This window comes from Protopterus annectens, chromosome 8.part0 (assembly GCF_019279795.1).
Source record: "Protopterus annectens isolate FY-2018-M chromosome 8.part0, PAN1.0, whole genome shotgun sequence".
Lineage (NCBI taxonomy): Eukaryota > Metazoa > Chordata > Ceratodontiformes > Protopteridae > Protopterus > Protopterus annectens.
This window is the reverse complement of record NC_056741.1, coordinates 1,134,810,783-1,134,954,961: the sequence shown is the minus strand read 5'-3', so window position 1 is coordinate 1,134,954,961 and position 144,179 is coordinate 1,134,810,783.

Sequence of the window (144,179 nt, the reverse complement as noted above, 5' to 3'; positions counted from 1 at the left end):
TTCAGCTAGACAGCTTCTATAACATCACATAGAACTGCAAAAACATCATTCTAAGTACCATATATTGACACATATGTAATACTACTTAATATTCATGTTTTTTTTTTTTTTATGTAACCCTGACAGCAGTTCATTGAAAGCAATGTAGTCCTTTACAAAATATACAAGACAAACACATTTTCTTTATTGTGACAGTGTTATCCAGCATTCAATATTGAATTAACCTAAATGAGAAATAATGACCAAAGACTTGAGTTTTCTGCAGATCTGTAGCTGTTATAATCCAAAGTCTTTTGCACTGTTTTTCTCCTCTTTTGGCTGATTACCATCAGTCTTCCACCTTGTGGACCCATCGTGCAGACCACAGTTCTAAGTTTTTTATTTACTTATTTATTTTTGTGTGTTTCAGTTCTTAACCCTGTCCCCTGGTAGTTTATATGAACACTTAGATCACATACATGCTTTGCCTCCCTTGATGCATGTGTCCACACACAGATATACACTCTTACATGTGCACACACACATCTACAAAAATAACCATCACTATCTGAGATCACCAAGCACATGTACCTGATCCTATGGCCATTGTTATCATGAAAGTAAAGAGATATGGCTAACTAGTACCACCACTCCCACAGACAAGCAAATCAGTGTAAGTTCCTCACTCCTTCCCTCTCTTGTTCTTCCATCAAATGAGCTAAAAGATGAACTTGAGATATTTAGGTCACACATGGGACTTCACCTGTCTACACAACAGAGTCAGGCATAATATACACAATTAACAGCAAATGCTGTTTACAGCTATGGAAATTATGCCATTTCTTTTCCTTACTGCAAAAAAGAAATTTAGCATTTTGTAAAACTTATATAAACAGATGCCTGAATACAAACACATGCAGTCCGTTTTGAGTGGACCCATAAGACAAAACATTGCGCCCTTTAAGACAAAACATTGCGCCCTTTCACAAACCGTTTTAAACCATATACAGTAGTATGTATAGATTATACTACGTGATTAGAAGGAATAAAAAGAAGTATAGAAACTACACCTTAAAGCAAATTAAAGAAAGCAGTTTAACTATAACAAATTACATTAATTAAAACATTTTTTAAATCCTTCTTAAAATCTTGTATGAGTTAGGTTGATCTTTCTGTGGCAGTGTCACTCAGCATTATTTGTGCTGGAATCCTTGAGCCTGGTTTTACCCTACTATTCACTAGCCCCTGACTGCTTGTGAAGTGAGGGTCAGGTGAGACAAGCAGGTCTGGGAGCTTCTATAACCAGACATGGGATAAAGTGAACTTTTACAGACTTATAACCGCATGCCCTTATGTGCTGGTGTCATACCTGTGGGCTGCTGCTTGCAATCAGGCATGCTTTATTAGCATCCTCACTCTTGATATTAGGGCAACAATGCCTCCTAAAAGCTACCTCCATGCCTAGACCATCAACCATGCTGTAAACTGTATTTCTCTTACTCTTCACAAAGGATCCTGTCACTTGTCAGCGCATTATGACTTAGTCTTCCACTGAAGACAGGTGAGCAGACTCCCCCTTCCCCTACTAGCTGTAGTAGATACCCAAGTTTCTAATGAAGCTCAAGTTGGCTGGGTTTTATTCAGGCATTATACTTGTATTCCAGTGGAGCTGGCTAATTAAAGCCAACTAAATAAATAAGCAATTAAAATTCTTTAGTACAATTCACTGCTCATCCTGTCAGCTTTAACAGTCTGATATTTCAGCATTCTTAATACTAGGCATGAGAGTTCCACTTTCTATAAGAACAAAACAAACAAACAAACTGAAACAAAAAAATCCGTGTAGTGTTCTGGCCAGTTTTTAAAACAGTCTAGCATTTATGCATATGCCCCTATAGAGAATAAAGCAATTTCTCCTCACTTCAGGTCCTCCTGCTGTTTCAAGGATCTCCACATAACAGTAAGTGTTGTCTGGATTGTTAGATGAAGCAATGAGCAGTGCTTGTCTCAGAGAGCGGTGACTGGTGCCTGTGGCAGTATGAATCAAAAGTGAAATCACTTATGGACAGGAGACAGCAAATGGGAGAGAAAATTGTTGTTTTTTTCTACTTTTATTTTTAATTAAATTGTAGTGGGCTTGCAATCATTTGAGGTATTTTGCTGCTGCTGCTGCTCTGTGTATGTGTGTGTGTGTGTGTGTGTGTGTGTGTGTGTGTGTGTGTGTGTGTGTGTGTGTGTGTGTGTGTGTATGCACTTGTGTGTATGTGTGTATGCAGGAGGTTTGAAGTGGGTCACATTATTGTTGTGAGCTGAAATACATTACTTTGTCCATTGTGTTTTATTCATTCATTTCATCATAATTAGATGAGATGTTCAGTGAGTAAAGCTTCTTTGGTTGGTGGCAAATCTCATCTGTATATATGAGTACCTGTGTTTGTGGAAACAGTTATAGTGAGTGTCACAGTATTTCATTGATAACAGCAAACTGAAATACATTTTTATAGCTATTACTTATGTATTTATTATTTCATTTAATTATAGGCAGACATCAGAGGTGTACAAATTAAATAAAGTGTCTGTAATTGCTGAGGACATCCGAATGTGTGTATGTGGGTATGTATTTGCGCAGTGGGGGATACAGTGGGTTACAATGTTTGTGACTGGTAGCTTCAAGATAAAATATGCTACTGTGGCCATTGATTATTTATTTATTTGATATCAGTCAGACATCTGTTGTGTGCTGAGCCAGTAAAGTGACTTTAATTGGAAGGCACATGTAATTGATGGGGACATATGAGTGTATGTATCTGTGTGTGAGGACAATCAGACATTTGAGGAGTACAGAAGTAGTAAATGGCCAGAGGGCTGTTTGTATGGCATCTCTAAACATCAGGCAAATGCCATTCTCCTAGGATACTTCAACCATCCTTCCATAACCTGGGAGACAAATGCATCCTCAAACATATATACCCAGAGATGTCTGGACTTCATAAATACAAATTCCCTGGACTAGCTAGTCTGCATCCCAGCCAGGGGAGAGGGAGACAAAATTCTGGACTTGGTTCTCACAAGTATGGGACAGCTCTGCTCCATACCAATTAAAATCCCCTCCCTAGTCAAATCAGACCATATTCAATTATTTTTACCCTAAAACTGAAGCTGGAAACATCCTAAAAGTATCAAATAGAAATCACACATAACTAATGGAAATTACATTATGTCCATAACAAGATAGAAGTATTTTATCAGGTTCTTCTCATGAATGTGTAGATAAAGTAATACTGCAGCAGAATATGTGTGTATTCACTTTTTCATGAGTGACAAAATGCTAAAAGTCATTGAAAATCTTTTCCCAGTGTGACGGCCTATCAGGTCCAGTTGGTAATAGATCACTGCCAGAAACTGTAACCATGTCACATGTTGAAGCTAGTGCTAAAGCCTCCATAATATATAGAGTTTGTAGCGTGCTCACCAGTTTTGAATGGAGATGAATATAAAAACAAACTTCAATTACAGAATTTTTTTCATTTGTAAATGAATGGTCAAAAGATGAAAGGAATGACAAAATTCTCTTTTGCATTCTTCATAAAATAACTGATTTATAACATTTATAATTTTATCTTATTTTTTCTTCAAGAAGCAAGAAATGTTACTATGCAACTTTAAAATAAGGTAATCAAAGCACTAAGAATCAGCAAGGTACATAACTGGTATCTTGGTATATGTTGCGCACTTGTAGACCCAAATAACTAACTCTGAACCTCAAAGCTGACAGTTCTTGTCTGTTTGGGAATGTAGCATAATTATGCACAAGAGCATGTTCTAACTTTGAGACATTTAATAACATCCTAAAAGCATATTACAATAAACGGAGTTTTCAAGGCCTAGCTACTATAGTGAAGACTTATTTCACACTAAAGATAATCTGAAATAAAAGGAGGGCAGCAAACTGAATGCATTTTGTACCTACTATCACTGAATGAAATTTAATTTGACAGAAAGTGAAAAAAGTGAAACAGACAAATTATTGTTTTACTTTCTGATCACTCTTGCTACTCCAGTATATAATTCCTGGCTGTATACAATAGTGCAGACCCAAGAGGATTAGACTGTGCCAGTTAAGGGGCAAAGATAGTTATAGTTTTATATTTTTCAAAAGCTGCTGATTCATTTCAAACTATGTCTGACTGAAGCTGCAGAAGTATGGTAAAGGTATCTATAAACTTCTCAAAAATTACCAGGGTGTGCACATTAACAAACAATTAAAAATATCAGTTTGGAAATAATTTCCAAATGGCACATCAGTGTAAAAGGATGATGGTTGTACTTTTTGTTTCTCTCTTTCTTTTTGTTAGATGATATGTTAATATAATGAAGTAACTGAATGAGCAGGAGTTTAAATTATTTTGCAATAAACTGGCTTGGTGAAACATTGCTTATGAAGAACACGTTAGTGACTACGTTTATCTCACAAATGTAGTATTGTGCAGCCATTTTAGTTTAGTAGGAAAAAACAATATTGAGACTGCAAATCTGCATAAAACAGGCATACAACAAGGATGGTCTTGTCACATTAGGGTAGGCTGAAGATATACGAAGTCTAGCAGCTCATTTTGTCCATCGTTGACAATGTACTAGAAACAGATACAAAACACTTGCTGCCATACACTTTATACTTTGTTAGTATCTATTAACTATTTCAAGGCCTTCTGCAGGAACATCTGTAATGCTATTACATTTGCAGAAAATACTGAAGAATGGAGCAACACCTTATGTTTAGGAAGTCCAGTCCTAGAATGCAATGCAAAGCTATGAAAAGGTCTATCATACAGTGATCCTGCAGTTATGCTGAGCTTTGTCTCTAAAATTGCCTTGGTGTCAGAAACTATTCATCAGACTTCAGAGATCTCAGGGTACAGGGAAATATATCATGTGGTAAAATTATTATTCTGATTAACAGAAAAATGCAAAGTCCCATTTCTATAAGTCATTCACAGTCTTAACCTTTATTTAGACAAGAAGCACAGTGTAGAATTTCTATTCACTTTTTTAGGTTTTCATAATGTATATCATTAAGACAAGAAGCAATACAATGTGATATGGTTTTAATCTGAAATTCTTGTAAAGGGGAGTCTGGAATGAACTGGACTGAAGACAAATGTGCTTCATCAAAATGCAAGAAATGATGAGGAATAAAGGAAGAAAGTGGAAAATTTGTCCTCTTAAACAATTCTACTGATGATGCCCTATTGCATCTGATACATGAAGATGAGGCTGAGGTACTGGGGTTCTTGAGAGAAGATAGCATGTATGTATGACGAGTCAGCTAAGACTACTAATCAATGAGGTTTAAAACAAAAAACAAAAAAGATAAAGGAACATGCCGTGCAGCCATACCACAGAATGTCCAGATTTTTGCCTCTTATTTTTGGTCTGTTCCTCATAAAATTGGTGGTTTTCTGGTAAATCACTGAGTACTGATGTCGCTAAATAATTATATACATTTGTATTTCAGATTTCATATCCTTCAGAAAACGCATGCTATCACAATTCCTGTCATTCTAGCAACTTTATAAGTTTATAAGAGCAATATTTAAAATGTGTTCCTGTTTTTGGGACTTTGTCCCCCCCATTATTTCTGGCTTTGTCCAGATTTCTTGAGCTAAGAGGTTGAGAGGTATGCGTGCAGCCTATTATGTTCTGACAGTTGAATGAAGTGGCAGAGAAACTTAAAACATTATGCCTGATGAGCTGCATTCCCTATCTTTTCTCATTAACACCTGTGTGGTATGGAATGGTACACTTCTTACAGCCTACACACATACTTGCATTCCAGAGCATTTTCTTAAAAATCAACTTAAAAAGCATAAGATAGTCAATGTTTTTCTACTGTGAGACATCTAGGTTAACAATTTTAGTGTCATATTATTAATGACACTATAATCCCTTGCTCCTTCAATTCTTGCCTATTATAACCTGGTAAATCACACATTTAAAGAAGTCAGACCCAAGTAAGGTGTAGATTCCTTAAGGAGCTATGCGTTTTACCTGGAAGTATACAAAAAGGTGTGATGGGCTTGAATGAGTTAATAGGAGAGAATAAGGGAAACATATTTCATCTGGCACAATATTTGGTTCTGCTCCCTCTTACACTGGAACAACAGCTTAATGCGAAGTACAGTTAGTCATATAACTGCATCATGAGACAAGATACTTTGACATTATGAATTCTCAGTAAATGGCTGAACCGATGACTATCATATCTTGTAGTTAGTAATGGAAACTGCTGGCATGCCTCAATGAAATAGGAACTCATTCTTACAGCACAGTCTAGCTCATGAACATCTGTGTTGAATAATATTTATAAATGAATGTTGCTAAAAATATCATGCTTGCTTGAATATCAGGGGTGACACTTAGAGGACATTGCAAAATTTTAATAAGGTATTTTTAGTTTTACCTAATTTGATAGGAAATACAGTCACTTTTCAGGTGGATGAAGGTATTTTCTGTCATTAAATGCTATGCAGTTCAGGCAGTTCGTGACTTGATCCGCAATTAATCATGCCCCTTAGCACTTTTGAAACTACTGACTTTTCCATTATTCCAAAAATGCTTTCAGAAAATTTGAATAAGTATGCATTTTCTGTTTATGAGTTAGAAAAATGCTTTCAGGGTACCTAAACTAATGAGAAGTGTCGCCATACTGTTAGTTTCAGGCATTGTCCTCACTCACTAATGTGTTAATGAGATTTTTTTTCATTTACATAAAATAGTTATTCATACCTCTAAGGAACAATCTGAGAAGCAAATACTAAAATTAAACCACTACTGTATAAAATCAGGCACTATAAAATGATTTTGCCTTAACATATGGTACAAAAAATCATTGACTTTAAGTATAAGCAATATATTCTCTAGCTTGTGAGACTACTGAGCTAAGGTTATACATCTGTAGCATAAATCAGACTTGAGGAAGAAATGTAAGATCTGTGCCCTAGTTTGAAAGCAAAACTCATATCGCCCACTTTTAACGGTATGATTTTATACATTAACAGCATACCATACATTGTTGTTTACTACTTTATTATCTCTGTTTTGAGTCATTGTATTGTTTTGAAATATTCATTGTAATTTCTGTGCATATATGTCTTTTCTGGACAAAGCAAAGGGATAGCATTTGAAATATTCAAACATCATCTGATAACTTTAAGAAACACAGCATACTAAAGTAGTATATATGACATGTATGCAGAAAAATGTGGATGAATTAAAAATATTTGAATAATGGGCTTGAGGAATCGGCAATCTCTTTTGAATGCTCAGCATTCAAGAATCGGGTATTTGTGTACTGATAGTATGGCAAAAAAATAGACTGCCTCGTCCAGCATGGAATCTAAGCACCAAGACCAAAATCTTCTTTCTGAGTTAACATTCACTTTCCCTTTGTTAAACACAGCTCTGAAAAAAACAATAATGTTACTTAATGCATTCGCAGATATAGTCAAATTGTGCATATTTGTTCTAATAATTTGATAAGATTTCTTGTCATCTTAGAAAAATGATGTACTGAGTCATTCTGATATTATTCAGTCTGTGGGAACTTTTCCTGTATGAATTCTTTATTGTGCTCATTTGTAAAAAAGACAATTGCACTTAAACATCCTCTAAATAGAGACCAATTAAAATTTAAAAACCCTTCAGATTGCAGTTCAGCCACTGGTGCTTGTACAACATCCGCGGTGGTGCAGCGGTAGTGTTGTTGTTGCCTCACAGCAAGAGGTTCTCCCATTCAATTCTCGGCTGGAGTGCAGGGAGTGCCTTCTGTGTGGAGTCTGCATGTCCTCCCCGCGGTTGGGTGGGCATTCGAAAGACATGAGTAAATGGGCATGCCTTGGTTGAACGTCGAGCTGGCACCTCAACGTTTGTGAAAGTCTACTGCCAATCATTAGCAGACCGGAGTTCCGCTGTGGCGACCCCTAACCGAGAAAAAGCCAAAAGACAAACAACTGGTGCTTGTACAGCTACACTCACAGCATGCAGCCCATTTTGCATGGGGAAAGTAACAGAAAGCTGAAAATGAATATCTGCAAACATATATCAGATGTTTTCTTAGAATGCTGCTACCGATGATTTGCATACATATGCTTTTATATGGCAGTGCACATACTTTTAAACTCCAGGACTGGGAAAAACTTAAGGTTAATACTAGAAAAGAAAGATAAGTAGCAATGCAGAATACAGAAATAATTTCAGACTGTGCTAATTCAAATGAACAACGTGCCAGGAGTTAATTAATATGTCCTTTAAAACTTCTATGGAAGAGCATGGGTTTAAAAATGATTTTCTTATTTGATTGAATGGTTGTGTTATGGATTGCTGCACTACAAAACTGTGAGCATCATAAATTCCAGACAATAATGTACAATACAAAGAAGAGTAAGTCCCAACATCCATCAAACTTAAATATTCTAACTCTACATTTGCTCCAGCTTGAAAAACAGAGGAATCTTTTCTGTAGAAACAGGAAGGAGGCAGTCTGCACCAATCGGATATTGAATTAATTTAGCATTAGATATGAAAGAAACAATTCCAAGTCACAAGTTATCGTATTTTTTTAAAATGGTTGATGGCTATCCAAAAAAAAAAACATTAATTACTGCATAGCATTCAGCTCTTCAAGATCATACATTCCTATTAGTATAATAAACTAAGCAAAGGACTATAGGAAATATTTTTATCATTTCTCCCTTCCTTTGGAAATGGCTAGATTAGAGTGTGATAAAATAAAATATAAATAAATGAGACATCTGGAATGCAAATATTATCCTATCAAATATGTATCTAATTTCTGAAGTTCATATTGCCTTTTTATATTTCATAGCTTTTAGACATACGAGAAACCCATCCAGGCATGATCTCCTCTGTGTCTTTTGCTTCAGGTAACTAATTCTCAAGGCAATTCACCTCAATCACGTGTAGAGGAGGTAAGTGAAACTGCCATCAATTGTATTATAAAGAACCATTAATGCTGCAACTTTTTTGAAGAAATGCTTTGAAAATGCACAGGTTGTATGAAAACGTATGCATGTTATATAATTGTTGTGTCTTTCAATAAATTAGTACATCTTTTCTTGGTTCAGATTTTTTTATTTATTTTTTTCTTGTATCACAGTAGTTTGAGGTTTACTGTGTGAGGGTGTAGATGAGTATGTGCTGTTAACTGCATTATACAAAACGATACATACTGTTGCTTGAAGTCTATGTGTTTTGTATTGTCTGTTTTTTATCTATGTCTGTTTGCGATCCCTCCAAGCTGAAGCAATCTCAGAGTAATACTAATAAAGAAAGGATATAGATGCACACAGCTATCAGCCATACAATATATATATATATATATATATATATATATATATATATATATATATATATATATATATATATAGACACACACACACACACACACACACATATATATATATATATATATATATATATATATATATATATATAAAACACCAAAATGTATTCCAGCACTGCACTGTCGACAAAATAAACAGGTCAGAAGGAGCATAAATATTTTATTAGCTCGCAGACAGTAAATACACTCCAAACCAGTTTAACCCTTTAGGCGTCATCAGTGGATAACACAGAGTGCTTTCATCACTACATTAAATATGTCTCCCTTAAAGAGACATATCCCATTTATCTATAAACACCATGTATACAAATATATTTTACTAGAACAGAAGAACAACATAACAATAAATACGTATATTCATACCCAAATATTATTTTTTATTTTTTATTTTTACATTTTGAGGGCAATTTATCTTTCAAGGAATCATCATACTGTAAGCCATATTTTATCAATTTTTAAATCATGAAATGTAACTTAGTCCTACTGTTAAAGAGTAAGCAATGCAATTTTCCTAAAGGCATGCTTGCACCCACTTTACACCCTTCTTTATATATATCAACTGTATGGTCACACAATACTGAGGAAAACTTGCGTGTGCAGTTTCAACCAACCATAATAAAAAAATTCAAGAATCTGACAAATGTCTGCTCACTAAAATTGCACCCATTGGAGTGCAGTACCGCCTTCATGGGTTTATGTACACAAATGGTCTGTTTTGTGGAACTGTTGCCAGACAATTGTTTAGTGGGGATTATTGTATTAAAGAGCTACAGTGGATCTTGTATAAGAGAAAGCTAAAAAACAAACAAAAAACATTATCCTGTTATAAAAGAAGGAGACAGTCTGGATTAATGGGATGGATGATGACTATACAAAAAAAAAAACATAAAAACATCAGTCATTGCTTAGCATTTCACTTTTCAAGACCACACATTCCTAATAGTATCACAAACTAAACAAAAGAATACAGGAAAATGTTTTCCTCAGCTCTCCCTTTATTTGGAACTGGCTAGATTGGAGTGTGATGAAATAAAATATAAATAAATGAGACCTCTTTATATTTATATTTTGGGCATTGCCCATGGCTACAGAAAACCACTAAGTCAGAAATGAAAAAGAAGGATAAAGCCTGGGAGCACTGGCGCAAAACCAAGACCCCCCTCAACTAGACAGAAATTCCTAGAACTACGCAATAGAGTCAAAAAGCTAATAAAACAGGACACATTCCAATACTACCAGTCTGCCCTAGACTCCTTCGAACACAGCCCCAAACAATTCTGGTCCTCCATAAACTCCATCCTCCACCCAAGTAAAGTCAGTACCCCTCCTCCTAACATCCCTCACTCCTCACAAAATATTGCTACCTCATTCAACACACACTTCACACAAACCATACTATCACTAGCTAAACAACACAACCCCCCTCTCCTCCAACCCACACCTTCATCTAGCAATCTCCCCACTGCCTTCTCTTTTTCTCCTGTATCTACCTTCAACATAAAAAAACTCTTAACTAAACTTAAACCCACCAAATTAGCAGCAGACAACCTCCCAAGTGAATACCTACAAATCACAGCTGATGCTCTGGCCTACCCAGTATCCATCTTGATTAACCGATCTCTGTCAGAAAGTTATGTTCCCACACTGTGGAAAGTATCACATATAATTCCCCTCCACAAAGGCGGACCCTCCACAGAACTAACCAATTACTGCCCCATAGCTATTCTCTCTCCACTCTCCAAAATACTAGAGAGATGCATACATTCTCAGGTCTCAGACTACCTCCTTACTAACAACCTCCTTTCCAATACTCAGCATGGTTTCCGACCAAACCATAGCATCACCACTGCCTTACTCTGCTTTACTAACACTATCCTTCAGCATAAAAACAATGGCTATCTCTCCTCTGCTACTTTCCTAGACCTATCTAAAGCATTTGACATGGTCCCACACAAACAACTTATCCCTGTCTTCAATAACCTATCCTTCTCACAATCAGTCACCAACTGGTTTCAGAGTTACCTGTCTGACCGCCAACAATCCGTTGTATGGCAGAATGACATATCTCCCCAACTACCTGTCTCCATAGGGGTTCCCCAAGGATCCATCCTTGGACCCCTACTCTTCTCTGTTTTCACAACACATGGCACACTCATACAATACGCAGATGACTCGACCATCATCTGCTCAGCCCAGTCCCTACCCAAACTGCAAAAAGTCACACAGGAAGCCTTTTCCTCTGTTGAAACTTGGTTATCCGATGCCCAATTAATACTCAACCCAAACAAAACTAAACTACCCATCTTTCAACCCACCAAACATACTCAAAACAACTCTCACTTTAACATCACACAAAAGACAACACCACTATATACCCAACTGAACACGTCAAATTGCTAAGAGTGGAAATAGACAATAAACTAAAATTTGTCATTCACATATCCATGACTATAAAAAAAGTCCACAAAAAACTAGGAGCGTTATACAGAAATAAGCATCTTCTCTCCAAAGCAGCAAAGATTTCAATAGCAAATTCCAACCTTATCTCCACCCTACTTTATGCCTCTCCAATATATACCAACCTAAGGCAATGTGATCTAAACAAGCTAGAGACCTGCTACAACAAAATTGCCAAATGCGCCACAGGGGCATCCTACCGTAGTCACCACTGTCTCTCACTTGCTGAACTGGGCTGGCTTGAACTCCCTCACCTCCTTCAATGGTATCAACTCTCACTCACCCACAAACTAGTAAACCATCCACTAAATGTCCCATCCCTCCAGAATCTACTCCAACCCTATCGCACCACCAGACCACTAAGATCCAGCAACAAAAATCACTTGCAGATCACTAAAGCCAATAACTCTGCTGGTGAAGCACTATTCTCTTGCACCATAGCCAAATTATGGAACTCCCTCCCACCCACAATTACCTCTGAACCATCATGCACACACTTCAAAACTTTACTAAAAGCGCACCTAAAAACATGCTGGCTATGCCCTTGCCACTCCCACTCAAATATCATCCACCCCATCCAACCACTACCTTTCTTTCCACTCCACTAACTACCTTGATTATAGCAAGCTCAGATGCTCATAAGCCTAGTACTTATGCAGCAGGAACTTCTTATTTTAACATTTGTTAGTGTCTGTTATGTACTTTACAGATAAAGAGTCTAGTTGTCTACTAATGTACTATGTTCTTCATCTGTAAATATGTTGTAAGTAATTGCTATGTAAATTGTTACTCGGTATGTAATCCAATGTAACTACTGTCTGTTTATTTTAACTGTGGAGCTTTTCTCCCTGGGCATCCACTGAAAATGGACGTAGGTCTAGTCGGACACTCCCAGTCAACAAATATGAATAAATAAATAAATAAATAAATAAATATGCGAGAAAAAAATGATAGAGGCATACCATCATGGCAAATTACATTAGGAAATCTAGTCTTCTTTGCTCTGTATTTTTGTCAAGGCCAGGTCATGATTACTCTTATTGGTGTACTTTTTTGGCAATGTCACCAAAGGAATGGATGAAGGTAAAATGGCACACACTGCATACCCTAACCTGACCAAAACTTTTGACACAATCCCCTACTTAGGCATAATTCAAAAGTTATATAAAATAGGAATAAACCCTATGTCATCCACTGGATTGCTAAATGGCACATGGAGTGGATACAAAAACTCTAAACTGAGGAACTTACCTCCACAAAGAGAGCAATTTCTAGTGAAGTCTCACAGAGGTTTGTACAGAGATGTTTGCTTGGCAACTACTTCTCTGAAATAAAATCCAATAACAAAAGGCTCTGGCTGACTAAATTTTCAGATGACTGCAAACTAGGAACAGTTATTGAATCCTGAAATGACTTAGCCATCCTGTAGGAAGGATTTTCCCAAATAAATAAATGAAGTCAAAATCATGGAATGAAACTAAATGCCAGAAAATGCATTATCATATCATTTGGGAAGTCATCTATCCACAGAGAACTACCACATTGAAAATACACCCCTAAGGATTGACACAGTATTTGGGATTTAGCAACTTATGTGGACAGTGACCTAACTTTTGACCAACATGTGTCCACTGTCACAACAAAGTCCTTCTATATTGCAGAGTTTATAAACAAAGTGATTGTGTCTAGATCTAGGGATGCCATTGCCCCCATTTACTCAGCCCTCATTAGACTATGCATTGAGTATAATGCTGCCATTGCCATGTATCTAGTCAGACACATGCAACAAATGGAACGCCCACAGAGATATCTTACTAAAAGAATACAAGGCCTAAGCAATATATCCTACATGGATAAATTCAAAAACTTGTACTATACTCATTGTGCTATAGACTGCTAAGAGGTGACTTGCGTCTGGCATACGCAGCATTTTGTGAACCAATACTGATGGGTTTACTACATCAGAAATAGTCTAGAGATGTAAACCTTCTCTAAAACATCAACCGAATGGTGTTTATATATATATATATATATATATATATATATATATATATATATATATATATATTATTTTTTATCTTCATTACATTTGTTGACTGGGTATGTCCGACTGGGCCAGAGGCCTGTTTTCAGTGAAGACCGGGGGAGACAAACTCCACAGTAATATATACAACAAACAAAAATGTAGTAACAGTAAATATTAGTACAATAGAATTATTTACTGCATCAAGAGACAGTACAATGCAAGGTCCTGTACATATTGAAGACCCAGAGAGAAAAAAACTCCACAGTAGTACAACACAATCAGTAGTACAACACAATCAAGTAGCAGTAAATATAATACAATCAGTAGAACTGAACAGTTACTGTTACAGTAATAGCCAGTAGCAGAAGATACAATACAATCTGTAGGACTGTACAATTACAGTACAGATAAGCAAAACACTAGATTATATATGTCTCATAGAGGATACTGGTATTCTGGAACAGACTTCCCATCCATGTCAAACAAAGCTCATCCCTGTCCATATCCAAGTGCAACTTGGATCTATGGATGAGAACTAGAAAAGTTACTCAAGGATTGTCCCATATACTACTACTACTACTAATGGATAGTGGCAGCTCCTAACTGCTTTATCCCATGCTTGATTCCCCTCATATTATCTGTGGTATGGCCCAGTTATTTTTAGTAGAGGTGATATATAATCATCAGACATGAAATGGGTAAGGCCAAACAAACACAAAATGAGATAGATTAGTTCAAACACCAAAAGAGAAATTGGCTAGGCTTAAAATGGCTAGTTCAAGCACCAAAAGGGAAATTGGCTGGCCTTAAAATGGCTAGTTCAAGCACCAAAAGGGAAATTGGCTGTACTTAAAATGGCCTGAAGGGGAAGCTAGTCTAGTTCTTACCTATAGACTTATAAGTGAATAAACAGATCTGCATCTACATAACTCAGAGCCTGTTAACTGCATGGATACTCTTGAGTGGAACCTAAGAAATTCAGAAAGGGTGAGGACTGTCCAGCTCTATGGCAAAGAAGAATAAAATCCTAACTGTTCCCCAAATGGCCCATGTTCTATTACATCATAGGAAGCTGGAAGAGATAGCTAGGGGAAGGGGGAGGGACTGAGAGGTGAACTCAGGCTTGTCCATCCTGAAGGGCTGAACTAGGTCTGGTCTGCTGTATTGCTGGTCTCGGAGGAGTGTGAGGAGTATAACATGCTGCCCTGCAGACTACAGTGACAGCACACTGTGCAGGGCCAAGGTAAATGGCTTATGCATATAACGCATGTATCTTCTGAGGATGCAGCTATAGTGTGCATAGCAGCTGCTATGTGCAGGAGGTAGTCCTTGGGATGTCTGTATGTCCTGTTGTATGACGGGTCACTAACAGTGCCTGGCACTTACATTTCTATAGATTGAATGGGCATATAATTTCTGCCCAAACCATGAACAGAAACTTACCTTGCTCTTATTTTGGAGAGGAATAAATATGTTTATGGGATGTAAAAATGGGGAGTTTGATGATCTGCATGGCAAAAAAATGATAACAAAAAGGGGGAAGACTGACACCCATGAACACCATATGATGACTAGAAGCAGGTAATTTAATTTAGTAGTAACAGTTATGACATGGAAAGAAAGGATAATAGAGTAGGAAATAGCTGAAGACAGTGACCATAGCAAGAAAACAGCAAGTCATCTTACCCAGGGATGACTTCAGCATGTAAAGTTGTTGAGAGACGAGGGAAATATACCATCTCTGAGATGATGCAGAGGTAGTACTATATCATTTAAGTTTTGGATAGTATTAATATTAATATAAATATGCATTTAGTGAGATGTGCAGATGCACAGATGCTAATGACAGAAAAGCTACTCTCGTTAAAAAAAAGAAAAGGAAGTTAAAGAACATATTTTAATATGGTCAGTCTAGACAAGCATAATAGAGTGTGTGAAGTTCCTCTGCAGTGTGGAAATATGAATGGAAGACAGAATGAAAATGGATATGTTGAATATAACGGTGGGAGACATGTTAATTGACCTTTAGTTTATTCCTGGCTGTCTGAGACATACTATAAACATAATGTTTCACTGAAGATAAATACATTGCACAATGGTTACTGTTTCCTTAAAGAACATTTTGGAGTCTTTATTGTATAAATGGTTCAATTCTAGATGTCATTCATGCCTACCTGATAAGTATCTGCAGATAACTAAGACCACACAAAACATAAGATGTGCAGAAGCAAGGGATCTAGGGAAGAAATGACAATTAGAAGGGCTTAAAAGAGGGGGAAATATTACAGGAAGTAGCTGTAAACAGTAATAAACACCACAGTGCATAGAGCTGTTGGAAAGTTCAAGAGTGAAAAAGAAGCATTCATAAAACTGATAGAGTCAGTACTATATCCTTAATTCCTAGCGAGGATAAATGTTTGAGCCTTAGAATAGTCTTACATGGGGCAGAACAGTAAAGATGAGAATGAGGGGAATACAAGTATTATTATTGTCATGATGTTAATTATTAGCTGAGAAAAAAAATTAGGAACAGCTAGGCCAGAACAAAAAAAAAACACCAATGCATGAAACATGGAAAAGATGATGAAAGAAGGCACTTTGCCTTTCATTAGGGGACATGATCCAGTGGACCTCACTCTGTAAATAGAAGCAGTGCTTCAACAGTAAATAAAGCACAGAAAAGAGCATTGAAGGGAAAAGGCAAGAGAAATTCCAAAAAAAGTAACAAAATTAAAGTGGAGCAGATGTGTCTAGTGTTCCCACTTTGCAAAAAAGCTATTTATTTTTGTATAAAAATTATTTTATTTACTGCAGCCATCATGTCTCTTCTTCCAAATCCACCTCACACTGCTTGTAGTAACAATAATAATAAAAAAAGGAGAAAAAGTGATTGGGGTACATTTTAAAACAGATCAGCAGAAACATTTATTCACCCAAACATTTCCAAGCTGCTATGCGTTTGCCAGAAAATATGTAAAGCTCAAGCTTGTTAAGAGTCATATGCAGCTTACTTAATAGGTAGACTAGATGCATGAAGATAGGACACTAATAGGACTTAACAGCATTGTTAGAAAATGTAAAACAGTCCACAAGCTTAAAGTCACTGCAGATGCCAAAATAAATCACATTATCTTTTCTCAGTCATGTCAGGAAATTATGGAGTAATGTCCAACAATGCACTGAGCTCATCCCTCATAATATCACATTTTCTGATTCTAAAGGTATACCCAATATATTAGCAGGCAAACTTAGCACTAACTTTACCCCATTTACTGACATTGTTGTGTTTACTATCCTTGAAAATTTAGTTTCCCCATGAAATTGCCTTGGAATAAGTCTTAGAATCACTGTCAAATTTTAAAAGCAATACTTTGTTGGAGATTTCCAACATACCAGGCTGCATTCTGTTTAGTGCTAAGTATGCACAATCTGAATCCCTACTTAAACTTCAGCCTCAGCCTATCCACATGGTTTGCATCTGATGTCTATAGAATAACCACTTTGAGTCTCCTACAGTACAGTGGCCCCTCTATGGATTTGGACAATTATAGGCCCATCAATCTCACTACCCATCCATACAAAGACAAGGAAGAACCATAACAGAACTCATTTATGTGACTGCAGACACCTTGTCTGATGCAGACCCCAATCAGTTCAGTCTTGTTCATAGGTTCATAGGTTCATAGGATGATACTAGGCTATTGGCCCAGAGGCCTTTATAAGCCTAGCCAAGAATTTCACCCATGTTCCCACAAAGTCAGCACCTGTTTTCCCTGTCCAGCAGGGACACAAGTGGGATCCCAGGGGTATATTTTCTGTTTCCCATCCAGTCGTCCACATTCTTCTTAAAGAGGTCTAGTGAGATACTCTGTTTGACATGGAGAGGAAGGCTGTTCCACAAATGGGGGAGTCATTGGGACACAAATCTATCCCTCCAACAAGTTCTATTAATGTCACAGACCAGGTTGAGACCTTGTGTGTGGGTTGCGTGAGTGGAGTTTGACTATGCAGCAATTCCAACAAGCTTGAGTCTGAGATCGTCTTGTATGCCAGACACAGGTCACCTCTGAGAAGTCTGTACGAGACTGAGTAGAGGGACAGGACTTTTAGCCTGTCTGTATAGGATAGGTGTTTGAGACCCTGGATTTTCCTGGTCAGGAACCTCTGTGGTCTCTCCAACTGCTTCATGCGCTTGGTAAGGTAAATACTGAAGGGGGCATTGTACTCAGTAATGGGTCTGATAAGGGAGGAGTACAGGGATGTTATGACCTCCTTGTTCCTGAGGAGGGCCATGTAGAAAGCCTTCTGTACAACGGAGGCAACATGGTGGTCAAAAATATTCAGCCCTTGCCAAGTTTCAGACCAAGGATCCTGTGAATTACAGCACAATTCATTAACCCAGTACACTACTCAGCTTTTTTTTTTTTTTTTTAAGGGTAGAACTAGTAAGCTCCTTTGAAAAGAATACAGTAGCTGAGGACAGTCGGCACTCAGTATACACTGCTTAACTCAGCTTGGTTAACTTCTTCCATGATGGTAGTATTGAAAAATTAGACAAATATAATGTAATCTATTACATTCTCTGCTGGATTATAGATAAGTTATCCAACAGATCCAAAGTCATGAAAGTTGTCGATGCCTTCTCTGAATACAAAATTGTAACTATTGGGATACCACAGGCATCATCCTTGTTTGCTCAAATTGTTCAAAGCTGCAGTGAGATAGGCCTTCTGCCATTTGCTCTGCTGTGATACAGGAAAAAGATAAGTGCTTATTTTCAACTGTTTGTTGTCTGTTAGATTTGAATATCTGTTACTGTGTGTGACCTTTGGAGTTTGTAGTGAAATCTTTTTTCTAGAGAGGCCTGGCTGTTTCTTTGTGGGAGAGAGAATCAGTCTGGTTTGATCTAGCTGGAAGCATTCCTGCAACACTGTGTTATTTTGATAGGATAATTTGCCTGGTTTCAGTTTCTCTGCCTTTAATATGCAGTGTTTTAAACCAGTTTGTACTTGTTTGCTCAAGCTGTTTAAAGCTGCAGTGAGATAGGCCTTCTGCCATTTGCTCTGCTGTGCTATTGGAAAAAGATAAGTGCTTATTTTCAACATTTTTTCTGCTCTTAGGTTTTACTGCATATCTGTTTAATCTGTGCAACTGTTTTTAGTCTCCTTTCTGTTGTCTGTTAGAGCTGAATATCTGTTACTGTTTGTGACCTTTGGAACTTGTAGTGAAATCTTTTGTCTAGAGAGGCCTAGCTGGTTCTTTTTGGGGAGAGAATCAGTGTGGTTTGGTCTAGCTAGAAGCATTCCTGCAACACGGTGTTATTTTGATTGGATAATCTACCTGGTTTCTGTTTCTCTGCCTTTAATAGCCAGTGTTTTAAATCAGTTTGTACTTGTTTGCTCAAGCTGTTCAAAGTGCTTATTTTCAACTGTTTTCTGCTCTTCTGTTTTGCTGCATATCTGTTTAATCTGTGCAACTGTTTCCCCCCAACTACCTGCCCAGCTGCTGTTTTGGTCTTAAAGCTTGGTGGCTATGTGTTGCCTGCCTCTTGTATAAAGTTGATACTTGACACTCCCCTGGCTCTTTCTACTGTTTATAGTGAGAACTTTGTAAAGGCCCACCCTTTATCTTCTCAATCTTGAATTATCTTATTATCTTCTGTCTCCTCACTTTCTAGTGAAAAAAAAACTGTACCTCTTTCTATTTCATTTTGCTGCTTATGCTTAGGAGTTCAACTGCATTTAGTTTGCCGTATTTATTACTGCTTGTTGGTAGCCTCATTAAATTGATGACAGTATTCTACTGAATTGCTTCTTTATTTGTGATGTCTGTTACTGCTGTGATTGTGAGCTACTGTTTTAAAGCAATCTACTGATTAACTATATTTCATTGGTATCTACTAGAATTCATTGCTATTTAATTAGATTTCACTGCATTTCATTGCTGTTTAACTGTATTTTTTCATATTGCAAGTTCTGTTCTTTTGACTATAAGTGATTAATCTGTACTTCATTGTGAGATTTTTTACTGTGTTCTTAGCCTTAAAATTGAGTAGCATAGTCTAGATACAGGTATGCTGAATCCAGAGCTTCAGCTACATGGTTTTTAACCCTTTTGAGGTATTCCGGCTACAATTTTTCCCTTAGTAGCATTTGTGTTAGCATATCCCATCTCAATATTGATCAACAGAGCTATATCTGAAGCTACTGTACCCACTATATGGAAAATCTCTCATATCATACCTCTCCATAAAGGAGGCAGTTCCACTGAACTGTCAAACTTTAGACGCATTTCTATTCCATCACCTCTAGCTAAAAGTATGGAGAAGTGTGTACACATACACCTCATGCACTACCTCACACAGAACAAGCTGTTGTCCAACTTTCAGCATGGCTTTAAACCACACCACAGTACTACTTCTGCCCTGATTGCTTTCTCTGTCATTAACCACAGCTGCAATAGTAACAAACTATCCTCAGCACTCTTTCTAGATCTATCCAAGGCTTTTGACATGGTTGACCACAAAATGCTTATAAATTCCTTGAAGGCCTTGTCCTTAAAGAACCATGCACTCCAATGGACTCCAGTGGTTTCAATCCTACCTGTAGGGCAGGCAACAGGCAGTCCTATGGCAGGACAAGCTATCATCTCACCTATCCATCACATTAGGAGTCCCCCAGGGTTTGATATTACGACCTCTTCATTTCTCCATCTTTATCAACGACCTTCATTCAGTCATCCCAGATACTTCCTGCATTCAATATGCGGATGACTCCACCTTGATTTGTTCTGACACCTCACCAGCTACTTTATTCACATTAACCCAAAATACCTTCAATACAGTGAAAAATGGCTCTCCAGTCAACATCTAATCCTAAACCCCAACAAAACTCAGCTGCTCCTCTCTGCCCCACACACAGGACCCCCCTACCATCCTTCAACATAACCGCTAACAATGACACTATCATTTCCCCAGAAGCCCAAACTAAACTACTTGGTGTCATAGTTGATAACAACCTGAAGTTTGATGTGCATATCAATCAAACTATCAAAACCATTAATAAAAAACTTGTCTCTCTTTACAGAATCAAACCTTTCCTTACCCCACTTGCTAGAACTGCAATTGCCCATTCCCATCTACTATCAACCCTTCTCTACACCTCACCTCTATTCTCCAACTTAAACAAAACAGATCTTAATAAACTATCATCCTGCTATTACCACATTGCCAGATTTGCTACTGGCATGGCCTACCGGACACACCACTGTCACAACCTAAATTGCCTAGGATGGCTTGAACTGCATAGCCTACTGGAGTTCAGCCAGCTAATAATGACACATAAAGTCCTTTACCAACCAGAAAATTCACCTGCACTAAAAAATATTATAAGCCCCTACACCAGTACCCGGCCACTGCGATCATCCACTAGACTCCTAGTTCAAACATACAAATCCAACTACTCAGCTGGGGACTCTCTGTTTGCCAACTCTGTTGGAAAAATATGGAACAGACTCCCAGCTGACTTGACCCTAGAACCCTCACTAACTTGATTCAAAAACAAACTCAAGAAATACTTCAAAACTCGTTGGTTATGTCCTTGCACTAACCCCGACTAGTGACCTCTCTATTACTTAGGTGCCTTACCTTCAACTACTTCTAACTTTTTTCTACCATACCATTTCAGGAAGGGTCAATTGTATAACTGCTGCTCAATGTGTCTAAAACCTGAATGTAATGTTATGTATATATAACTTTGAGAATAATGTTATGTTTTGTAAAGTGTTTTATAATAAGTTAGTATTATATGTGCTAAATGCTGCTATTGCTTATGGCTGTAATCTGCTTGAAACTAGCATTTACTAAATGTTATTATTATCTTGGAGCTTTTCCTGCCTGGGCCTCTGCTGAAAATGGACATAAATCCATTCGGACTATCCCGGACAGTAAATGTGAAATAAAAATAAAATAAAATAGTAGTACTACTCTTAGACCTTCCTCCCTTTACCCTCTTAGCTCTTTCAGTTTCTGACAAATATGGATGGACAATTTCCTACATTTTCTCCTACCAGCCTGGTTGATATGGGCATCCTGAGACAGTGCAGCAACTGCCCCATGTACAAGGACAACCCCCTACTACTACCACCTAGGAACACAATTTGTGAGAGATGCAATTACATCAAGCACTTAGTGTCATTGCTCTCTCCCCCACAAACCAGTATATCTGGCACTGAGAAGGTTGGCAACATGAACACCACACCTCAAACACCACCCACACCTACACAACACACCCCCACATATGCGGAAGTACTCAACAGAAGCATACTCAAACAAAAGAGACCTCCAAGGCATAAACGCATGCAAACCCCATGGCCCACCACACCACACACCACACATAGTCTACACACCTGTGTCTCATAGCCACTAAACCATAAACATAAACTCAACATATTAGTCATAGGAGACTCCATTGTCAAACACACAGATGTGCCCCTCACCAGGCTGGATAAAGAGAAAGTCACGGTTAGTTGTTTGTCGGGTGCCAGAATCCACCATATCACCAATGCACTCAAGCCTCTCAAAAGGTACTGTTATGACTCTGTCATAGTCCATGTTGGAGTGAATGACTTGAGACATACCTCCCTGGACTATAAGAAGGGAGATATGACTGAGCTTGCTGAGTATGTGTCCCAGGCAGGTCTGTTCCTTGCCTTAAGCAGCATTCTACTATTACCCAGAATGATGCTGCAATACAAACAGAAAATGATTGACTTTAACAATTAGCTTAGTTTCTGGTGTCATTCCAAGGGGATACTGTACCTAACAGCCTGGGATGACATGATTGACAAACCACAATGCTTTGCTAGAGATGGCCTGCATCTGTCTCCCTAGGACTTTAGGCTCCTGGCAAAGGCTCTTGCCTCCCCCATAGTGCCATTTCATCAAAACATAAATTAAATATCATGCTGCTAAACATTAGATGTCTAAAAATGAAACTGCACTCATTGCAAGTATTCTTAATCCTGGAAGAAGCTGACATTTGTGCAGTCACAGAAAACTGGTTCAGAGCTGAGGAGAGCACCCCCAGCCATACCAGGTTACTCATACGATCATTCATTCAGACCCCAAACTGTGGGCAGCAAAAAAAAAAGGAGGTGGAGTTGCAATTTATATAAAATACATACACACCTCTAGGCTGGTCAAAGAGTATGATGCACAGGAAACACTCCAGATGCAGTTAACAATTGATAAGACCCCTATTCAAATCATAGCCAGCTATAGGCCTCCAACTCCGACTCAAGATGCCTACTCCACCTATCTGGACCTCTTCGAATCTATCAAAATTCAACCCTTTACCCTGATCCTGGGTGACTTCAACTATCCAACCATAGAATGGAAGAAATAGTCATGCCAAAACACAAATGCCCAGATATTCCTTGATTTCATCAATGCAAATGCTTTGGACCAGTTGGTTGGCACCCTCAAAAGAGCTGAAAATATCTTGGACTTGGTATTAACCAACATGAGGAACCACATCAGCATCCCTACAGTGTCACCATTCCTGGTAAGATCCAACCACAAAGCAGTCACCCCCCCCACCCCCACCCCCAGCTAGGGTCAAACAAAAATCTTCTGCAAAGCTGATTACAACCTCCTGAGGGAAGGTATAAATAGCTTCATAGCCACCTCCCCCTCCATAGGAACTGTCACATATGTCCAAACCTACACCAAAGTACTATATGAGTCAGGAATACCAGACAGAATTAAATCATCCTCCTCAAGGAAGAGTAAACCTGTCTGGTAGACATCTGCAATAAATAAATGCTATAATGAAAGGACAAAATTGCTGTCCAGGACCAAGAAGGAGCAGGTTCCTAATTGGAAGCAATCTCTACTTAGCCTGAACAAGCAAATAAGAGCACTAGTGAAATCCTCCAAAGCAAGCTGCAACTCCAAACTGGCCACATCTACTAAAGACAGTCATAAGGTCTTCTTCACATATGACCACAATCTCAAGGAAGCACCCAGATTTGCTCAGAGCTGGTGGTCAAGGACAACACATACACAAATGCTGTAGATATAGAAAACCTGCTGGCAGACAGGTTCAATGAAAACTTCACTCCTCCACTCAGTAAACTAGGACATCCCCTGTACTTGCCCCCCCCCTCCCCTTACCTCTAGGGAGCAAGTCATCACTGCCTCTCAAAGGCAAAAAATACAGCCTCCATGGAACCCGATAACATCCCAGGCTCTATCCTAGATGAACTCAGGCAGGAACTTTCAGCGCCATTAGGCACCCAATTCAACCAAAGCCTGAGTACCAGCTTCATCCCAGCCAAATGGAGGACAGCTACTGTCATCCCTTTGCACAAAGGTGGAGCATCCACCGATCCAGGAAATTATACATCATTCAGCCTAACTAGCTTGATCTGCAAGGCCTTGGAGAGGATTATCATGGACCTCATAAACAAGGACATTGGCAACCTACAGACACTTGATCCCACACAGTTTGGTTTTGTCAAGGGGAGGTCATGCCTGTTAAATTGGTTGACTTCTTTGAGAAAGTTACCAAGGTCATAGATGAGGGGAAGACAGTGCACACCACCTACCTTGACCTGGCCAAGGCCTTTGATACTATTCCCCACTCAGGTATAATAGATAAACTCTTTCAACTAAGCATCAATCCATATGTTACCAGATGGGTAGCAAACTGGTTCACTGATAGAACCCACCTAGTCAAAATAGGGGAAGCCACCTCAATTAGCAGACACATAACAAGCTGTGTACCTCAGGGATTGGTTTTGGGGCCTCTGCTGTCTGGGATATACTTCTCAGAGGTACAGGCCAAATCTGATGAGCTATAGCTGACCAAGTTTGCAGATGACTGCAAGCTGGCTGCTGTCATCAATTCCCCTAGCGATGTGGACATCCTCCAAGAGGGTCTCACCCAAACAAATGACTGGTGCCAGAAACATGGCATCAAACTGAATGCAAAAAAATGCATCATCATCCCTTTTTGGGAGAGTAACGTCCCCACAAAATATCACATTGATAATAAGGTACTAAGCACGTAATCAGTGGTGAGGGACTTGAACGCCCTGGTTGATAGCAAACTGACGTTTGACCACCATATTGCCTCTGTTGTACGGAAAGCTTTCTACATGGCCCACCTCATTAGTAAGGGTGTCTCATCCAGGGACAAGGTGGTCATAACATCCCTGTATTCTTCCCTTATAGGACCCATTATTGAGGACAATACTCCTTTCGGCATGTACCTCACAAAGCACATGCAGCAGCTGGAGAAACCACAGAGGTTCCTCACCCAGATAATCCAAACATCTACCCTACACAGATAGGCTAAAAGCCCTGCCCCTCTACTCAGTCTCCTACGCACTCCTCAGAGGTAACCTCTGTCTGGCATACAAAGTGATCTCAGACTCCACCCTGATGGGACTGCTGCATATCTGCAATTCAAGCTCCACTCGAGTAACCCACACTTATGACCTCAACCTGGTCTGTGACATCAATAGGACTCATGGGCAGGACAAATTTCTGTCCCAGCAACTCTCCCTTTTGTGGAATAGACTCCCTCTCCATGTAAAGCAGAGTACATCATTAAATTGTTTTAAGCGCAACCTGGATAACTGGATGGGGAACAGAAAATACACCTCTGGGATTCCACCTGTGTCCCTGCTGGACAGTGGCATAGGATGCTGATTTGTTGGAACATGAGCTAAATTCTTGGCAAGGCTTGTAAGGGCCTCAGGGCCAATAGCCTAGTAACTTCCTATGATCAATGATCAGTGCTGGTCCTCTCTTGTTCCCATTTATTTTGCAGACATCCAAGGCAAATGTAATGCAACTGACAATTGTTGAAAGAAATAAACTGCAATAGCAACTGCTATAACCAAGTATATATGCATGTGTAAATATACATGAGTGTGTGTGTGTGTGTGTGTGTGTGTGTGTGTGTGTGTGTGTGTGTGTGTGTGTGTGTGTGTGTGTGCATGTGTGTATACATGGACATCAACCCACATCTTTATCTATAGCTATAGCTATATAAATATCTATATATGTCTATATATATATATATATATATATATATATATATGGATCTACCTCACTTGGTCGACATTTCATATGGTCGAATATTCATTTGGTCGACAGTTCATTTGATCGACAAGCATTTTAAGTGGGGGGCTTCACCCCCCACACCCCCCCTAACTATATATATCAACTCCAGGGTTGCACAACATTGGGGAAGGGGACAAATGCTTGTCGATCAAATGAAATGTCGACCAAATAAACTGTCAATCAAATGAATTGTCGACCAAGTCAGGTAGACCCATATATATATAGCAACATCTATATCTATATCTGTATTTATATCTCTATCTATACTTATATCTATATTTATATCTGTACCGATATCTACACCTTTATCTATATCTATATCTTTCTGTCTACAAATGTATCTCTCTATGTGTTATTGTTGGAAATATTGACTTAAATTGTTGACCTACACATTGTAAACAAAGTTGATTGACCACACAACTTACTAAACCTCTGAGTCACTACTTTCCCTTTATGATAACTACCTACCATACAAACTAAGTTAAAAGTCTACATTCAAGCACAGCACACACAATACCACACATAGCACATATACCACAAAAATGTACAACTTCCACTTAAAATCACACACACACACACACACACACACACACACACACACACACACACACACACACACACACACACACACACACACAAAACCACAAATTTACACACCTTTTACTCATAATTTCTAACTCCATGGTTGCACAACAATGTCCCAAAGGTAAAACACAAAAACTATACTGTAGTAGACTAAACATGAGTAAACTATATCTTCTTTCAGTAAAATTAGCTTTTGGTTAGAAGTATCACCTCTAATACTCTTTGAAATATTGAGTGTCTGAAACAATGAACTGCTACCATATATGTATATGTGTGTGTGTGTGTGTGTGTGTGTGTGTGTGTGTGTGTGTGTGTGTGTGTGTGTGTGTGTCTACTTCATAACACTGAAATTTCATAATGCTGAATTTTATAACATTGAGACTATAACATCAAAAATTCAAAACACTTAAAATCGAAAACATTGAAAACTCAGAACATTGAAAGTGTGCTTCATAACACTAAAAACTACAATGCATATGTAAATAACATCCTCTCCACTTATAACAACACCTAACTAAGAAACACACTTTCTACTACGTTTCTGCATGGGGGCAAGCCCCCCCTGCACCCCCATCCCCCTGTAAATTAAATATGCCAACTCCAAGATCGCACTACAGTGGATAAAAGTTAATTTCCTAACCCCAGTAGTGCAGAAACGTAGTAGCAAGTGTGTTTACTAGTTAGGTGTTGCTATAGGTGGAGAGGATGTTATTTACATATGCATTGTAGTTTTCACTGTTATGAAGCACACTTTCAGTGTTCTGAGTTTTCAATGTTTTGGGTTTTCAGTCTTTTGGGATTTAGATGTTTTGGTCTCATAGTTATGAAATTCAACTTTATGAAATTTCAATGTTATGAAGTAGACCCATATGATGTTTTTTGTCTTTAGGCTTTTTCCCAGTGAGGGGTCGCCGCAGCGGAACTCCGGTCCGCTAATGATTGGCAGTAGATTTTCACAAATGCTGAGGTGCCAGCTCAACGTTCAAAATTCAATGAAGGCACACCCATTTACGCATGTTTTTTGAAAGCCCACCCAACCATGGAAGGACATGCAGACTCCACACAGAAGGCACTCCCCGCACTCCAGCCGAGAAACGAACAGGAGAACCTCTTGCTGCAAGGCAACAACGCTACCGCTGCACCACTGCGGATCTAATATACGCATATATATTATATATTTATGTATGCATACATGTATATGGCTGTGTATCCATTGTTGAAGGTAGGTTTAATTGAAAGAAAAAAGAGTGGATTAAATGGTAGAATCTACTTTTGACTTAAAAGCCAGGAAACTGTCTTTTGGCTTTTCCCAGTTAGGGGTCACCACAGCAGAACTCTGGTCCACTAATTATTGGCAGTGATTTTTTATGGTGTTGAGTTGCCAGGTCAGTGCCCAACCTTCAAAGAAGCACACCCACACATGCTTGCAGCTACCTGCATGTCTTTAAATTTACTCGACTGTGGGGAGGACATACAGACTCCACACAGAAGGCGCTCTAGCCAAGAATCGAACCAGATGACCTCTTGCTGTGAGGTGACAGCACTAACCACTGCACCACTGCAACCACCACTTTTGACTGCATTTCATTAAAAACTGTCAAAGTCTATATATGGTATTTCTCATGTCAATTATAGATTATAGGATTTATTAGGGACATAATATAATATAGAAAATTCTGCTGGGATTAACAATGTCTACTGTTACATTGTATCCCCAGATTTGTAGATGACTGAGTCTGTGAATCAGCACCAATTTACAGTGTGTGTGATGATTTCTTCTTTACTGTACAGGTGTGTGACCATGGAGTTAGTATATGTAATTAATGGGGGGGCATAGCCCCCTGCCTTGGGTGTTTGGAGGGGTAAGGTCCCTGCAAAAATGCTTTTTATGTTACATATTCTGTGAACAATGTTTTTAATGAAATAGCTTTTCAGACAAAAGTTCAGTCAGTCTTTCTTACTTAGCTAGTCCATCAAACTGCATAGCAGGCATTGGCTGGAGTTAGGATAGGATTAGGCTTAACACACATTAGTAAGGATGAGCAGAAGGGTGAAAACACTGTCCAACCTTGCTAATGTGTTGTAATTCTAACCTTGGCCCCATTTCTAACCCAAACCCTATACCTTACCTCATGAAAAAAAATTATTTCTCTAACACTACTATTAAAGAAGACTCTCAGACTCATGCCTTACATGCACAACAGTAAATCTATCCCCTAACCTAACCTCCCAAAGCATTCAAACTCAAAACACATACACAGAGACACACAATCCTATATTGTAGCCCTTACCCTAATGGCAACCCACAAAGAAACACACACACACACACACACACACACACACACACACACACACACACACACACACACACACACACACACACACACACACACACACACACACACACACACACACACACACACACACACACACACACACACACACACACTCCCAGCCTAATTCTTTCTACCATAATCACAAATATTTAAAGTTCTTGTATTCTGAATGAGTACACTACACATTACAATACTGAAAACACTTTCCCTAACAGTGCCACTATTCAGATAATGCTTGCCCTGGGTACTGCAGCTGGAGTGTACTGATAGTTGGAGAGCAGTTGTCAATGTTTGATGATCCGGTGATTTTATTTGTCACCTATTTGTGTTGTTATTCATATTTTCTCACTTATTTGGATGTTGCATCACACTTGCTTGAATTCTGTTAATCACACTTTGGGGAAACTGTTTTGACTAGTAAACTCATTTCCCTAGTGCTCAGCTCCTTACTGTGTACACTTTACTAATATATTTCTTGTAAGCAACCCACCATGCCCACTCTTGAAATATGCATTATCCTTTCCCTTGAATCAATCAGACCTGCTCTTCTCACTTTCACAAAATTATTAAAGGGTACCATAAATCATGGAGCACTGACCACAACTCTGTACTGTGATGCTTTAGTATCTAATGTGATAGGGGTATTCCTGGTCCTTACGAAAGAGTGTAGCAAAGGCGAGATTCATAGAGGAAAGGCCTTAAAAATAATGACATGCAAATGAGAAATGTTGTGAAGTGTAGTATGCTATTGAGATTGTTTTGCAATTCATATTCCATCATCTGCACAATATGCACATCCCTTGTTAAATGCAATGTTTCACCTTTGATATTGGAGTTACAGTCCATTTACTTGCCCTAGCCATCCCTTCATTAATTTGTCTAAGTATGCAGTAGTACTTCCCTGACAGAAAAATGAATTATTTCCCCCATAATCCCTTCATTAGATTGTATTAAGTATGCACAAGCACTAAAATGTCCAAATAAATTACTTTTTTCCAGCGATCACTTCAGTGGTCTGACCATGTATGCACAAGCATTTTCCTGACACACAAAGTAATTATTTCCCTAAGCATCCTGTTCAGTAACATTTCCAGGTATGCACAAGCACCAAAATGAAGTAATTATTTCCCTAAGCATCCTGTTCAGTAACATTTCCAGGTATGCACAAGTGCCAAAATGAATTCATTATTTCCCTAAGCATCCTGTTCAGTAACATTTCCAGGTATGCACAAGCGCCAAAATGAAGTAATTATTTCCCTAAGCATCCTGTTCAGTAACATTTCCAGGTATGCACAAGCACCAAAATGAAGTAATTATTTCCCTAAGCATCCTGTTCAGTAACATTTCCAGGTATGCGCAAGCGCCAAAATGAAGTAATTATTTCCCTAAGCATCCTGTTCAGTAACATTTCCAGGTATGCGCAAGCGCCAAAATGAAGTAATTATTTCCCTAAGCATCCTGTTCAGTAACATTTCCAGGTATGCACAAGTGCCAAAATGAAGTAATTATTTCCCTAAGCATCCTGTTCAGTAACATTTCCAGGTATGCACAAGCGCCAAAATGAAGTAATTATTTCCCTAAGCATCCTGTTCAGTAACATTTCCAGGTATGCACAAGCGCCAAAATGAAGTAATTATTTCCCTAAGCATCCTGTTCAGTAACATTTCCAGGTATGCACAAGTGCCAAAATGAAGTAATTATTTCCCTAAGCATCCTGTTCAGTAACATTTCCAGGTATGCACAAGCGCCAAAATGAAGTAGGTATGCACAAGCACCAAAATGAAGTAATTATTTCCCTAAGCATCCTGTTCAGTAACATTTCAGGTATGCACAAGTGCCAAAATGAAGTAATTATTTCCCTAAGCATCCTGTTCAGTAACATTTCCAGGTATGCACAAGCACCAAAATGAAGTAATTATTTCCCTAAGCATCCTGTTCAGTAACATTTCCAGGTATGCACAAGTGCCAAAATGAAGTAATTATTTCCCTAAGCATCCTGTTCAGTAACATTTCCAGGTATGCACAAGCGCCAAAATGAAAAATTCACCCAGCAACTCCTTCAGTAACATTTCCTAGTAAGCTCAAGGACCAAAATTAATTATTTCCTCAAGTGAGACATTCAGTAACATACCCTAATGTTTAAAATTGCCAAAAATGAAGCATTCCCTAAGCAAACCCTTCAGTAGTATGCCCTAGTATGCAGAAACATGAAAATGAAGCATTTCCCCAAGTGACCCCTTAAAGTACAATGTCCAAGCATACAAGCACCAAAATGAAACATTTTGTCAAGCTATCCCTTCAGTAAAAATGTCCAGGGATGCAGGAGGACAAACTAATCTTCCCTTGTATCTCCATATTCTCCCTGAAAAATGCTGCTTATCAGGAGTATTTACACAAATAAGCTCATTATATGTTCATGTATATGAAATGAGCTCAGGTGCATATGTGTAAAGTCCTTTAGCAGCATAGTAGCTGTTTTCCTATCACTTCTGTATTAAGCATGTTACATTTTTGCAATGGGGATATATTCATAAAAAGTTGTCTGTATTTCCATAGTCATCCTGAAAGTCCAGTATTTGCATAATCATGTATCACTGCTCATCCTGGATCAACACTACAAAAATGTAAAGCCCTGGACTATGAATGCTGTCCTATGTTATTTGCATTCAGTACAATAAGCTCAGCAGTGCACCTGGTCAAAGGGATTAATGCATTTATATCCTAGAAGTATGGTTTGTTCCAGGCTTAAATTTTACTTTACTTATCAGCAAAGCCTTTTTAAAGCTTTATCTTATGTGGCAGTATGTTATAGACCATACACTTCTCACTAAGAGGCTAGTGCAACACTATCTAGGGGTATCGTTTTATCTACTTTAGAATGTACAAGACACATATCCATGGCCATGGGAAAAAACAAGCAAATGAACTACAGAGAATGGAAAATAAAGTCTGTTTGTTTCAACAAGGTGTCCCCAGAACAGATAAACTCCTCTAGAGATGGTTGAAGTGGAATGTCTTGAGCATCAGTTGCCCAAAGGAAAAAAAAAAGATGAAACAGGGAATGACGATCATTGTCTCCCATAATTTACATTAGGAAATCATTAGTGGTGTGATTTGTAAGTGTGCACTGGCAACTGTTCACTTGTTTTGGGAGATTTCTCCCTTCATTGAGTTGGTGCAACCATGGAGTTGGTATATATAAGTTTGGAAACTGTGGGGGTCTAGCATGTATGCATGCCTTCAGTAAAAATGCTTGAAGTTGAATTTTTTTACCCTTCTGTATTTCAGGCAATATTTTTGGCATTTCAGCTTACTGGTATTTGGAAACATAATGTTTCATAGTAGAAGCAAACAGAACATCACTGAAGTAAAATGGCTTCTGTGTTGAGCAGTGCTAAGCTGCTTATACTTGCTTTGACTTTTAGAATACTAAACCTGCAGTTCTGCAAATCTCTCCCCAGCATTTTAAAGATAAAATAATCTACAAGACCCTACTGTCTAGCTATCAGTCAGTGATCACTCCTGAAATGTCATTTCACTCATTCTGCTCTTCTAGGGTTTTTCAGCTCTTGAATTATCTTCTGCTTAAAGTTAAGACAATGAAAAATCATGCTTAGCTTTAGAAAATCCTGTGAAGAACTTAACAAAGAAGTCAGTTGTCCTATTCCAGCTGTAGTCACATTTTTTAACTTCTGTCTTCTTCTTCTTCTTTTGGCTTTTCCTGGTTAGGGGTCTCCACAGTGGATCACCTGTCCACTCATGATAGGCAGTGGAGTTTTACGGTGTCGAGTTGCCAGCCCAGCACCCAACCTTCCACAGAAGGCACACACATACACACACTCGCACCTAGGGCCAATTTAGAGTGTCCAATCCACCTACAGCGTGTCTTTGGGATGTGGGAGGAAAACGGAGCACCCGCAGGAAACCCACGCAACCACAGGGAGGACATGCAGACTCCACACAGAAGGCACCCCAGCAGAGAATCAAACCAGAGAACCTCTTGCTGTGAGGCGACAATGCTAACTGCTTGCAGTTTCTTTGATTGCATGTGTCTGAGTATGGTTTTGTAACTGCATGTTTAGCAACCTATCTTCATCAAATATTTGCTTCTTTACACTCCAGCTAAATCTAGTACTGTGTTATGTAGTAATGTATGTACTGTTTAAAACTGTGTCCTTAGAGTTTTTGCATTATTTTTTTTTAATATGTAGCATAGTCATGACTGAAACAGACCTCGAGTGGTCTGCTTAATGACATAAATAAATGAAATTATAATGCTAAAAACATTATAGATGTAGCCATCCCTATTATTTGGAGATCATTGCCTGGTTCTCATGTCATATGGTTCTGCAGAACAATGTGTTAAATATTCTCATTAAGGTAGCAGCTATGCCTCTAAGAAGTAAGATTTACTCAACAATGGGTGATGAGGTTGCACTAATGTGTTCATAGAATTTTAGCATTGTTTTATCAACCATAAAAGTCAACTCTGCTAACCCTGAACTAATGACTTATAATTAATACCTAGGGACTACCATCAAAAGTAAGAACAAATTTAATGACCATACTGATATAGCTGTAAAAGACCTAAGCAAAAAGCTAGGTACATTTTATGGAGTCGTGCTAGCAAATGCATTAGTTGTGCCTAAGCTGTGGTATAAATTTAATGTTGTAGCAATTTTTCATTGTTTGTATATCCTAAACTTGCATGGACATACTACAAAGTAATGAAAGCTCCCTACCACCCTTCGACTCACACTCATACTTACAACAAAATAAGCTGGATGTTCCTTACAAATAAAATCAAATAAAACTCATGCACCTTACACTTGAATACGAACTTGCATTTACAAGTTAGTATGCAGAACTTAACTCATTTCTAAAATGGTACAAAACCAACAGAAATTTAATATGCAACAATAAATATCTCCTAAATAAAAATTCAGGCTCAAATAAAATAGATGACAATGTTGCTAACATCTTCCTAGTAAGTGTATGGAGCACCTTACCACCTTACCATGTGCAGAAATGGCCATTATTATCCTATCCAACTTCAAACAATTGCTTAAATTGCACGACACAATTACATTATATCATTGTAATTTTAACAATATTTAGTCTTCAATTAAGGTCACATCTAACATACTTCCCCTTACTTCTAATAATACAAGTTAAAATAACTTCTGTGGAGGCCATCTCAAAATCCATAATTATACACCCCATTCTATTCCATTCCTTCTTCCACACTTACTATGCAATTGCTGCCCTTCCATTATCCAAAGATTATCTATCATCTCCTTTTCATGTCTGTTTCTTCTGCAGTCAATTTGCTGTTCTTCTATGACTCCCTCAAGTATCTCCTTTACAAAAACCTTTCTCTAATCTAACAGCACATAACTGATATCAGGTGTTAATCAAATTACTCATTAGATGTAGTAATACAGTCATCTAATTTTATTTACATTCTCTTGTTCTGTGTTATGTTATTTACTACCATCTACCCTCTACTAAAATATAAAATATCCACTTATTTCTTTACAAAAAATATCACTTGTAAAAGATAAGCTCATCAGTATCACTGACTAATAATTTCTTTGCTAAATTATTATTTTACTTTTGCATCAGATGTAATATTACATTTCTGAGCCACCTCTGAAAATAATCATTGCCCATAAGGGCCAACCCACAGGAAAATGCATATCAACAAATAAATATATACAATTTCTCAGTACTTGCTATCCTATCAATACTGCACAGCACTTTGCAATGAGTAAACAATGCTAAAAATAGATTATTGTAAGTAGATGTAAGTTTCATATCCAGGCAGTGTGTATGCAGTCCATATAGACAGATGTCCACAGATGCAGAAACAAACACACATGTGTACACACTCACACCCACACACACACACACACACACACACACACACACACACACACACACACACACACACACACACACACACGCATGCACACACATGCACACACGCACACGCACACACACACACACACACACACACACACACACACACACACACACACACACACACACACACACACACACACACACACACACACACACACACCATACAGCTTACTAGAATGGTGTATTTGGGTTCATTACCTCTGCAAATAATTATTCTTATGCACAGCCATAACAGCATATCTACATGCAGTCAAGATGTCAAGAAACAAAATGTCAGTCATAGGAAATCACTGCCTTGTTTTGGGAGATTTCTCCCTTCTTTAATTTGGTGTAACAATGAAACTGGTGCATATTTAAGTTCAGAGTGGGTGCAGAAGCTTACCTTCTATGCAAAAAACACAAGCTTATTTTCTTTCTTTTTTGAGTTTTGGGCATTTTTTTTAATGAATTAATTTCTCTGTGTTCTGACATTCAGGATTCCATAGTAGATCCTAATCATAACAGGTATTGTTAGGTGACAACATATATGTTTATAGCAGCAGTGGGTGACTAACGGTGTATATATCCAGTAATATGGCACTTTACAGTTCCCCAGGGCAGCAGAAGGACACTACAGTAAGCCTAACATACTAACAAATACATATATTACTGCATAATGGCCAGCATCCTACTCAGTAAAATATCTGTACTATTGCAGTAGAGTAGATTATCCAGCAGATAAATTACAAATAAAAAATACAGAGCTTATGTATGTAGACACATATAATACATATAAATACAAAGCTAAGATTACTCTGTAACAAACACAAATGTGGAACGTGCAGTATGATACATAAATGCTGGTCATTATGCAGATATGCCAAAAGATTTCCTGATTCCATAACAATATGTTACTTATAACCTAATGTGTACTAATATGGCTAGCATTCTTTAATTTCTTTTTAACCCCATTTTTAAGGATTATTATGTGTTCTTTATATGTCTTAGTTTCTTTCATTATAATTACAAAATTATTTGACAATTCAACAGTTGCACAGTTTGCAATGAAAACAGGTGTCAATGCTATATTTTACCTGTGCTTATTTGAAACCACAAGTTACACAGAGAATTTATAATTGTAACCTTGGTATTTTAAGGGAGGAAACATGGACCATAAACTTGCTTAAATTATGTCTGCTTAAGTATTGATTCATTCCATTACAAAACATAGACAATCTGCTTATATATTCCTTTAAAAATAAGTTAACGTTAGAAAAAAAATGTTACTTTGATGGTGGTTCTTAGAAGAACCATTATATAAGATTCACATCTATGGTTCTGCAATCTAAATGTCCTATAAAACTAGAAATTATAGTACAACAGCTAGAAGGAAGGAAATGTTAAGCTGGAAATTAGTTTTTTCAACTATAAATCCTGCAGAAGTCTATAGAAATTGCAGTCAGTAAGATTCAGCCTATAAACCTTACCTGGTTTACTTTGCAGGGTGATTTTACTATTTCTGTTTTTACTTTGCAGGGTGATTTTACTATTTATGTTTTATCTGTTTGAAACTAGAATACCACAGCTTTACATTTTTTAAAGTGTTTAGAATCATTTGAAGTATATTCTGCTATGGAGAACATCAGGATTTGTTCTGATGAACATAATTTTAATATGCATAAGTTACTCTGTATGGTGTTGCAGCATGAATGCTTAGACCCCATGTGTAACCATTGTTCTGAATGTGTGATTATGTTTATAGCTACCTATGTCATGTTCATTTAATACTCTGGTTATAGGGATGTACTAGTGATGGCAAAACATCAATCCAAATAAAACTCAAAACAATGAACAAAAAACCCTGCTAATTATGGATACCATCTCTGAAATCGCACAACACCAGCAAAAGAGCAAATTACCACTCTCTTCTGTTCCGTGACCACCTACAAAGTAATTTTGGTAGAAGAGACCAAATGAGTAGTCATTCACTGCTGCAAATGTTTGATATTACGAACATTTGACAGTTATACAGTGACAGAAATATCATGAGATAGGTATTATTATGTACAATAGCTGCCTACTATAGCACACAATAGGAATATCAATGTAACAGGGATTTTTTGTACCCTTTGACCCTTTGTCTGCTGATTATCATGCCTCCCCCAATCAGGCACAGCCCATTCATTCCCCCACTCTAGGGATGTAGCCAGTACAGTAAGTGGAGAGAATCATCTTGCAGATCTCTCAGTTATCCCTATTATAGAAGAATGCACATATCTTCCAGCTTGATTTACCCCTGCACAGGATCTCCCTAGTTTGGAGATATACCCTTGTTTTCAAGCTTGATTTATCCCTTCACACAATTTTCTGAATCCCACCTCATCACACACAATTTCTGAAGCCGTCTAGTACACAGAAAAACATACTACATGACCAACATACTAGTGACAATAATAATTTAAAGAAAGAAGACACACACACATCTTACATTTCCCATTTCAGGAGCAAAAATAAAAGATGTTGTGTGGTAGATTTTTGCAATGCAGATCATTAAAGTCTACACATTTTACATGGTCTTTTTGATAATATGCTTATATTTTTTCATCATTTTTGTCACTCTCTGTTTTTTTAAACATGTATTACCAAGTAGTATCTGACATTTCTGCTGGTAGTTAGAAGAGCTATGTGCTATTTGGTATTCAAATTTTATTCTAATTAGATGCCCAGATTTTTGGCAGAATGTACCTACTTTTCAAGGGTCTTTGTACAGATTTTCAATGTCTGCATGTTGACATATATCAGAAGGACCTATCATTTATACAGCTCTGAGGGATGTTCATACCCTTGCTAGCATTATTATATTGGATTTGTTCAACCCTTGAGAAAGTGGATGTGAGACCCATGTCATCACAAGAACTACTAAACCATTCACATCCAAGTGTATATTCCTGTGTATTTAACCCTATGAAAACTTCCCCAGTACAATGCTGATCACCAGACCCCATCTATATCTTCCTTCCTCTCCTCCAAAGGAAACAGCTACAGCTTAACTGCAGCTAACAGTGTTCCCTTTCGCCTTAAATGGGCACTCCCATCTTTCCGTGAAGTGGTCAAGTGACTAAATGAACTAAGGTCATCTAGGTCAAAATCAATGCTTTATTCCTTCATGCCACTGGAGCTAGGAAATTGCAGTGGTGATCTGTATGCTTTTTATATACAAGAAATGCAGAAATTTAGTGTACCAAACATCACTGACTGATAAGTATCGGCATGCTACATGATGAAAGCCATTAAAGATGCAATGCACAAGTGGCATAGTTATAGACTGAGAACAGTGAACAGTGAGAGAAATTTTCAGCTGTGCTGCCTGAATATACATGAAAGCAGTAATCATAGTTAGTCGGTTAGCAAATGCTGCAGGGTAATGCACAGGGTAATGTACAGACATAATGATGACAATGTTTATATCTTTAGTTGACATGACCTCTGGTTGTGAAACATGAGTCTGGTTGTACCCTGCCACAGAAAAAAAAGAGGTAATGAAATGTGTCCATAATATCACTGACCTGTGAGCAAGTGAAAAAAAAAAAAAGACAGCAAGGAATGTATGCTTAAATTGGTAATTACATTCTCTTGCTAAAAATTTCTTAAATATTATAAAATGAGTGAAGGAAAACTGCAAAAACAAATGTTCAGCACTACAATATAATTCTGATTTTTAAGACTGCATTCTTTTAGTATGTGGTTTCAGTTTAGATAATGTATGTAGCTAGGCTTTAATCACATTATATGTTTCTTGTATTATATACAGAGCTTGTCTGTTTGATTACTGAGAGTTGCATCACATTACTTTCATATCACAGTTTATCTTTGCAGATTGCATTGGCTGCCTATTCAGTTACATCACCTATAAAGTTCTGTTACTTATTTATTTATCCCTATATTAGACTAGGCCTGCTTCCTTAAATCTCGATGAAGTACAGCTAGTGAGCTGCTTGCCCAGTGAGCAAGGCATGTGTACTTGTTATGTCTGCTTTAGCCAGCCATGGCATTATGCATAAAAGGGTGTTTCCATTTAGGTCAATAATGGTGATATATATATATATATGTGTGTGTGTGTGTGTGTGTGTATATTTATATGGGTCCACTTTTAAATGGCAAAATGCTGAAATCTTGAGTTTTAAAAAAACGAACCCAAAACATCGAGATTTTGGTATCTCGACATTTAAAAGTGGGGGGAAAAAAAAGACAGACACCTAAAATAAAGTGTTTGCAGGGGGGCAAGCCCCCCTGCACCCTCACACCCCCCACTTAAATATACCAACTCCGAGATTGTGCTACAGTGAAGAGTTGCACTTAACCGTTCTCTTCACTGTAGTGTGATTTCGGAGTTTATTTTTGTTCATTTGTGTTTTTTTTTTCACTTTTAAATGTTGAGATACCGAAATCTTTGTGTTTTGGGTTCGTTTTTTTAAAAAACTCGAGATTTCAGCATTTCGGCATTTAAAAGTGGACCCATATATATATATATATATATATATATATATATATATATATATATATATATATATATATATATATATATATATATATATATATATATATATATATATATATATATATATATATATATATATATATATGTACACACACACACACACACACACACACACACACACACACACACACACACACACACATACAAACACATATATTCAGTTGCTTATGTTGCTTACATTTGCAATGTTTCTTTTTTGTTTTCTTACAGGCTGCACCCACATAGATATTTTACGGCATATTTTGTTGTTGCTTGTGCAACCACAGGAGCAGTGGTGAGGCTAAATAGAATAAATCTGGGACTTGATTAAGTTTCTTTGGAAGTGATATGGAAAGGTTTCCTCTGTTCTTTTTTGGGACCATCTGGTTTCTGCAGTCACTGGGATTATACATCAGATGAGGTCATCCAAATCTCTTAGTGATACACCTAGGAGGAAGTGAGTTGGGCCTTGTTCCATAGAGGAGGCTGTTATCCAATATTTTCAAAGAACTAACAGTGGTGCAGAGACAGCTTCCCAAATCTGCAGTGGTGTGGTCAGTATTTCTGTGTTCCCAATTTTAATTTAGCACATTTATTCTGAAACAGAAGGACATTAAACATGATAGTGACTACATATGTGTTTCAAAAAAAAAAGTAATGGAAACGTATATATAAATATATGTGTGCATGCACGCGTGTGTCTGTGTGTGTGTGTGTGTGTGTGTGTGTGTGTGTGTGTGTGTGTGTGTGTGTGTGTGTGTGTGTGTGTATATGTAAAACAAGCAAAATGGTAATCTAATATTAATGTCAAATTGTGCCTAAGCAGTTATTGAGAATTATTTGCTGAATAAGATATAATGTTGAAGGGGAGGCTGATGCCATGAGTCAGACACAATACCATGATGATATCCACTGTGTAATATTTCCATTTGTTTCACTACTTCACATGGTGACCCATTTTGGGGAGTAGACCAGATGGTCCTATATAAAGAGATAGAGTAACAACATGACAGGAGGGGGGAAAGGCTGCAAGAGCAGCCCAATGGGTGGTCTAGAGTGGCCTTCCTTCCTTTCATTCCATTGTCCAGTTAGGTATTAGAGTGGAAGGGGTTAGTGAGTGGTGCACATCACTGTGCTGTACTACTGGTCAGGTGTGTAGACGGGAACTGTGATAGGACATGGTGGGGTGGTAAGCCACACTATCTGGCTCTGAGCTGTCTTGGGGGTAGAAATTAAAGTTATTTGGATGGCATTGTTGATGAAAGAGGTTTGAAATTGGTTCAGTATTTGATGACAAGTTACAAATGTGGAGTTTTTATGATAGAATAGTTGCATTGGCTTTACTGTGTAGAGACTGTTATTTGTAGGAAAGGATGTAGAGATAAATACATTTTTCCTACTGAGATTTCTTTTTTGTCTGAAGGCCGTGAGTGAGAGAAGAGGTTTATATCACCTTCTGGGCATGGGTATTTAACCCTGGATCAAAGGAAAGTGCTGTCACTCTGTCAAAGTGGATTTAGTCCCCCTTCCCAGAGAAGGGGCAGTCACGAGGGCATCTTCCCCCTTTCATTTCCACTCTGCTTTCCTAGGCCAGCTGAACATTATATTTGAAAGGGGGACTGAGTGGTACACAGTGCTGTGCTGTAGTAATGGTTGGGTGTGCCGATGGGCACGGTGGCTGGTCAAGCCTGCTGAGAAGACAGTAGACATGCGTCCCAGCTCTGAGCTTTTTTGGAGGTTGAAATTACAGTTATTTGGATGGCAGTGATGGTGAAACAGGTTTGAATATGGCTTAGAATTTGGCGACAAGTTACAAATGTGGAGTTTATTGCATAAAATGGTTGTGATGGCTTTACTGTGTGGAGAATGTTATTTGTAGGAGCAAAATGAGGGGGGTGAAATGTGTTTTCAAACATGTCATCATGAATAACTAAATGCCAATGCTGAAGACTACCTTTAGACGTAAAAAGGTAAAGCGGCATAGAATGTGCACTCTATGTAAGAGAATGGCAGTTATGTAAGCAATAATACTCAAGAGGGCAGTCATAATGAGGAAGTAGACTAGCCGGGGGATTTGTGAGAGCCAAGTCTATAAATCTGGACTTCCTCAGTCCTTGAAGTCCTATTATTTCCCTTTAATGCCTATCATAGAAGGCGTTATTCCAGTTGCAAGACTACCACTCAGTTTCTGTTGAATTTTTTATGGGTTTTTTGTAGATTTTATTTAATGTCTGTGCATGTTTTTGTCATTTCTTAAAAAAACAGTAATACATTTCTTTATTTGTTCACATACACACACGCACACATACACGCACACATATGCACAAATTGTCAGTAAGCACTAAATATCAAGTAGCTATGAACAGCTTTTTACAGATGCAATCATTTTATTGTTTCCTTGCTTTGTGAATATAAATATATTTTGATATGGTTAAAGGCAAAATATTTAAATATTTATCTATGGACATGTTTGCAATAGCTGATGCATGAATTACTTTGTTGTCCGACTTGTATCTGGGAAGAAAATTCTTAGCAGCCTATAAATGGAAATCTTTTTCATTCTTTATTTCACACAACAGGTCTCTGTGGGCTGCCATTTTATAATGCATAGGCATTTGTTTAACATAAGTAGTACACTGCAGGGAACAGTTTAAGTAAGGATGTGATGGCTTATACATGGGGCTTCATTTATAGTTACTATAGTATCTGGGGAATTGTATTACACACAAGTTTCTTTTTTCAGAAGACTCTCAACATTTGGGTGAGGAAGGATGTTGGATGAATTAATGTGTGCTTAATGAGATGTGTGAAGCATTTGAGCATGAATGCCACTAATTCTTCTTGCTCTGGTTTACTTTTTCTGCACATTTACATGAATATGCATAACACTTTATTGTCAGAATGTTCAGGAGAGTTAACAGTATTTTGGGAACTTATGCTAGGTTTTATAATTTTGTAGTGCATGGATCATGGTGATTATACTCCTATACTCAGAAAAAGACAAATCAGTTAAGTAATAGAGTGGCAGGAGAACAGACCTTAATAAATGTTAAGCACCCTCTGCTTAAAGTTTTAGGGTCAGTTCTCAGGCCATGGAGTTAAATCTGCCAGTACTTACCAGCAAACAACAGCGGCAGAGTAAAAGATTTGCTTCTGCTTACTGTCTGTCAGTAACATGTCCTGACTTCCTGTTATAAACTTAGAGAGTTATTAGAATTACATGATGTGTGTTTATCTGCATTTTCTGAAGCATACAAAATCTGAAACCTAAATGTATGTCATTATTTAGTGTCTTCAGTTCTCGGTAACTTGTCTGAAAAACACAGACTTTATGAGGAATAGACCAAAGATATGAGGCAAAAATCTGTACATTCTGTGAAAATCTGGATGGTTTAGAGGGCTCTTGCAATGTGGCTAAGTGCTTTACAGCTGGCCAAACAACGATTTTTTTTTGCTTTTTTAACTGTAACTAGTAGTACATGGAGCACATAAAGCTCCATTCACTAGAAAGAATTATGATTAGGTCTCTGATCATAACCCTGAATTATATGTTCTCAACATGGGTGCCAAGATTCACATTTCTTACCATCCATGTCTCAAACGCATAATAAACAGGTTATGATTGGCAACCCAATCATAATTCTGTATGATGAAAGAAGGTTTAAATATGGTTATCTAAATTAAATTATGTCTTCAATTGAGGAATTTAATTAGTCAGTACTTGGCAAGCAGCAGAGCATGTATATTTTTACTTTTTAAAGAAGCTTTAAATTATGAACACGATGAATCATTATTTATTTATTTATTTTTTTAAGATGGAGTGGTGAGGTATACATAGAATGCCTCGAGGACAGCCACCAGTGAATTCTTTATTTTCTTTAAAGAGACCGGGCAAGGATTGTTGGTTTGCATTCTGAAATGAGGTCAGGGAGGCCAGAAGCAAAAAGTACTTAGGAAATAACAGAGAGCAGTGAATGTATTTTTTAACTTACTGGGATAACACATTTTCATTTGTACTTAACACTGGGGCAAGGAGGTAGTTGCTGTATGGTACTGATTTCTAAAAAGCCCTTTAATTCATTACATTTAGATACAGTTTTAAGGTAGATTTTTCCTATGTCTTAACCTATCAGCTGCCTCTACCATGTAAGGTCATTTTCTAAACTGAAATAGTTATGTACTGTATGTATGTAACACATTATACAACTGCAGCTGTGGTTTAACTCTGCTGTCAGCATTTACAAAGTAAATGTCTATTTTTTATTTAAGCTATTTTTTTCTGTAAACTGGTGGGAACATGACAAGAATAATGTAGTAGGAACTAATGGAAGCTATTTACACAGATACTCATGCGTACAGATGATCGTTATTAAAAAGGCAATTATTAGCCAGATCCTTTATATCAAATATCATTGACATAAGCAAATACCTGACATGTTAGAAATACAGTTACAACTACTGCTGCTTGACTGGAGACAGTGAGTTCACTTGAAATGTGGTTAGTAGGGTTAACATTGTGTACCAGGTACTATAAGAATAGGAGATGTGGGAGAGGTGAATTTGGATTGTTTATGGATTATTTTACTGTCCTTGGAAACATTGCTGCTGGACCTTTCGCTGAAATAGATCCTGGAGAGGGACAGACATGCTGAAAATGTATCTTTTTGCTTACAACATTGTTACACGTGCACTTTCTGGGCCAAACATACAAGATGTATGTTCGCATCATATGCTGTTCTCCCTGCACACCATATCTGTAAGCAAGCACCTCCAAACCAGAGAATAGTCTAGATATCTCTGAAAGGCTGTCTCGTGTCTCTTAAATGCACTATTAGGAAAAGTGTCTGATTTAGTGACCGACTTATGAATTTAAACAATAAAGTATCCTGAAGGCCGTTTCTTCTACTCTTTAAGTAAAAAACTGAATGAGAATCCAATTCATATTGCACAGTTTGATGAAGCTGAACACCCAGTCACTGATTCTATTGGAAATCACTGGTGGTGTGGTTTCTATGTTTCCATCAGCAATGATTTATTTCTTTTGGAAGATTTCTATTTACTTTGTGTTTTTATGACTATGGAGGTGATGTATATACATCTGGTGGGGGTGTTATGGGTAGGGTTTTCAAGTTGAAGCATTATGGCCAGTTTTGTTTGGTGAATTGGTTGCTCACCAAGCTGTTAACGCCAAAAGTCATGGTTGAAGGATATTGATGACCAGGTTATAAGACAGGTGGCAGCACCAGAAACAACCTTAAATGTCCATCTGTACTTATTTCAGACATAAACATGGAATATTGAGCAATAACATCATGATATCTAATAAGTCTGGCTCAGCAGAAATTCAGATTTGCTAAATTATATGTGGTTTACAGTTGTGTTATAATTAATGAACTCTTGCTAAATTATTACTAATAAGTGTCAGTTTTCCTTTTTTGTTGAAGGCAGCTTGCTGTAACTGTACTTCTGATCTGCATTATTAAACTTCTGCAGATGAGTCAAAATGTTTGACTAAACTTTTGTTAACTGAAGAGGTTTTGACAGTTGCTTCAGCCTTCTGAAATAGTTGCTCTAATTTCTGTAAGTGGTCACATGCCCAAGTGGCAGACTATCACGGGGTCCATAGCATTTTGGGTGTTCACTGCTTAACTCTAGCTCTTACATTATTACTCAGAGCTCTGTGAAGTACATGTAATTAGTACCCAATCTACAGTGGTGCAGAACTCTTTCTTGTCACTTTTTAACACTGATGATATCATGTAAATGTTTCTCAGCTTTTGAAGTAGGTACACAACCTTAGGTACTTCTGGAACTACAAGCAAATAAGAAACCAGATGAAGAAAGACCACAGAAAGGCACAGGTGCAATCAGCAACAAGAAGGTTTAATGAAATAAAATGCTTTTCGTTCTACCCACTGGTAGGACTTCTTCAGATAAAATGAGTGTGTTACACCCAAGTTTTTATACAATTGTAGAATGCACAATCAATTAATTAGTTAAGCAATTACACCATCAATAAATCAATAAAACTGTGTGACATTCATTTAAAAACACATTCCACTCTATCCTGTGTATGGTCACCATGATCTCATTCATAAATTTATGTTTTACATTAAAAAATCATCAATTACTATTTCCTTATAAAAATATATAAACAAAACATGTGTATAAACATATATCATCAGACCACATCTCTAATGAGTAAAAAACATATATATGTATATATGTGTATATATATATATATATATATATATATATATATATATATATATATATATATATATATATATATATATATATATATATATATATATATATATATATCAAAATATATGCAAATAAAATTATAAAATAAGTATGCTCACCTACTAATGTACAATATTTCATCTTTTTAAATTCCTTAATTTTATTATACATAATAATGAATACACTTCATTAGGTCCTGGGTGAAAATAAGCTCCTGTCCGGAGTTGCCAACACAATTCTAAGCGCTCCAACAATAATGAATCCGGGCTACCCCATCCATCACTTATCACTTAATCTATAGCCCTGAACTTAAAATTGTGGTCAGGATTTGCCAGGATATGTCTTGCCAGAGCATTCTCTGTGTTATGATTCCTCATGTGGTATACATGCTCATACATGCATTCTCTTAATTTACGATTGGTTTTACCGATGTAAAATGCGTCACAGTTTTGGCATTGCTCCATGTAAACAACAGATTTTGTCTGGCAGTTAAACTTAAATTTAAGTTTTATAAATGACATTCCTGATAGAAAAATCCTTTCCTGTATCCATATATTGACAAAAATTGCACATATAACATTTCATCATACTATTCCTTAAATTGGTTACTAATTTCTTTGTTTCCAAAATATTTTTTAGGTTCAAACCCCTCTTGTATATAATTCGGGGAAGTTTTGGAATCTACCAACAAAGTCAGGATCTCTCCTAACAACTTCCCAATTTTTCCTCAAGATAGACCAAATTTCATTGGCATCACTACTAAAGGGGGTAATCTTACTGACCATATGGTTGGTGACCCTATGTGATGTAAACAATGGAATTACATTCTTGTTTGGTACACCACTCAAAATTGGCTTATAAAAAACATTTTTTCTTTTGTTCTTGACTTCCTCCTGTAAAGTACAAATAAGTGAACTCAGGTAACCCCTCTTCAGAAACATTTCTTGCAAAGTATGACATTCTTCAAGAAAATCAGTATCCTGTGACACCATATGGACAGCCCTTACAAGATGCCCCTTAACTACGGATTTCTTCTGATGCCAAGGGTGGCTACTATTAAAATGCAGAAAGGAATTTGAATATGTTGGCTTTCTATAAATTTTAGCCAAGTAACATTTATTTATTAAATCCTTAGTAAGGTCTACATCCAAGTAGGCCACCCTACAGGCGTCAAAAGAATATGTGAATGATAAAAATTCTATAGTGCTATTGAAATATAACATTAAGTCTTCCGCATTCTTATTGTCACCATCAAAAATTATAAAAACATTGTCAAGAAACCGTGTGTAAAAAATAAATTTTGTCACAGATATCTGGTTTATTAAATATAAATTTGTGTTCTCAGTAAGCCATAACAAGATTGGCGTAGCTGGCACCACATGGGGAGCCCATAGCTATGCCAATCTTTTGTAAGAAGAACTTACTATTGAAAGTGATGTCAGAGTCTGTTTTGAAATGTATCGAGCAAGCATACAACTTGGAGGAGTGCTCTGCTGGAGGAATAACCAACATCTCATCATTACTGCAGAACTTGGACAAAACCTTATTGAAATACAAAAAACTTCAACTTGAGATAACATATCTTTGCCAATGTATTAGCGAGGAGATTTTGCCAAAGGGTTTAAGAACTTGCCAATACCTGACAGGTTTAGTTGCTGGTTCACAATTTCACAAAGATCTCATGACATTATTTAACAAGCAAGGTTTAGAATTGCTAAACCTTATGTGCAAGCGTTACCAGTTGACTGCCAATCAGATTATATAAGAGGCTTCAAATCTGGATAACACTGTAAAGGGGCATATTGACTTTAATCGCTATCAATTCGATTACAATAGAACTTTTTCCAGTATTGATCAACATTTAAATAAATTAAAGGAAGTGAAAAACAAAAAACTATGCTGGGACCGAATTTCTTCATACTGAAATACATTGTGCATCCTGCAAGTATGACTTACTGTCATTCTATATTGTAAATAGCATATTCCACTTTTGATCAAAGATCCCAGGTCATGACTGAAAAGGATCTGTTGATGAGAGCAATTAGCCATTTAAAAAAATCTAACTAGCTAACTAGCCAAATAAATGAGCAAACTAATTTTAAAATCCTTTCAATCGCTAATCTAGTGAGATAATAAGCAAATACAAAATTGAGTCTCATACCCAAAGTTTATTGAATCATTATCTAAACATTTATTTACTTTTTGCTGAGCAAGTTAACTCCATTAGGCTTATGGCTTATATACAGGGGTTATCTAATGTGGTATATACCAACGAAGGACATTTGATCAGGATACCAGAGAAATTCTTCTGCTCTTTTTAACAAAAAAAAAAAAAAAAAAAACGCCATAGCCATTTCCACATCCATAGAAGCCACCATAAACTCCAGCAGATGGAACATCTGTTTAACATCTTATCTAAAGAACTGCACCTCAGAAATGCAGCAACCCTCTCACATTGCACTTGAACATTAGTCTTGGAATATGAATCCAGCGACATGGTGAAGGAATGGAACCCACAATGATCATCTAGGAATCAAAAGTGAGGGTGCAACATGCTGATCTCCTGACAATGGGTATATGGCTGAGCTCAGAATATTAGACCAAAACCTTAATTACAGGGTATATTTCAGCAAAAACTGAAAGACAGGGTTGTGTAGTTGCAAAGGTTATTATCAGAAATGAATCTGTCAGATAAAAATGCTTTAAGTATTGTTTTAGTGGTGGAAACAATAAATACAAATGCAGATTTATAAATGCAGATTTATAAATTTTGCAATTGTCAGTCATGTAAAAAAAAAATAAACAGGTTTGGTCCCAAAAGTATGGAATGTAGGAAAACTAAGATATATTTTAAGAACCTTGGTAAACAGGACACTTTTACAACTTTGGGGTGTAACCTTAAACAAAAGAAATCAGTATAAGTTTGGTAGAAATCTGCATATAAAAACCTGAAAAACTAAGAAAAATAATTATTGCCATAAAGCATGCACTGAAAGCTGCCATTAAGCCCAAAAGTGATTACTCACTTAAGGTTATGAATAAAGAAGTACGTGCAAACAGCCCAGAAAAAAAACATTTGGTGTGCAGAGCTTTAGGCTAAAAATGTTAACCGATTCCTGTTGCAAATAATGATAACACTGAAGCCATTTAATTCTGAGGATGATAACTAGAAGTGTGACCATTGTAAATTAATTGAAATTCAAGGAAAGAAGTAATGCTCACTGAACTTGTACTAAAGCATAAAGAGGAAAGTACATTACAATGAGAGTGGATAATGCAGAAGCTGCTTGTTAGGAATGAAGGATTATAGCAGCTAAGGTACAGGTGTTAGTAATTAATGAAGTGTTTAACCTTTATAACAAATATAGGTGCAGGTCCAAGCTTCCATGCTGGATGAACAAAACTGAGACACACGTGGGAGGAATATAACACTTGTATACATACTGAAAGTGCCAGTACAGAAACAATACATATTAATCATAACACAGTATATAAAGAAGTAATATGTAGATTAAAAGTAATTGCATGTGGAGTTTATGTTTCAGCAGTAGCTTAACATATATGCTTCAGATCTAAAGCAATTCCTTATGCTATTGTTAATACGGTTTTCCTAGTCTTAGCAAGCACAAGCATCACATATACCCCTGTAGATCATGTAGCTATATGAATATTTCAACTGGACGCGTGTATAAATTGAATTACTATGCAGATTGTAAGAGCCAGAATCTTGTATATCTTGCTATATGTGATGTTTGTGTTTGCTACTATGCTGGCAAGACGAATAGAGGTTTAAGGCACAGAATACGTGAGCATGAGCACTACAATGATATCTTGAAGAAAGACACAAGAAATGCTCTTGCTAAGCACATTTTGGTTACTGATATTTCACATAAGTTTAAATTTCTGGTTTTAGAGTTGTTTATACCTAGTGTTAGACATGGTGATGTTAAGACTAGGACAGAATGTCTGGAAATTAAATGGATCTTGGAGCTGAATGCTGCTAGTGGTAAAAGTCTAAATGGCACTGCGCATTTAAGAACAATCTTGAAATCAAGACCTCTATCTCGTTAAGATTTGAATTAACTATTTAAATGCTCAATTGTTTTCTGTGGAATGGATCTGAAGAAGCACATGTGATAGGCGCAAAAGTGCTCATCTGTTTGTTATTTTAATAAAGTTTTAGGAGTTTTAGCACATTTAGTGTGTTGTGCCATGTGTGGCTGGATACTATTATGTATTCATACTGTGTAATTTTGGTTATTCCAGCCTTTACCCAATTATACTGATTATGCCTATTAAAATATCAGTACACACTGATGATCTTAAGCACTAGATTGTCAGTCATATAATTTTACCACAAGTACATGAATATCCCTTCAAAGTTTGGCCTTTTTTATTTTATTCATTTAATCTTCATTTCCAGGTAAGTGAATTGGAAGTGAGACCATAACCAACTACAATTGCACAGTTTGTGCAAAACACAGTCAAGTAAGAATATATGATTTAAACCAGTAATACAACAGGACTTCCCAGCCTTACAGTAAACTTCGATCACTGAAGACAAATGAAACACAGTACAGTAATGCTGTGCAAAGGTGATAGAGATTTAAATTCATATCCAGCTACATACACAGATTAAAATATATTTTATATAGCTTATAGCTGATTTCTCGAGTCCTATACATCTGGTCAGATGAATGAAAGGTCTGACATCCTTTTTTCTCATCTTCCCCATTTCTCCCCCTCATTTTTCTTCTCCCCTATTTACACACATAAAGCATTAGGCAGATCTGTTGAACCCTTGTTAGAACTGTTGATGAAGTATTAGCCAGGGAGGGATTTTTCTCTGAGTCAAGTGTGGTATAAGAGGTTAGCCTTCTTCTACATAACTTGATAATTTTTCGGTTTTCTTGAGGTGATCAAGAATTTTTGTCTGAAAGTTAAATATTCAGCAAAGTTTCTGAATTCTGTGTTATGATTCCAGTTAGATGGGGCAGCCTTTCTCCATAGCAGATATTCCAAAGGGGGATCAGTGTTGGAAAAGGAAATCATTATCTTGATTTTTTTAAAGCACAAGGAGAATTTTTGATTTGTGATTTATTTTAAAAGAGGTAATAATGACTGTGTAGCTTTTTAAAGGTTTAGAAGGATAACAGAAGGATGAGGAAAGCTGTTGCTATGAAACAGTTGGCTGTTTACAGAGATTTGCAGTGGTGTTTAACTGAGGGGACAGGTAAATGAATTTACAAATGGCATTAACCTCAAATGTGTACCCTATTGGTGCTACAAGGGGATAGAGTGACATTTAAGGGATGGCATACTCCAGCCTGGATATGAACACATGTTAGCTAATGCCCACCTCACCTCTTTTGAATGATTACTGTCAACATGGATAAAGCAACATAGCCAGAAGTTGTATTTCACTAGTTCAGAGGACGGCATTATATATCAGAGATGATTGTGTATTGGTGGTCAAACATCATAATCCTCCTAAAGTGTCATAGTGTAACAGTAAAAAGCCCTGACAGATCATATGTGTGATGGTCTTGTGAAATCAGTATGTGTAATAAAAATAACAAAACTTTTAGCTAACTGTTTCTTTATATTCAAGGAAATGGCCTGAAATATCATCATCTAGACGGCATTCAGGCTATGCTGATCCCTTCCTTGGAAACACACTTTGATAGCTGATCATTCAAACTGGATGAATATGTGTATGTGATGAATTCTGCTATTTTGTGAACAGCCAATGAAAACTGAGACAAAAATTTAGCATACATGGTATTCAAGAATCACCAGTCTGTCTTAGTAGAGCTAATTTTACTGCTGTGGAATTTGCAAACTTTATGAAGAAAACAGAATTCATCATGTACCTACCTACTGCACAATTTTGTGATTTATCTATTGGCCTGGTAGAAACTGCTGCACTGACGTTGAAGGAAAGAGATTGTGAAAACAAGATTATTACTTTTGTTGTTCAGTCTCTTGAAGAAATACTTATATAAAGAAGGCTGAGAGCCATAGTGCATTTGCTTTTGCCAGATTTGAAAATAAAACTCCATTAAACACAATGGAATAAGCATTTTACTGATTGCAAAACCAGCGAAGTTTAGCACCTGTAGAATTGTCAAAGTGCTCTGTTCCTATTATCTTAAATTAATTCCAGGGATAACTGAATGTTGTTCAAAACCAAGTAGCTTATAAAGTGATCTTTAGCCCTGCATCATTAGTGAAGAGGCATCCTAATCAGATCACAGCAAGATTCACAGAAATTGAACCAGTCTGTGAACTTGAAAAGAAATTACCAAAGATTTGTTTAGTGGAGCAGAGTTGATGGCACCTAAGTCAGGTCTCTGACAAACCTCTCAAACCTGCAACTGAAAAAATCTATTTATCTGTGGTGATCCGACGACTGTCACATGCACGTGTGAAAACAGAAGAGAGTCAGTCTTAAATATTATCAGATTTGCATCCTACATCCTCACTTCATTTGTTTGTGTGTTTGTTTGCTTGCTTGTTTATTTGTTAACTGGGTGGACTGACTAGCTAAATGACCCTTTTCAGATACAACCCAAGCTCATAATGAGGAGAAATGTACAATAAAGGAAAGAAAGTACACAAATCATGGCACAGTGACAAAGGTATAAGTGAAAACAAGCAAATATGTTTGTAGAATTACTTCAAATTAGGTAGTGAGTTTAAAATGTGGTGACTACTAATGCGTAAGTGATGCTACAATGAAATGTTTGGGAAAAAAAGCACCAAGTTATCTGCAGCAGGACATGGTTTCAAAAGTTAATTAAACTTCAGACAAACTAAAGGGGTAAAAGATATGAAAACTATGAGTGTTACTTCCAGTAGGAGTGGAGTGTATAGCAGGAGTGGAACAGAATGAATGAATGTAGAAATCTAAATCCACACTGGCAGAACAAGGTTCACTGTCCATAGCAACAAATCTCTATTTAGAGGTTTTGGTATAGCCAGTCAGGAAGTTATGTTCTATCCTGAAGGACTGGCAATAGTCAAACTGAGTTCTCTGATATTTTTCTGATCCTTAGAAAAACCCAACTGAGAAAACAAACTGAATATTAGAAAACTGCACTAGCAAGGGTATAGCATGCCTCAGTTTTTAATTTTGGATGAGCGCTTTCATTAATGAGCAAAAAACCAACAAGGACCAAGACAGCTAAAACCATAAATTTAATTGTAAAGCATAAAAGATAAGCGCTTTTGGACTATTCCTTCATCACAGAAAAGAACAAAGTGTGTTTAACTGTTTTAAGTAACACTTAACCAATCACAGACTCAAAGCTGCACCACACTTCTTTCCTCTTTTTCAGAGCTCTTGCTTATAGCAAGTTAACCATTTCAGTGCCCGAGCTTATGTTCTCTCAAAATGGGTTTTAAGGGAAGATACCCATTCAACGTTGCATTTGTGATTTGTCTGAACCAAAATGGACTTTTAGCCTTTGTTTGCTGGGTTTTCTTCACTCACATACTTTCGTTAATGAAGTATTAACTTCTTCAGATAAAGCACCCTACACAAATAGTACTTTAAATAAGGAAGTAATGGTCATGTGTTTGCCAAGCTTCCTCTGTAATCCAGTCACATGCTCAGATTCTTGTTTGAATGTAGTGCCTTCACGGAGTGCTGCTACTTTTCTTGTTTTTAAGTTAGAAAGCATTTTATTTAATTTATTCATATATACATATATATAAACATAATTAGTGAGTAAATATTGAAAAATAATAAATTAATAAAATAAAATATCTGCAAAAATGTGTAGCAAATAAAAATTATAAGTAAACGAATAAAATTATTTTGCAAGTGTCTATGAGAAAATGCTGATATTGAATTATTTTATAAATTTCAACAATTCCCATTCAAATAATAATTTATTTCTTTATTTAACATTTGTTTACCGGAGAAGTCTGTCTGGGCTGGTTGCCCATTTTTAGGGGAGGTCTGGGGAGAAAAGCTCCACATAAATCTCATAAGGATGCATAATAGCACAATACAAAGAGAAAAAAAAGCTCCACGTTAAATCTCATAAGGTCACATAGTACCACAATACAGAAGTTAACAAAGACAGCAAAGTTATAGAAATCATAGAATTAGCATTATATCGAGTGAAATTGCCACATAGCAATTTTTGTCAACTAACATTTGAAGAGTTACAATTACTTTGTCAAAGGACAAGTTACAATTAGCTTTTCAGAAGTTCTGTTTACCACAGAGATGAAGCTGGTTGAGCAGCTGTGTGGGAGAATATGAGGAGGAGAAGTAGATTCAGCCTGGTGAGGAGCAGGAGCAGATCCAGTTGTCATTTAGGTGACTCTTTAGCAGGTTTTTGAACAGGGATGGGCTGGATGTGTTTAGTATGCACTAAGGGGTAGAGTTCCATATCCTGGCTATGTTATTAAAATATAGGGAGTCACCAAAGCTGTTGCTGGATTTTGTAACTCTTAGCAGTAGTTTATCAGAAGATCTTAGGGCCCTGCTGTTGTGGTGAATTTAAACTAGGTTCTGCAAGCCTGGGCATTTGTCAGGGTGGTGAACTATGGTGTGGGTAGGGAAAGTTAGTTTAAGGTTGAGGTTAGGAAGTTCTAGCCATTTGAATTCTTTCAGAGCAAGACAATGATGAGTTCTGTAGGGCAGATTGACGGCACATCTGCCTATCTTGTGGTAGTATGTTTCAAGCTTGTCTAAATCAGTTTTCTTGATGTTTGTGAGTATGGAAGAGGCATAGCATAAGGTGGTTAGAAGGTGTGTCCTGGCAATTGCTTGCCTGGAAGAGTTGGTTAAGTAAGGCTTTATTCTATAGAGAGAACTTAATTTGATGTGGGTCTTTTTGATGGTATGTGATATGTGTTTGTCAAATTTTAATTTACCATCTATGATGACACCTAGTAGCTTAGTTTCTGGGATGGGTTCAATTAGGGTGTGATTGGATGAGGTGATTTTAAAGTCTTGGTTAAGGGAGTTTGTTTTGTGGTAGTTGTTATGAAACAGCATTCATTTAGTTTTGTTGGGATTTAGGATGAGCTGCTATTTGTCTAGGAAAAATTCAATGGCCATAAAGGATTTTTGAGTAACTTCTTGAGTTGTGAGAGGGTGGGTGTGGTGCAAATGACAGTGGATTCATTTGCATACTGTATAATGGTAGTGTGGTTAGTTGCTGTGTCCAGGTTATTGGTGAGAACTGAAAAAAGTAGAGGCCCAAGTATTGCTACTGTTATGGGAAGCACAGAGGGGAGGTTGTCATGCCATTTGACAGCTTGATGGCAATCAAAGAGGTAGTTTTGGAACCAGGTGAGGCTATTTTTAGATATGTCGAGGGATGCCAGTTTAGATATAAGCTGCTTATGGGACACTGTGTCAAATGCCTTTGACATATCTAGAAATATCAAGGCGATGATTTGGCCATTGTTTTTTAGGTGGTTAACAGTGCTGTTGAATTTGAGCAGAGCAGTAGTGGTACTATGGCCTGGTCGAAATCTGTGTTGTGCATTGTCAAGGAGTTTATTGTTTAGAAGGTCTGCATTACTTGTGAACGGATGCAAGTAATTTAATTTCCTAAAACCCCACAAACTTTACAATTTTTCATCTCATCAGAGCCTTTAGTTTAATTACTGGGGCTATACAGATATCATCATTTAGTCCTGGCCATGCACTGCCATTGAATTTAAGCTGCCAGTACAGTTCTTGCTTTTCCAGGTTCAGTGACCAGGGACCTGCTGTCATGTTAGGGATGACTTTTTCTATAATAGTGAATTTGAATTTGTGTCTCAGGTTATTCTTAGCATGTCTGCAAAGTGCATTTGTTTCCTTCATTTTTCTGATGTCATAAGTATGTTCATATGTGTGCTCTTTTAGTTTACATTTGGTCTTCCCTATGTAAAACCCAAGCCACGATTGGCAAAGTGCCATGTAGCCTATGCCATTGGTTTTAAAATTGCATTTTCCTTTTTTATTTTCATAGTTTGCGACTAGATTTTGAAAGATGTTCCAATATGAATATATTTATAAAAATGACAATGTCTGCATTTGTTCATGTCACAAGTTTTTGGGGGTCTTTTTGTTGTTCATTGCTTCGAATATGTCCTTCATATTAGTTCCTTTACTGTATATAACAAAAGGTTTTTGTCCTAATTTTTCATTAGTCACTCTTCTGATATAGTCAGTTTTTTTTCAAAATCCATTTAATAAGATTGCTATTAGCTGTGTAGGTGGTATTAAAGGCATTTTTGAAACTATTCTTAAGTTGTTTCACTGAATTGTTCAGTTCTGATTTTGTTATTGCAGACCTCTGATCCAAGACTGGGACAAAGTACTTTCACATTTGTTAATCACTTTATACATTAATTTGTTGATAAATTGGTTATTGTAGCCACATCTTTTAAACATTTCTTTCAGCAAAAAATATTCATCTAGAAATACATCCTCCTCTGTAGTCATCTGTGCTGCCCTCACAAAAAAGGATGAACAATTTGAAGTTGCTTTTTCCTGCATAATTCACTCTGTAAATAAATGCTTTGAAGGACCTTTCTGAATTAAATTATAACTATTTTCTACAAAATTCAATCAGAGAAATATGATTTAAAATTCTTTATGAATTAAAATTGAGCAGAGAAAGAGATTTTATCTAAGTGGAGCAGTTAAGTTTAAGCACCTGAGCCCTTGTACTATGGCTGTCTATTAAAATTATTAGTGTATTTCTTAGTTTGTTCAAAATCTGCAAGCCTTGCCATGTAGCGCATTGACGCCTCACTGGTACATAGCATTTCAGGTGTGCTGGAAACTAAATTTTTTTATCCATGAGCCTGATGAAGTTGCATATGCTTTTTAGGTACTTGTTTACTTATTCTGCCTACTGCACACTTGCGCACACACACACACACACACACACACACACACACACACACACACACACACACACACACACACATGCTCAATATTCAGCAACAATTACTTTAATGCATAACATGAATAGCACAATGAGTGGCTATGTAAAGGATGATGTAAGTCAGGGATACATGTGCAGATATCTAATTGCAGAGAAAATGGCATGATATGCATCAAATGTAAATGATTATATAATATCATGGAAATGAGAGCCATTGCATATGCCATGACAACATAAAACATGTCCGAGAAATTCTGGTACACATATAATTATTATGATAAGACACAGTGATGAGCTATTCTGGACACTGCAATTTGTTGGCGAGCAGGATCACTTTTGTCACTAAGACACTAGGAGTTTCATCTGTACTGGCTAATGTGCATTTCTTAGTTTCTTTTGCTGCTCTCACATTCAGTAATTATGTCATTGTGTGCCAATCCAGTACATCACAGACTGGTCTGTCAGCAGCATGCCTACCATCACCTCTACAACAGACACTTAGTTGACGTGTACTGTGTTAACATGTATTGTGTTGATATGAGTTGATAAAGATCTGAAATGTGAGCTTGTAAAGGTGTCATCTTTTCATGGAACCATAAAGCATGCATTGTGTGTGTTCAAGGTGCTGAGAGTCCACTTCCACTGAATATATATCTCTGGTCTCTGGTGCTGCACTGCTGTGTACTTCAGGAACCTGCAGAAAATCATCTCTGCCATGTTGCACAACATGGTTCTACATAAGGAAGTACAGCATAGCTACATTACTGGAGTATCAGACAAACCAAAGTCAGCAGAAGAGGGGAGCAACCAGGTGAGGGTCTTTAGAGGTGCCATCTACACCAGATTCTGATGCGAGTCTCAGGTGAAAGCAAGAAACCATGGCACTGAAAAGAGGTAGTGTCTGGTCAACAGCTGTGGGTCATGAAAGAGACAACATATAATAAACTGATTCATGTAATTGTATTCCCCTTCTATACATTATAGTACGTTGTCAGGCAAAATTGTGTATTAGACCCTGTGTAACCCATGCAAATCTGAGAGGTGGCCAGAGTACAACTATCATCATTTACACAGGTGGGATGGGACACAATAGCAAGGAACAGCAAAACAAACAGAGGGGGAGGGTGAATAGGTTATGACAAGTGGAGGGTGTAGCAGGCACACAGCTAGGCAACTAGGGAAAGATTGGTAACACACTGTCTAGAAATGTAGCTGAGCTTCAATATGAGAAATGCTGACTGGGTTGCCTTTGTGGCCCTGCAGCACTAGGATGTCCAACCTCTTCTGCATTACTTAGTGCAGCACATTGTGAGCAAGTACCTGACACCTGCTGTGGCCCCATAGATGGGAGGTACACTGTGTACAGCCATGGCCATACAGATGGCCCCATTAAGTAGCTGCTTAGGAGACACCACCAGATGGCATTAATAGTGTGGAACCATATGAACCTGACTGCCAAGCTCCATAGGGCATAGCCTCAGTGGTACCAGGGGGCATCAGTGAGAGCAGCTGTCATACATGTAACTGGAGCTGCAGGTCCTGGAGCAGAATAGTATAGCTGTAAAGGTCTGCCTTATGACTGTGCAGCATGCAGTTAGCCTCTGACATTACCACAGTGGGCAGTGGTTCCATAACTCATGGTGGTTGTGACAGATGCCAAGTGACTTTTCATTGCTCTCAACACATGTATGTGCTCCTGGTCCTTATATCTCATGTCAGTATGCAGACATTGCATGCCATCATATAATTCATCACAAGTATCACACTGACTATCTCTGATAGATTTCCAGAGTGATACTTAATTCTTGGAATGAGTGAACATCATGGCATCAATAACCACCAATATAGCTTTCCTGTCTGATGTGAGCATGATCGGAATTAGCAACACTGCCCTGTCAATGTTTACTTTGTATGCAGGAGAGGACTATGTCCATGCAATAAGCTTCTGCAGACAGGCCTGTCACCATTAACATAGGGAATGCAGGTCTAATATTGATGCCCACTACAAGCATACCTTCAGATATTGGTAACAGTAGGCTTTCCACTGTTAATGTTGCTGACAGTGTTGCAATGTCATCTGAATGTACTATGGGCAGGCTGCCATCATCATCAGACATAACTGATGCACGAACATCAGGCATGCCCTGTCCATTTGCATTTGCCTCCACAGCAGTGTCAATTGTGAAAACAGAGAGAGAGAAAGACAAAATCCAGTGGCTGTGGAAAAACGTAGGTGCCATCCTACCACCCTGCATCACACACATCAGTACATGTCAAGTGTGTAAAAAGTCAAAGAACAATCATATATTGAGGTCTAGGTCATGGCTTTTGCTTCCTTGATAGTACATTAATGGCAGCAGTGAGCCACTATGTTATGCAGCAACACATTACCATACAAATCTGGAATGCCCAAGTCAAACATATCTGATGTCATCTCCAGCCCAGTCCCTTACATCCAAGCCTTATCCTCCTGGTTTAAATGTGCAGCCACTGTCCTTAAACAGACAACAAGAATCTCTTCATCTCTTGAATGTGTTCTGTGTAGGTGGTCTTTCACATGTGGCCATTTTGTCCCAGGAGATGGTATGTCACTTGTTCCTTGCATGCAGGGTCATAACACACACTCTACCTTGTACTTAATGTACTTTCATATTATGGGCACTCATAGCCTTAACTACATGTATCAGGGCCTTCCACACCGATCCTGAATGGCTTTGTCATCCTTTTCCATATTCAGCATCTGCATGGCAAGTGTGCATAATGCCTGTATAAACATCTTGATCTCTGCTAGAGTGAACTTCCACAGACATTGAAACTCCTTTGTTCCCATGTCAGTGCTTGTACATCTGCTGGTGCAACTATTATACATAAATGTTTAAAAACATGACCCCTTTCCTCTAACAATGACCACTGGCCAAGCTGCAGCTATGCAGATGACATGTGACATGGCTGCTATGCAGTGTTGGCACAGGCCACACCATAGCAATATGCCATGCAGTGGCACTATGTCTGAAGCATTTTGTAACATGTAGTCTATATGCCACATTAACAACTGGGCATACATTATCAGCTGTTTCCCATTGGACACTACAGCATGCAGTCTACACCTGCACATCTCTGCAGCCTATGCCAGTAACCTTGCATGGATTCCTCCTTTCTCTTTGACTGCTAGCTAGTCCTGTGCATCACAGTACCTTTGTTACTTCCTATACCACTTCCCCCATCAGTCTGCATGGTAGTCCCTGGCAATGTGGCTTCCCTCAGATGAGCTGTGAACAGCTTTGCCCAGTAGACTGTACTATCACACCCCAAAAAAAAACTGCCTGTCCCCAGGCCTTTCTACTACATTTGAAAATCCCCCAAGCAATAAATATCCCTGTTCTGTGTCTGCCCATGCACAGCTGATGTATGTCTGTGTTAACTTATCATAGCTCCTGTTTGAAGTTGGGTTACCTATAATTCAATGTGGTGCGGCTATATTCAGAATTAAAGTCTAGTTGTTCAGTATAATGGGGTTAGTGGCACAACAGTGAACACAAGTTTAACCTGCTAATAATACCTGCATAGCACAGATGTTATTCAGATGAGGTGTTACAGTGATAATGCTTCTTAGCAATCTCCTTTACATAATGCATTAGCAACCCTACCATGTGCTACAGGGCCTGTGACTGTCCAAGAATGTCTGTCAGTAGGGACATTGTACTAAGTGAGTGGACTATGGCATTGTATTAAGCTGTAGGGAGACTGTGCCTTGGGTGTTTTGTGACACACTAATCCTTTCTTTGGAGACAGTGCTGGCAGTGAGTTACATGCTGATGTCTTGGGATGACAACGTATTATCCATTAGCAACCTGATACCATGTGTGGTAGTTGCACTAATTCTCCTTATCATTTCATACATCTATTTTAACTGTGCTAGTGTTCACTCACATTTTCCTACTGTCAGTGTGCACCTCATTGCCATACTTACCATTGATGTGCATTACATAGTATTTTAATGTATGGCCATTAGCCACACCTGTCAATACTGCTTCATACCTGTTGTATGGCCTGGCTTCGTTTTGACACAAACTTTGGAAGGGCTCTATTTTGATGCAAGAAGAACTGCATGATCTTTAAACACCTTCTGCGTAAAATCTAAAGGGAGCACCTGCTCAGCAGGTACAAGGGTCCACCTTATAAAGCAGATGCATAGCAAACACCTTGCTAGAGAACTGAGTTGTGCGACTGATATCCCTCACTCTGGCATCACTGTCATTGTAAAGACAATGATCTGTGAAGGCACCACTCAGACCTTCACTGCCAACATGAAGAAGATGCGTAGAAGGGAAAGCCTCTTTAGTTTTTTCAAGTTGGATTGTGTCGCACTGGTAGTGTTATTATAGGCCTTGTAGATGCATATGTTTTGCATGTCATTTGCCAGGGACAAGCTGATGTGTTTCTTTTAAACCTTTGTTTATCTGCACTGTATAAGAATATGGCAAATAGTTTTACATGTCAGTGGAGATAGACCAGGTTCTCCAGGCACCCAGGTACATGCAGGGTACTGCTGTAGTTTGCATGCTATGTCATTACATTGTAACTCACATGCTGATGTGCATATACTTTTTCTTCCCACTTTCATTTTCATTTTTTACAGGAAATGGCCATGGGTCAAGTGGAGGTGAGATGGCAGCCACCACCCTCTCCTGCCACATCCACTCCTACTTCTGAGTCCTCAGTCATCCCCAGGCCTGCTTCACTGCAGAGTGATGAAAGATTTCCTGCAGACAGAATCTGAAGGACTTACTAACAGCTACCATAGCCAATTCCTGGGGGAGGTACTTTTTTGAGGATAGCATGGAGATCCTTGCTTCTGTCACTCAGTGGGAAGTGATGCTGGTGGTGCTGGTCATGGTAGGCCAGTGGCTGGAAGTTTGCACTAGCATACTGGAGTGTCTCCTTATGTGGTTTGAACAGTCATGTGATTGGTATGTCCCAAGCATCAAACAACCAAAATCCGTGCCCATCCTGAAGTCAGCACTAAGGTAATCAACTTGGGACAGGTTCACCTCAATTCCGCAGCCACCATACCACTCCCTCTCCACCACTATAGTGTCCTCATTCCTTACTTTTCTCTTCTTGTCTCACCACCTTTTCGGTTCATCTTTATGTGTACATATCTTTGTTTCCCTGCCTTTGTCACCTTTTATTTAGCCTTCTTTATACACCCAATTGAACATTTCAACATTCCCATCTTCCCTACTAAGTCAAAGAGAAGTTGTTTTCATTTCCCCTTCTCATGCTCTTATATTAATTATTTTCTTATTATGTTTCTGTGACAGCACAAACTCAAAAGTATACATTTATAAAGTATCATCAATACAAAAGAGTGTTTTTTTTTGTAACAGAATCTATTAAGATAACATATTGAAAAGTTTCTCTAAACAGCAGGAAAAAATGTAAGGTTCTCTTGCTGGTAGAATAAATGTTCAGTCCTAAACATCTTAACTATGCTAAATACTGATGCACTCTACTAAGTTTCTTAAATGGAATACAAACTTGTATGTCTGCACAAGGAGTTACCAAGTAACATCTTAACCTACCTTATTTCTGTCAGTATTTTCTGTGGCATTAAAAGTATGTTTTACCTCAACATTCCTTCAGTGTTAAGGTGTTAATTTAACTGTCTACTAATCTTGTTAAAACACTGAGTCTGCTGCATGCATATATTTGAAACACCTTTGACTACTTAGAACTTTTTTCTTTTTCTTTTGGCTGTCCCCATTAGGGGTCGCCACAATGGATCATCTGTTTCCATTTCTTCCTGTCCTCTGCATCTTGCTCTGTCACACCAACCACCTGCATGTACTCTCTCACCACATCCATAAACCATATCTTAGGCCTTCCTCTTTCCCTCTTACCTGGCAGCTCCATCCTTAGCATTCTTTTCCCAATATACCCAGCATCCATCCTCAGCACATGTCCAAACCAATGTAATCTCACCTCTCTGGCTTTGTCTCCAAACCGTCCAGCCTGGGCTGACTCTCTAATATACTTATTCCTAATCCTGTCTACACTCATCACACCCAGTGAAAATCTTAACATCTTTAACTCTGCCACAACCAGCTCTGACTCCTGCCTTTTTGTCAATGCCGCTGTCTCCAACCCATATAACATAGCAGGCCTCACTACCCTCTTGTAGACCTTCTCTTTCACTCTTACTGGTACTCATCTGTCACAAATCACTCCTGACACTTTTCTCCACCCACTCCACCCTGCCTGTACTCTCTTCTTCACCTCTCTTCCACACTAACCATTACTCTGAACTGTTGATCCCAAGTATTCAAACTCATCCACCTTCGCCAACACTACTCAGTGCATCCTCACCATTCCTCTATCCTCCGTCTCATTCACACACATATATTCTGTCTTAATCCTACTGACCTTCATTCCTCTCCTCTCTAGAGCATATCTCCACCTCTCCAGGGTCTCCTCAATCTGTTCCCTACTCTCACTACATTTCACAATGTCATCTGCAAACATCATAGTCCATGGGGACTCCTGACTGATCTCTTCTGTCAACCTGTCCATCATCACTGCAAATAAGAAAGGGCTCATAGCTGATCCTTGATGTAATCCCACCTCCACCTTAAATGCATCTGTCACTCCCACTGCAGATCTCACCGCTGTCACACTACCCTTGTACATATCCTGTACCGCTCTAATATACTTCTATGTCACTCCCGACTTCCTCATACAATACCACAACTCCTCTCTAGGCACTCTGTCATATTCTTTCTCTAAGTCCACAAAGACACAATGCAACTCCTTCTGACCTTCTCTGTACTTGTCCATCAACACTTTCAGAGCAAACATCACATCTGTAGTGCTCTTTCGTAGCATGAAACCATACTGCTGATGACTAATCATCACCTCCCTTCTTAACCTAGCTTCCACTACTCTTTCTCATAACTTCATGCTGTGACTGATCAGTTGTATTCCTCTGTAGTTACTACAGCTCTGCACATCCCCCTTATTCTTAAGAATCGGTACCAAAACACTTTTTCTCCACTGAGAACAAACTTTTCAATTTAATGTCCAGCTTTAATCATTTATTTTCATGTAATGGTAAGAATGTGCTCTTTTATTTAATTTTGATATGAATCAGGCACTATTCTAGACAAGCTTAGACTCTGACTTATGGCATACAGAAATACTTTGACATGTAAATTTATGATTATAATCATTGTTTTTGTATTTATTAAAATGGCACTTTTACTAACCTGTATTTTTCTCCAAGTCTTTTAAGTGCTCTTTAGCTTTTTGTTCCTATAATACAAGGCTGTGTCAGACTGAAATTAACAATTATTATTCTCAATGGAAATATACTCAGATTAAAGAGAAAACATCTATGCTTTTGTTTTTATCAGCCTTGCAAGATGCAGAAAATAGTGTGAGTTTGAGTTAGGCGAATCACAAAACTGCATTATAATTTGAAAAAAAAATGTGGCCACTGTTGCAGTTTGTCCAAATTATGTGCCATCATTCACATATGCATTATTTGTTAACATCTTTAAAGTTGATAAGAAACTGTCGTATTTGCTAATGGTTATTTTGTAACTACTCATTCATTACAATACCGTGCCAGAACTTTACTGTTTCCAGAAAAAAAACATATATATATATATATATATATATATATATATATATATATATATATATATATATATATATACACACACACACACACACACACACACACACACACACACACATATGTATATATATATATATATATGTATATATATATATATATATATATATATATATATATATATATATATATATCTATATATGGGTCACCTTAATTTCATCTGACACTCATTTGACTGAGACCAAATAACTGAAACTTCATTTCACTGACACTTCATTTGACTGACACTTCATTTGACTGACAATTAGTACTGGCAGTGGCTAGAGCACTATAAGGCAAAAGGAATATGTCTTTTCCCCACTGAAGTACCCCTGAGTTAGTATATATAGTTAGGATTGCTTACTTTCATGTTATATTCTCTACTTTTTGTTTTATATTATATATACTAACTCCAGGGTCGCAATTCAGTGGGGAAAAGGACATATTCCTTTTACTTGCCTTATAGTGCTCTAGCCACTGCCAGTACTAATTGTCAGTCAAATGAACTGCCAGTCAAATGAAGTGTCAATGAAATGAAGTTTCAGTCATTTGGTCCGACTAAAATGTTTGCCAGTCAAATAAGCTTTTGATGAAATGAAGGTAGCTTATATATATTTATATATGGATTTACTTCTGAATCTCGGAATAGTGAAATGTCGAATTTCAGTATTTCGAGACCAGAATTTAAAAAGTGCAATTTTTCGAAACTGCACTTTAATGAATCTCAGTTTCCCAAATTTGTGGTAGGTGTGGTGCAGTGTCTGCTTTATTGTCTGCTGTCTCTTTAAGCGGCATTGTGGATTTGGATTTCTACATGGCGGTTAATGTCTGGTTATGTACGGAGATTGATGTAGGTGTGTACTTTCTAGGGTTTTGTGTAGAAATGTGTCTTTGATTTTTGGGTAGCTTTAGGTGTAGTTTGGGGGTAGGTAGGTCAGAGTGTGTGTGTGTGTGTGTGTGTGTGTGTGTGTGTGTGTGTGTGTGTGTGTGTGTGTGTGTGTGTGTGTGTGTGTGTCTAAGTATTGAAAGTGGGGATTTTTGTACATGTGTAGTGTGTGTGTTAGTGTTAGTATGACAGTGTGCAATAGACGTGTAGGGCATGTAAAAGTAGGTTTGTGTTTATTTTTTTTGAGTTAGTGCGTCCTTGGAGTTGGTATATATAAGTAGCTGGGGTATGGTAGGTGCAAGAGGGCTGGCCCGCATATAAAAATGTATGCTCATGTTATTTGTTTTCAGTTTGTTACTGTTTTGTTTTTGTTGTGGGAGGTGTTTTATTTGTGTTTTGTGTTTTTCGTGTTCATATTTCAGTGTTGTGTGTTTCGTTTGTGCAGGTTTAGCATTCTGGTCTTGAAATACTGAAATTTGGCATTTCAGTATTTCAGGATTCAGTGTGTGTGTGTTTGTGTGTATATATATATATATATATATATATATATATATATATATATATATTTTATATATATATATATATATATATATATATATATATATATTATATATATATATATATATATATATATATATATGGGTCCCTTTCAGATCGAACTTTTACAAGTTCGAACCTCATATGGCGAGACCATATGTTCAACTTGTAAAAGTTCGATTGGACTGAATGGAGATCTCCGTACAGTGAGGAACAGGAAAATTTCCCTTTTCTACAGTGTAGTTTGATCTTGAAGTTGGTATATTTAAGTAAGAGGAGTGAGTGCAGGGGTCAGACCCCTGCTACAGACGTTTATTTATTTTTTTGTTGTTGTTGTCCTTTTACTGTTTTCTTCAGTGTTTGAACTTTTACAAGTTTGAACATATGGTCTCGGCCATTTTTGGTTCGAATTTGTAAAAGTTCAATCTACTGAAGTAGATCATATATATATATATATATATATATATATATATATATATATATATATATATATATATATATATACCTTTCCTCCCTTTACCTGAGGCTTTATAGGTACCTTAATGACTTGACTGGAGTATTCTGCCAGTTCCTTTTTATTCTCTTTAAAATATCAGTGTTAAAAGGTCAGTCCACAGAGCTGCTTGTTACTATAATCACTATTCTTAACTATCTTTCAGCGATAAGAAGTGATATTGGTCAAGTCTGGCTAAGTGTAAACAAACAGCAGCTCCAAAATCCACAGCTAGTAAATCCAAGTACAGCAAGACTCCAAATAGGCAAAAACATGCTGAACTGTTGGAAGCACAATTTAATAAAAAACAAAGTTTTCGGAAGAAACAAATCCCTTCTTCAGTTTATAAAAACACAGTAAACTCCATTTAAATAGCATTTAAGATGAACAAGTCACATGTTCAAATTCCCCTAATAGTTTATAACAAACAATTACAGTTACACAATCCACCTTTAAAGACACAGCACAAATAAACATCATCCAGGTTTAACTACAATGGTTACATTGAAGCCTGTTTTGAAATCTAGACAGATGTAGTTAAAATGATGTTTAGTTGTGCTTTGTCTTTAATGGTGGCTTGTGTAAGTGTAATTGTCTGTTATAAACTATTGGGGGAATTTGAACATGTGACTTATTCTAAATTCCATTTAAATAAATGTAGACTACTCATTATCTTCAGATAAGTCAAGCTTGTTGCATTTTTTAAATACCAGTTTCTGTTAATCCAGGATCTTGTTCCTTTCTTTAACTTTTGGTTTCATTAATTTTTAACACCATGTTAAGAAGGGTTTGAAAATAAGGTTCTATATTACTTCATTGAAATATGTATTCATGGAATACGTATTCAGTGAAGGCTAAACAGTGAAATTCATTATAGTGAAGCATAGAATTCTTCCCAGGGTTAGGAACCATTTGCCCTCTAGCACTTTGGAGCACACACCTCACACACACTTCACTAAATCAACCCCCCCTAACTATATATACCAACTCTGAGATTGCACTACGGTGAGGAAAAGGGCAAAGATGTGCTGATGGTCCAGTGGTTCTTAACCCTGGGAAAAATTCCATGCTTCGCTGTAATGAATTTCACTGTTTAGTCATTGATGAATACATATTCAAAGAGTAAGTATTTAGATGAACTAATATAGACCTGGAAAGGCTATACTGCTCAGACAAGCTCCACATGGGTTTACAGAGTGGTCCTAGCAGCAGGGAACTCAGAAAAGCGACTACCTTCTGGATTTAAGTATCTTTGCTTTTTTTTCACTTGAAATAGCTTCTGTAGCTTACCTTGAACTAGCCTGAACTGTTTTTTAACTGATTGCTGCATTATTTTAAAATCTGCACTTAAAGTTACATTTTAGTCGAATTTGATCGAAAGTTTGCTTGTTTGTTTGTTTAATTTAACTATGGAGGCTGCCCACTAAAGTGTGCTAGCCTGTGTAACTAATTTATCACTGTTTCTGCATTTTCTGTGTGTTTCTACCAAAAACAAAAACAAATAATAATCCTTGTTTTCCTGCCTTCCTCGACTAGTTTAGACCAGTTTACAGGCATTGCTGTATTCTGGGCTGTGGTGTAGTTCCTGTGTTGTCCATTACCTTACTTGGATAAAAGGAAGTTTCTTTGCTCACCAGTGGGAGTGGGGAGCCTTGAGCAGCCTACCTGTCCTTGGGGGAAGTGACGTCAGCACAAGAAGCTGTAGTAATTGGTTGTTTGGCACCATTTCTAGCTCTTTAGTAGTTCACTGTTTAAAATCCACCTCTGGGCGTTTTTTTCTGGCTATACTGCTCAGACAAGCTCCACGTGGGTTTACAGAGTGGTCCTAGCAGCAGGAACTCAGACAAGCGACTACCTTCTGAATTTAAGTATCTTTCCTTTTTTTTCACTTGAAAGAGCTTCTGTAGCTTACCTTGAACTAGCCAGAACTGTTTTTAACTGATTGCTGCATTATTTTAAAATATGCACTTAAAGTTACATTTTAGTCGAATGTGATCGAAAGTTTGCTTGTTTGTTTGTTTAATTTATCAGGAGGCTGCCCACTAAAGTGTGCTAGCCTGTGTAACTAATTTATCACTGTTTCTGCATTTTCTGTGTGTTTCTACCAAAAACCAAAAACAAAAAATAATCCTTGTTTTCCGCCTTCCTCGACTAGTTTAGACCAGTTTACAGGCATTGCTGTATTTTGGGATGTGGTGTAGTTCCTGTGTTGTCCATTACCTTACTTGGATAAAAGGAAGTTTCTTTGCTCACCAGTGGGAGTGGGAGCCTTGAGCAGCCTACCTGTCCTTGGGGGAAGTGACCTCAGCACAAGAAGCTGTAGTAATTGGTTGTTTGGGACCATTTCTAGCTCTTTTGTAGTTCACTGTTTAAAATCCGCCTCTGGGCATTTTTTTTCTGGCTATACTGCTCAGACAAGCTCCACGTGGGTTTACAGAGTGGTCCTAGCAGCAGGGAACTCAGAAAAGTGACTACCTTCTGGATTTAAGTATCTTTGCTTTTTTTCACTTGAAATAGCTTCTGTAGCTTACCTTGAACTAGCCTGAACTGTTTTTTAACTGATTGCTGCATTATTTTAAAATCTGCACTTAAAGTTACATTTAGTCGAATTTGTATGGAAGTTTGCTTGTTTGTTTGTTTAATTTAACTGTGGAGGCTACCCACTAAAGTGTGCTAGCCTGTGTAATTTATCACTGTTTCTGCATTTTCTGTGTGTTTCTACCTAAAAAACAAAAACAAAAATAATCCTTGTTTTCCGCCTTTCTCGACTAGTTTAGACCAGTTTACAGGCATTGCTGTATTCTGGGCTGTGGTGTAGTTCCTGTGTTGTCCATTACCTTACTTGGATAAAAGGAAGTTTCTTTGCTCAACAGTGGGAGTGGGGAGCCTTGAGCAGCCTACCTGTCCTTGGGGGAAGTGACCTCAGCACAAGAAGCTGTAGTAATTGGTTGTTTGGGACCATTTCTAGCTCTTTTGTAGTTCACTGTTTAAAATCCGGCTTGCACGGCTTTGAGTAGTTATGGCGCATAGCGCAGCTCCGGTTAAACAAGGTTAACCTTTTTCTGGCTCCGCCAAGTCTGCTCTTCAAATTTTCCCTTAAGGAAGCTCTACTCTTAGTATAACCAGACTACTCACTGTATTATAAGCCTAGCACTTGTTCTCAATACTTCTCTACTAAGTAAGCACTCTCATACTAAGTAAAGCACTAAATCTACTTACCACCCCTGTGAATATCCATTTCCCTTAAAGGTATACCACTCCTTTATACTGTTCTAGCATGTCGAGTGGTAGATTACTGGCATCGGCTCCAGTTCAGCTGGTCAATCTGGGTATCTTGAGACAATGCTACAATTGTCTCATGTACACAGACAACCCTCTCCTTCTCCCAACAAACACAAATACATGTGAGAGATGCAACTATATAGCCAAACTGAGGCTGAACTCTCTCAACTCAGGGCTGGCATGACCAGACAGGAGGGAAAAAAAATGGGGGCCAAAAAACCCCCCCCCCCCCCCCCAAAAAAAAAAAAAAAAAAAAAAAACACAACCCAAAAACACCCAAAAACCCCCAAGGTTCCCCAAAACCCAATAAAAGACCCCCACCCAAAAAAAAACCTTGGGGAAACCCAAAAACCCCCATAAAACAAAAAAAAGACCCCCTTTACTTTTCCGGGAGGCTCTAAAAAAAAAAAAAACTTTTGACAAGGCACCACTCAGACCTTCACTGCCAACATGAAGAAGATGCATAGAAGGGAAAGCCTCTTTAGTTTTTTCAAGTTGGATTTTGTCGCACTGGTAGTGCTATTATAGGCCTTGTAGATGCATATGTTTTTCGTGTCATTTGCCAGGGACAAGCTGATGTGTTTTTTTTAAACTTTTGTTTATCTGCACTGTATAAGAATATGGCAAATAGTTTTACATATCAGTGGAGATAGACCAGGTTCTCCAGGCACCCAGGTACATGCAGGGTACTGCTGTAGTTTGCATGCTATGCCATTACATTGTAACTCACATGCTGATGTGCATATACTTTTTCTTCCCACTTTCATTTTCATTTTTTACAGGAAATGGCCATGGGTCAAGTGGAGGTGAGATGGCAGCCACCACCCTCTCCTGCCACATCCACTCCTACTTCTGAGTCCTCAGTCATCCCCAGGCCTGCTTCACTGCAGAGTGATGAAAGATTTCCTGCAGACAGAATCTGAAGGACTCACTGACAGCTACCATAGCCAATTCCTGGGGGAGGTACGTTTTTGAGGATAGCATGGAGATCCTTGCTTCTGTCACTCAGTGGGAAGTGATGCTGGTGGTGCTGGTCATGGTAGGCCAGTGGCTGTAAGTTTGCACTAGCATACTGGAGTGTCTCCTTATGTGGTTTGAACAGTCATATGATTGGTATGTCCCAAGCATCAAACAACCAAAATCCGTGCCCATCCTGAAGTCAGCACTAAGGTAATCAACTTGGGACAGGTTCACCTCAATTCCACAGCCACCATACCACTCCCTCTCCACCACTATAGTGTTCTCATTCCTTACTTTTCTCTTCTTATCTCACCACCTTTTTGGTTCATCTTTCTGTGTACATATCTTTGTTTCCCTGCCTTTGTCACCTTTTATTTAGCCTTCTTTATATACCCAATTGAACATTTCAACATTCCCATCTTCCCTACTAAGTCAAAGAAAAGTTGTTTTCATTTCCCCTTCTCATGCTCTTATATTAATTATTTTCTTATTATGTTTTTGTGACAGCACAAACTCAAAAGTATACATTTATAAAGTATCATCAATACAAAAGAGTGTTTTTTTTTGTAACAGAATCTATTAAGATAACATATTGAAAAGTTTCTCTAAACAGCAGGAAAAATTGTAAGGTTCTCTTGCTGGTAGAATAAATGTTCAGTCCTAAACATCTTAACTATGCTAAATACTGATGCACTCTACTAAGTTTCTTAAATGGAATACAAACTTGTATGTCTGCACAAGGAGTTACCAAGTAACATCTTAACCTACATCTTAACCTACCTCATTTCTGTCAGTATTTTATATATATATGGGTCACCTTCATTTCGTCTGACACTCATTTGACTGAGACCAAATAACTGAAACTTCATTTGACTGACACTTCATTTGACTGACACTTCATTTGACTGACAATTAGTACTGGCAGTGGCTAGAGCACTATAAGGCAAGTAAAAGGAATATGTCTTTTTCCCCACTGAAGTACGACCCTGGAGTTAGTATATATAGTTAGGATTGCTTACTTTCATGTTATATTCTCTACTTTTTGTTTTATATTATATATACTAACTCCAGGGTTGCAATTCAATGGGGAAAAGGACATATTCCTTTTACTTGCCTTATAGTGCTCTAGCCACTGCCAGTACTAATTGTCAGTCAAATGAACTGCCAGTCAAATGAAGTGTCAATGAAATGAAGTTCCAGTCATTTGGTCCGACTAAAATGTTTGTCAGTCAAATGAGCTTTTGATGAAGTGAAGGTAGCTTATATATATTTATATATGGATTTACTTCTGAATCTCGGAATAGTGAAATGTCGAATTTCAGTATTTCGAGACCAGAATTTAAAAAGTGCAATTTTTCGAAACTGCACTTTAATGAATCTCAGTTTCCCAAATTTGTGGTAGGTGTGGTGCAGTGTCTGCTTTATTGTCTGCTGTCTCTTTAAGCGGCATTGTGGATTTGGATTTCTACATGGTGGTTAATGTCTGGTTATGTACGGAGATTGATGTAGGTGTGTACTTTTCTAGGGTTTTGTGTAGAAATGTGTTCGTTTTGATTTTTGGGTAGCTTTAGGTGTAGTTTGGGGGTAGGTAGGTCAGAGAGAGTGTGTGTGTGTGTGTTTGTGTGTGTGTGTGTGTGTGTGTGTGTGTGTGTGTGTGTGTGTGTGTGTGTGTCTAAGTATTGAAAGTGGGGATTTTTGTACATGTGTAGTGTGTGTGTGTTAGTGTTAGTATGACAGTGTGCAATAGACATGTAGGGCATGTAAAAGTAGGTTTGTGTTTATTTTTTTTGAGTTAGTGCGTCCTTGGAGTTGGTATATATAAGTAGCTGGGGTATGGTAGGTGCAAGAGGGCTGGCCCGCATATAAAAATGTATGCTCATGTTATTTGTTTTCAGTTTGTTACTGTTTTTGTTTTTTGTTGTGGGAGGGTGTGTTTTTATTTGTGTTTTGTGTTTTTCGGTGTTTCGATATTTCAGTGTTGTGGGTTTTCGTGTTTGTGCAGGTTTAGCATTCTGGTCTTGAAATACTGAAATTCGGCATTTCAGTATTTCAGGATTCAGAAGTGTGTGTGTGTTTGTGTGTATATATATATATATATATATATATATATATATATATATATATATATATATATATATATATAATGTATATATATATATATATATATATATATATATATATATATATATATATATAAATGGGTCCCCTTCGGTAGATCGAACTTTTACAAGTTCGAACCTCATATGGCCGAGACCATATGTTCGAACTTGTAAAAGTTCGATTGGACTGAATGGAGATCTCCATACAGTGAGGAACGGGAAAATTTCCCTTTTCTACAGTGTAGTTTGATCTTGAAGTTGGTATATTTAAGTAAGAGGAGTGTGGGAGTGCAGGGGGCCGTAGACCCCCTGCTACAGACGTTTATTTATTTTTTTGTTGTTGTTGTCCTTTTACTGTTTTCTTCAGTGTTTGAACTTTTACAAGTTTGAACATATGGTCTCAGCCATTTGCGGTTCGAATTTGTAAAAGTTCAATCTATTGCAGTAGATCACATATATATATATATATATATATATATATATATATATATATATAGATATATATATGTATATATATACCTTTCCTCCCTTTACCTGAGGCTTTATAGGTACCTTAATGACTTGACTGGAGTATTCTGCCTATTTCTTTTTATTCTCTTTAAAATATCAGTGTTAAAAGGTCAGTCCACAGAGCTGCTTGTTACTATAATCACTATTCTTAACTATCTTTCAGCGATAAGAAGTGATATTGGTCAAGTCTGGCTAAGTGTAAACAAACAGCAGCTCCAAAATCCACAGCTAGTAAATCCAAGTACAGCAAGACTCCAAATAGGCAAAAACATGCTGAACTGTTGGAAGCACAATTTAATAAAAAACAAAGTTTTCGGAAGAAACAAATCCCTTCTTCAGTTTATAAAAACAATAAGTAAACTCCATTTAAATAGCATTTAAAACAAGTCACATGTTCAAATTCCCCTAATAGTTTATAACAAACAATTACAGTTACACAATCCACCTTTAAAGACACAGCACAAATAAACATCATCCAGGTTTAAATACAATGGTTACATTGAAGCCTGTTTTGAAATCTAGACAGATGTAGTTAAAATGATGTTTAGTTGTGCTTTGTCTTTAATGGTGGCTTGTGTAAGTGTAATTGTCTGTTATAAACTATTGGGGGAATTTGAACATGTGACTTATTCTAAATGCTATTTAAATAAATGTAGACTACTCATTATCTTCAGATAAGTCAAGCGTGTTGCATTTTTTAAATACCAGTTTCTGTTAATCCAGGATCTTGTTCCTTTCTTTAACTTTTGGTTTCATTAATTTTTTAACACCATGTTAAGAAGGGTTTGAAAATAAGGTTCTATATTACTTCATTGAAATATGTATTCATCGAATACGTATTCAGTGAAGGCTAAACCGTGAAATTCATTATAGTGAAGCATAGAATTTTTCCCAGGGTTAGGAACCATTTGCCCTCTAGCACTTTGGAGCACACACCTCACACACACTTCACTAAATCAACCCCCCTAACTATATATACCAACTTTGAGATTGCACTATGGTGAGGAAAAGGGCAAAGATGTGCTGATGGTCCAGTGGTTCTTAACCCTGAGAAAAATTCCATGCTTCACTGTAATGAATTTCACTGTTTAGTCATTGATGAATACATATTCAAAGAGTAAGTATTTAGATGAACTAATATAGACCTGGAAAGGCTATACTGCTCAGACAAGCTCCACATGGGTTTACAGAGTGGTCCTAGCAGCAGGGAACTCAGAAAAGCGACTACCTTCTGGATTTAAGTATCTTTGCTTTTTTTCACTTGAAATAGCTTCTGTAGCTTACCTTGAACTAGCCTGAACTGTTTTTAACTGATTGCTGCATTATTTTAAAATCTGCACTTAAAGTTACATTTTAGTCGAATTTGATCGAAAGTTTGCTTGTTTGTTTGTTTAATTTAACTATGGAGGCTGCCCACTAAAGTGTGCTAGCCTGTGTAACTAATTTATCACTGTTTCTGCATTTTCTGTGTGTTTCTACCAAAAAAACAAAAAAACAAAAAAATAATCCTTGTTTTCCCGCCTTCCTCGACTAGTTTAGACCAGTTTACAGGCATTGCTGTATTCTGGGCTGTGGTGTAGTTCCTGTGTTGTCCATTACCTTACTTGGATAAAGGAAGTTTCTTTGCTCACCAGTGGGAGTGGGGAGCCTTGAGCAGCCTACCTGTCCTTGGGGGAAGTGACCTCAGCACAAGAAGCTGTAGTAATTGGTTGTTTGGCACCATTTCTAGCTCTTTTGTAGTTCACTGTTTAAAATCCACCTCTGGGCGTTTTTTTCTGGCTATACTGCTCAGACAAGCTCCACGTGGGTTTACAGAGTGGTCCTAGCAGCAGGGAACTCAGAAAAGCGACTACCTTCTGGATTTAAGTATCTTTGCTTTTTTTTCACTTGAAATAGCTTCTGTAGCTTACCTTGAACTAGCCTGAACTGTTTTTTAACTGATTGCTGCATTATTTTAAAATCTGCACTTAAAGTTACATTTTAGTCGAATGTGATCGAAAGTTTGCTTGTTTGTTTGTTTAATTTAACTGTGGAGGCTGCCCACTAAAGTGTGCTAGCCTGTGTAACTAATTTATCACTGTTTCTGCATTTTCTGTGTGTTTCTACCAAAAAAAACAAAAAATTAATCCTTGTTTTCCGCCTTCCTCGACTAGTTTAGACCAGTTTACAGGCATTGCTGTATTCTGGGCTGTGGTGTAGTTCCTGTGTTGTCCATTACCTTACTTGGATAAAAGGAAGTTTCTTTGCTCACCAGTGGGAGTGGGGAGCCTTGAGCAGCCTACCTGTCCGTCGGGGAAGTGACCTCAGCACAAGAAGCTGTAGTAATTGGTTGTTTGGGACCATTTCTAGCTCTTTTGTAGTTCACTGTTTAACATCTGCCTCTGGGCATTTTTTCTGGCTATACTGCTCAGACAAGCTCCACGTGGGTTTACAGAGTGGTCCTAGCAGCAGGGATCTCAAAAAAGAGACTACCTTCTGGATTTAAGTATCTTTGCTTTTTTTCACTTGAAATCGCTTCTGTAGCTTACCTTGAACTAGCCTGAGCTGTTTTTAACTAATTGCTGCATTATTTTAAAATCTGCACTTAAAGTTACATTTTAGTCGAATTTGATCGAAAGTTTGCTTGTTTGTTTGTTTAATTTAACTGTGGAGGCTGCCCACTAAAGTGTGCTAGCCTGTGTAATTTATCACTGTTTCTGCATTTTCTGTGTGTTTCTACCAAAAAAACAAAAAAAAATAATCCTTGTTTTCCCGCCTTTCTCGACTAGTTTAGACCAGTTTACAGGCATTGCTGTATTCTGGGCTGTGGTGTAGTTCCTGTGTTGTCCATTACCTTACTTGGATAAAAGGAAGTTTCTTTGCTCAACAGTGGGAGTGGGGAGCCTTGAGCAGCCTACCTGTCCTTGGGGGAAGTGACCTCAGCACAAGAAGCTGTAGTAATTGGTTGTTTGGGACCATTTCTAGCTCTTTTGTAGTTCACTGTTTAAAATCCGCGTTTGCACGGCTTTGAGCAGTTGTGCGCATAGCGCAGCTCCGGTTAAACAAGGTTAACCTTTTTCTGGCTCCGCCAAGTCTGCTCTTCAAATTTTCCCTTAAGGAAGCTCTACTCTTAGTATAACCAGACTACTCACTGTATTATAAGCCTAGCACTTGTTCTCAATACTTCTCTACTAAGTAAGCACTCTCATACTAAGTAAAGCACTAAATCTACTTACCACCCCTGTGAATATCCATTTCCCTTAAAGGTATACCACTCCCTTATACTGTTCTAGCATGTCGAGTGGTAGATTACTGGCATCGTCTCCAGTTCAGCTGGTCAATCTGGGTATCTTGAGACAATGCTACAATTGTCTCATGTACACAGACAACCCTCTCCTTCTCCCAACAAACACAAATACATGTGAGAGATGCAACTATATAGCCAAACTGGAGGCTGAACTCTCTCAACTCAGGGCTGGCATGACCAGACAGGAGGAGATGGCAACCACACACACACACAACAATCCCAGTCCCACATAGACCTACCACAACTGCAAACCAAACACATAAAAACACAAAACATACTCGGAGGCTCTAATAAAAAACTTACCAAAACAACAGAGGCTCCCAAAGCAGACATCCAAAAATCCACCACCTCAAAACAAAACACATGCAACACATACTTCAATAAATCAGTGTGTCGACCAATCGCAGCCCTTAAGGCCAAACACCTTGCCTGATACACTAGTAATAGGTGACTCCATAGTCAGACACACAGATGTCCCACTGACCAGGCTGAACAAGGAGAAGGTGACTGTGAGCTGTCTATCAGGAGCTAGGATCCACCACATAACACACGCACTCAGGTCACTCCAAAGCAAGTACAAATATGACTCCGTCATTGTCCATGCTGGTGTGAATGACCTGAGACGTACCTCCCTGGACTACATGAAAAGAGACATAGAGGAGCTCTCCGATTATGTAGCCCAGGCTGGTATGACCCTGACCCTGAGCAGCATCTTGCCCTCACCAAGAATGATACCACAATACAAAGACAAGATGATCAGCTTTAACAATTGGCTCAAGTACTGGTGTCATTCTAAGGGGATCCAATGTCTGTCTGCCTGGGATGATATGTTGGACAAGCCACGCTGCTTCACAAGGGATGGCTTACACCAGTCACCACTGGGCTTCTGGATATTGGCTAAGGCTCTTGCCACCCCCATAGTGCCTTTTTTAGGCAAGGCTCAAAAGACAAACCCACCTCCTTAGAAAACAAAAATGGAAAAAAACTAAGGGTAATGCTGCTCAACGCCAGAAGTCTAAATCTCAAGATGCAGGCAATTGATGCACTCCTCAGCATGGAGAACATCGACGTCTGTGCAGTAACTGAAACCTGGTTCAAGGCTCCTGAGAGCACCCCAGTGCTACCAGGCTATACCTCGTATCATGCTTTTCGGCCCCAAAACCCGGGCCGAACCATAAAGGGAGGGGGAGTGTCCATATTCATAAAGGACACCCACACCTCCAGGTTAGTAGTAACACATGAAGCATCAGAGACCATACAGGTGCAACTAACCATAGGCAAAACTGCTATACAACTGGTAGCATGTTACAGACCACCCTCCCAATCTCAAGAACCCCACTCAGCCTTCCTGAAGACATTGGAGGATATGAATGTATCACAAAATACCATTATACTGGGAGACTTCAACTACCCAAACATAGATTGGGTACATTATTCTAGCCCTAATACCCTAGCCCAAAGGTTCCTGGAATTCATAAATTCAAATGCACTGGAACAACTAGTCACCTCTCCCACTAGGGAGATAATATACTAGACCTGATCATCACAAACATGGGGACAAAATGCTCCACACCGGAAGTATACCCCTCACTAGTGAGATCTGACCACAAACTAATCACCCTGGATATACATATCCCACCTCCACCCCCAGCACAAAGACCACAGTGAAAAACTTCTCAAAAGCAGACTTCACTCTTCTTAAGACTGAGATGGTATCCTTTAAGCCCACTGTGCCAGTGGATACCACATCCCACAATGTGAATCCTTCACAAATGCTTTCTATGGACATCTCCAAGAATGCATGGATCATGCAATCCCAAACAAATCCAAGTCCCTCTCCACCAAATGTAAGCGTCCTGTCTGGTGGACCTCAGCCATAAACAAATTGTATAACAAAGAAGGAAGCTACTGCACATCAGAGCGAAATCCCATGAAGGGAAGACATCTCTGATCAACATTAGCAGAAAACTACGTTCTCTCATAAAAACATCCAAGGCAAACTTTGAGAGAAAAATCGCTAAGGACACTAAAGATAACCACAAAGCCTTCTTCAGCTATGTTAGAAACCTGGGAAACCCTCAGATATGCTCAGAGTTGGTTCACAACAACAAAAAATACACTGAACCCACAGATATTGCCAACATTCTGGCTGACAGGTTCAGTGCAAATTTCTCCCCTCCTTCACCCCCAAAAGAAGAAATACTTATCCCAGCTGAATGTAATCTCCCTGTCATCTCAGATGTCCAAGTGAGAACTGCCCTAAACAAAGCAAAAAACACAGCATCAATGGGACCTGACGGTATCCCGGGGTGCGTGTTACGTGAACTCCAAGAGGAGCTAAACCCACACATAAAAATGCTATTTAACCTTAGCCTTACTTCGGGATATGTACCTGAACACTGGAGTACAGCAACAGTGGTCCCACTCCACAAGGGGGGTGCCTCTACAGACCCTGGAAACTACCGCCCCATAAGCTTAACTAGCCTGGTCTGCAAAGCTATGGAAATAATCATTATGGAACTCATAAACAGAGACATAGGGGACCTACAGACACTTGACCCCACCCAGTTCGGCTTTGTAAAGGGCAGATCCTGCCTTTTAAACCTGGTTGACTTTTTTGAAACAGTCACTAGAGCCATTGATGAGGGCAAAGCAGTCCATACAGCATACCTGGACTTGGCTAAGGCCTTGACACAATACCCCACTCAGGCATCATAGATAAGCTAAACAGCTTAAAAGAAAACCCTTATGTCACTAGATGGGTTGCAAACTGGCTAAAGGACAGAACCCATAAAGTTAAAATCGCTGGAGCAATGTCAGACTCAAAGCCAGTCACAAGTGGTGTCCCACAGGGATCTGTCCTGGGACCCCTCTTGTTTGGCATTTATTTCTCAGATGTTAAAGCAAACATGGGAGGGCTGCGGCTGACAAAGTTTGCAGATGACTGCAAACTAGGCCATAGTCGATACACCAGCAGACACACACATCCTACAAAAAGGCCTCACTGAAACGGACAACTGGTGCCATAGTCACGGCCTTAAACTAAATGCCAAAATGTATAGTCATCCCTTTTGGAAAAACAAAGTACCCACAAATTATCACATAGACAGCAACCCACTGAGTATGGAAAAAGTAATCAGAGACCTAGGGACCCAAGTAGACAGCGACCTCTCATTTGACACCCACGTTGCCAAAGTGGTTAGAAAAACATTCTACCTTGCACACCTCATCATGAAGGGATTCACATCCAGATCCAAGGATGTCATTGTACCCCTATATTCCTCCCTCATCAGACCCATGATTAAGTACAATGCCCCATTTGGTATGTACCTCACCTGGCATTTGCAACAGCTGGAGAGACCACAAAAGTACCTCACCAAAAGGATCAAGGGTCTCCAACATATGTCTTATTCTGCCAGACTAAAGAAACTTCAGCTCTATTCAGTAGCATACCGCCTGCTCAGAGGTGATCTCTGCCTGACGTACAAGGCCATGTCCAATCAGGATCTGATGGACATGCTCCACCTCAAAAAATCCAAATCCATCAGGACCACGAGAGCTAAAGACTTAAACCTCGGCACAAGTATGAATAGGACATGCTGGAGGGATAGATTCATAACCCAGAGGCTTCCCATGCTTTGGAACAGGATCCCAGTTCGTATTAGGCAGAGCTCCTCACTGACTCACTTCAAGAGAAATCTTGATGAGTGGATGGGAGATCGTAAGTTTACCCCAGGGGTCACATCTGTGTCACTGCTAGACAGGGGCACAGTAAACTAATTCTATTATATAAGGGGACCTTCATTGTGTCACTACTAGACAGAGGCACAGTATTCTAGATTTATTCTGTACATTTTTGTACCATTTCATGGGGTGGCAAAAGCCACATCACTATGGCTAGGCTTACAAATGCCCCAGGACAGATAGCCTAGTACTATACTATGAAAAAAAAACTATGAAATAACACCGGTCTGTTTATTTTAATACACATATGTTTTTCAACAATATAGAGATAGGCTTTGTAATCTTTTCCTTGCTAAAGAAGCAAAGCATATGTTCCATAAAATTTAAGATTATAACACTCTTTAGCCTGCAGTTTACCTTAACTAAATGTTGAGACAGAGCAATCTGTCTCTTGCAGTCTACCAAAAGTAATTAAATTGGTTGATGAACAGTTACTTGTCTTTGTCTTATTACACTCCATGTTCTTGCCCATGGTCAAGCAAAGAATTAAGTTTAATAAACAAATTGAAAGGGAAACTGGTTTAATTGGATTTGTGATTGGTGAATTGTGATTGGTGGTCAAACCTTCTGAGAGTTATCCCCTTGGAGAATTAAGAAACAGTTTTAAGATTATCCACCTTTATTAATGGAAATATTTGCATTAGATTGGTTCAGCTGGAGACATGGGTTCAGCTGCATGATCTTGAAATTCCAGAAATGTCTAAACCATAATGAGAAATAGAACATCTACTTGACCCCTTAGCCAGCGATTAATATCAGAAGAATGATAAGTATGGTATGCATACTCCAGGGGGGTTTCTTGTTCTGGCCAAAAGCCAAAAAGTCAGTTTTTATGGACATGCTTTTACATTTATTTTTTTTTAAAAGATGAGACTTCATTTTCATAACCTAGTGTTCTCAGCATTATTCCCATGAGTATTCCCAGTTACTACCATAATTCTGTTGTAATTTTAGTGCATGTAAATATAAGCTAAATAAAAACAGATTCTAAGAACAGAACAAAGTAAACTATCAAGCTTATAAGTAGTAAATATGCAATGAAATAATAGGATGAAAGAGTGTTCTACACTAAAGTGACAAAATTTGATGAAACCTCATGAATGTTTAATACTAAGACAGTCTAAAATGTTAACTTCTACACCATGTTCCTTCAAAATAGAAAATCAGTGTCCATGCCACTTTGTATATGTTTATCTGTGTAGTTCCATGGGGAATCTGTGTCCATGCCACTTTGCATATGTGTGTTATCTGTGCAGGTCCACTGGAAATGAGTGCCATGCCACTTTGCATATATTTGTTATCTGTGTAGGCCCATGAGGAATCAATGTCCATGCCACATTGCATATATTTGTTATCTGTGTAGTTCCATGGGGAATCAGTGTCCATGCCACTTTGCTTATACTTGGTATCTGTGTTGGTCCATTGGGAATTAGTGTCCATGCCACTTTGTATATATATTTGTTATCTGTGTAAGTCCATGGGGAATCAGTGTCTATGCCACTTTGTAAACGTTTGTTATCTGTGTAGGTCCATGAGGAATCGGTGCCCATGCCACTTTGCATATGTTTGTTATCTGTGTAGGAGCATGTGGAATCAGTGTCCATACCACTTTGCATATATTTACTATCTGCGTAGGTCCATTGGGAATCAGTGTCCATGCCACTTTGCATATGTTTGTTATCTATATAGTTCCATGGGGAATCAGTTTCCATGCCACTTTGCCTATGTTTGTTATCTGTGTTGGTCCATGGGATGCTGATATTTATTTCTAGACATGACCTGGGAGGACTTCTTATTTAAGAACTTGCTTAGAGTTGTAGTTTTCAAGTGGAGGCTATGGGAATAAGGTTCAAGACTAATACAAGGCATGTGTATGAACTGATGGCCTTAAAAATTGTGTTATACTGTCAGACTAACATGCTGCAAATGCCAACATTTACCAGTCAAATAGTAAAAATATCCCCAGATGTGATTTTTACATCTTAGTTTTTGTACAAATAAATCATTTTTTGGATCAGTTTATACACCCTCTGCCACATCACATATGCAAATAAATTTTCACAATGCTACGCAGGACAGTAATCTTGTTCTGTTTATAGATTTTAATCTTAACTGGTAACTGAAAGTCAAGGTGAGTGACTTCAGTACCAGTCATCTTATAGATTACTACATTAACATAAATCCCTCAAGAAGAACTGTGTTATCTATGACATGATCATTCCCAAAGGCCATAAAGATGCATCACTAATACAAATGTGCTAGTTACCACTGCTCTGTTAACAATTAATGGTTATTCACAATAATCAGGCATTTTAACTGATATAGTTATGGGAAGGTATTTTCCTATCCATAAAGAACAAGCCTCCCTTTGATCCTTCTCTGTGTCTGTCATCCATGCTTCATTCTAATGATAGCATCTTGTTACTCCGAGAACTTGAAAAACAATAAATGCAGTTCAGAATTCCATATCTCTCATGCCCGATGGATTAGTTAGAGGGTACAGATATCCCTGGCATACAGGAAAAATGACAGGGTAAACTAAGAACATGGGGTTCAGATTTGAAAGCTATTTTGGCACCTGTGAAGCTTAACTATATTCCTAGAACATTGGTGTGTGTAGAATCTATGTCAACATGCCACATCTCGTTTAATTAGAAACAAGCAATGTTTCAGATTAGATTGCCAGATATCAAGTGCAACCATACTGATTCCAAACAATTTCCTGTCACATAATTTTTCTTACCTAGTGGCTTCATAAATGCATCCTTGATAATACAAAACTCTTAACACTTTCTCTTAAGATGATATCTATGTTTGTTGTTTTATAGACAAGACTGAAGGAATCAGACTCCTGAAAATACTGAGAAATGGAATCCCTAGAATGTCATCCATTTTCATGCTAGACAGTATAAAGACTGACTGCTGACAAATTACTATTTAATTTACCAAGCATGTATCATTAACATCCATGTATCCCTCAGTTTACATTTATTAAGATGAGCTTAAATATGTAGGTATATTGACCACTAACATCCATATTTGAATAAAATTGGGTTTGCTAGTGTCCAGTTTGCTGATAACTATTTGGTCAAAATTAGCCAACCTGAAAAAAGATTGTGCTAATTTAAATTGTTGTTGCAAATATAGTATTTTATATGGGTGTAAACTCACTCTGTCTCTCTAGATATCTCCAATACAGGTAGAGCCCTCCAGCCCCCCATACATCTGTCTAATATAGCCAGTTCTGAGATTGCAATACATAAGATGAAGTTATAGCAAAAAAATCAATTAAACCCTTATTCAGTTACCTAGTCCCAAATGAATAGGTGCCATTTGAATTTTACTGATTAACCAAATGAAAGCTCAGATATTTCATATTTCCGTTAGCTAAGGAATTATGTTTGGTGTTGTTGAAAAATGACAGTTTAACTCATTTAATAACAGTATTTAATTTGAAAGTTATAGTAGTTGTGAAGAAAAGGAAAACACTGTTATCTGTGTTAGCATGTCTGGTAAGAAATTTGTGCATATTCTTAGATTAACTTGTACTGTATGGCAACAAGTTTTAAAATGTTGAGTATTTTTTCTGTTTAAACAGAATGTTTAAAGAATCTGTCACTGCTTTGATACATTTCTAACAATGCATGTTTGAGAGGGACATTCCAAAGTTCAAACTGAACAGCTGAACAGTGAGTGATGTCATTAGAATGTTCCTGGTTGCTAGAGATTATTTAAACAGCTGATTGACAGAAATATATTTTTTAACAGCTGAGTACTATCTTTTGAAATTAGACAACAGAGACTGCAGTTACTCAAGTACTGAGTAGTTTGTCAAGTACTGGACAGTCAGTGGACACCAAGAAAAGAAAACTCACCAAAGAACACTGTAAGCTTGCCTTGGCCTTACTATTATATCTTAGAGTAGATCAGGGGCAGTATTCTTTAGTTAGATCAGGAAAGCTTAGTTATTAAGATAGTTATTAAGATAGAGTTTTCTAGAATAATGCAGCAGTTTAATTTTACCTTTCTGTTGATTGAATTCTGATGGTTATTGAGATTTATTGATTGACAATCTTGTAATTATGTTTTACTTATTATTAAATGTTTTCTATTACTTTACATTGTGGCTGGAAACCAATGCTTTTCTGTAGAGATTAGAGAGTGTTTCTACTTGTTTGATACTCCCCAGGTCACCTTGAAGACCTGGCTGTTCTGGTTATAGCTATCTTTTATTTTGATAATTAATTTTCATAATTGGACACCCCTTTGGAAGAGCATGAAGACCCTTTGATTGGTGGTGGCATTACTGTATTATTTTGGGAAAGAGGCACACCCTTGAAATCTGTGTCAGGCTTTCCCAGAACTGACAGAACTATTTGGATGTGTGAGATTTACATGTATTTTGAGTCTGAGTGTATCAGAGATCTTAAACTGGGACACTTTGCTCTGATGTGTCTAATAAGAAAATACATTGAGGTGGGCAGAGGTATATAGTCCACTCCCAGGACATAGAGTGTGTTCCTGCTGTCCTGTTCCTGAGCGTTCTCCTGTTAGGAGAACATTGTGAAATATTACTTTTGTTTAAGTGGCAGTCTCATATTGGAGTCATTCGTGAGGATTGAAGCTCCTTAGTTACTGACTCAGGATAGTAAGGGACGTCATTTAATTGTTGGAAGTCCAGTGAGGTATTGGCCTGATGTCACAGTAGTTTCTACCAAATTTGCAATCTGCCCACACTGGATAAAGTGAGGAAAAAGTGGTTTATGATTAAGAGTTGGCTCAATCTACAGGTGCAGTATATTGTCCTCATTGCAGCATGATCTTCATAAATCAAATGAGACCATTTATGCCCTATATTCAGATTTAGGCCTACTCCTAGGTCTCTACTAGCTGACCAATAAAGATAAATTAATCTTTCCATTTTGTATAACTAACTAGGCTAACAACGATCTTTAAGATGATAATAAATATTATCCCAGCAAAGAAAAAATATCTAAAACGCTGGTTGCATAGACAGTATCACTTCCCATAAATACATATATTAATTCATTGTTCATTTTTACCTCCTTTTCATTCTGAAAATAAAGCTCTAAATTTAATTTTCACAGATATAATTTAAATTCAACTAAATTATCAACTAAATCAAATTTTTTATTCGGAACGTATTTCATTCCCCTAGCAAATAACAAATGGTGCTCTTTCTCAAATTTGTATTGGGTATAATTAAATATGTTAAAATCCCCCAAACTATATTTAACCCCATTTTGTTGAATTATCTCCTGTTCCACAGGTATCCTTCTTGGTTCATTTTCATCCATCCCTTGTTGTGAGGTTGGTATTCCCAATTTCTGTTTTCCTGTTTCCTATAATCCTCTCTGTATTCCCCCATCCATTTCTGTTTCCTTCCTCTTAAAAATAACTTTTAGTTTTGTTTCTACTGTTGTAATACCCATTATATACATTGTGTTCACCATTTTTTGAACGTTTGTTAGAAAATATGTACTAATGTATATGTTTAGTGCTTATTAGAAGCTAAAAGGATTAACACATTTCATTCTATTTTTATGTATAGCTTAATTCTGTATGAAATTATAAGATGCTTTTTCAAACTGCAGTTTGCTTTCTGAAATTGCAAGATGCTCTCTGACCTCATATTTGCTAGCACAGCAAAATTCATGTTTATGCCTTTTGGAAATTTACTGAGAAGCAGGTGATTATCTGCTAGGTCAGGAAAATGAATGAATAGTGAATGAATAGAACAATACTGTTTTCTATAACGTGATTGAATATGAACAATCAGCTCTGTTCGTGTTATGAGAACATGCACAGCTGCGGAAAAGAAAAGATACACCAAACAAAGACTGCTTAAAGAAATGAACTGTAATCTGTACTTGCGTTGTGCTCGAATTAGCCATAGTACCTTGAATGGTAACATTGCATAGTGAGAAGTTGTATCTAACCGGTGGTCATTAAGGCCACGTTGTTTTTCTTAGGAAGTTTTTTTGTAAACTTGATATGCCAGCAGAAAATCATGGACAACAGCTGCTGTGAAATAATATTGAAAGAACTTGTGATTTATTATGTCAGCTTAGTAGGCAATACCTTGTAAGAAATGTATAAGAATAGCTTCACTTCCTGATTCTAGTTAGACAAACTCTGTATTAGCACTTTTTTGTCTCCTTGCTGCAAGATTAAAGTGCCTTAACCTGAACCTGCCATGTGTTGATCATTTTGAAGTTATTTTTCCTTTGACAATGTTCCTTTGTGTTAATTCCTCCACCTGTGTCTTCCCCTTTGTTTCACCTGTATGCTGTGTGTGTTTCATAGTGTTCAATATCCCTTCTCATTTTATGTCACTTCCTATCAGTTAATTTATTACTGTTTTTCTCTACTACATCAAATTGTTTGTTGTACAATTTTTTCCATTGACAAAAAAGTAAATCTTTCAGAATTATTTCATTCAATTTTTCTACTTCTTTAAACATCTTACATAATTTATTGTCATTGCAGTTAATAATAAATTCCATGAACCTAAATCCAAAACTATCAAACATTTGATTACATTCAAGTATGTTTGCTTCAGACATTTCAATTCCTAAAGGTTGTTTAAAAACACGTAAATCCATGGGTACAATCTTAAGCTCAATACACCTTTTAAGGTACATATTATCCATTTATAATGCTTTAATAATTCCCAATTTTTTGCCAAACTCATAAATATAGTCTTTCAAAGTCTTGCTGACTGCACAGGTTTCCCCATCAGTCACCATATCTTTGAATGTAGATTTGTTCAATTGAAAGTCATAGTTCATTTTAAAGAAAGCATCCAGCCCTTTACTCTCTTTACTAGTGTTGCCTGTACCATTTAAATCAATAATATCATTGTTAAAAGGGTGAGAAACAGTACCTTTAGTTTGCTGACCAGTAACCACAGAATAGGTCTTTTTTGGTACTGTACACCTCGGCTTAGCCTCCAACATTGTGTAGTCGTCCTCCGAATTATTACCAGCTGATAACATGTCTTCCATTCCCTTATCAGAACCTCAAGGATGCCCAGCAGTAATTCCATAAGAGGGTCCGTTTACATAATCAGCAGAAAGGCTGCCATTACCTTGGCTGTTGGGGATGCCCACGGAGGCTGTACTTCCAGCCAAAAAAATGCGATGACATCATCCGACTTTGCATACCTCCTGTTTGCCTATCAGATTGGCTCATCAGATCAATGAGTCACGTTAACTCCCCCTTCAGAATGGCAACCTCCAAATGTAGCTTATGTACCTCATCCCTTCTCACAGGTGAAAACATGGAAGGCAACTCGTCAAGGGAATCCATGATACCACAGCTAAATAAAACAACAACGGCTACCAGCGAAAGTCAACTCAATCCAACAAAGAAAAAATATCTAAAATGCTGGTTGCATAGACAGTATCACTTCCAATAAATACACCCAGGAGCACGGGCCATTGAAAAAACACTTTTATTGTACAGAACATAGGTTAAGACCTTTCATCTACTCATGGTAGACTTCATCAGAACACTGAATTCATTACTAACCTTGGTTAAATAGCATTCCACTTCCAATCACATCAAACAACCAATATTCATACACTTCATACATATGCATACTAGGTGGATACTTAAAGAAACATCCTAAATAGGAATCAGTTGTAAAAAGACGATAACATTTCCTTTGAGACACTATATTTAAAAAAGTTTAAAAGCAATGTTAAATACACATCCATAACACTTTACTATACAAAATGTTAAAACAATAAATAAATATAACTCAATAATAAAAACAATGTTGACTCTACCTTTTATGTTTAAACTTCTAACAAAGGTTTTGTGGGTATACAATTATTTATACCTGGGGCGAGATGGCATTAAGTAAAATTTGTCATTTCACTTTCCTTTCCCCCAACTTTCCCTTCACATTACCTCCCCTAGGACTAATCCTAACCTGTTCTAAAATGGCAAATTTAAATGTGTGACAGGGGACACTTGCTACTAAATGCCTATACAGAGCATTATTTGAATCTTTTTTCCTAATACAATACAGGTGATCATATATTCGATTTCTCAAATGCCTGTCGGTCTTGCCCACATAAAAACTTGGACAGTTGGTACATATGGCTAAATAGATCACATGTTGTGTCTGACAATTACCTTCCTTAAACTTAATTACTGTCCTATTAATATTACCTAATGTTAGAGTTTTATCTTCTAACACTGCATGACACTGGTTACAGTGTCCACATTTTCAAGTACCCCCCTCGCCCTTCCTGCCATTTCCCCTAGGGATAACATTTGTTTCAAATTTTCTTTTTAAATTACATCCTGTCTTGTAAACGAAATTGGGTTTCCCCAATTTTTTTGTGGACACCTTCATCACATCTCAGTATATTCCAATTCATTTCTATAATGTGTTTTACATCTTTGACAGATGGGTTGTATTGCAAAATACATGCTTTATTACATTTTAATAAAAAAATAAACATGATTTCTAAGAGGAACAGAAAATATCTCACTAATTACATTGCCAAACAGAAAGTACTTACTTCTTGATCCACCAAAGGTAATATCTTTGTGGGTGTGCCACAGGAGTTAGTTTCTTGACCCTTATAATCATCTTTGATTTATTTTTCTGTGAGATTTTCTCATTTTTCTGAGCTGTTGAAGATTTGTGCTGTTCATGCTGTCTTTGTTGCTTTTCAGTTTAACATAATTTTTTTTTTTTATAAATATTTTTATTCATTTCCAAAAACAAGAAAACATGAATGCAGGTTATTTATGACAGTGAAGTATTTACAAAATATTTATAAAGGTTGGCTAAAACCTCTAAACAGATATCAAACATTAAAACCAAAATAAAGTATTTACAAGGGTGTCTATTGTTGGCATATAATTGACTTTCTATACAATTGTTTACTGATTATAATCTGCTACAGTCATTACTCTCCAATATTTCAGTTACTTTTTGCCATGCTATATATAATGATGTAGCTCTTCCTTTAATAGTGTTAATTTCCAATTGCGATACTGCTGACACCATATTAATGAATTGCTTAAAAGTTGGAGAAGCTTTGGATTTCCAGTTTGATGTAATGTTCTTCCTTGCAATGGCTAGGAGAGTCCACAAGATTATATATTTTGTTCTTGGTACACAGTCAGGTACAGGTGCATTAAACAAAATAATAGGTTTGGAAATCTGGAATTTGTCATTGAATACCATTTGTAGAAAATAATTTATTTTATCCCAATATGGTTTAATCAAATGGCATTCGTAGAACATATGTTGCCAGTCTGCTTTTATTGATAAGTCACATCTCCAGCAGCCAATATTTTTCTTAAACATAAGTTCCATTTTATGAGGGTTTACGTAAGATCTGTGCATGAATTGTCATGTAAAGAGTCTCCAATGTAATGAAAGTGATGTTTGCTTTCGAGAGAGAAGAATTAATTTTTTGTCTCTGTCATTTGGCACATGCCCATTAATTGATCTATAATAGTTCCATATTTTGTCATTATTATAGGTTTTTATTTTTTTGTTTGTTTTATAAATAGATGATAAGTATCCCTTTCCAGTAATGGGTTGATTCATTAGTAATATTATATGTTCTATAAGATTAGAAACATTCTGTCTTATTGATGGTTGCATTGTTTCTTGTTTGCTTAATATATACTGTCTTAATTCTTGTACATGTAGCCATGAACTATTTTCCATATTTAATTTACTTTTAATTTGGTCTATTGTCAGAAGTTTATCAGAGTTTACCAATTGATGTCAATATATTAATCCCTTTTCTTTAAGCATGTTGACTATTTCTATATCAAATGTTATTAAAAAGATCTAAATAAAAAATACCATAAATATATCCCCACCGATAATACAATTAAATACTTGGGAATTATAATAACTAACAATCTAGATACAACAATTGAAGCAAATTATCAAGAGATCTTAAATAATATTAAACATCTAATACAAAGATGGAATAAGTTCTTCTTTTCAATGGAAGAAAGGCTCTATATAATTAAAATGATCATATTTCCAAAAATTCTTTATGTTATACAAGCTTGTTCTTTGCCACCAGCTAAATCTCACCTAAAACAATTAAATGATTTAATAGTAAGATTCCTATGGTATCCAACAAAAAACAAGGATAGCTATGAAATATTATCTAGATGATTGGGATATGGGTGGCATAGGTGTACCAGACATAGAAGTATATTCACATTCATCTGTTATTAAAACAATATCATTATGGCTAAATACAAAATATACATCAAAATGGAAGCTAGTTCATGAGAGAATCTGGTTCAAATCAGCATTTGTAGTAATAAATTAATATACTTATTTCATACCAAACAATTTTCTATGGCTGATGAAGGAATATTTGATGATACATAAGCATAAAAATATAAGTTCCAAATACATTACTTATACATTAAAAATTTTCAGAAATCTTATTACTAGCAATCCTGATATTAAAGCATGGTCATTTTTATTATATCCAGTAGCATACACAGTTTAACATAATTTTCAATGATCAGCATAATCCTGCTATTTACAGCTTGTTATGGATAACCACATTGTTTCACTGCTTGTTCATCTACAAGACAGGAAATCTGTATGTGCTGTGTGTATGTAGTTTCTTGGCTAGGTGCTTTTGGCAACAATGGATTTTTGCGTTATTCCATTCTTCTAGTCTCTTAGTCTGCAGAACTGAGATCTAAGTGGAACTTTGAGTATCTTGTCACATTACACTGCATTTTTCCTGGACACAGTTTGCTTCTGCTATTGTTTCTCTCGGTCCTGCTCTATTTGGGACCACTTATTTACCATAGTAGATCTTTGTTATTGAGTTGCATTATACTTTGAGCAGTTCCTAATTACTTTGGAAGGCTGTGCATATCCATTTCAAAACTAATTCAGATAAATACAGATCTTTTCAGCTACTGGCATTAATGTTTTTCCCTGGATCTAGACAATTTTATTGTTCTGGGATTTGGAATTAGATGCCTTAGTCAATCCTTGCTCTTGCAGTTTGTCAATAATTGTATTTGACTTTTTCACTAAAGTTGCAGCTGTTTTAATGGCATGTTGTTCTTCCTTGAAACTGCTATTGTTTTGTCATAGTGACATATTCTGAAGCAATAACCTGGACAATTTATTCATTTTATATTTGTTATCCTGTTTATTTTTTGTCTTTGTAAATGTGCATTTGCACTGAATGACCAGTGATTTCTTGCAATGTTTTTTTTTTCCTTTTTCATCTTTTATCAAAGTAACTTCTCACTGCACTTCTCTTCATTATTGTGTACAAATACTTAAGTTAAGTAGTAAGCACTTTAATAAAAACCAGGTTGAAGATGGTGTCTCTTTTAATACATTAGCTCAACTTGGATTTTTCTAACCTTAACTATATGTTATATAATGATAATAAATATGGCCCTATGTACATATTGCATTTACTTAGTCAACATCAAAGCTCTTTGCAACTTCATTTTCTCTGGATCCCACAGTAGTTCAGTAGCACGAGTCTTAGTGATAATACCAACAAAACCCACATCACAGTATTTGGTACCTGAAAAGGGCTGCTTGCATGCCCTGTCAGATTCTCATAACGTACTGGATAATCTATAACTGAAGTCTCATACTTCAAATATATTTGGTTCAGGGGTAGTTTTATACTCACCTTTTCTTTTCTTTTCTCTCTGGCTGGGTTATTAAGAGGGTGTTTGACCAATGTAAGAGTGCTTAGAAAGCTGGAAGATTCTGATTGTCATTGTTTGTATGACCATGGTCAAAATATCTTGAAACTTAATTTAAAAAAATACAATGCCTCTAACCTAATTTTGACATAGAGAAGATACCAAATTTCTATAAATGGCACTCTACAAAACTTGTGCAATTGTCACTCTGTCTAATGAATCTGAGCAGCAATGCAGTGCATTGGAAATGACTGGATAGCTGAACTTGGTTTAATTTTGGCTAACATCACAGTTATCAACCATCTTGTTATGACTTTCTTGTGCTTCCTGTCCTTCTTCCACTCCCTTGCAATTCATTATATTTTAACCCTATTCTTTCCTTATCTTATGGATATCTCATCTGAATTCCAGGAGTCCTTTACTATCCCTATCATGGTTTCTGCCATGCACCTGTTTGTATTCTTTGTTTTTTTATAATGTTAGCTAGTTTGCCTTTATATTTCATATGCCGTTTTAAGCTACACACTGTCTGTTTGTTTATTTTGTTCAATCAGCAAAATGAGGTGTAACTTAACACCAGTGGAAACACCTATGCTATTTGCATTTGACAAAAAAATGTTAGACCATTTTTGATTTATTCCATCTATTCATCCATTCATTCAGCCATCCATGTATTATCTGAACTGCTTATGCTTGTCAAGATTATGATGGGAGCAAGCTGATCAATGTAACCTATACATTTTGTTATCTACAGCTATATGTTCCATCTCATTTTGTGGGATAAATAGGCATTCATAGCCAAGTTGAAAGACAGAATCCCTATAGCACATCCTGAGTCTGCCTCAGGGCCTCCTCTCAATGATTCTTACACAGTATAGCTATCATAGGAAGGCCCCAGAGCATTCTTACGTGTTGACCACACAATAAGTTATTTTCCACATCCAGATGAAGCATCAGCTCTAATCCCAGTTCTATTTAAGACTAAAAACTCACAGACATATCATGCAAAGTGAGAACAACGAACATAAAAAGGAACCTCATTTTCCCACTTGTATCCATAGCCTCTGTTTGTCAGTCACTTCCCAGATCTTATGACTATAGGTGAGGATGGAGACATAAGATGACTCGGAAACTCAAACAGTCAATCCACTACTCAGTTCTTCATTTTCCCACTTGTATCCATAGCCTCTGTTTGTCAGTCACTTCCCAGATCTTATGACTATAGGTGAGGATGGATACATAAGATGACTCGGAAACTCAAACAGTCAATCCACTACTCAGTTCTCATGGGATCCACCACATTTTAATGAAATGTCCACAGTAGTGTTACTGTTGCACTCATCTGCTTGTCTGTGTCCAGATCTACAGTAACTTTATTTATGAAGAAAACATAAGAATACCTATATTTCTTCATTTGCAGTAGATGCCTCTCCCACCTGTTCAGAGCAATCCACTCTGTTCATTTTTTTAGAAGTCAGAGGCATGGCTTCTGCACTGGAAGTGCTGACTCTAAAACTGACCACTGCACTCTTAACAGTAAACCACTCCAAAGTATAGTGGAGATTAAAGTAACTGACACTAAGGGGAAAACATTGTTGGCAAACAAGACAGTTGTAGGTATCATGTTGCCGATATGGATATTCCTTCCCCCAGAAGGGAAAGTATAGCAAAGGAGAGTTGATTTTTGAAGAAATTTATGAAAATATTTGGCATGGAAGATATAAATTCAGTAATAGGAGTTTAAAGTGAATTTACATATTATTCCCCAAGATATAAAAACTGGGCTAGCCTAGACAGAATTTACATTTCACAGGAATATGTGGATGTAATTGAACGTTTGGTATGCACCCAATAACTATTTCAGATTATGAGACAATAATAACTAAAAAACACAGGATAATGAAATAAAAATGAGACACTGGTGCTTTCCCATCTTTCTGTTGAGAAGAGAGGAATTTAAGGAATGGGTAATGGAGATTATTCAGAAGTTACTCGAGAGGATAGAAATTATTTCTGAAAATATAGCTAGGGAGTGGGATAAAATTAAGGTGAAGCTTAAAAATAGGGTGAAAATAAAAGAAAAGGATCTCTGGTTAAGAAGTAACAATAATTATTTAGAGGGACTGACAAATGTTAAAGTATTGCAGAATAGAGGGAATCTCACAGAACAAGAAGAGGATCAAATGCAGAATGATAAGCAAAAAATAAGGGATTAACTCGGTAATATACATAAGTTTAGAAAGACTGCTGTTAAGCAACTATTTTTTGATAACACTACAGCACAAAAACTTTTAGCACAACGATTCAGGCAACAGAAAGTAAAAAGGGCTATCACCAAGTGTAGGGAGCTTACAACAAGGAGGGTAACAAGATATCCTGTAAAGGTATTAGAAATAGTGCTGAAATTCTATAAAAGGTTGTATAAAGCAGAGAAATATAGAAAAGAAGAAAAGATTTTATTTATTTTTTATTTATTGACATTTGTTAACTGGGTTAGTCCAACTGGGCTTGGGACCCATTTTCAGTGCAGACCCGAGGAGAAAAGCTCCAGGAAATTCAACAGTTTACAATAGAGGTTATACAATCACTAAGTAGGCCTTTTATAAGCACAGTTTACACAAATAGATGATAATACTTAAAAAAAAATCAAAAAAAGAAAATTAAAAGGCAGTACACCTGTAATATATTATAGGGTAGCAGTGTAATTACATATTTACATTACTGGTTTGTTTTGTCAGTGCAGGTATCAGAGATTTGGGGAGGAAAAAAAAACAGGCATGATTTGGTCAAAATCAGTCGAAGAAAAAAAAGGAGGGGATGACATAGAGTATGGGGAAAGTTATCAAGTTGGGGCTTGGCAAGGACAGATTTTAGATTTTAGTAGGTGAGCCTTGAGTTTTTCTTTAAAATGGGATGGGTGAATGATGGAACAGATGTCCCTGGGAAGTTTGTTCCAGGCTTGGGCAATGGAGGATTTGTAGAGGTATTTGCCGATAGTTTTTTTGGGTTGGTGGGTTTGTAGCAGTAGTTGGTTAGAGGTACAAAAAGTACAAGAAGGAGAATAGATTGAGATGAGAGAAGAGAGAGCAGGGCAGGATGAATGTTTGTAGAGAAGGGAGTGCAGCATTTGAAGTTGAGATAGCTGCAATAAGTGGGGAAATTCGAGCCAGTGTAGGGAGTTAAGGGATAGGCAGTGGTGTGCATTATATGGTGAGTTTGTAACAAATCTAGATATCTTATGGTATGTTTGTTGAAGTTTGTTTAAGGTAGTAGTTTGGATATGGGTAAATATAGGGGCAGCATAAAGAAGGAAGGGAAGGAGAAAAGCTTGGGCAAGGGACAGTCTAGCATTGGATGTTAGGTATCTTTTGTTACGATATAGAAGACCTAGTTCAAATAGACCTAGTTCAAAAGATACAAATGGAAATGTTTATGGAAGAATTAAATATACTAAGGTTAGAAGTAGACGAGGCTGAATTACTAATGGTTAGGATAGGAGGAGATGAGATAAAAATTGTGATGTATAACCAATCTACATTAAAGTCTGCAGGAATAGATGGTATCTCTGTATTAGTATGGAAGCTAGGAGGAAAACAAATGCTAAAGATCTGCAAGGTTTTGTTTAATAGTATTTTAAGAGGAGGAGAAGTACCAACATCATGGAAGAAAGCAGTGGTATCTGCAATACCTAAAGAGGGTAAAGATTCATCGAATGAAGCTTCATACAGGCCTATTTCAATAATATCTGTACTCCTCAGACTTTGGCTATACTTTGATGTCCTATAACTAAAGATCACAAACAGGAGGATATCCAGGGCATGCCTCTTTTGATTCTTATACCCTTCTTGAACACATTCACCCTAATACTGAGAATGATGACACAACTGTAATTTCATAGATATTTGGACAGAATGGAACACAGCCGTGGCATTTTGACTCCATACTGAATAGTAACTGTCACTTGTCCTTCTCTAACATTAAAGACAAACAAGCAGGGGTGTTTATTTAGATGCTTTAATACATAGAAACACATCAGGATGGCTGACAGCATCATAAAATACGAATCAACTAGTTAACATTCAGGCCTTGCATACATACATGCTTACATCTCAACAGCTTACTACACAAATGGCAGCCTAGCTTGCATGTGCTCAGTATTTATACATCCTCCATCTTAAAAAGATTGCCCTTTATACAAAATAATATCAGAGTTAGACATGCATTACTATATACATTAGAAACAAAACACATTGTTCATGTCCAAGTTGCTTCATATCTGCTACAGGGCTTAGAGATGCAACCATATCTTGTAACATAACAGTTGGGACCAAATTTCACAACAGGGACAGTCTGCAGTGAACAATTCGTATGAAGAACTTCTGGATTAGTCACAGGAACAGGTGTGTCTTCTGGAACTTCCTCTGGAATTGGAACCCTGGACAACTCACTCTGAGATAAACAGTCTTTCTCGCAGACTATGTGCTGTGGTATAGGCTCAGACACCAGTCTTAAATGCTTCCAATTCCACCTAAAGATTGCTCCTTCTGATTTCACAATGTACTATCTTGGCTTTGGACCAATATTCTTCACGACACCAATCCGATCATAACCTTTGGATGTCTGCATCCTAACCACTTCTCCCTTTCATAATGCATTTAGTGGTTTGCTGGTCTTATCATAATAGGACTTTGGGTTAAATGCTTCTTCAATAGGTTGGCTTTCACTACCCTGTTGTTCTTGACACATGGAACCAACAATTGACTACTGATTGATAATGTGGTGCTGGTTTGTCTTGACAGAAGTCTCTGAGCAGGTGAACCAAGATGTTTATCACAAGGAACATTTCTGAGATTCAATAGATTCAGGAAACCATCACTATTATCATGTTTTGACTTCTCTAGTAACTGTTTGGCACTTTGACCTCCACGTTCTGCCAAACCACCATTTGGCTGCGGGTACTAAGGACTACTTTTGCCATGAGTAAAGTCCCATTCTTCAGAAAATCTTTTGAACTGTTGTCTTGTAAACTGCATGCCATTGTCAGAAACAACTTCATGTGGGCTACCATGCACAGAAAAATGATGCTTCGTCTTAGTAATGATAGTACTGGATGCTAGGTTAGGAAGTAAGTCAATCTTGAACCAACTGGAGTGAGAGTCTACTAACACCTAATAATGTTGACTATTCCACTTGAAGATATCAGTGGGTACTGTCGACCTAGGTAGCTCATGAATCTGGTTGAGCTGAAGTGGTTCCTTCTGCTGATATGGCTTTGTACTATCACACATTGAACAAGACGAAAGTGGACTCTAAATGTCTTGTGACACAGAAGGCCAAAATACTAGTCCTCTCGCCCTTCTTTTGGTAGATTCAGTTCCTGAGTAACCATGATACAAGATAGTAATGTACTCTAACTGCAAGGACTTTGGAGCAATTACTTTTGTACCTTTCAAAATAATACTTTTGTCAGACAAAATCTCACCTCTGTTTTGATAAATAAGGCTGTACTTCTTGAGGTAAACTAGATTGCTTTGACAACCATCCTTGACTGATAAAGTGGTTAAGCCTTTGTAAAACTGTATCTGTGGATGTGTTATTTCTCAGCTCATCAAGATGGGTGGAAGAAAAATTTCTCACTTCCCTGACTTCAAAATTAAGGTGCTCATTCTCATGCAGTTCTGTGGTGTTTCTCTGTGATCTGGATAAGGTATCAGAAAGATTAAGAGGTTTCCCTTTCTTGTAGACAAAAATGAAATTGTACTTTTGCAATCTCAGCATCATATGTTGCAGTTCAGCTGAAGCTGAATGCATTGACTTTCTCAAGATAGTAACTAAAGGTTGGTGGTCTGTTTCTATCTGGATAGTTCTACCATAAACATAATCATGGAACTTTGAATATGCCAACACAATTGCCAAAAGCTCTTTCTCGATCTGGGCATACCGCATTTCAGTTTGGGTATGAGATCTTGATGCATAGGTGACAGGTTGATCCTCTTGTAAAATGACCGCACCAAGACCATTTTTTGAAGCATCACAGGAAAGTGTAACTGGCATGTGAACATCATAATATCTGAGTGTTGATGGACGAGCAATTCTATGTTTCAGGACATCAAATGCTCTTTGGTGTTGCTGTAACCAAGACCAGGATACATCTGTTAAAGTCATAAATAAATAACATTAAGAATTTACCTTACATGCCTTCAGTCAGTAATAACACTTCAGGATGTGCAAACAGAAATTTTTATTTACAGTGCTGGGAGACAATCTTTATAGCAGTTGGTAAATCAGTCTCACTTGACAGACAAAAACTACATTTTTATACATTTTTCTTATCAAACTTATCATGCAGTATTTCTTATGTTATAATGACTCTATCAAATGAAAGACTTTGCAAATGTCCTCATCCCTCATGATTTTCACCTTGGACGTCACGTGACCATCTTCCTATACATGACCCACCTGCTTTCAAGGGGTCTTGTTTTCTGACCGTGGGTGTTTAAAACCTTTCCTAGCAACAACACACTCCTGGCCTGGAGGAGTCAGGTTAACAAATTCCATTTTACAGTAACTAACATGCCTCGATTTCATACAACACTTACTTTCTTCTTGTTGCATATTAAAAGAATGCAGTTAAGACACAGCAGTAACTCCAGCTTATGAAGCTGCATTTTTCCACAACCCTTTATACAAATTATATTTGCTTTTTAACAATCATATTATAGCATCAATGGAACTGAAATTAATATACATTTTAATAAGCTGATCTTGTCCCATAACAGTTTCCCCCATTTGACACTGTCAGTGTCATACCATACATATAATTATATTCTTATTTTTCTTAACTTGATAAAGTATGCTTCTGCATTATAATAATCTTCTCTTATAATAGAACTGTCATTGAGTGCTACATGCGTTGGCATTTCATGTGCAGGTGAGGTTAAACATCTTGTTATTACAGCTTTCAAAATAGAAAATACTAAATTGATCACAAATATATTAAAAAGTACAATGACAATAACCTGGATTATGCTCGTTCCCAGGTTAGCAAAAATACTGCATCACCATCCGAAAGTTGTCCATTGTTTTGATGTGCTGTCCAAATCTTTGGCCCTTTGCTCCATTAAATTTGCCAGTTTTTCCTGTTCATCATGATAGTCACTATATATGAACAGCAACGATTCCCTATGAGGGCACATGACCCCCCCCCCTTTTTCAGCAAACATTATATTAAGTGCCATTCGATTCTGTAACACCACAGCTCACAGTTCAATCATTTCTCGATTTGCCATCCTGATGTGATGCAATGTTTTGTTGGCCACCTCCTGTAGAATTTGAGAAAGCATGGTGACTTCAAGCATTGTCCTTTGCACTCCATACCCAGTTTTTTATACTTGCTCTGCCTAATGGACAACACACTTATTTATCACTCTACCTGCTGGTGGATTTTTGAAATGTTGAATAGCAGGAGTAATATAGCCTACAAAGCAACATTTAGACCAGTTTGTAGGCAACCATGGGTAGGCATGGTCACCACAGAAGTAGTAACGGTCAGCTATCATGCCCCGGCTATGCCCCCAGTTATAGCTTTTTAAGTGCAAAGAGCCTAACACATTTTCATGCCTGGTGTCATTACATCTGCTTTTTCTTACTGGTACAGTCCCATTTCTGGCATAACATGTGTCTCCATGATGTGTGGATGCAAGTTGAAGAGACACAACTTTTGAAAAATCAGTTACATTATGCCAGGTTAAGCTGATGTCATTAAGGTCCTTTTCAAATGACACCTGTGATGCAGGGATGGGAATCAGGTATATGTGAACATGTTTGTTTTGTTTAAATCTTTGGCATATTGCTGAAGGACCAGCAAGAAACTGTTTTCTCTTGACCAGTTTATAGAAGGAAACTGCAGCAGAAGCAAAGCAAGTGTACCTGTTCTCACTGGATTAATCATGGACTGCTACTGAAGTTGATTTCTTCACTGGGCAAATGATTTATCTGTCACACCTCAATCTCCCTCTGTTGGCTGTGATGATTTGTCTGGGGTCCCCACACAGCAGGTCTTCTTGCAATGAGATAAATGGATCCACGTTGGTAGTCCTGCACAGCGAGTAGCAGTCAAAATTGCTAGCAGGACATGGAAAGGACCCTTCCACCTTGGGCTGAGGCTGTTTTTCCTCTGGAAATTTTTTACATAAACCCAATTACCCAGTTGTAGTTCATGACAGGGCTGGTCAGGAGGCTTTGGTAATGCTGCTCTTACTGTTATGGTATTGCTGCAAAACAAGCAGGAGTTTCTGAGAGTAAGAAATCATAGCATCATCTGACAAAGTTAAATCGGCATTTCCCACTGGCGGGGTAGCTGGAAGGGCCATGGGTCTTCCCATTAGTACTTCATATAGACTCAACATCCTGGTGGCATTCAGTGAGGCCATCATACTCATTAATGCTAAGGGGAGAGCTTCAGGCCACTTTAAGTGGGATTCAGCACAAATCTTTGAAATTTTATTCTTAAGAGTTCTGTTTATCCATTCCACTAACCCAGATGACTGTGGATGGTTGGGAAAAAGAAGACTCAATTTAGTATTAAAAACTTTACATAATTCTTTAAGCAATGAATTATTAAAATGTGTTCCCTGATCACTATTGATAGTACATGGCATACCAAATCTCGGTGTAAATTCATACAAAAGTTTTTTAACAACTGTGACTGCATCAGCTTTGCAACATGGGTAAGCTTCCACCCATGATGAAAACATACATACCAACATCAAAATAAATTGTAAATTATTAGTCTTAGGTGTCTGGATGAGGTCTAGCTGTACGTTAACAAAAGGTCCCCAGGGTGGGGTAAATATGCAGTCTTACTGCTGGCATATTTACTTACATTATACTCTAGACATATACCACAATGTCGTACATACTGAAGTATCAAAGAGGAGGCATGAGGGGCATACCAACTTTGGGTAATTTGATTACATAAAGCTGTCTTATCTGTATGGGCCAGTAGATGATATGTCCTTACCAGGTAAGGTAGCAAAGAGGCAGGTGCCACCAGTCAGCCATCTGGATGTTGCCATATGCCATCAGAGGATTTTCTACATGCATCCTTGAGGCATCTCAGAACTTTTCCCTGTGATGCTTCAGCTTGAAAAGCTGACAACTTTTCAAAATAAAACACATCATTACTGTTGTAGTTTATTATCATTAGCAATCACAGATTTTTGCAACAATCTACTACTGCTTGTTTAACAGCTTGGTCTGCCAAATTGTTACCCTTTGTCACAACATTCAGGCCTTTTTGATGTGCACAACATTTGATTACAGACAGCCTCTTAGGTAGCAAAAGTGCATCTAACAATGATATTATGTACCCTGAATTTTTAATTTGATTTCCTGAAGAGGTCAAAAACCCTCTCCCTTTACAAAGTTGCCCAAAATTATATACCACCCCAAAAGCATAACTGCTGTCTGTAAGAATATTGGCCACTTTGTCTTTGGCTAACTCACAGGCCTTTTGTAGAGCAACTAACTCAGCTATTTGAGCAGAGTGAACACCCTCTAATCTTTGTTGCAAAAATATTGTTTCTTCAGTGCAGGCGGCTATTCCCAAGGTCACTTGCCATGTTTGATTTCTTCCACAGGATCTGTCCATGAACAAGTTCAGATCAGCATTAGGTATAGGAGTGTCCTTTAAGTCCTCCCTAGGAGAAAGCAAATAGTTACACACACACAATTATGCTCTTCACCATCCTCAGCAGTATGCAACAGAGATGCAGGATTTAGAACAGGACAGTGGATCAGAGAAATAGGTGGATCAGAAAGAAGTGTAAGTTCATATCTAGTTAGATGTGCAGTTGAGAGTGGTTGAGTTTTCATTTTAAGCAAAATAGATGATGCAGAATGAGGGACAGCCACTGTGAGATCATGCCCAAGCACCAACAATTGTGCAAGATTAACTCAAATGGCAGCAGTGGCAACTGCCCTTAAGCAGGGTGGAAAACCTTTTGCAACAGAATCAAGTGCCATGCTGTAGTAAGCTAATAGACAATAGCTGTTCCCATATTTTTGTGCAAGTACTCCTTGAGCAAATCTATTTCTTTCATGACAGAATAAAATAAAAGGTTTATCATAGTCTGGTAACACTAAAGCTGGGTCCATAGCTAAAGCTGGTTTCAGATTTTGAAATGAATTTTTCTTTTCACTATTCCAAAGGAAAGGCTCTGGTGTATCCTGTTTTAAAAGATTTGTCAAAGGTTTGGCAATTTCTGTGTAGTTAGGGATCCACTGTTTGTAGTATCTTGTCATATCTAGGAAAGACTAAGCTGTCGCTGAGTAGTCGGACGTAGGGCCTTAGATATTCCATCAATATGAGATGGTAATACTTGTCTGCTACCCTGAAATATTAAATGACCAAGATAATGTACCTGAGGTGACCACAATTGTAATTTTTCTCTAGACACTTTGTGTCCCTTTTTGGCAAGGATAGTCAGAAGATGCAAGGTATTCTTCTGACATTGCTGAAAGGAATTTGATGCTATTAGTAAATCATCTACATATTGTACTAACACAGTCCCATCTGAAAATGTCACATTCTCCAAATCATTTTTCAGAATTTGAGAAAATAATGAAGGAGATTCAGTATATCCTTGTGGCAACTGTGTCCAGGTATATCGCTGTCCCTGATAAGTAAAAGCAAACAGAAATTGACTGTCAGGGTGAATAGGCATAGAAAAAAATGCTGAACATAAATCTATTACTGAAAAGTAACTAGCCATAGGTAGTATGCAACTCAGTATTGTTGCTGGAGTTGGAACAACAGGAAAAGTAGGCAGTACTGCATTATTTACAGCCCTTGAGTTTTGTACATATCTATAAGTATCCTTCCCTGGCTTTTGCACTGGAAAAATAGGAGTATTACAAGGGCGTTCAGCTGGTATTATTATCCCTTGCTGTATCAGAGACTGAATTACAGGTTTGATTCCCTGCTCTGCTTCTGGCTTTAGTGGATATTGTGGAACTCTAGGGAGAGGTTTTGATGGATATTAATTTTATTTTTACTGGTTTTGCTGATTTCAGTATACCTACTTAATTTGCATGCTTAGCCTACAAGTTGGCAGGCACCTGCTGTAGTAACTCTCCATCTGCCTGTATGCTTTCAACAGGCTGTTCCTCAGCTTCTGCTAAAACTGCCAATACTTCCCCCTCTGATTCTGTTGGAACATTTAGATACACCCCTTCTGGGGTACAGTAAATAGAACAACCCAGCTTGCATAACAAATCTCTTCATAGCAGATTTACTGGTGCAGTAGTACTCAAAAGAAAATAACACTTTTCTTCAATCGGACCAAAAGAAATGGGGATGGGTTCTGAAACAGGATATGTAACAGTAGTATTTGTTACTCTGACTGCCTTGACTTTATGCTCTGATACTGGTATTTGGCTCTATGAATTAATTTTAAATGCTGACCTAGTGGCTCCAGTGTCCACCAGAAATGGGGTTTTCTTTGAATTTATTTTCATGTTAAAGTAGGGACCATTTTGATCTATTGGCAGTAGAGGGTTAAGATTCACTTCTGTGTTATTTCCATGACCTATTCAATATGGTGTTTCCTGACTCCTTCTAATCTAAGGAGATGGTGGAGGAAAAACTGCATTATTATAATTTGGTTGCCATTCAGTCCAAGTATCTTGGACTCTTTGCATTTGCCTGTGTGGGCACTCCCATCTCCAATGTCCTGCTTCTCCAGAATTGAAGCAATATGTGTTAGATGAAGCCAGAGGAGCACTGCCAGTTCATTGTTGCCAACCAGCTGTACCTTCTTCCTCTTGGCCAGCACTTTTGCTAAATGCTCTAGCAATTTCTCTACCCCTTCCCCTGCTTTTGCCTTGACCCTTTGGATATTACAGTTCCCTGATTTGTAAAGTTAACAGCTTGTCCTCAGTATCCTTTCTCCGTTTGTCCTGATACTGTGTACAGTGATTTGCAGCACTTAATAAAGACTCCAAGTCCTTTCCTTGCCAGTCTATGAGCACTTGCTTTATTTGATTTTGCACAGGGGTTTGCAGACCCTGCACAAAGGCTGCTGCAGTAGCTGGCTTAACATGCTCTTCTGGGTCTGGTGTTCTTGAATGTCTAGCAAATACTGTTTTAAGGTGACTCAAATAGTCTGCAGGGGCTTCCCCTTTATTTTGTTTACATGCCTGTATTTTAGACCAGTCAGTCCTAACTTGACACACATCTGTAATTTTGTTTGACAATGTAGTCCATTTGTCTGTTAACGCATTCCCTGTGAGAGTGAAATCTGTTATCTCAGCCTTTTCCAGTAACTGCTTCCTTATTTCATCTGAAGTAACTACCCATAGCAGCTAATTTAAATCTGTCAAAGTAAGATTGTAACATTCTATTATAGTTTTTAATTCCTCTTTGAATTTTAATGTATCTTCTCTAATATTTGGAAACATTTTAGACATAGTATGCAAATCAGCATGGGTTCAAGGACCATGAACAAGTTCCCTATTGTTAGTCCCCAGAATTTAAGAAGTATATCATACTGGCAAACAAAGAGGTAAACAGAAACATTTCTAAAACAGCAAAACCTCTTATGTAGTTCCACAGAGTCATATTGAATTCATGCTTCCAAAATGCAAAACTTTAAATCCAGATCATTTGAACAGCTGAGTTTATTGACTAAATCACAGAAAATAAAAAGACTGTTAAGCGCTTTCGTCTCTCAACAACAACAAGCAAGGGGACTTAAACAGAACAGCCAGTATACTTCAGAACCTTCTTTTTATAACAAATCAATTAACTGGTTGTTACACCCATTACAACATTTAAAGTGCACTTAGAAACAATGAACACCAAAAGCAAGTAAAAATATATATGAAGAGGATCACCAAAGGAACACTGCAGCACTAAATCCAGAAAATTTATTGAAAAAAGTTAAGCACTTTCGTCAAAATCACAAGACTTCATCAGAACAAGAACAAACAGAAAATGCCATATTTAAATACCCTAACCCTTACAGCCATTGGTTGACAAAGCAAACATCATTTCCTGTAAAATAATTAAGCAGTTTAAAAAGATAGTAACACATAATCACAGTAACTGCCCACTACAACACACCAATTGCCACCTACCAACCACATAGACATTAATGTATTGTGTATTGAAGTATGATTTATACACAGATCTTGAATAAAATCACATAAAAAAGTTGATTTTAGTTATGCACCCAACAGTACAAATGTATGAGACCCTTTGTGAAAATGAATTCAGAAAAGTGGTTGCCAAAAACAATAACAAAAACCTTCTTGACAATAATGGGGCCAATAATTTAACTAGGCAAAAAACTACATTGCTCCGTAATATTTTGGAGAATGATGAAATCAGGATTATTAAACCGGATAAGGGGGGGAGGTATTGTTATCATGGATGTGTGTGATTACAATAGTAAAATGACTGACTTATTGTATAGTGACACATACACAGAGGTTTCCAAAAACAAGTTGAATATATCCTACAGGCATATTGATTTAGACATTGAGCAACTTTTACTCAATGAGCAAAAATTACTGTAGAAAATTCTAGATTCCTGGAAACTAAGCATCCTAGGATTCCTACCATTTTTGGAATCCCTAAAATACATAAGAGTATCTCTGACCCCCCCTTATGACCGATTGTCATTGAAAAAGCTTCTAAAACCTTCAGTTTGGCTAAATATATTGATGACACTGTTAAGCACACCCTCGATAACAGAGACCTGGTGATCAAGGACTCCTGGGACTTTCTGTCTAAAGTCAAGAACAGTATGTACCATGAGGACTTGATCTTGGTCACCATTGACATCTGTGACCTCTTCTCAGTAATACCCCATGATGTTGGACTAGAATGGTTCTATGGCTATTTATGCTTAAACAGTACATTGAACCATGATACTATCCTTACTTTCAGGTCCTGTATGGAAATGGTTCTGGACAACAATTTTATCACTTTTGAGGGGCATTTATTCAAGCAGGTGCAAGGTGTGGCAATGGGCGCATGTTGCGCACCGTCATTTGCTAAAATTGTATTAACACAGTGGGAAGACCTCTACATAATGAACTCTGAATTCAAGGTCATGTGGGTACTATATGGACGGTACCTGGATGATATGGTCTTATTTTGGCATGGGAGCGAAGATGACCTGAACAGGTTCTTTGTTTACATCAACACCACCAACAACTTTTTGAAATCTACCATGCTCAAGGACCTTGATACCTTGAATTATCTGGATGTTACTATTAAGAAAGATCACTTTAAGGGTAGGTTTACTTCGCACCTTTATAGAAAACCTACCTATTCTAACTCTTTGTTGCATTTTGAGAGTTGCCACCCTCTGCATCAGAAAAAGTCCCTTGTCAAAGGTCAATATGTGAGATTGGCCAGAATGATGTCTGACCAGGACGATTTTATTAAAGAATGTGATGTCCTAATGGGTATGTTGCAGAAAAGAGGTTACCCCTTTAACTTTGTCAATGACATAGCTGAAGAAGTCAAATCAAAAAGAGCTGGGGGGTTTTATTCTACACTCTTGGAGAAGCCTGAAGGTTTGAATAGAACCTCTGGTTTGGTAAAAACTGACATTTTTACTAGGTCATGTGTCCTGCCCTTCACCAGGGATTTTTTTAACATTAGAAGCATCATTTATGATTTTTGGACCATTTTTTGTTTGGATGAGAAGATCAACAAAAGGTTGGGAGAAAAACCTCTTGTGGTTTACAAAAAGGGCATCTCCTTGAACGGCCTGGTGGAGAGGAAAAAGTTAAAGGCAGGCCTTGGTGGAACTTTTAAATGTGGGAGGTGTGGACAATGCTCCTATATATTGGACACTGATTCCATTCGAATCAGGAACTATGGTAAAATTACTACTATTAAGAAATATTACTGTTACACCAAGGGAGTTGTATATATTGCAACCTGTATAGTATGTGAGGGATACTATGTGGGGAAGACAATCAGAGCCCTCAGACAAAGAATATATCAACACAACTATAATATACCAAAAAACAAAGAAACCAATGCTTTATTTAAGCATATAAAGGTACATCTGACACATTATTTTTAATTTTTTTACTTAAAAAAGTAGACCTGGGTCCACAAGGGGGGCCCGATGATGACTTCCTTGAATATTTAGAGCTCAAGTGGCAGATTAAATTAAATGCATGTCAACCACCTGGGCTCAATGACAAGTTATCCATTAGTTCTGTATTAAAACTAAAATCAGCTTTTTATGTGATTCTATTCAAGATCTGTGTTTTAAATCATACGTCAATAAACAATACATTAATGTCTATGTGGTTGGTAGGTGGCAAGTGGTGTGTTGCAGTGGGCAGTTACTGTGATTATGTTTTACTGTCTTTTTAAAATGCTTAATTATTTTACAGGAAATTATGTTTGCTTTGTCAACCAATGGCTGGAAGGGTTAGGGTATTTAAATATGGCATTTTCTGTTTGTTCTTGTTCTGATGAAGTCTTGTGATTTTGATGAAAGCACTTAACTTTTTTCAATAAATGTTCTGGATTTAGCACTGCAGTGTTCCTTTGGTGATCCTCTTCAAACATTTAAAGAGACAAGTACTTTATACAAGAATTTAAATGCACACAGTAAAAAAATCACTTAAAAGGTATGTTGCTATAAAATATTACAAAAAACGTAATAAAAAAGCATATACTGTTGGGATGTAAAATATAAACACAATGTTGGAATGTATAATGTATTGATAAAATATATAAAATATATTATGTTATATGTTATAAAATATATTATGTTTGTAAAATATACTTCTGCAGTGGTGCAGTGGTAGCTTTGTTGCCTCTCAGCAAAAGGTTCTCCCGTTCGATTCTCGACTGGAGTGCGGGGAGTGCCTTCTGTGTGGAATCTGCATGTCCTCCCCGTGGTTGGGTGGGCGTTTGAAAGACATGCGTAAATGGGTGTGCCTTCCTTGAAGGTTGAACGTCGAGCTGGCACCTTGGCATTCGTGAAAATCTACTGCCAATCATTAGTGGACCAGAGTTCCGCTGTGGCGACCCCTAACCGGGAAAAGCCAAAAGACAACAACATGTTTGTAAAATATACAACAACAGCCATAGTAGATGGGATGCACCAGGAAAACAAAGTTGTATATGTTTACATAAGGTGGTCTTGTTACAATTTTATTGCCCTCTTTTTAAGCACTGATAATAAGGAGATATTATCATTGATGCAGGTGCATTAACTGCATTCAACCTCATTTGCCATTGTAATTCAGCTAATTCTAAGTTCAGTTCCCACCAACTACTTCTGGGGTGCTTAGGGACCACCTCTAAAATACCAAATTTGAATTTAGAAAAATGTGGGCATTCAATACTGTGTTTAAATAAGGCATTACTAGTGTTAGCTCTCTGTACAGCATATACATGTTCATATATTCTTTTTTTGAAAAGTCTTTTGTCTTACCAACATAGTAATGCTCACATCCATCAACTATCCCAATGCATACAATACCTCTCATGTTACAATTACCCTTTTGCGACCTAATTTCAAAGGGTATGCCTTCTAAAACAAGGGTGTTATGCCTTAATATGTACTGACATTGGTTGCAGGCTCCACAACTAGTGGTCCCTTTGTTAGGTACAATATCTCTAATAATGCTTTGTTCAAAGAGTGATTTACAATTCCTACTTGACTTGTAAATAAATTTGGGCTCCCAGCTACATATTTCATAACCTCCAAATTGCCCTTAAAAATATTCCAATTCCTAACCACTATTTCTTTGACTACCTTGCTATCTGACGTATACGGAATCACCATCCCCATTTTTACAGAATGCCCTTCCTTATTGGCTTTATTAGATATCTCCCTGCTACCTGATAATGGCTTACACTTTGCCCCCAGCCTCATTTTAGTTCAGCACTGATATCAGCTATTAATTTTTTAGAGTACCCCCTTTCTGTAAACATTGAACTGATTTTAGTTACTTCCATTTCAACTTGTTCAAGTTCAGAGCACATACATGCTGCCCTGAATAATTGCCCCTTGTATATGTTTCTCTTGGTGTAACCAGGGTGACAACTCTGAAAATCTAAATAATTATTAGAAAAGGTCTCTTTTCTATATATTGTTGTAGTGATTTTTTTCCTAATATTGTCCTTACTAAGGGTGATGCCCAAATAATTTATGGCCTCATTGTTGAAATTGCCCATAAACATAAGAAAGGATGGGGTATTATTAATATATTCTAGAAAAAATTAATTATTCTCTTCCTTATTTTTCCAAATTATAAGGATGGCATCCAAAAAATGGAAGTAACTTTTTTGTCAGAGAAATTATTGTTAAATATATATTTGTCCTCCCATGCATATAATACCAGGTTAGCAAATATGGATGCACAACTTGCACCCATGGCTACTCCCCTGAGTTGTTTGAAATAGCTCCTTCAAAAGTGAAGTAGTTGTTGGCCAGAATCACTTCCACGGCCAAAATAATAAATCTAATTAGGGTTTCATCTAATCTGATAAGACATCGTATTGCTTCTTCAACTAATTGGATACCTTCCTGATGAGGGATGGATGTAAATAAATCAACAATATTGATTGTGGCAAAACCCACCTGTTCACTATACCATCCATGTTCTATTTTGGATTAAAGGTTCCATGAATCCTTAAGCATATAGTCAATTGGTGCTACTGCATTTCTCACTATCCTGTCTATAAATCCCCCCAAAAAGTATGTAGGGCTATTTTGTGCAGATATTATTATTATTGTGAAAAGAGGATGTTCTATATTCTTATGGACCTTGGGTATGCCAAAAGCCACTGGAATTAGTATATATTCACTCTTTAAAAATTCAAATATTTCTTCTGAAATAACTTCTTGAAACACTCCAAAAGTAGTTGAATGTTTCTATGAGCTATAAATATTTAATTTTTGGAAACCTCATGATATTTGTCAGTATCGTAAAAAATCACAAGAAGTGAATTTATATAGTCCATTTTGTTGAATAATATAACCCCCCCAATCAGCCTTCATGACTCTTAATTCATCATTGTCATGAAACATTCTAATAAGCTCACTTTCTTCTTTTGTAAGGTTGTAATATTTATTTGACATCCTATTGTTACCATACATTGAAGAATATAAGTCTATGGAGCATGCTCCTTCAAATGCCGATATTGTTGGGTGCATAGGGGGTTAAAACAACTTTTTTTCTTTAAATTTATACCAATATTCACCTTGAATGGAATATTTTCATCTTTAAAAAACACTCAAATCTAACCTGCTTGTAAACAGTTTTAATTCTGTCATGATATATACCAAACTAGCCTTAAATCTGGGTTACAAAGTTAAACCTTTTACTTAACATGGTAAAAAAAACTTGTATCTTCCATTAAGTCAGTGTAATTAAATATCTTAAAACTACCATACTTAAATACCCTTCCTTCCTTGATAATATTTCCTCCATAGAATTCACCTCAAGGTTTAACTCATGATTTCATTCATAAACTTGATCCTCTCCCCCTTCCTCTCCCTCCTCGAGGTATGGGGTCGTTGAAAAAAATTCCTTTGCGATTCTTATTTTCAACTATTCTGACCTTCTTAAGGGTGGATATTCTCTCTCATACTCATCCATCTCTTCATCAAATCTACTGTTATTTCTCACTTCATATTCCAGTTCTTGTTCCAAATGTGACCTACTATTATCATTCCCTGTGCCATTTTGTTCAAAATATGCATTTGGTAAAATATATGCTGTTTTTTTATTATATTCACTTTCATCCCTGGCCATTTTCTTTTCTCTCAGCATTCACTGTAACATAATCTTTCACTTTTTTTAACCACACTATCGTATCTAACAACATTGTGTTCAAATAATAAATCATTCATGATTTCATCATTAAGTACATTCAATTCATCTAATAATATAAAAAATCCTTGTTTAATGAACACGATTGTAACAATGCACAAATGCTTTCACAGTATGCTTCCTCAGGTGTTTAGAGAAGACTAAATTTCTACTCACTTAAATACTGTCCTATTTACTGTCATATGATACAGGAGATCACATGATAGAAAATAATAAAAACATAACACATCATAAAACCATAAACTCAAACAAAATACATAAAAAACATACATAAAAAACTATCATAAAAATCCTTACTGATAATACAAGCTTACAAAAACTTTATACAAACAACTAATATGTATAAGTACACATATGAAAGAGTGTGTAAAACATACCTTACTACAAAGGAAATTCAGCCATCTACTATATCATAATCATCTAGGTAAAGGTCTAGATTTTAGTTTAGGTCTGAGGGGTATATGCTCATTTAATCCATGTCCATTGTCCCCCCTAAGCTTAACTATCCATCTAGCTTCTAATTCTTCTGTAGAATTATGAATATCACCCCTCACATAAGTTTGACCTATAGCCAAAAACTTGAAGTTATGTGTGGGGCTGGTACTACTGACATGTTTAGCCAGGGCATTGAGCTTACTCCCTTTATTTATATTTAATATGTGCTCACAAATCCTTTCTTTCAAGGTTCGGTCAGTCTTCCCCACATAAAATTTCATACACTCCAAGCAGTGAGCTAAATATACAATATGTTCACTGTCACAAGTGGCATATACATTAAACTGATATAATTTCTTCTGATTAGGGTGGTAAAACTGTGAACTGGTGTCTATATAATGACAAAAAGAACATTTACCACAGGGTCTTTACTTTTTACTCATTGGACTCTGTGGTTTACTTGACTCACGTGCTTGGTCAGTGGTGTTTTCTTTTTGTTTTAATCATTTAATAATATATTTATTTTTTCGTTGTTGTTTCTTTTAATAAATGACATTAATTCATAGCCAAATCTGTTAAACATGTTTATAAGCTCATCTGTTTCCACAGATCCTGCCTTCAAACCATTTGGAAATGTATAAAGTCTTAGTCCCCTAGGGACCCTTTTATTTTTAAGGCTCTCAGTTTAGTACAAATTATCACATTGCAGCCCTTTCATTTTAAAAAGTTTACTTTCAAATTCCTTCATTTTATAATCAAAGGTTTTAGGCACTTGCCTGTTATAGCTCACATTCTCCTTACTGGAAAAACAAATGTCCGTTTTGACCCATTGTTCAAAATTAAACTCATCTTTGTTATAAAGTCCCAAATCCACTTGACACCCTCCAGGCATGGTGTTGACCTCAGCCCTTCCCCATCGATCAAGTGGTGACTCAGAAAAGTCTCCTTGGTTAGTTAACACTTCCGAAAATACAATGGGCCATTTTTAGCCCTACTGCCTCCTGGGTTTTGTCGTCTGTTAAGCTGGGTCTGTATTTCACCAACTTGTTGCATTAAAACTGTGACTAACTGTGTGAGATTTAAAATCTTATTGTTCTGTGTTTCAGTTTGGGAATCCTGCATTGTAGGTGGAAATTTGCAGGATGTAAAATGGGTTAAAAAATATAATACTACAAACCACTAACGTAGTACTATAATGCAGAACATAGTTTACACAAGCTGTAAAACACAGTCTAATTTAGGATTGCTTTCTTTGTGTTAAAGCTTAAAAGCTTGAACTTGTTACAAAGTTTGATACCCCAAAATTTAACAAAGTCACAAAGGAACTTTGCTGCTTGTTTAACTAAATGCAAGCAACTAAGACCTCCTTCTAGCTTAACAGAAAAATGCAATGTTAGTCAATATAATCTTGTTAAAAACCACAGAGAGTACAGTGATTTCCGGAGAAGTGTTTGAATTTTTAAAGAGTGAACATATAATAATTCTGGTGGCTTTTGGCATACCCAAGGTCCATAAGAATATAGAACATCCTCCTTTCAGAGTGATAAACTGGCCCTTCATATTCTTTAGGAGTATTTATAGACAATGTAGTGAAAAATGCCGTAGCACTGATTTACTATATGCTTAAGGATTCATGGGATCTTTTATCCAAAATAAAACATGGATGGTATAGTGAACAAGTGGGTTTTTCCACAATTGATATTGTTGATTTATTTACATCCATCTCCCATCAGGAAGGTATACAATTATTTGAAGAAGCAATACGAAGTCTTACCAGGTTAGATGAAACCCTGGTTAGATTTATTATTTTGGCCATGAAAGTGATTTTGGCCAACAACTACTTCACTTTTGAAAGAGCTTATTTCAAACAACTCAGGGGAGTAGTTGTGCACCCATGTTTTCTAACCTGGTATTATATGCATGGTAGGCCAAATATATATTTCACAGCAATTTCTATGACAAATGGTTAAGTTACTTCCATTTTTTGGATGACATCCTTGTAATGTGGAAAAATAAGGAAGAGAATAATGAATCTTTTCTAGAGTATACTAATAATACTCCACCTTTTCTTAAGTTTACGGGTAATTTAAGCAATGAGGTCATAAATTATTTGGACATCCCTCTTAGTAAGGACAATATTAGGAGAAAATTCACTACAATAATATATAGAAAAGAGACCTTTTCTAATAATTATTTAGATTTTCAGAGTTGTCACCCTGGTTACACCAACAAAAACATATACAAGGGGCAATTAGTCAGGGCAGCATGTATGTGCTCTGAATTGGAACTAGTTGAAATGGAAGTAATTAAAATCAGTTCAATGTTTATAGAAAGGGGGTAGCCTAAAAAATTAATAGCTGATATTAGTAGAGAACTAAAAAATGGTTGGGGGACAAAATTTAAGCCATTATTAGGTAGCAGGGAGATGTCCAATAAAGCCAATAAGGAAGGGCATTCTGCAAAAATGGGGATGGTGATTCCATATGCATCAAATAGTAGGGTATTCAAAGAAATAGTGGTTAGGAATTGGAATATTTTTAAGGGCAATTTGGAGGTTATGAAATATGTTGATGGGAAGCCCAAATTTATTTACAAGACAGGTAGGAATTGTAAATCACTGTTTGAACAAAGCATTATTAGAGACATTATAAGATATTATACCCAACAAAAGGGCAACTAGTTGTGGAGTCTGCAATCAATGTCAGTACATATTAATGCACAACACCCTAGTATTAGAAGGTATGCCCTTTGAAATTAGGTCACAAAAGGGTAATTGTAACATGAGAGGTGTTGTATACATTGGGATATGCAATGGATGTGGGCATTACTATGTCGGTAAGATGAAAGACTTTTCAAAAAAAGAATATATGAACATGAATATGCTATACAGAAAGCTAACACTAGTAATGCCTTATTTAAGCACAGTATTGAATGCCCAAAGTTTTCTAAATTCAAATTTGGTATTTTTGAGGTGGTCCTTAAGCACCCTAGATGTGGTTGGTGGGAACTGAACTTAGCTGAATTACAATGGCAAATGAGGTTGGATGCAGTTATGTCACCTGGCATCAGCAATAATATCTCCTTATTACCAGTGCTTAAAAAGAGGGCACTACAATTATAACAACACCACCTTATGTAAACATATACAACTTTGTTTTCCTAGTGCATCCCATCTACTATGGCTGTTTTAATATATTTTACAAACATAATATGTCTTATAACATATTTTATCAATACATTTTACCTTTTAAACATTGCGTTTATATTTTACATCCCAACAGCATATGCTTTTTTATTAAGTTTTTAGTAATATTTTATAGCAACATACTTTTTACGTGATTTTTTTTTCCTGTGTGCATTTAAATTCTTGCATAAAGCACTTGCCACTTAAAATGTTGTAATGGGTGTAACAACCAGTTAATTGATTCAGTATAAAAGGAAGGATCTGAAGTGTAATGGTGTTCTGATGAAGTCCCCTTGCTTGTTGTTATTGAGCGACAAAAGTGCTTAACTGCCTTTTTATTTTCTGTGATTTAGTCAATAAACTCAGCTGTTCAAATGCTCTGGATTTAAAGTTTTGCATTTTGGAAGCATGAATTTGACTTGACTCTGTGGAACTACATAAGAGGTTTTGCTGTTTTATGAGCCCCCAAAATTTCCCTGAGAGGTGCCAAATGATCCCCTCCAGAGGTTGTAATCTCTTGTTGTAACCTGTCACATGCATGGTGAGATACAGGAGTGTCAAATAACAATGCCCCTGTTAGGGAAGTAGAAGCTATCTGAGAAGGATAGGAAGAAGAATCCCCCCCCCTCTTGACTTCAGATGCCTGTTCAGAAGATGAAGACTGAACAGGGGAACTAGTCTGAGATGTATCAGTATCTCATGAACTGGGTGTTCAATGGACAGTGGATCAAAAGGTAGGGGTCTGAGAAATAACAAACTCTTGTAAGGGAGGTACCCATACTGGTGCATACTTCCGAAGTTTCTGTTTTTTGGCCATCCTCAGTTTGTTCCAAACCCGCTAAGACAGGATAAAAGGATCCCTTTTTACTGGTCTGTACTGCCTTTTTAACCTTTTGTACTTCTTGCAAAAATTTCTTATCAACATCCTGCAGCCCTCTTAATAATGACACTTTTACCCCTTTTAAGTGCTTCACTGTACCAAGAATAAAATGCTGTCATTTGTTCCCCACTTACTTTGGTTTTCTTTTCTTCCAAAATACCTTTCAATATCATCAATTTAGTCTTATCATAAGTTCCATTTAATGGAAATACCCCACCAGAACAATTTTTACTAAACTGAAACCAGTCATGCAAATATCTACAACTTTTCTTCCCATAGTTAAAATACATAAAATATGTCAGTGTTCGCTTTTCAGGGAGCTAATCTTGCTTGATATCTTTGCTCCAATTTTTCTTATTTTATAAATAAATAATAAAAATGTTAGGCTTACCTTACAACTCCTGGACCCTGGCAGTTCCGAAGACAGAAAATAACTCTCGTAATCCACACACGATAGAGGGAGGGAAGAGTAGGAAGTCTGTTGGCATGCAACAACAGTGGAGTCATCTACTATAATAGCACAAGGATACCCATTAAAAAAATTGCTTTATTGCTCATTGAAAGACTTGCAGAATTTATCCTAAATGGCATTCTCAAAAATCTGTACCTGCCAAGCAGAGTACTGAAAGTAGTTAGCAATGAGGATCTCTTGTTGAGCTGAATTTATGAAAAGGAACTCTTTGCATCTAAGACAGAAAAAAATGTGACATTTGGCATCAAGGCTGTGACCTCTTTGACTGTGTGCATTGGATGATGAGATATGTTTAGTGCTTTGTTCAAATCTCATGAATCAATACATATTCTGGTGTCATCAGAGCTTCTCTTATGAGCTACCACCATGGAAGATACTCATTCAGTTTGAATTGGACAAATCCCACCTTGTCGTGCCATTTTATCTAGGTTGGCTTTAACTCTGCCCTGCATGGCTATTGGAACTTTATGAGCTTGCCTGATAACTGGACTGACTTCTGAGTCTAACTTCACGGACTACACAACTGGAAGCCTGCCTAGTTTGTCTTTGAAAAGATCATCATAGGTAGAAAAAAATGTACTGGGTAAAATTAGAGTAGTAGTCTTTTAAGCTGACTTGGTGGACTTTCTTATTAAATGAAAGCAGTCCCACTTTCAGAGAGTCTTTCAGCCCTATTAATGACTGAACGTGCCTTTTAACCACATAAAATAACAAGTTGTACCTTTTTCCAACTGAGTAACATGAAAGCACTACTGAGTCTTCGGTTTGAACTTCCTCACCTTCATAAGCAACAAGCTTCGCACATCTTCCCAAATTAAGCCTTTCATCATGACACACTCTAGCAAAAGTTTCTACTGACATTACATTGCACTTGGAACCTGTATCAACTTTGAGCTCTGTGGGTTTGCCATTTATCTGAACAGTACAAAATAATTAATTCTTTGCTTTTACATCTACTGCATTAACTGTTTCATGAAGCACTGACACGCCATCAGCATAAAGAGTGAGGTTGCAACTGTCTAACTGATCAACTCATTTTTTTAAAATGTTTCCTTTTAATAAAAGAATGTGGGCCTTTTGATTTTCAAAATCTTTTGAAATTATTCCATTTACTGCATTTGTGGCATTGCTGACAAAAAGCTAAATATTTTTCCCTTTTAGATTCATGACTTGCACCACAGTTATGACAGTTGGCAATTAAACTAGGTTGGGGCCCATGCTTTGAGTTTGCTGACTCACTCTTATGCTTCACTGAGACTGTGAACTCTGGAATTTGCTAGAAAGTTCTGGGGTTTACCAGTGAGTGCTGCAGGGGCTACAGCTGTTGCCATGTTCTTGGGCCTGTTTCTTTTAACCACATGCTGCTTATTATCAGCATAATCTTTATCACTGTGCCTTCTAGAATTATTCTCATTTGTAAGCATATTTGGGTGCTTTTCTGTGAGCTCATATATCTGCCAAATCACAATTCCTTATTCAAAGTTAAATCACTGTCACAAAGCAAAATCGTCCTAACAGTATCATCTTTAATACCGCACACAAGTCTGTCCTTTATCAACTCATCCCTTAAATCACCAAATCTGCATGTTTTAGCCTTGTTTCTCAAGTCAGTTATATATGGTGCAAAAGTTTCACCAGGTCTTTGATCCCTTGTGTAAAATAAACACCTTTCCATTGTAATGTTTGTCTGGGGGTTACACATTTCTCTAAATTTATGTTTTAAGCACTCTGGGTCCTCCCTTGTCTCAGCCAGTACAACAATATGATGGTTTTCCCCCCTCTCCTGTATAGAGAGCAGGTACATACAAAAATTAATGTTCCCTTTCTATGGCTTCTAACCCAGCTAAATTAAGTATAATAAATGCCTTTGTACAGTCATCTTTATCAGAAAATGCAGCCTGTATGAAAATGTCGTACTCTTGTTCAAACACTCTCCAGTTCTTAGCAATATTACTGCCAAACACAAGTGCACTGGGTTTTCAAAATCCATCTGCCATGCCCACAAAGTATACACAAACACAATGAAGATATGGCCCTTGTAATTATGTATGAACAAACTGTTCTCTGAGCTTGCAACAACATTCAAATGCACACTAAACTCTTTGAAATAGTGTACTTTGTGAAATATGCTCTGCAATGGCTGTATTCTGTGAAATATGCCCTGTAATGGCTTTACTTTGCAAAATAGCTTTACTGTAACACTGCACAAACATGTGAACACTTTATACACTTCTGATAACTCAAATTACCTTTGCTTAATACAAAAAAATACATGCTTTGTGAAAATGCACTTGTTTCCCTTTATTTTATACATTTTATGCAATTTGGACTTTATTTCAAATATTTTTGGTAGTAGTTATGGGAATATCGTTTAGATCATTCTATATGCCCCATTTCATATTATGTGAATAAGAAATAGTGGTGAGCAAGTTTTATAATCTAAAATTCATTTCTGACTTGTTTTGCAAAGTATACTTGCAGTAGGTATGGTTCACTCTTTATATTCCACCATTTCTAGTCAGTTGCCTCATGGCTGTAACTCTGGATTCCACTTCTGACACCATGTCACTTGTCTCTAACACTGAAGACAAGTGGGGGGTTCGTTTAGATGCTTTAATACATATAAATACATCAGGATGGATAGCAGCATTATAAAACACAAACTAGTTAACAGACAGACCTTACATGCATATATGCTTACATCTCAACAGCTTACTACAACATTGCAGTCTAGCTTGCACGTGCTCACTATTTATACACTTGTACAAGCCCTTGGATAGCTTCTTAAAGGTATATACACACATATTGATCTACAGTACCTTCAGCTGAGTTCCTGAGGTATGTGATCATAGGAACAAGACATACATTTAGGCAGCAATACCAACAATGACACTGGGACCCTATACTTTTGGAGTATGCTAAAAGACATCTGGAGTTTTAGGTCATATGCCTTCTCCTGGTAGACAGAACAGATAAAGTTAACACTGGTAATTCAACAGCAATCCTTCAACATGTATACAAGGTAAAGAGATCTGTGATGAGAATGGGTCTATGTTTTACCATTGAATGACATTTGCATTGAGCAGCTAAACATTGAACCCTATCCATCAAATGCTTATCCAGTGAACATTCATTTTTTGACAGGGAAAGAAACTAGTTAGCCAACACTTGCCTGTTAAACACACTGCAGTATTTCAAACCTACCCTTGTGGGGTAATAGCCCCCTACATCCCACACTCCCCCAACTATATATACCAACTCCGAGACTGCACTACAGTGGAGAAAAGAGCAGACAGGGAAATGTTGGCCAACTAGTTACTTTCCCATTTGCTGAATGAATGCTTGATGGATAGGGTTCAATGTTTAGCTGTTCAATGCAAATGTCATTCGACAGTTAAACACAGACCCAGCCAGAACAGAGTCTGTACACATTTATTTGTTTAGACTAGGTTAGGCCCCATAGGCTTATATCCTATTATTAGGTGAAACCTTATGTGGTATTTATTCAGATAGAGGAAAATGCGACCAATAAGCAGAAAAGGTCACCCTTTCTATTTGATAAAACCCATGGATCCTTAACATGCTTCCAACAACTCAAGCAAATGAAACCTCAGTTCAATATGTCATCCAAAACATGTATTTTTCCTCTTTCTGATTCATAGGCCCATCTATCAGATAAAGTCTCCTTGTAGGTTTTCCAGAAAAGCTAAAGTACATACTGCCTCAGTAACTGGAGCATATCATATTATGTGAATAAGAAATAGTAGTGTTCTCTGTTTGGAAGTGGTTACTATACCCAGAGTGTTGTTAATGCCTTACATAGAACATTGAAAATTTGCATTAACAACAGCACTCCAAAAACATCCAGTACCTTTAGAATTTCTAGCTGGATTTTCTTCACTTATTCAGCCTTGTGATGGTGGAATTTTTAATTACAGTAGTGGCATCATCTACTAATATCGCTCACGGCCAGCTAGTTGCTTCTGGCAATGGTTGCTTTAATGGGCATTACCACCAATTTGAGGAGTTCCTCAAAGTGTTCCTTCTACCTCATAAATGTCACCAGATGATATCAGCATTTAAGCACCTTTGTAAAATAACAGGCTTAGTGGCGTCTGCTCCTCCCTTTTTTGAGTCACTGAATTGCTTGCTAGAGCATCTTTTGAGTTCATCTGATAGTCATTCTCCCTGGTCTTACCAAATTTTGTCTCAGTCAGATGATTGCCTTGATGGCTGCAGCAGTAGCTGCCATCATTTCCTATGAGGCACCTATCAGGTATAGTTGTAGTGCCATTCTGGCTATACAGTTCTGTCAGACAGAATCAATCTGCTGAGTTTGTATCACTTCACTAGAAATGTAGAAATATGTTAGTTTTAATAAATTTGATTTAGTTGGCACTTACTATAGTGATTCTAGAACAATGGGGCTACAGTAGCTTAGTAAACGGTCACATCTGTTTTGAAAATGAAAATTATTCTGGTCATATAACAATTCCAAATTGCTGCCACACTCACCTAGAGCAAGACTTGATTTGTAGTGATTAATATGTTTGTGCCACTGTTTATTTCTGGCCTGGGTCATGGCTGTACCCTCGGCTCAGATCAGCCTACCTACCTACCTGGCAGTCAGACATTAGAATAAACACAATAAAATAATAAGTTATACTGTATTTTTATTCAATATAGTGCAACAAGATTATTGTCATAAATCACTGTGTATGTATAATCAACCTATTTTTAAAAATGTTATGTATTTATGAGGTATAAATTCTGAATTAGCAGTAATTGTCATAAACTTAATTTCATTTCAAACATGTGATGCAAAACAGTCCAACAGATTAAAAGAATAAAAGAAGGAAGGAGACTTATTATGAAGTAATATATGTATACATACTCTGTTAGAAGCCTTTAGGACAACTTCACAAAACAAACTGTATTTCAAAGTAATTGAACATATATTGCATTTTAAGGCCTTAAGCTCTTTTATTGTTTATTACAGAGTTAATATTCATTAAAACAAAACTGTTGTCCTTGAACATTTCCTCATTAACTGTTGCATACTTTTTACCTCAGTGATAATGCTGTGGTTATAACATCAAAGTTACTGTCATGACAAAAGAATGCATGTCACTGGATATGGCTTCAGGATAGAAGTAAGGTGCAATAATAAGGTGAAGTGCTGCATATTTATACTTAATTGTGCACTATTAATTAATACCGATGGCAATTTAAAGAATATCTTCCATTCAGACAGACATTACAGATAATTATTAAAGGAAGCTGACCTTTTCCAAGTTAACTTGTTTCCTGGGATTTAGTGAAGCATAAGTGACTTTGTCAGCTTCCAAGCTAAAACTAGAGATGTATAACAGAATAAGCAATCAGAAGGCAACTGACGTGAGTAATTTACTTAAAAGAAAAAGAATGGCGAGTGCCCTCTTTATTTGAAGAAAAAATTCAAGTTAGAATTGTGAAAAAAAAAACAATGCAGGATTTAAATTAATGGAATGAAGCAGACAAATTATAATATAATAAAACAGTCTGCTAAGAATTCTCTTTACTCAATTATATGAATATTCTAGTCAACAGGAATTGCCAGCAATTAAGCAGTCTGTTATTCTCATAAAAGTTTCCATTATGTTACAGAATTTCATTTATGGAACCTGCTGCTTATATTGAAGGATTATTTTATCTAACCTTAACAGTTTCCATTTTCAAACCCTTTTGTTTACTTGCTATACATTTTTGATTTGATATTAATGTAGTGTTTACCTCGACAACTGCCAAGCTGTCTTAATGTTCATTTTTTTTTCTATGAAGATTGTCTCACCTTATGATTGCCTTTAGCAGAAAAGTCCAAATTTCTTTTTTGCAATGATGCCTGATATCAGAGGATTTTTCTAATTTCACATAAGCATAGATGAGTTTCAACCATTTTGAGGTAGAAGGGCAGTTTTGCTACCATTTTTATATGCATGCCCTAACATTACAAGAAAACATGGTCTGTCTCATAGGTGCACTTTTCAGTGCAGAATTAGATTAGAAGCTGCATGCCATTAAATATTGGTTGCATATGGCTAGACACTGGATATCTCAATGGACTATTTTGTGATAATCTGCCAAGAAGCTAAACAAGGAAAATACAGTTGCTAAAGATTAGGAAACTATTATTTAATGCCCTGTTTAATATTGGTTGAATATGCATTTTCAATTATTTAAGCCAATCTTCATTTAAATACTTTCTAAGCATTTTTTAATTCTGATTCCCTAGCTGAGAGAGATGATTGATTTTGCCAGTGAGATAGCTATCCATTGTTCATGCACATGTAATTCTCTTGCTATGAGCTACAGACTCACCTTTTCATTTTCCAGTCCCCCTAATCACTCTCTAATACCTTACTTTTGTAAATAATTGGAAAAGCAACTATCATACATGCTGTGTTGTTATATGTCACAGAGTTCTTTTCATACTAGTAATGCCCTATTAGACAGTGGTGCTATAATTTGAACTATGTTATTAAATATTTTTTCATGGATGATATTTCCGTGTGTGTTGTGAAATAGCAGCCAAAATGTCATAGGCTACGAAGTGTATTGCTTTGCCTCAATATTTTATATAGACTTTTGCTGCAGGTCTTTCTGCTGTATGATTTAGTATTCAGCAATACCTTAGTCACTTAAAAAAACTTTCCTTTATTCCTAATTCAACACATGTCTCAGGCTATGCTTTAGCACTTGCCTGTTCTAATGTACTGTCTTTACTTACTAAGTTTTCTGTCTCACTAGTTATATAATTTGATGTTGCAACTCCATATAGGAATGCAAATTATCTTATACAGTCAAACAGGAGTGGGCTTGGCACAATGGTTAAGGTATTGTCCTCATAGATGCAAGATACAGAATTCGATTCTGATCTCAGGATATTGGCTAGGCTTAAAATGACCCTTCAGGGCAGTTTGCCTATTTATTTACATTCGTTTACCAGGAAAATCTAACTGGACACAGCTCCTTTTTCAGCGAAGGCCCGGGGAGAAAATCTGCACACAAAGATACATTAAGTATTGGTTTGTAAGAAAATGTTGATATAAATGCAAGTGTACAAATGCGAGCAAAAAACACAATGTAAAGTATGAGTAACATAGTTACACGAAGGACAGTGGATTTACATGGAGTATACAATCATATATGCATAGGAGCATTGGATACATCTAAGAGGCACATGATTAAAATTTAATACAAGTAGTGGCAATCATAGCAATGATATAGTAATAAGTTTTCTAGACATAACAGAATGGCTGTAGATAGAGAGAGAGAGATATCAAGCATTGTTTGGAGGTGGTATATTCACCTATGACCCTATGAAATGAAAATATCAAAAATAGGAAAAGGAAGGAAAAACTAACTGTGACAAAAATGTATAATATTTCAGAAAGGTGGCATGAATGAATTAAGGTGTGATAGACTATCCAGTACACCATGGCAGCTTTGATGGGCAAGAACTGATCATGATAATAGAGAAGAGAAAGCATATTGCTGGGGTATAAGAGATGTGACAGTACATTCATTTTCAGAGTGCTATCCTCCCTCAGAATGATAGACCTGTCTGGTTCCACTTTATCTCTGATTTTATTTAAATTCTCTACAGGATGTATCTCTGATGCAGGCCTAAGTATCTGAAGGCTGAGGAGCCTATTCCAAAACTCTCACAACAATCACTTACTTGTCAGTTTACCTAATGATAGACCAGAAGAGCAGTTTACTGACATTAAATTTGTAATTAGATCACCAGCTATACGTGCCTGTAAAACACACTACTGATGAAAATCTCTGGATTGATAACGAGAGCAAGCAAGTTATCTGCATAGGCCAAGAGCCTAAAAATATCATGTATTAGGTGAATCATATTAAAATCATTGCATATTTTTATACTACCAGACAGTGCCTTTACAGCAAGCTTGAAGAGATACAGAAAAATAGGGTAACTGTGCTGCATCCCTTTTAGGATATAAAAGTGTAATGAAAGAACTCAGGTATATTTACTCCTTGATATTGTCTTGCTATGTTCCAGAAACTTTATGATAAAATTCAATTACAGACCACATAGTCATTAAAATATCTCACCAAATTCTCTCAAAAATCATCCTAATGTGCAAGGATATTAAATAAATGAATAAATAAAAAAAAACAACTTTTCATCACAGGTGTCAGGTTCTGTTAAAAAATGCAGTAAAACCTTAAGACCCAATGCTGTAAAAAGTGCTCCTGTACCTTAAAGAAACCTGGCTAGCATTTAATCAATTGGGTAAGCCTCATTTTGTCTAGTCACGAACACGGTGTTTGGAAAATAATTTTTGGCTTGCCATTTTAAGAGAAATTAACCTGTAAAAAGCTATTTCTTAAGGATCCTTTACAGGTTTTAACAGAAGTGAAATGATAGCTGCCAGAATTTTTTTTCAGATTTCTCTCTTCCAAATGCTCCAAAGGATAGAGGAAGAATGCTGACATTTCTCATGTTACCAATCAATAAGCTAAAATGGATCCTCCATTTTGATCTGGGCCTTCTACGGTGTTAAAGGCCCACTGGCAGAAACTGTTTGATCTCCAGAGATAATAAGATAAAAAATGCCACTATATTAGCTTATAACTTTGTCAAGTTCTTCAAAGTAGTTGGGTATAACCCACTCTCAAGATCAGAGTAAAATTTTTAGAAGCATTGAATGAAACTGCCTGCAATTTAATATAGGTGTCAAAGACAGTATTCAAGACTGGATCCCAAAGAACAGGAAGATCTAGTGGAGTCCATAACAGGGCCAGTCTATATGCAGAAAACTTATGGGGATCTTCCCATCTAATACCATGTAATATTTGCAAACTGAACCCTATGAGCTGCAGCTTCATCTGATAATGTATCCCTGTGTGTAATAAGCACTACAATAAGATCTTGCTCATCTGCCATTCCTAATTGATCTTATTGCTTTGTTGCAAATATACTATCTCCTCAATTATTGTCTTAGACTTATAAAAAACATGGTGTCATATAACCCCCTAGATCTCTTTCTCTGGGAATCATTTTTTCCTTATCTATCTATCTATCTATCTATCTATCTATCTATCTATCTATCTATCTATCTATTTGTCTATCTATCTATCTAGCTCTCTTTTTATGAATTTAATTTTTTCTGTGTAGTATGGTATTTGTTCATCATTTCTTTTTTCAGTATTTCACTTTAAGTTCTTTGATATTCTTCTATGACTATTTTGGAGAATTTTGCATCTGTTAAAATTGTTTTTAATATTTCATAAATATACTCAGATCTTCTGTCAGGCTTTCTTGGCTTTGTGGTCAGTTTTTGCCCTGCTTTTCAGTTTGGGAAATTTCAAATGACTAATTACAGCTCTGAATTAAGTGGCCTTCTTACTAGAGCTCCTACAGGAAGTCCACTTCACTGCACTTTTTAAAATAAATTAATTGCTGTTTGAAGGATGTAGCCTTCAGTAGAACTATTGGTTGTCACATTCTATTGCTTTTTCCATGAGGTGAGAATTAAGTGAATTTTTTTTCCCACTATTTAAACTGCTATAAAAGTATGCCATAAGGAAACTAACAGCATAGAGAATTAAACTGACACTTTTGAAGAATGATACCCATACCTTTCCAGAAGCTATCAGGAGATACAGAGGATATATAATCCTCTTCCCCCAAAAAGATATAGCGGCTGAGAATTCTATATCATTAAAATAGTTAAAAGAGAAAGATAAAGCATGGACGATGGAAGATAACAGATGAGCAATTAACTGCTACTAAATGATGACAAAATCTTGACAAAAGAAATAAGGTTAAATGAGCAGATTCACAAGACATATAGTGAGAGCATACTCAAAAGGCAGAACTTCCAATTTATAAGGGTTCCAAAGAGCATACTTGATATGGAATTGAAAACAGTGTGATTAAGTAAATACTCAGGGAAAATATTACATTACCAGAAGAATTTTCTGTGAATTCACCTGTCATGTGGAACATCTGAAAATAACAATTTCCCTTTCAAGGCATGTTGTTGTCTTCTTTCATGTCTGTAAAATGCAACTACAAATTGAAATTCACACAATGCTTAACCAGGTAAAATTCAACAAATAACAGAAGAAACCAAGTCAGTCAGTTAGCAGCACAGCAAACACCTTTTAATCCACTGAGATAAAATCCACAAGTAATTGTTACCCTAACCGCTACTTGTAGATTTTATGTCTATAAAATGAAATAATACATCACGAGAACTACACACACAAAAAATATTCTGCAAAGTTTTTATTACTAATATTGAGTCATTAAACACTTTATTGCAGGCATACATGCAAAAATAAAAACTGTTATATTCAAATATTAAGGATCAGTTACATTTACTGTGATTATGCTCATGGTTGGACTACCATAACATGTTGGTGACATTCTGGATAAGTTTAAGGTTAATAGGTAAGTACTAGGCCAGCTGCCCTTGTGGGCTATTTTAAGCCTAGCCATTTCCCTTTTTGCTTGAAATAACCTATCTCATGGTTGATAAGTGTATATTACCCCTAATGAAACTAACTGGGATCATAACGTAGATTATTGGAAGTGACCCATGCATGGGATAAAACATTTAGGAGCTGCCTCTGTCTACTAGTAGTACAAGGGGCAGTCCTGAGGTAAAGTGTGGGGTTAGGCTCACACATGATAGCCATGAACACTTGTAGCTAGGAGAAGATGGATTGGACAATACGTTGAAGATGGATTCTGGAAGGGCGCTAATATCTTTATAAAGGATAACATTACTGAGGCAGCACACTCATCACTGATAAAAGCAGATGTTATAACAGATCACAATTAAGGAGTGACAGAATAAGATCACTGCACACTTGAAGATGAAATGAATCAATACTGCAGTGCACAAGAAAGCATCATACCTAAAAAGTGTCCCACTCAGTCAAGGGGCTGAGACAGGTAAAAGGAAATGAAAGAGAAATTACCAGCATCTACCATAAGAAGCAAGAGACTTGTCCCTACAACATCCTTTTCTGAAGATCAAACAACAATGCAGACTGGTACTTTTGGATCCCTGAAAATTTTATAAGTCGGATCATACTGGAGCATTCCTTTCAACGTCTTTGCTCAGAAATCTGGGACAAAAAAAAAACCCGAAGTCAGAGACAATTTTTTTAATGTTACTTTAATTCACCCAAATTAACAGAATAGTAGTTTTGCTTTTTTTTTTTTTCCAACAGGCATTTTAAAAACATTTAGTAGAAAAAAACCCAATGCCTAGCATTATTGACTGACTAATCCTCTATGATTTACCAGGAAGTTACAACTTTAATGGTGGATAAGGCACAAAATTGAGACAAAATTGGGGATGTTCTGTATAACTGTTGACAGTAGGGAGGTTACTGGAGACAATATATAAGGGGGAAGGGACTGAAAGTGCTGGAAAATGAAAAAGCTATGCAGCAGTAGAAAAAATAGTGAAAGTATGGTGCCCTATCAACAAGTCTTTGCCAAAATGCTTGATCTGCTTCTAAAGTTTTAATGGAAGTAAGTAGAATGTAAAACATATAAAAGAAATGTGAATATGTCTAAGAGCAGGAGGCCCAGTAGTTGATTGATCATAGCCAAGAATAAGTGTATACAGAATACTTTTTAGACAGTATGTGAAAGAGCAGGACCTTTTTGGTAAAAGACAATCAGTCTGTTCTTGTTAATTGCTGAGGATATAGATTAAGTCAAATTCAGGCTAATGGAACTAAAACCTCCTATGTTCCATTACATTTGATGCTCTACTCTAATATAGTCCATCAGGGAGATATCATTTTGTAAAGCTGGTCAGTGGGCCACTTGATAGGTTCCTGCACAGAAATGATATACTGTCTGTTTAAGCATAACAATGAAATATACTTCTTGGGTCACATGCATATGCATAAACTGAGAAGAAGATACAATAAGCTGAAAATCAGTTATTCTGTTATACAGTAAAGCAGTGTGATTTTAGTCTGCTATGGATGGTGCATTGTGAGCATGGTCATAAAGTGGAGAAAGGGCAAGCTTATTAAACACCTTTCTGATGTTAGAAAGGTGCATAGCAAGTTTTTATCAGGCACTCCTCACTACTGTTAAGATCTAGTATCATACCAGAGCATTAACCGAGGCAGCAACCATCAAAGAGAAGTGTCTGGAAGTGCAGATATATATTTTGAAGGCTGAATGAAGTGTTTAACAGCTTTAAAAGCTGTCTGCATTTCCCACTGGTCTCATGAGATATGAGCTGTAAAGCACTGAAAGTTCTAACATTTTTTCTAACTCTTGTATCATGTGGGACCAGGTAAAATTACATATACTACAAATACTTGTGCATACAGCATTGTGATTGCACACTGAAATTAGGGAAAAGGCGGGTTGTTAAGCACCTTTTCTGATATAAGAATTGTGCTTAACAAGCTTATGTTTAGCACCTCTCACCACTGTTAAACTGTAATCATGCATTAGAGCATTAATAGCACTCAGTGGCCACCACAAAAGCTGAAAGCTTCTAAAGTATTTGTTCTGACTTTATTTTTTCAGAAAAAAAAACTCTATATGAAGACCATCCTACTACTCTTCAGTTATGGCCATTCTCTGTGTGGTAGCAGTGTGTTATAGCTTTCTAGGCTGCAAACCAGTGCTACAATATTTTTTCTCTGACTTTTCTTGTACATGGCAGCAGGTCAAGGTCTGTGTACAATAAAGAATTATGACTGGGTTTTTGAGAGCATAATGTAGCCTATTATGTGTTTTCCATATGGGTGCTAAGATTCAACTCTTGAGATTTGCTCTTAATGTAAATTTCTTGATATCCATATCTTGAACACATAACAAGCTGGTATCATCAGAGACCTGATCATAATCCTCTCTGTTATGTGTTTTCGATATGAATGTGTAGATTCACTTTTCAAGCTTCACCCTTGAAGTGAATTTCTTGGTATCCATGTCTCAATCATTTAACAATATGGCTATGATCAGACTCTCATTTATGTCCTGATACTCTACTTTCATTTGAGAAATAAGACCTCAGGATACTTTCATTTCTCCACATAAGGTTTCTGCCTCACACACTACTAGAGAGACAGAGAGAGATAGAGATAGAGAGAGAGAGAGAGAGAGAGTGAGAGAGAGAGAGAGAGAGAGAGAGAGAGAGAGAGAGAGAGAGAAATCTTCTGTTTTCATAACAGAACCAGGACCTCTAATTTTGAGATGCTAATTTTCATTCCTATCACTTCACACTCAGTGGCAAATCATTTCAGTTCATGCTATAAATCACTGTAACTTGAGTATAACAAGACAACACCATTTGCAGTCAATGAAGATACAACTGTCATCTCCCCAGTATGGAAACTCTCCAGATCTGGGCTTCCCTCTGGTATTCTGCTATTAAAACTCAGAAGCAGGAAGGTACACATACATGTCAGAGTCCTACACTGGTTTACCTTTAGAATCTCACTGTGCATTCACTCATTGCACATTTGAACCTTCTTCCGTTCGATGTTTGCAAACCTTGCAAACTGTCTTTCGAACAATTGTCGATCGCCCGTGTGCAATATGCACATGTAAAGGTAAACCTCCTACACCCACCTTAATCATATTTGACTTAATGCCATGAATGTAGAGAGAACATGCACTCTTCAAATACTGAGACAGAATGGCAAGCAGCTGCAGCCCTGGGGCTCTGTACTGTTATAGCACTTCCCACAAGACAAGATGCTATACCTTCTCTAATTTTGCAAATCAAATGTAGACAGTATTAGCAAATTCCCATGGCACCTTCACTGTGCATAAAGGGAACAAAGAGTTGATCAGCAGTTCCATGCTCAAGACAGAATCTACATTGCTCCTTCTGAATCAAACGGTTATCTGTTGGATGAGTTCTCTTTTTCAGCACCTTGAATAGGCAACCATTTGAAATATCAGGATCTACTTCAGCAAGTCCGATAGTATGGTGACTGAGTGACTGAAAGAACAGACTATCATATACTAAGCCTGAGATGGCCATTTCTTGGAATGTTCTCTTTTCCCTGATGTATGGTGACTTTGTAGTTGGTATACACAATTTTTGGGGGAGAGAGTGTGGGAAGCTTCACTCACACACCAGGGGTGCAGGAGGTCTTCTGCAAAACAAAGTTTAAAGGAGAAAGGTTAAGAGAAATGTTCAATATTCACTCTCCTCCTGCATTCTCTGGCTTTGTTTTGATGAGTCAGCACTTGGCATTACAAATGCTGACATTTCTGTAGGGAGCCCTGTGATGATGTGAGGTAGTGTCAGCTATGCTAGGAGGAATAGGGCAGTGGAGGAATAGGGCAGTGGATATGTAACATATGCCAGCATAGCTAGCTCGAGTTGTGTAAAGCATTATATGTTATTTGTATATCAAGCTGATTTGTACAGATGCTTGTGTTGAAAAATGTATTTATAAAGCTGCTTGCATTCTAAATTTACCAGTAGTGGGTCCCACTGGACAGAAAAGAAATGCACCTGTAAGTCAGACTGTATTGTAACTATTGAAATTAATATATTGTAAGAGAGGATACTGGAAGAGAAGAAATTAATCTCAGTCCAGCTAACTTTGAAAATATTCTGAAATTAAATTACCTGGTTTAGGCCATAAAGATTGTATCTCAAGTTCTGACTGCAGCCAGAGATGAAATGGGTGTGAGAAGCCTGGCTTAGTAGCTCTGTAGGAAGAGTGGAAGTGTTAACATTGTTTTACAGCATCCGGATGCTATACCATATCTTAGCAAAGTTTTATGTGTGTGTTTGTCTGTATTATGACACATATATGCTAGATTCTGGTTCAGTTTGTAGTAAAGGGGGTTATGTGGGAACCAGAGTCAGATGACCAGATGTGATGTCATTCTATAGCCATCACTGAAATAATATTTAGATATTAGTGAGATATGTCACTTAGCTCTCAACAGTCTGTTTTGGAAACCTGAGAAGGACCATCTTGCCTTGCTGTAGTAAGTGAACTAGGGGACAGTAATACTTTAGATTAGTCAGGAAAATATAGTGAGATTAGTTAAGTACTGTTTTTCAGTATCTGTGTGAATCTTTCCATTTTTTCTGTGTCTGTGTGAATCTTTCAATCTGTGCTATTTTTAATATTTCCTGTGATTTAAACTCTAGTGTTTATTGTAAATAGATATTCAGTATTTTCATGTTCTTTTATTATTTATTGTTAAATATATTTAAACATTTCATTGTGGCTAGTCTTTTTAGAGAATATTTTAACCATTGAGAGTACTTATATTTATTTGGTAACACTTTGGCAGCTCCTGAAAGTCTTGCTGTTTGGTCAACATTACCATTGGCATTAGTATTACTTTCACTCAGTATAATTGGATACCTTGTTAAGCCATAGAGTAGCTGGCTAGTGGTAGTGGAACTACCTTTTGGCCTGGGTATAACTGGTAAATCTGTGCCAGCCTTCCCCAGATGTGAGTATGTGTGTCAGCTACTTTGAACAGGGACACTGAGAGCACTGATTTCACAGAGAGGGTGGTGGAGGACTTGGTCTGGAACACATGGCTAAGGCCTTAACTCTGTAGGTGTGTCAGTTGGGAGTCTTATTTTGAGCCTGGAGAGAAAGAGAGAGAGAGAGAGAGAGAGAGAGAGGGAAACCCTGCCCCAGGACAGGATTGTGTTCCCTGTGTGCTCTTAAGGGAAGTTGTGCTTGGTGCAGAAAGCTGCATCTGCAAATACTGTGTGTATCTATTTTTTGCTCCACGTGAATGTCCCTCATTGGTGTCAGTGATGAGGATTGAGGATCCTAGATTATGGGTCCAGAGAAGGGACTTCACAAGCCCTATCAATATGCTTTGTTAGGGAGGCTAAAGAATGTAGTCACTCCATGAGTAAAACACCTTGCCTTGCCTTCCTTTTTGAAAATGGAGACCAGTACCCCACGTTGTCATTTAGAGATACTGTCTGAACCCTGTATGCAGTATTGAAAAAGCATGTTAATCATGGCATCTCAACAATGTTGAGTGCCTTCTGAATCTCAAGCTGCATTTTCAATGCACAGACTTGCAATAGTGAGTTTGTTTAGTTGCTACAGTAACCTCATCTACTAATGTGGATCCAGCACTACCATCTCCTTAAGTACTGCTTCTTCAGAGTAGGGCATGTCTGTAAGATTCAGTAGTTCCTCAAAGTATTCCTTCCACTTCTCAATCATGTCCCCTCACTATTTATAGGTTCATAGGTACTTGCTAGGCTATTCAGCTGTATGGAGTTTATGAAGCCTAGCATTATATTCCTTTGATATATATTAGCTGTTATACTTTGCATATAATAACCAAAAAATGGGCCAAACAAGTATAATTTTGAGTATTTACATGTTTACCCTATGAATGAGGGGCATTGGTGCTAAACTCTGGGTGGATTTGTGGTTACCCATCCATTCATCCAAATTACATTTGAAAAGAAAAGTACTTTGCTTTAAGTGGAGTAGAAGATAGTTCCATAGAAGCAGGATTTTCTGTGATACACACCTATCCCCCCAACATATTCTGCTAATTTTGTTTGCAAAAGACATTGAGCACCCCTGAGCAGGTTTTACAGTATCATTGGACTTGCACATATGTAACTGATCCAACAAAATAGGATCTGTTGTGTCTCAATATGAAAGGCAGATGGTGCTTATCAGTAGCCAGTATGATACCAAGAAAAGGGACAGGGCTTTGAGATGATTTATGCCTGTGGTCCTTCCAGTTGTGACAATTCTTTTTAGAGGTACAAAGGGGCATTATAACCAATGATTGGCCTATTGAGTGCCAGGTACAGTAGAATGATTATATCCCCTGCAGGGAAATGCAGAATAATGTTCTGCCTTCCCTTCCTGAATGACAGAATAGTTTACATGAACCTCTTTGCAGTTATTTAAAAGCCATTCTCCATGTATTGGCCAAACTCCTCCCTTGCCCAGGCCATCACTTCTGTGGTTATTGGAGCTGCTGCCCTACTGGCTTGTTTGTACCTATCTACCAAATGCTGTCTTGCTCATGAATAATGGTTGTGGGTATTGGGAAACAGAAGATTACTGCAGCAATTACAGTACTACAGATGTTGCACCAGTCTGTAATGGTGAAGTGAGCGTAGGACAAAGTTATCAGTTTACTACTCAATCTATGTCCCAATACTAATAGGTACATAAGTTCATTGGAGGCTACTAGGCTAACAACCCAAGAGCCTTTATAAGCTTAGACATATTTATCCTAAGTTTCCCAATTATCCATAGCTAGGTGAATGAATTTCACAAACGTATGATCCTATGATATACATACATACATACATACATACATACAAATATTTCAAGCACGGGCATTAAAAGCCCTTCTAGCTTGCCAATATACCATAACACTTGTTCCCATAATAAGTGTCCAGCCTGTTCTTAAAAATATCTAAACTAGTACTTGCTTTAATGTAATTTGGTAGTCTGTTCCATGTATCAGCTACTCTGTCAGAGAACCAGTTAGTACACTTCTCATTCCTATAGAATCTTCTATATAGATTGTCTGATGATTCTCTAGTACTTTTTGTTAACCCCAAACATTCCCAGAGGTAGTTGTCTCTAAATGCCCTATATACCTGTATAAGATCTCCTCTTAGATATCTATAGGCGACACTGTACAAGTTCAGATATTTTAGTCTTTCATAATACCTTAAATTTTCACATCCATGGATGCCTTTGGCATATTTCCAATGTACTCTTTACAGTTTACTCATGCTTGTTTTCTTACAGGGTTTCCATATTGTTATTCCATACTCAAGTGTGGGTCTAATGTAACTAACAAACAATAACTTCATCATTTTTGATTTCATAGACTTTATATATCTTTTTATGCAATCTATAGTTCTATAACTATCATTAACCAATTGGTTGATATGATTAGAAAAACCCATAGCTGAATCTACCCATATACCAAGGTCCTTAAATGAGTCTATAGTTTCAATTGCTGTGTGCATTATTAAATATTCACCTTTCACTTTATGTCTCCCAAATCTCATATGCTTAGTTTTTGATGTATTTATCAGCATATTATTCTCCTGTGCCCAAATGGTCAATATAGTCAAATTATTTTGCAGACATGCCTTATCTGTAACACATGTAATCAGTTTTCCCAATTTCAGGTCATGGTATGGTAATTAATACCGACTGCCTCTGCCTATGGGAGACATAGGTGCCACCCCAAGAGTGAATTTCCAAGTTACCATACATTGATCTAAGTTGTGCTTGAAGGGGGTCAAGAAGAGGCTCTGCTGCACTTGAATGGGAAGCTTGTTACAGAAAAGGGGTAGTCTGTGAGGGATTTATCTATCTCTCCAGCACTGATTTGTTCATGTCAGAGGCTAAGTTAAGATAACTGGAGTGAGTGACCCTCATGCAGTTTGATTTATAAATGTGTAACATTTCCATCAGGGCTGTGTCAGAGTCTACTCTGTAAGCCATACAGAGATCACTCCTTAATAGCCTGTAGGAGACAGAATACAATGACAGGGCTTTCAATCTTCCTGTATAGAATTTGTTATGTGTACTCTGTATTTTCTTGGTGAAAAACCTCTGGGGTGTCTCCAGCTGCTGCAAGTGTCTGTAGAGGTGCATGCAAAAGGATGCATTGTACTCAGTTATTGGTATGATGAGGGCCTGGTAAAATGGAATTATAATGTCCTTTGATCCGGATGCCATGCCTTTACTTATGAGATATGCCATATAGAAGGACTTCTTCACTACTGTAGACACATGGTGGTTGAAGTTCAGATTGCTATCAAACTTAGTACATAGATCATGTACCAATGGGTCTACTCTTAGGGGGGATGCCGTTTATATTGTAATTAGCAGGGGTGTGAACTTTCTGAAAGGGAATAATTATACACTTTTTTGCATTTAGTTTCAGTCCATGGCTTTGGCAGCAATCATTTGCCTACATTATTTTTTTCTTCAGTGTATTAGTGTTGTTCGGGGAATCAATGATTGCTCCCAATTTGCAGTTGTCAGCAAACCTGGTCAGCCACAGGCCATCCATTTTTGCTTGGACTTCTGAGAAATAAATTTCAACCAGTAAAGGGCCCAGCACATAAACCTGTGGTACGTCACCGGTGACTGCCCTTTTACTAGATGTGTATTTACCCACTTTGACAGTATATGTCCTGTCAGTGAGCCAATTGGCTACTCACCTGGTGACATGGGGTTAATTCCCAGTCAAGAGAGTTTCTTTATAATACCTGACTGAGCAATTGTGTCAAATGCCTTAGCTAGGTCAACGTGCATGGTATGCACAGTCTTTCCCTTGTCCATGGCCTTGGTGCCCTTCTCAGACAAAACAAAAGGCTGTTTAATGTGATAATATAAAAGTTTGAGTTCACTATCTTATCTCATTTTATTTTATATATATATATATATATATATATATATATATATATATATATATATATATATATATACCTTTTTTGAGGAAGTATGCATATAGTGTTCTTAATGCCTTATTATTATTATATAATTTTGTAAGAGTTCATTATTGTGGTTAATTATTTAATTGGCTGTGAGTTATAATTAATTGATATGTGTATATAAGCTGTTAACTTTATGGTGAATGCTATTAAGCACTGAGGAAGGGTATTTGATACCTGAAAGCTTTGTTGCTGTTATTAAACTTGTTGCTGTTTTACTTTGGTGTTAGCTGCTTTGTTTTTGGATCTACTGCTTGTTTTACAGCTACATCTTTACTCTGGATGGTCTTTTGGTTTTGTTTTATAGTATATTTGTAAGACATAACAGAGACGAGAGACAGCTTCTATCTCACCACTATTATTCAACTAGACAGCCATTCTGATGTCTTTGACACTAACTCAACTTCTATCTAATCATCAGAACCCATTTCTTAATGGAGTACAGGAAATACCAGTTATGCGGTGAACTACTTTGGATGAACAGGACTCTAATTTCCACTCATTACTTTCATAACTGGAGCAGAAAAGTACAACGTTTTAAGGCTTTACAATGGCAAAGGTATAGTTTCCTTGCATATATTGCACTTGGCATTGTTCCTAGGGGAACTTCAGGTGGTTAAAATGCCATTGTACAGCAATATCTACCCTACCCTATTAAAGAAATGGCAGGAACTAAATATTAAAACTAGCTTGAAGTATATGCAGGTAATGAATGACCATTTTGTCTCTATTGAATCCGATTTACAGGATGACATTTTAAAAAATGAAACTAATCAATTATATATCAGAAGATAAGATGTTGAATAAACTCCTACTATATGATAAATGGCTAGAAGGGCATAAATTAAAAAAAAACTTAATCGTGACATCAACGATTTCAACAACAGCCACATTTTTTCATGGCCGAGGGATGAAAAGAACATAAATAATAACTTTACTAATGTTTCAAGATCTCCCCAGACTGTTGTTGACACTAACTTAGTAAGAGCACTGGATGATTTCAGAGCTCCATTGGCCATTTCTGGTGCTAGTAATGGTATTTCATCCAATGATATTGTGGCTTGTACATCAACGGTGGGCGGGACTACTGAAGATATAACTTCTAGCTTATGTAATAAACACTCTCCTTCTCAGAATTATGGTATAGTGATGGGTGCATCACAAGGTCAACAAACAACCATCATTGATAAAAACAAAGAAACAACTTCGACGGCGTTTCTTCCAAAATCCAAACAGGTAGTTTGATTAAAACTACCAGAGGAGATAAATGTGAACAAGAGGTGGGCTTCATGAGGCCAGTCACAGGGAAGGGACAGGAACAGGAGTCAGAGCGGACCAAGAACAAGGAGCAGGAAGCAAACAGGGACTTAAGTATGAATGACTTGTGTTATTAATTTATTCAACTTTGTGATTAATTCCAATCATGTTTTTTACTTGAAAAAGGTTTGAAGTTTGTCCCTTCTAATATAGAAGGGTTAACATATGCTCTTATAGATCTTAAGCTATTTGTATGCAATTTAGATTTGAAACTGTTGTATGGTGCTTCTCAAAGTGATATATCTGCATGTTATAAATGTAGTGGCACATTTATTCCAACAAGTCATCCTATTGTAGAAGTGTTTTATAGTTCCTGTGAGACACAGATCAGAAACTATTATCAAAATGATAAATTTAAACGAATCTATAATTTAACGATGGACGAAAAGCAGGCTCTATGTGAACTAGAAAAAAAGTAATGATACTATAATTAAAGAAGCTGATAAGGGGGGAGACATCATAATAATGAATAAGATAGATTATCATAGTAGTATGTTAGAGATAGTTAATGATGTTTCGGCCTTCACAGAAATAAGCTGTATTCAAGTTGATGAGACTATTAACAAGATTAACACATTGTTATATGATCTACAGGTTATGAACGATATCTCACTTGAATTGCTCATGTATCTAATGGTCTCTCACCCTACAATTCCAATATTTTACAGCATACCTAAAATACACAAATCCATTCACAAGCCCCCAATGAGGTCTATTGTATCAGGCCGTGGATGGGTTACTGAAGCTATCTCTGTATATCTACAAGGTCAATTAAGTAAATATTTGAAACATAAAGAGTTACATTAAGGATACAGCAGACTTTTTGAAACAATTCTATATATGGCATAGGATGAAAACAATAAATAACTTCTTTATGGTAACTATGGATATAAAGTCCCTCTTTACAATGATTCCGAATGAATATGGCATTACAGCCATTAGAGATCTTTTAAATAGATATAAGTATGGCACAGGTAGACAAACAGAAACTTTGTGCCAACTTTTGGGGAGTGTTTTAGAAAGTAATATATTTGTGTATGACAAAAATATTACCATCAAACAATGGGGGTTGCAATGGGCACCCCCATTGCCAATAGTTATGCAACACTGGTTCTGAGTGAGTGCGAAGGCTTTATATTAACTTGGAATCTAATCATCATGTAGGGAATGTGACATTTTGTAAGAGGTTTGTGGATGATATTTGTTTCATATGGGAAGGAAGTGAGGCTGACCTTATCACATATGTGGAATATCTTAACACTACCACAACCTCCTTGCACTTTTCTATGCAATATTTGTGTTGCACTATACAATTTTTGGATATTGACATCTGTTATGATGGATTGAATTTACAAACTTCTGTCTATAAAAAGAATGTTAACAAAAATAAATATCTGCATAGAACTAGTATGCATCCCCCTCATATATATAAAGGAGTAGTTAGAAGCCAGGTTATGTGTATGAGTAGGCTGAATAAAAATGATTCTAAATGCGTTGGCCAGACTCATGAATCTTTATCTTCATTTAGGGAAAGGAGTTATGAAAATGAGATGCTGGAGGATGCAAAAAATTATGCTTTATCTAACAGATCTACTATATGCACCCTTTGTTTCAGTGAAGAAACTAATAATTATAATGATAATAGCAGTGATGGTCATTTTACAAATGTTCACTACATGACTAGGTTTAGTACATGTAGTGATGGGATTAGACACTCCTATACTGTAGAGAAGGACAAGGCTCTCTATTCGATCTTACCAGCCAGTCAGTAAAACAGTTCACTGTACCTATCCAGGCATGTCCAAAGGACAGTTTCAGGTGTACTCTCCAGTCCATCTGGTGAATCTGGGCATTTTGAGGCAAAGTAACAATTGCCTCATGTACACAGACAACCCTCTCCTCCTTCCACCAAACATTAATACATGCGAGAGATGCAATTATACAGCCAAACTGGAGGCTAAGCTCTCTCAACCCAAGACTGGACCAGGCAGTCAAAAGGAGAAGGGAATTACTTGCATCACACCACCAGTCTCACATAGACCTATGAAACCAGCACTGGCAAAAAACACACATAAATACAGCAAAACATACTCAAAGGCTCTAAATAAAAATCTGCAAAAGCAATAGAGACCTCCAAAGCAGACATCCAAGCAACCTCCAACCCCCAACACAAACCATGAAACACATACTTTACAAAACCAGTGTGCCAAAGAATCACAGCCCTCAAGGCAAAATAACATACCCAACGCACTAGTAATAGGTGACTCTATAGTCAGGCACAGTGATGTCCCACTCACTAGGCTGAACAAGGAGAAGGTTACTGTTAGTTGCCAGTTAGGTGCCAGGATCTGCCACATAACACAAGCACTCAGGTCACTCCAGAACAAGTACAAATATGACTCTGTCATTGTCCATGTTGGTGTGAATGACCTGAGCTGTACTTCCATGTACTACATGAAAAGAGACATGGAGGATCTCTCTGATCACATAGCCCAGGCTGGTATGACCCTGACCCTGAGTAGCACCCTGCCCTCACCAAGAATTATACCATGGTATAGAGAAAAAATTATCAATTTCAACAATTGGTTAAGCTTCTGGTGTCATTCAAAGGGGATCCAGTGTCTGTCAGCCTGGGATGACATGCTCAACAAGCCACGCTGCTTTGCTAGAGACAGCTTGCACCTGTCACCCTTAGGCTTTCGAATACTGGCCAAGGCTCTTGCTGCCCCCATAGTGCCTTTTTTAGGCAAGGCTCAAAAGACAAACCCACCACCGTAAATAGCAGAAATAACAAAAAACTGAGGGTAATGCTGCTCAATGCCAGAAGTCTAAACCTCAAAATGCACGCACTCAAGGCACTCCTCAGTATGGAGAAAATCGATATATGTGCAGTAACAGAAACCTGGTTTAAGGCTCCAGAGAGCACCCCAGCACTACAAGGCTACAACTCATACCATACATTTCGGCCACAAAACCTGGACCAAAATACAAAAGGGGGGTGTATCCATATTCATCAAGGATACTCACACCTCCAGGTTAGTAGCACAGCACGATGCTTCAGAGATCATCCATGTGCAACTAACAATGGGCAAAACTGCTATTCAAATTATAGCTTGCTACAGATCACCCACCATGTCCCAGGACCCCACTCTGCATTCCTGGAAACACTGGGAAACATAAAGGTCCTACCAAACACCCTGATATTGGGTGATTTCAATTACCCAGACATTAACTGGGAGAACTACTCAAGTACGAACTCCCTTGCCCAACATTTCCTAGAATTTATAAACTCAAATGTCCTGGATCAACTGGTCAACACCCCCACCAGAGGTGACAACATATTGGACCTGGTCATCACCAACATGGGTGACCAGTGTTCCACACCAGAGGTCAACCCCTCACTGGTTAGATCTGACCATAAACTAATCACTCTGGATATCCACATTCTGCCACCCCCCCCCCCCCCCCCCGGACAAAGAAACCACAGTGAAAAACTTTTCAAAAGCAAACTCCACATTACTTAAGACCGAGGTGGGAAGTTTCAAAGCCCCCAAGCTAAAGGATAATGCTGTCCAAGCTGCAAAATCATTTACTAATGCACTCTACGGGCACCTACAAGAATGCATGGATCGTGCTATCCCATACAAAACCAAGACTCACTCCTCCAAGTAAAGGAAACCAGTCTGGTGGACCCCTGCCATAAACAAGCTATACAATAGAAGGAGGAAACTAGTACAGAAAAGAGTAAAACCCCAAGAAGGGAAGACATCCCTGATCAGTATCAGCAAGAAACTGCGTTCCCTCATAAAATTATCCAAGGCTAGCTTCGAAAGAAAAATTACCATAGACTCCAAAGATAACCACAAGGCATTCTTTAGCTATGTCAAGAATTGAAATGGCAATTCCCAGATCTGCTCGGAGATAGTGCAGAATGGCATAAAATACACTGAACCAACCAATACAGCTAACATCCTGGCAGACAGGTTCAGTGTAAACTTCACCCCCCCTCACCCCCAAAAGGGCCCATAAATATACCAGAAGAATGCAGTGCCCCTGAAATCACTGACACTCAGTTTAAAACAGCCCTCTCCAAAGCCAAAAACACAGCATCAATGGGACCAGACGGTGTCCCACACTGTGTCCTACACGAGCTCAAAGATGAACTAACCTCTCACCTAAACACACTGTTTAAACTCAGCCTCTCCACAGGCTACATGCCCACAGAGTGGTGCACAGCAATGGTTATTCCACTCCACAAAGGTGGAACCACAACGGACCCCAGGAACTATCGCCCTATAAGCCTGACTAGCTTGGTCTGCAAAGCTATGGAGAGCATCATCATGGATCTCATTAACAGAGACATTGGAAACCTCCAAACACTGGACCCTACCCAGTTTGGCTTTGTTAAGGGCAAATCATGCCTCCTAAACCTGGTGGACTTCTTTGAGACAGTTACCAAGGCTATAGATGAGGGAAAGGTGGTCCACACAGCCTAACTAAACCCACAAAAGCTTTTGACACCATTCCCCACTCAGGTATTATAGACAAGCTCACCAGCCTGAACCTCTACGTGACGAGATGGGTTGCCAACTGGCTCACGGACAGAACCCACATGGTAAGAGTTGCAGGAGCTAGGTCTGACTCTAAACCGGTTACAAGTGGCATTCCCAGGGCTCAGTCATAGGACCCCTCCTGTTCGCCATATACTTCTCAGAGGTACAGGCAAGCACAGGAGGACTATGGCTGACCAAGTTCATAGACAACTGCAAACTAGGGGCTTTAATTGACTCTCCAGCTGACACAGACATCCTCCAAAAGGGTCTCATTCAGACAGATACCTGGTGTCAAAACCATGGCCTCAAGCTAAATGCCAAAAAGTGCATAGTCATCTTCTTTGGAAAAAAACAAAGTACCCACAAACTACCACATAGGTGGTAGCCCTCTAAATATGGAAGATGTAATAAGGGATCTGGGGGCCCAAGTAGATAGTAACCTTACTTTTGATAATCACATTGCCAAAGTGGTTAGAAAATCCTTCTATATGGCCCACCTAATCACAGAAGGGTTTGCATCCAGATCAAAAGAGGTCATTGGGCCCCTCTATGCATCACTCATCAGACCCATCATAGAGTACAATGCCCCATTTGGGATGTACCTTACAAGACACCTGAAACAACTGGAAAGACCACAGAAGTTCCTCACCTAGAGGATCACTGGCCTCAAGCAGATGCCCTATGCAGCTCGACTGAAGTAACAATAGCTGTAGTCGGATGCATACCGCCTACTCAGAGGTGATCTCTGCCTGACATACAAGGCCATGTCCAACCCAGAATTGATGGACATGCTACACCTAAAGAAAACCATATCCCCTCGAGCCACACACTTCAGGGACCTAAACCTCACCACAACAATAAATAGGACATGCTGGAGGGATAGATTCCTGTCCCAGAGACTTCCCATGCTCTGAAACAAGATTTCAATCTACATTAGGCAGAGCTCTTCACTAACCCTCTTCAAGAGAAACCTTGATGAGTGGATGGGAAACAGAAAGTTTACCCCAGGGATCACTTCAATGGCTCTGCTGGACAGAGGCACAGGGAACTAATATAAGGGGCAGCAAAAGCCAACACATTCCATCTAGGCTCATAAATGCCTTCGGGCAGATAGCCTAGTACCTACGTCTTAACCTATGAACATATAGCTGATAACTGAGGTATACTTAGAAGTTTCCCTGGTTTGAATAATACCCTTACTCATAAACCATTGTTCACATATAGAAAATGTAGTAGCCTTAAGGATAGTTTGTGCTATAAAGATTTAAGGGAGACACAAATGAGAAACAAAATAGTTAAACATAGTACTTTTGCATGTCATAATTGTTGTAGCTGTGCATTTATAGAGACTAGTAATACATTTATTAATCCTAATACTAACAAGCTTTTTACATTCCGATGTTCAGCTACATGTAATATGAACAATATTATCTATCTGGCCACCTGTATAAAATGTACATGTTTTTATGTAGGCAAGTCTACCAGACGCCTGAAGGATAGGATCATAGAACATAACTGAGATAAGAAGGGGAATATTATCTAACTCCCTAGCTAAACCTGTATCTAAAAATGTAACTCATAGTTTTAAATTCAGGGTTATGGAAGTTATGACAAAATCCTTTAGAAGGGGAGATTTAAATATAAAGTTGGAAAACATAGAACTTCAATGGATTTTACGCCTACAAGCTGAACATCCACCAGGTTTAAATCAAATGGTCTCAATTAAACCTGTTTTGAAATTAAAACAAAAGGCTGTTTAATGTGATAATATAGAAGTTTGAGTTCACTATTTTATTTCATATTATTTTATTATATATATACCTTTTTTGAGGATGTATGCATATAGTGTTCTTAATGCCTTATTATTATTATTATATTTTTTTAAGGGTATATTTTTTAAGGGTTCATTATTGTGGTTAATTATTTAATTGGATGTGAGATATAATTAATTGATATGTTTATATAAACTGTTAACTTTATGGTGAATGTTATTAAGCACTGAGGAAGAGTACTTGATACTTGAAAGCTTTACTGCTGTTATTAAACTTGTTGCTGTCTTACGGTGGTGTTAGCTGCTTTGTTTTTGGACCTTCTCAAGCAAGTCAACTTGGATTAACAGACATGATCTACCCTTAACAAATCTGAACTAGGTTGGCTCTGGAGTCTGGAGTTTACCTATGCCCTTGTTGATAAGGTCCATAATGATTCTTCTCATAGCTTTGCAGATGTGGCTAGTCAGGCTTATGAATCTACAATTCCTGGTCTGGTTGATGGTCCCCTTTGTGCACAGATATGACTGTTGGTCTCCTCCATTCTACTGGAACATAGCCTGTCTGGAGGGTATAGTTAAATAGGGATCCAAGTAGGTCTGCCAGGTCATGTTCTAAATTGTTTAAAAGGCAACCTAGGATGTTGTCTGGTCCCACTGATGCTGTGTTTTTGGCCTTAGAGAGCGCTGATATGACCTGCTGTCTCTTGAGATAATAGGCTGAGGAATGGTGGCATGTATGCTTTGGATGATGACTGGTGGGGATGGACGGGGTGAAGTTTGATTAAAATCTGTTAGCTGGCAGGTTGGCTATTTTCTCCAGTTGAGTATGAGTGGTGCCATCCACAACCAGCTCTGCACATAGCTTGGTATTTCCCTTAAGATTTCAGACATAGTTAAAAAATGCCATGTGATTTTCCTTAGCTAGGGAGGCTATTTTTACTTCATAATTTGCTTTGGAGGACTTGACAAGATCTCTAATTTGTTGTCTAGACTAGTGAGGAATTTTGTCTTCTGCTGAGTCAGTCCCACTTAGGTTTGAACATTAGTTTCTTTTTTTTTTTTTGTATAGCCTGTTAATTCCACAGGTTCATTAGGGTGGCTTGTTTTTCCAGCAAGACTGGATTTTAATCTGGTCCAGTACAGCTGATTCTATATAACTGCTTAGGTGGCTGGACATGGTATTGGTGTGCACTTCTTGATAGCAGTACATATTTTCTGGGTTTGGGGGAGCTTTGAAATTCCTTATGCTATCATTTAGTAGCAGGTAATTTGTCTTGGAAAAATGCTTAAGTGCTTTTGAGCTTGATGGGGTATCTGGACTTATAATTATTTCAAGAGTTTTATGGTCCGATCTTACCAATTAGGACATCACATGGAATGCAGTGCTCCCCCATGCACTATGTCTAAAATATTAGCTGTTCCAGAGCATTTACACTGACAAATTCCAAGAACCTCTGAG